Source organism: Dromiciops gliroides, chromosome 3 (assembly GCF_019393635.1).
Source record: "Dromiciops gliroides isolate mDroGli1 chromosome 3, mDroGli1.pri, whole genome shotgun sequence".
NCBI lineage: Eukaryota > Metazoa > Chordata > Mammalia > Microbiotheria > Microbiotheriidae > Dromiciops > Dromiciops gliroides.
In genome coordinates this window covers 119,348,495-119,492,673 of record NC_057863.1, presented here as the reverse complement: position 1 = coordinate 119,492,673, position 144,179 = coordinate 119,348,495, and the positions used below count along the sequence as shown (strand labels likewise).

Here is a 144,179-nt window from a genome sequence, read left to right as displayed (position 1 = left end):
CGGAAATGCTGATGATTTATATGGGTTTATTTTATACCCTGCAACTTTACCGAAGTTGTTAACTATTTCCATGAATTTTTAGTTGATTCTCTACTATTCTCCAAATATACCATCATATCATCTACAAAGAATGATAGTTTCATTTTCTCATTGCCTATTCACATTTCTTAAATTGCCTTTCCTTGTATAATTGCTATAACTAGTATTTTTAAAAAATATATTGAACTATAGTGGTGATAATGAACATCCTTGCTTTACCACTGATCTTATTAAGAAAACCTCTACCTTATCCTAATTATAGAAAATGATTACTGAGGGCTTTAGATAGATACTACTTATCATTTTAAGGAAAGTTCCATTTATTCCTATGCTTTCTGGTGGGTTTTTTTTTTAATTGGAATCAGTGTTGTATTTTTTTTCAAAAGCTTTTTCTGTATCTATTGAGATAATCATGGTTTCTGTTCATTTTGTTATTTCTGTGGTTTTCCTAATATTGAAACAATCCTATATTTTTGGTATAAATCCCACCTGGTCATAATATATGATCTTTGTGATATACTGCTATAATCTCCTTGATGGTATTTTATTTATCTTTTTTATCAATGTTCATTAAAGAAATTGATCTATAGTTTTCTTTCTCTGTTTTTGCTCTTCCTGATTTAGGTAACATCACCATATTTGTGTCATAAAAGAAATTTGCTAAGATTTCTTTGGCCTATTTTTTCCAAATATTTTATATACATTTCTTATCTAATTATCTATCTAATTCATTTACTCATTCATTCATTAATTCACTCATTCATTCATTTTTCTGGGCAATGAGGGTTAAGCAATTTGCCCAGGGTCGCACAGCTAATAAGCGTTGAGTGTCTGAGGAGGGACCTGAATTCAGGTCCTCCTGAATCCAGGGCTGGCACTCTATCCACTGTGCAACCTAGGTGCCTTATTTTATATACTTTTGAATTATTTAGTAGAATTCACTTGTGAATCTATGTGGTCCTGGTGATTTTCTTCTTAGGGAACTCATTGACAATTTGGTCAAATTTTTTTTTTCTAAGATAACTTTATATCCTCTTCCAATAATCTGATGAGGGGGCAGCTAGGTGGTACAGTGGATAAAGCACTGGCCCTGGATTCAGGAGGACCTGAGTTCAAATACAGTTTCAGACTCTTGACAATTACTAGCTGTGTGACCCTGGGCAAGTCACTTAACCATCATTGCCCTGCAAAAAAAATAATAATAATCTGAGCAATTTATATTTTTGGACAATATTCATCCATTTACCTCATATTGTTAGGTTTTTTTGACATGTAATTGGACAAAAGAGCTCTTAAGAATTACTTCAAGGGCAGCTAGGTGGCGCAGTGGTTAGAGCACTGGCTGTGGAGTCAGGAGTACCTGAGTTCAAATCCAGCCTCAGACACTTAACACTTACTAGCTGTGTGACCCTGGGCAAGTCACTTAACCCCAATTGCCTAACTAAAAAAACAAAACAAAACAAAACAAAAAAAGAATTACTTCAATTTCATCTTCATTTGTTGTAAATTCACACTTTTTTCATTTTTGTTACTGGTAACTTAGATTTACTACTTTATGTTTTTAATTTTTAAACTTAAACAACAATTTATTTATTTTTAATAAAGCAATTGCCTAGTTTTATTTATTAATTTTTGTACTTTCAATTTTATTTATCTCTCCTTCAATTTTTCAGGACTTCCAATTTGGTGTTTAATTGGGGATTTTAAATTTCTTATTTTTTTTCTAATTTTAGTTGCATACCCAATTCACTGATTTGCTCTTTCTCTATTTTATTGATGTAAGCATTTAGGGTTATAGATTTTCCCCTAAATACTGCTTTGTTTGTATCCCACACATTTTGGTACATTATCTTGTCATTTGCTTTCATGAAATTGTTTATTATTTCTATTGTTTGTTCTTTGACCCACACATACTATAGACTTAGATTATTTAGTTCCCAATTAATTTTTTTTTTTTTTTTGCAGAGCAATGAGGGTTAAGTGACTTGCCCAGGGTCACACAGCTAGTAAGTGTCAAGTGTCTGAGGCCAGATTTGAACTCAGGTCGTCCTGAATCCATGGTCAGTGCTTTATCCACTGAGCCACCTAATTGCCCCCCCCCCAATTAACTTTTAAACTATGTTTTTGTGGTCCTCTATTGAATGCAATTCTTAATGCATTGTGGTCTGAAAAGGATGAATTTAATATTTCTGCCTTTATGAATTTGGTTGAGAGGTTTTATGTCCTAACACATGGTCAATTTTTGTGAAGGTACAACTAAGAAAAAGGTAAATTCCTTTTTCTTCCTATTCAATTTTCCCTATCATATCTAAAATTCTATTCAACTCCTTAACTTTTTTCTTGTTTATGTTATGGCAATATTTATCTATTTCTTTGAAGAAAAGTTGAGATGACCCACTAATATAGTTTTACTATTTCTTCCAGTTATTTAACTTTTCCTTTAAGACTTTGCATGTTATACCATTCAGTGAATTAGTTTAGTATTGCTATTACTTCATTGTCTTTGGTATCTTTCAGCATAATATAATTTCCTTTTATATCTCTTTTAATTGCCTATTTTTGGTTTTGTTTTATCTGAGATCATGATTGCCATCCTTATGTTTTGTTTGATTTTTTTTTTTTAACATTAGCAGAAACATAATAGATTCTGCTCCAGCCCCTTAATTTTACTCTTTATGTGTCTCTCTGTTTCAGGTGTGTTTCTTGTAAACAACATCTTGTTGGATTCTGGTTTTTATTCCATTCTGCTATCTGCTTCTATTCTATGGGTGAGCTCATCCCATTCATATTCACAATTATGATTGCTGACTTTGTATTTCCTTCAGTTCTATTTTTTCCCATTTTTTCTTCTTGTTCTTATCCTCTTCCTCCTACTCTTCCTTCTGTCTCTGTCTCTCTCCTCCCTATCCCTTCTTTATTTTGCTTCTTTTAATCGTTCCTTCCTTTCTATTAGCCCCAATTTCCTGTTTTTCCCTTCCCCTCATATTTCCTTGTAGAGTAAGATAGATTTCCATACCCAACTGAGTGGGTTTTTTTGTTTGCTTGTTTGATTTTTTTCTTTTTTTCTTTTCTTTTCTTTTTATTTTTGTGGAGCAATGAAGGTTAAGTGACTTGCCCAGGGTCACACAGCTAGTAAGTGTCAAGTGTCTGAGGCCAGATTTGAACTCGGGGCCTCCTGAATCCAAAACCAGTGCTTTATCCACTCTGCCACCTAGCTGCCCCCCTCCCCCATGAGTGTTTCTCTTATTCTCTCTTTGAGGGAATTCTGAAAAGAGTAATGTTGAGTCATTGACAGCCACCTTCCCATCTTCCCTTCCATTGTAAAAAACTCTTCCTTTTGCACATCTTTTATATGAGATAATTGTCCTTATTTTTCTTCTCCCTTCTGCCTTCTGCCAGTGCATCCTTGTTTCTTACCATACCATTTAATTTTTTCCCCCAAATCATTCCCTTATAATCATCTCACACCCATGCCTTCTATGTATATCCCTAACTATGCTAATAATGAAAAAAACTCTTAGGAGTTACAATTATCTTCTTGCTATATAGAAATATGAACATTTTAGGCTTATTTATTTCCTTATGATTTCTCTGCCATATTTACCTTTTTATGCTCCTCTTGAGTCTCTTTATGCTTCTCTTGAAAGTCAAATTTTCTATTCACCTCCAGTCTTTTTTTTATCAAGAATACTTGAAAATTTTCTATCTCATTTAATATCCATTATCCCTTGAAGTATTATACTCAGTTTTTTGAATAGGTTATTCTTGGCTATAATCCTAGCTCCTTTGCCTTTTACAGCATCGTATTTTAAGCCCTCCAATACCTGAATGTGGAAACTGGTAAACATTGTATGATCGTGAATGTGAATCCATAATATTTATACTGTTTCTTTATGGTTACTTGTAATATTTACTCCTTGACCTGGGAGCTCTGGAATTCAAATATAATATCCCTGGGAGTTTTCATTTTGAGATCTCTATCAGCAGGTGATAAATTAATTCTTTCAATGTTTATTTTCCCATTTGGTTGTAGGATATCAAGCCAGTTTTCCTTGATAATTTCTTGAAATATGATGCCTATTTTTTTTGTTAATCATTTCTATTAGGTAGTGATTCTTAAATGATCTCTCCTTAATCTATTTCCAGATCAGTTGTTTTTCCAATGAGATATTTCACAATTTCTCCCATTTTTCATTCTTTTAATTTTATTTTTATTATTTCTTGGTGTCTCACTGATTCTTTAGCTTCCACTTGTGCAATCCAAATGTTTAAATAACTATTTTCATCAGTGAGGTTTTGTATCTTTCTTTTTTTTAAATTTTGACAATTCTGTTTTTTAAGGCATTCTTTTCTTCAGTAGATTTTTGTTCTCTCAAAAAGTTGTTGACTTTCTTTTCATTATTTTCTTATATCACTCTCATTTCTTATCTCAATTTTCCTTCACATTTCTTATTTGATTTATTAAATCCTCTTTGATCTCTTTCAGAAATTCTTGTTGGTCTTGGATCGAATTCACATTTTTCTTTGAGAATTTGCTTGTGGTTACTTTGGCATCATTGTCTTCCTCTGGGTTTATGTAATAGTCTTCTCTGTCATCATAGTAACTTGTTACGATCAGGTTCTTTTTTGTTGTTATTGTCATATGCTCATTTCCCCAGTACACTTATTTATTTTTTTGTAAACCTAAAGGTTAAAATTGTTAAAATTGGGCTCTACTCCTTGGGTAGAGGGGGCACTATCACCAGATTCAGTCCTTTCTTGCTACTGTTTTAAGAGCTGGGTCTGGGGATTTGTAGGTTTTTGGTGCTTCCAAGGTGGTATGATATAAGAATAGGTATGGTCACTATTCTCCTGGTCTGTGCTCTGGACTTTACCCAGAAAATGATTTTCTTTTCCTGTAGCTATGAGTAATAATGGTTCTGGCCCTGGGACTGGGCCTGTAACCAGGTCACTACTCTCCTGTAGCTGTAATTGTTAGTTCTTACCCCTCTCTTAGTACTCGGAGTCTATGATTACCCACAGTCACTCCTCTCCACCCTGGAATATTTTTCAGTCTTAAGTAAACCCAAGAGATTAGTAGGAGAAGTCAGTAGCACTGGGATGTAGGCCTGTTCAGAGTCTATACATAGTGCAGTAGCTACAGTATCAGCAGCTCTGGGAGCTCTCAGCACGGAGACAGTAAGGTGGTCTGACAGTTGGTTGGAAAGATTGCAGAGGACCCTTTGATGGCACAGGGTACAGCTGGTGTTGAGTAGCAACACTTTTGCCCATACACAGGTTCACAGTTCCAGAGCAGAGAGAACAGCAGGTTGTCAGTCACAAGGGAATAGGGCACCTTGTCACACTACCAAATCAAAAAGAAACAATAGCATTTGCAACTGCAGGGAATCAGGGATGCTTCCTCAGTGAAAACCAAAGTATAGACCAGAAGAGCAATAACTACAACTCTCCTAGTATCACAACATGTTTCAAACACCTGAAACATGCAGACCTCCAGAATTAGCTCTGAAAACAGCTACACAAAAAAGTCCATACATGGAGACAGTTCCTCCATATGCCTAGTTGAGAAAAGATCACCTTTTTCATAAAGTTCCAAGTAATAATAAATAGACTGGCAAAATGAGCAAATAATAACAAAAAAGAATTTCACCATAAAACATTACTACAAACTCAGGAAAGAACAAGATGTAAATTCAGAAGAATACAACAATAATAAAAAAAACAGCTACATAAAAGATTTTAAATTAAAATTTTAGTTAACCCAAACCCAACAAGAATTCCTGGAAGAGTTAAAGAGTTTACAGTAGTAGAGAAAAAATTGGGGAAAAAATGAAAATAATGCAAGAAATTATGAAAAGAGAATAAATGGCTTGGTAAAAGAGGCACAAAAATACTGAAGAAAGTAATACCTTAAAAACCAGAATTGACCAAGTTATAAAAGAGGCACAAAAATCCACTAAAGAGAGGAAGTCCTTAAAAAGCAAAAATGACCAAAAAAGAAAAGAAGTTATAAAAAGTGATTATAGGGGAAAAATCTTTAAAAGGAGTATTGGTCATATGGGAAAATGGTACAAAAGCCCATTGAAGAAAATATTTTTTAAAAATTAGAATTGCATGTTTTTAGAAGAAGAAATCAAAGCTATTGATTGTCATATGAAAAAAAATTATCTAAATTACTATCGATTAGATAAATAAAAATTAAAACAATTCTTATGCATCACCTCACACCTATCAGATTGGAAATAATAAATGTTGGAGAAGGTGTAGAAAAATTGGAACACTAATGCATTATTGGTGGACTTGTGAACCAGTCCAATCATTCTGGAGTGCACTTTGGAACTATGCCCAAAAGGCTATGGGAATGTGCATACCCTTTGATACTGTAATATCACTACTAGCTCTGTTTCCCAAAGAGATCATAAAAAAGGGAAAAGGTCCCACGTGTACAAAAATACTTATATCAGCTCTCTTTGTGGTGGCAAAGAATTGGAAATTGAAGGAAATCACATCAATTGGGGAATGGCTGAACAAGTTGTGGTATATGAATGCAATGGAATACTGTTGCATTTTAAGAAATGATGAGCAGGCAGATTTCAGGAAAACCTCGAAAGACTTAAATGAATTGATTCTGAGTGAAGTGGGCAAAACCATGAGAACATTGTACATAGTAAGAGCAACATTGTGTGATGATCAATTGTGACAGACTTGGCTGTTCTCAGCAGTGCAATGATCCAAGACAGTTCCAAAGAACTCATGATGGAAAATGTTCTCCACATTCAGAAAAAAGAACTGTGGATTTGGAATGCAGATTGAACCATATTCTTTCTACTTTTTTGTTGTTTTTTTTCTTTTTTGAGGTTTTTCACTTTTGTTCTGATTCTTCTTTCACCACATGACTAATGCAGAAATATGTTTAATGTGATTGTACATTTATAAGCTATATCAGGTTACATTCTGTTTTGGGGAGGTGGGAGGAAAGGGAGGGAGGAAGAAAAATTCGGGACTAAAAATCTTATGAAAACAAATGTTGAAAACTATTTTTACATATAACTGGAAAATAATAAAATATATTTATTATAAAAAATTAGAATTGCACAAGTGAAAGCTAATGACTCAATGAGATATAAAGAAACAATAAAAGTCAAAAGAATGAAAAAAATAGAAGAAAGTGTGAATATCTCATTGGAAAAAACAACTGACCTAGAAAATTTATTTAAGGGGAGCTAGTTTTAAAAAATTTTGGACTACTTGAAATCCATGATTAACAAAAGAGCCTAGACACCATATTTCAAGTAATTATTAAGTTAAAAAAAAACCTTTCCTGCTATGCTAGTACCCAAAGGTAAAATAAAAAATGAAAAAATGAATCTATGACCTCTTGAAAGACATCCCAAAATGAAAGCTCCTGGTAATATAACCAACTTCTAGAGCCTCTTTGAATTACTAGGATAAAGAGAAAATACTTCGAGCAGCCAGAAAGAAATAAGTCAAATATTGTGGAGGCACAAGGGCTGAATAGAAAATTGAACATTCAAACATGAATCAGCAGAAACCAAAAAGGTGAAAGAGTAATTAATTCTAAAGGACTTAATAGAGTTAAACTGTTCATATTCCTATATGCTAAGATACTACATGTAAATCCTAATAAGTTTCTTGTTATTAGGGCATTTAAAAGGAGTGTATATAGACAGAGAACATGAGTGTGACTTGATTATGATGGCATCATCTCAAAACAAAATAAAGGGTGAGAAAGGAGGGAAAAGGGGACTTTTTATCATTTAAAAAAGGCCCCCAGCCTCAGACACTTAACATTTATTAGCTGTGTGACCCTGGGCAAGTCACTAAACCCCAATTGCCTCACTTAAAAAAAAGGGGGGGGGGCAGCTAGGTGGCACAGTGGATAGAGAACCGGCCCTGGAGTCAGGAGTACCTGAGTTCAAATCTGGCCTCAGACACTTAACACTTACTAGCTATGTGACCTTGGGCAAGTCACTTAACCCCAATTGCCTCACCAAAAAAAAAACAAACAAAAAAAAAACAAACAAAAAAAATAAAAAAATTAAAAAGGCCTAAGGAAGAGCTTTTACAATGGAGGGGAAAATGGGGGTGTGGTGGTCAGTGCTTGAACCTCAGTGTCAGCAGAATTAGTTCAAAGAGGGAAGAACATCTATACACACTCAGTCATGTCTAGAAATGTAACGTATCTAATATGGAAGGAAAAGGGGAAGAGTATGTTGTTTATAAGAGACACTTGAAACAAAAAGGCACACAAAGAGTTAAAATAAAGGGTTGGAGTAGAAAGTAATATGCTTCAGCTGAAGTAAAAAAGGTAGGAGTATGAATCATTATCTCTGAAAATGTGAAAGGGAAAAATAGAACTAATTAAAAGAGATAATCATGGAAATACTAAAAAGTAACAGATGACAAAGTGATATAAAAAATTATATCAAGTTTCTCCAATTAAGGCCCCATTTCTCAAATATATATCTAGTATAGAACTGAGTCAATAATTTAAAAATAGGAGCCATTCCCCAATTGATAAATGGTCAAAGAATATAAACAGGCAGTTTTCAGAAGAAGAAATCAAAGCTATCTATAGTTGTATGAAAAATGTGCTAAATCACCATTGATAAGAAAAACACAAATTAAAACAATTATGAGATACCACCTCATACCTATCAGATTATCTAATATGACAAAAAATGAAAAAGAGAAATGGAAGGTATTTGAAAAAAATAGTAGCCCTAATGCATTGTTGTTGTAGTTGTGAACTGATCCAACAATTCTGGAGAACAATTTGGAACCATGCCCAAAAGGCTATAAAACTGTGCATATTCTTGATCCGGCAATACTGCTACTAGGTCTGCACTCCAAAGAGATCAAAGAAAAATGAAAATGACCTATATATACAAAACATTCTTAGCAACCCTTTTTTTGGTGGCAAAGAATTGGAAATCAAGGGTATGCTCATCAATTGGGGAAGAGATAAAAAAAAAGTTATGATGTGATTGAGATGGAGAAGTATTGTACTGCAGAAAATGGCAATGGAGGTCGTTTAAAAAAAACATGGCAATACCTATATGAATTGATGCAAAATGAAATGAGAAAAACAAAAAGATCATTATACACAGTAACAGCAGTATTACAATAAGGATCAACTGTGAAAAACTTGTCTATTCTGATTAACACAATGATTCAAGCCAATTCCAAAAGACTCATGATGAAAATGCTATCTACCTACAGAGAGAGAACTGAAGAACTCGGTGCAAATTGAAGTATATTTTTTCACTTTATTTTTCTTGATTTTTTGAAATATTGCTAATATGAAAATGTTTTACATCATTTCACTTATATAATTCATTTCATATTGCTTGCCTCCTCATTGGGTAGAGAAGGGGGTGGATAGGAGGGAGGGAATTTGGAACCCACATGTTAAAAAGAAAATAAAGTTTAAAATTAATAAATTTTTTTAAAAAATAAAAGAATGAAACTTTCATTCTAAAGAGATACTTAAATTCTAATGAATTCATAACTCCTAGTATTGACAGTAAGCCTTGAATTTCTACATACTGAACATCATTTGTTCTTATATAACATTAACTCAATGCAATTTTGAAAATAATATACATACATGAATACATACATACATACACATTTTCAAATTATTTGTCCATATTTAGATTAGACATAATTAACAAGATGCTAAGCCTTCCCACTCAAAAAATACCAAGTTCCAAAATTCTCATCAGAAGAGTTAGAGTATATCTGACTCTCTGTCTCTATGTACCAGAATGATTTCTTTACTTCTCTTTGTTTAATTTCTTATTGTTAACTTTATTTTCTTTATAAATATGTCAAAGTATTGCTCATCAAAGGAAAAAGAAAAGGTTTACTTATTCATAAACTAACTTGAAAAAAATGACTGAATTAAGGTTTTCTTTTTGAAGAAAAATGGAAACTTTACTTTGAAAGTTTTAGTGTAACCTTGATCCCCAGGCTTATCTGGAAGCTAAGAAAATAAAGGTTCACTGCTAAATGACTCTTATTAATCAGCTTTAAATCTGATGAATAATATGTACAACCTCTCTGACATATGGTGGGGTTTGCAGCAAGTTTGGCATAATGGTTTCACTTAATAAACACCTGATTAGCATTGTTTAACAGGTTTGGAGTGCTTGAAAACAGTGAAATAGCCACATTCTGTCTATTTAATTCCTCATTAGCAGCCTTATATTCACTATATTTGACAGACCGTATACCAGCCTTGACACAAGGTGACCTCTTGCGTGGACCCGTTCATCACCTTCAGTCTGTCATAAATGGAGTCAGTAAAAATGTCAGTGTGAATGTGACATCACCTGAGACTTCATCTGGTACCTTGAAGGTTATTGTGTGTATGTGTGTGTGTGTGAATACACATATATTTATTATATTATTACTAGACATTATGATATTATATGTAGTAACAGATGAAATGAGGGTGATAAAACCCAGGGAATTATAAGAGAGGGTCTTGAGTTTTAATATATCAATTTTTGATAAAGCATTAAACTAATTCAGAAAATATAAGACTAATATTTCTATTCCTATATATTATGATTGACAACATTAAAAGATTATTGAAAGATGCCATAAAAAGAAAGATATTTGGAAGTAATTAATAAGTAACCAAGTATACTATCCTTTACCTATTTTTACTCCCATGTACTGCCTGAGTTCTCCTTCTTTCCATAAGAGGAAAATATGACAGATTTTAGAGGTGGGTCAGTGCTGAGTCCAAGTCCTGTGAGTGTGCATTCACCCAATCATTGTGAAAAATATTTCTTTATTTTTTTCAACTGCATATTCTCTTGATTTCAGTATGAGAATTCAAGGAAGTTTCAAGGAAACCCTCATTTAACAATTGTGTCATCCCAATAAATTATCACTAACAAAGAAGAATATCCTGTTTGAATCTCCAAATCAATTATACAATTGCAAAACATTTATATTCTTTCCCTTGGCATGTAAAAATTGAAATATTAGTTATCTGAAAGGTAGCTCAATCACCGTAAATCTTATTTTATGAAACAAAATAGATATGTATTTTTGCAGTTATTCTACTCCATCTTCCTAGAAAATGGTAAATGAATGAATTTTATTTTCTATTATTTCTAAAAAAAGAGAGCTGACATTTGTATTGACTTTTACATTTATTATTTCTTTGAATGCTCACAACCAGCATGTGAAATAGATATGTCTTCTTATCCCCATTTTATAGGCAAACAAATTGAGAAGCAGAGTGGTTAAAATGACTAGTCCATGGTCACAAAGCTAATGAATGTAACGTGATTCATATACCAAGATTTCTTATAACTGTCAGTCCCCTAATTTGTCTAAGTCAAAAAGCTTGTCAAGTAGCAAGAAAGGTAAAGTAAAAAAAAATCCTTTTGGCCTCTTGAACCCTAAAAATTAAATAAAGTAGAAATCATTTAAAATCAAGAATGTTGCTTTAAAAATGCTAATTGCTATATTTCAAAGGACATTAGCCAAATATTTATTACTATATTTGGGATTATTCATAAAATATATCATAAATGTTTCAGTACTACAAGAACAGTTCAACTAAACTAATTAGGATGACATGAAGACTATTCTTTAATCTTATACTTCTGAAAATGTGTTTTTATTATAGTTTCTCTAAAGGTATCAATTATTTTTCTTCCACCTCTTTTATATCTTGCATATTTTAGCTTTTTCATAATTTCAAATAGTATAGTTAAACATCTTTTCCCGTTTGCTCCCAGGCTAATAAAAAAGAGATTGAAAGTCACCACATCCCCAAAGGACCTTCAGAGAGCAAGAAATGAAAGCTGTCAATAAATTCTGCTACCCCAGCACTAGTGCATGGGCTAAGCAACTGAGTAGTTGATAACAACGTAAGAAGACTATTCTGAGCCTAAGAGACAGTCTATTACTATGTGTTGTCCAATATGGCTTTGAGACACAATAAAGCTATATGTCAATTTCCCTCCAATTCTTAGCACATTCTTAGCCTTCCATTTCTTCAGTTAATTTATGTTGACACATTTGAATGTTAGACCAAGTAAGACAAAGTATTCATTATGGAAGGTAAGAAGGAAGAAGGAATGAAGGACAGAAAGAAGGGAGGGACGAAGGAAGGAATGAAGGAAGGAGGGAGGGAGGGAGGAAAGGAAGGAATAAAGGAGGGAGGGAAGGAGAGAAATTGTCATGCATTTATATATGCTTCCTTACACTCTGCTCCCATGGATTAATTTATTATTTCTATGCTGAAAGCTTCCAAATTTGTATATCTGTAGTGTGCTGGTGAACATTTAACAACCAGATCTCTTGGGGAAGAGGGGCATACCCACCACAATCTTTTAAGTTTAATCTGCATTATTAACATTTTCTCCTTCACTTTCTTAGATCTAGACAATCAAGAAATAAATAAATCAAGCTTTACTCATAACCTTTGCAAATTTTTGAACTATAAGTTCTCATACTAAACATTTAACAATCTGCTCTTGTAAAGTAGTTTGAACAGACTCTACCATATTCTATTTCTGCCAAGCCCCAAATTTTCATATCCAACTGCCTACTGTTTATTTTCACCTGTATATTAGACATGTTGGCACTTCTGATTCATTTTGTAGAAATATATAACCCTCGACTTCCCACCTAAACTTGTCCATCCTCCAAATATGCCTATTTCTAGAACCACCATCCTTTCCAGCACCTAACTTCCAAAATGAGTTATCTTTGACTCTTTCACATCCCCCCACCACAATCCTCTACCAAATACAGTCAGTTGTCAAAGCTAAAAGGCAATACCTCTTTAATATTGGTACCTCTTTTCAAGTACCTTCATTACCACCATGTTGGTTAAGTCTCTAAACCAGAATATTGTATTACCTCCTAACTGGTCTCTCTGGTTCTGGTATCTTCCAGTTACAGTAAATCATTTTTATAGCTCCTAAATATAACCACTCCATCAATCAAAATTGTCAATGATTCTTTTCCTAAAGACAATTATAGTTATTTGTACACATTTTCAAACATTCTATCAGATTTCATTAGGGACAGGAGCTGTAATATGTCATCATTGTATCTATAGTGCCTAGAACAGTGCCTTGCACTTAATTGACATTTAGTCAATATTTATTGACTTAAATTTTAGGCTAAATGCAAATCCCTTAGTCTGACACTTAAGGCTTGCTACAATCTGTCTTTCCTCTCTAGCCTTATTTCATATTAACCACTTTCATTTGTTCTACCTTTCATCGAAATTGAATTACTGCTTCCTTAGTGAGGCTAGCATGAATTCCTTCCTTCCTTCAGCTCTGAATTCAGTCTGTTCCTTAAACCTGGAGTTTAGTTACTCTTAATATTTTCCCTCAAGGTTTATCTCAGTTTCCACTTCTTTCATTGCATCTTTTCTAATTATCTCAGGCAAAAGTGTTCTTTTCATCCTCTAGCTTTCCTAGAATACTTTGGATCCTTCCTTTGCCCCATTGTGTTCTACCTAATATTGTGATTATTTGTGTAGATATTATAGTCTGCCTAGTAGAATGTTAAGCTCCTAGGAGCTGGTGACTATGTTCTTTGCCATAATTTTAGATCTATCTAGGTGTTTAGCACAATGCCTTGTATATAGGGGATACATATTAAATATTGATTCAATTAAAATCATACTTATGGGGGCGGCTAGATGGTGAGGTGGATAAAGCACTGGCCCTAGAGTCAGGAAGACCTGAGTTCAAATCTGGCCTCAGACACCTGACACCTACTAGCTGTGTAACCCTGGGCAAGTCACTTAACCCCCATTGCCCTGCAAAAAAACAAAAACAACAACCAAAAAATCATACTTATTATCTACTAGTTTGGATTATCAAAATATCTTCTCCTTTCATAGAATCATAGATTTAGAGATAGAATGGCCTTTAGAGGTCCTCAAGTTCAATCCCCCAGTCTATAAGGGTTATACAACTAGAAGATTTCAGAAAGGGGAATTGAATATGGACCCCCAAGTCCAGTGCCCTACCTATAGGAGTATAATGTATAAAAACAACTTTCCCCCTAATTATTAAAGATTGCCACATAACTCAATATAATGGACTCTGTAATTTTCCTCCATATCAGATCTAGATTACCAGTACAAGTAAAACAATTAAGTTAATTAATTAATTAAAGCAAATTTTAGTCTTAGGAACTATCTGTCAAGGTAATTCTAGAGGTCATTTCTATTTGTTATTAGCCTTTACTTGGCTGATTCTAACTTTATGTTCCCTTCATTAATTATTGTTTATGTTTCAGAAAATATTCTTGCTCTCCCTGAACTATTTTTGCATGTGGAAAAAATTATAAAAATATTTGCACTGTTCTTTTTCTTTTACGAGCTTTCTCCCAAGACTAAATTCTTTCACTATTCTTCTATTTACAGATTAGTGATATATATACTTTTTATTGGTCTTTCACATTGCTACCATTTATAATTTATAGGGAAACATTTTTTCAATGTCTTTTTTTCCCTGATCATTAATTAGGTATAGCACTTTCTCCTTTTGCCCCCTAACTAATTGTAAGTGATTCAATAAACTGCTACCTAATTTCCTTAATAATCTATGATATATCACATCTAGAGACTCTATAGATGTTCAGATTTTTCAAGTAGAATTTTCCTTTATTTACCTTCATCAAACATCATTGGGGAATATTTTTCATTATATTTTAATTGTCCAAATGTATTTTATTCATTTTTATTGTTGAAGACAGGTTTACCTTAGGCAGGGAGTTCAGTTTCTTAGACATTTGAGAATTATTGATACTTCCATTCTGCTCATCCATTATTAGTGAATTTATTTTCTTGGTGATATCTCTTCTCAAAAAATATAGAATTTTTTATGATGCTTTTTACTAACCGAGACTTTTTTTTAAGGTTGTGAAGTGCAATTTAATCACAGTTTGTCATGCCCTCTATGGCCAAGATGTCTTTTTTTCTAGAAATATATTTTTAGAAAATTCCCTTTGCTACCCACTCTGCTAGGTCATGACAGTGTAATAACACTGTGTGTTCTCAAATGCTTAAACAAATGTGCAAAGGATTGGTCCTCATGAAGCAGAAAGATCACTACATAGTGTCAGAAGGCCTAGGTCAAGTCACTTACTTGCTTTGGGTCTCTAATCAAGTCAGGTTTTCTGATCCTCAGTTTTCCTCATGTATAAAGTCAAATAACACTTGTGCCATCAAGTATTTCAAGCTTATTATAAGGCATGCATGAAATAATATAGAGACAATTTTTGTAAAGCTGGAAATTTTATGTGATCTATTATAATCATCACGCTCACACCCAAGCGCATAATTGAAAATACTATAACTGGAAAACATGATCTTAATATATAAATTAGTATTATTGAGGAAAGGTAGTTTTGGAAACTTCTTCCCTTCCTTCTTACCTACAGTTCAGCTAGGTGGCATGGGAGGTCAAGTATTGAATTTAGAGTAAAAAAACAAAAAAACAAAACAAAACAAAAAAACCTTGAGTTCAATTCCTGACTTAGAAATTTTCCAACTGTGAGATCCTCACTTTCTTCATCTATAAAATGATTATAATAATAATATGTACCTCATGGGGTTGTTGGGAAGATTAAATGAGATAACATATATCAAGGGCTTTGAACTACATAAATGCTAGCTATTAATTAGGTCATTCCCATTTGTTTCTAGCTTGATATGACTCCACTGTCATACTGCACTCCTGAAATATTATTTAAATTTCACAAAGTATCCTTGGTGCCTTTCTTTTTCTCTTCTTTATTCTTTTCTTGAAGTTCATAAGAAGCACTCGCATCATTTACTGTTACACTGAGAGGCAGAATGTCATAGCAGATAAAAGGATGACTAGGCTAGCAAGACTACTAGCATTCAAGTCTCACTTTTGACATCTATTGGCTATGTGGCACTAGGTAGGTCATGGCATCTCGGTGTCCCAGTTAGCTCCAAGACTGTAAACTGCAAAGTAATATTTATTTGCATTGGCAGAGAGCTCCCTATCCAGAGAAAATTGTTGCAAACCCTGTCTGCCTCCCCACCCCACCAACTTTGTGACACAAACCCATACTTGCTCTCTTTTATTTTTTAGTTTTGATTATCCTTTTGCAGATAATTTTGTTTATTTAAATGAATAATCTTCAGTCAAATTAATGTACCTGCCTTTATGGTTGGATATATATATGTGTGTATATATATATATATATATATATATATATATATATATGTGTGTGTGTGTGTGTGTGTGTGTGTATACATATACACACATATATGTATGTATGTATATATATATATATATATGCATCTATATGCCTAGGCCTCTAAGCCTTAAAGATCTTATTCTCCATCATTATAATGTTAATTCTTTCCCTCACTTTCACTACCTCTCTTTTTCAAAAACCTTGCAAAAATTCCTGCTTTGATTACATGGGAGACAGAGCTGAGGGGTGTTATGTATGCCTGCAGAATTTATTAACAGCATTACAATGAGAATACTTTTGTGCATCTGTAGGCTTTTAAAGGTCCTTTTCACTTTTGACAGGAGTTCCTCATTAGAATATAAGCTCTTTCAGGGCAAAGACTCAATACTTTGGAGGAGGGCAAGAGAGGGGAGCTCAAATAAATGTTGCAGACATATTCTTAAATAGGATAACTGGTAATCTCTGCCATACGTTACAGGTACAAAATATTCTACCTACAATATCTTATTTGAACATTCCATAAACACTGTTGGGTAAGAATTGTAGCTTTTGTTATCTCCATTTTATGGATGAGAAAACTAAGACTTTGCAAACAGTCATGACTGAATACCTAACAAGTGTCAGAGATGTGACTTAGACTTATTTCTCCCATCCTACCAGTCCAGCATTCTATCCAATCAGTACTGTTACTTTACTCAAAATGGCAACATTCTCCAAAGTGTAGCATCTCAGAAAAGAAACCTTTCAATTTCATAATTGAGTAACAATTATGAAGATGACTGCCTCAAAATCTAGACTTTTAATATTAAAATAGTTTGAATGAACAGCACCAATTGTTTGAGGGCAAGTGAATTCAGTTAACACTTGTGCAAACATTTTCTATGAGACTCACATCTCTCTAGTTCCTACCATTGAAAGGTGCATTAGGCTAAGAAACTTTTCAGAGCCTCAGCAGTTATCTAAGGAAAGTTCTGTAAAACAACTAGGAAATTTGAATGACTCAAGGGTTTTGAAAAGTGCTAAATTGACCAAAATTTTCCTGGCAGTGAATAGTCATGCAGAGGTTTCATAAAATAGTTGAAGCTTCTCTCAATACTATGATTGCCAGTAGACACTGCCATGTGGGGCAGGGGGAACAGAGTCGATCATGAATATTATGAAATATTACTCATTTCTAATTCATTACAAAAATACTTTCCTAAACTTGCATATGTGATGGATGGCAGGAAACCAGGTATTCACATCTAATTATAAGGTTTTTCTTTGTGCTAAAACTGACTCTATTTATCTATCAATGCTATCTAGCCATACATTTTTCTTCTGTCTGTCACTATGCTACCTAGGCACTTAGCAAAGACATTAAATTAGCACAAAAAAAACCCTGAGGAGTGGGATGTTTCCCTTGTCTTTACTACATTTATCTAAGCCAACCTAAAGACAAGCAGACTATGACTAATATTGGATGCCTTATTCTTATCTCAGACAGAGTTGCTTTCATTCCTGTTATTATTAATTGGTTGAGTGCCAACAATATATTCAGCCCAGTACATAAGAGCACAATACCTTCTTTCTCCTACTACCTAGTATGGGACCAACTATTTTCCTTCACTAATGTTAATGGCAGAGTGATGTATGTTCCATCACATCCCACCATTTCCTGTGCCCACCTGAATTCATTTTGGCTCTTCCACTGTCAACCACATGCTTTAACCACACTTATAATTGCCTCTCCCCACAGCTCTGTAAACATATTGAAGAACCTAAGATAACCTCAAAGATGATCTGTGTGAAAATCTGTATCATTCTGAAAGAAAAAAGCTACTTCAGTTTTAGATATTTCTTCGGGATGTTGAGACCTAAGAAGAAGGAATACACATATGCATACAAACATATATATATATATATATATATATATATACACAAACACACATATTTATGCATACAAACATATATATACAAATATTTACATATATACATATATGTGGATGCATATATATATACACATACATTTCTCTCTTTAGTGGATAAAATATAACGAATTAGATGTTTCATAGAATCATAACATTTCAGATTTGGAAGAGACTTGAGAGGTTATATAATATCAACAACTCACATTTAGCACTTTAGATTTGCAATGACTTTTCAAATATTATTTCATGAAAACTGAGAACATGACAGTTGTTTTGAGAAAGGTCTTAGGAAGCAAAAAAATAACAAGTTCTGTTTTAGCCATGTTGAGTTTCAGATGGTTAAAAACATCCATATAATTGTATTCAATAGGTAGTTGGTGATAAAGGATTAGAATGTAGGAGAGAGGATGAGGCTTGTTATAAATGGGGAAACTATATGCTTAGAGACGATAATTAAATTCATATGAAGTGATGAAGTTACTAAGGGAGAAAGAACTTAGAGAGAAGAAAAAATTACCTAGGACAGAGCCTTAGGGTTCATAGTCAATTGAGGCTAGAATGGGATATGAATTCTGATGCAGCAAAGGATATCTAACAGTCAGGTATGAGGAGAAGAAAGAGACACTAATATGTTCTTGTAAAAATTATCATTTTAAATAATCTTTTAAAAAATTGAGTTTCAATTTCTCTCCCTCTCTCCACCCCCTCCCCCACACATTGAGAAGGCAAGCAATATTTTATCAATTATACCTGTGAAATCATAATTCCATAATTCCATACTAGCCATGTCACAAAAAAGCAAGAAAAAATAAACTGAAAAAAACCTCAAGTTTTCACTCCATATTTATCAATTCTCTCTCTGGACACTGATAGCATTTTTCATCATGACTCTTTCAAAATTTGTTTAGATCATTGAATTTGATTAGAGTAGCTAAGTCTTTCATGATTGGTCATTGTTATAATATTGTTATTGTGTACAGTGATCTGATTCTGCTCAATTCAATCTGTATTTGTGACTGGCATGACTATATTTGTCATAAAGTATGAGTTGATCAAACATGTAACCTTGGGAATTGAAAAATATGTGAAGGACAAATAATAAGTATTGTTTTCCTCTCCTTATGGACATTTTTTTTTTGGACACATAGTAGTTCTAGCTCAACTTCTCTGCTCTGTGTGACCATATGTGGGTATGCTGATTTGTAGATAATTAAAATTCTAGGAAACTATTGGGAGTATATTTAAAAAATATTAACCCACTGGAATAAATCAATGAGAAAAATGGAGTGGAGATTTATGTAATCCACATGGTTAAAAGACAAAGGTAAATTGGTTTTCAAAAGAATTATATCAATGATCTTATGAAAATGTATTTCGAAATGGTAACTACAAAAAGAGATATAAATTTAGAAGAAATCTGAAATTTTACCTCATACTCTGCAAATCAGAAAACATGGAAAAAATGTCAGTTTTCTCTACTGGGGGAGGGGGCGCTTGTGGACGACAAGTACATTATTGGCAAACCCATGAATTGATATAACTTTTCTAAGATAATTTGGAATTGTACAAAAGTAATGACTAAACTGCTCATATACTTTGACCCAGCAGTCTCATTACTAGAAATATACACTTAAAAAAAGATGAAGATAAAAGACCCATATGCTCCAAAAATATTCATGGCTATACATTTTGTGCTGGTTTAAAAAAAAAAAAACTTGATAGAAGAAAGGCCAATCAAAATGTGGTACATGAATATAAAGGAATATTATATAGAAAAATGGTATATAATAGAATTTCAGTCAGAAGACATGAAATAATTCAGAGTAAACTAGCCAGATGTTGATTGTGTATATACATACATATACATACATATATACATGCATATAATACACATATAGAATAACTACAAATATGTAAATTTTTAAAAAACACTAAAAAGAAATCGAACCTGAGTAATTAGAATGGTTAGTCTTAAATCAAGATGATAAAGATGAGGGCAGCTAGGTGGCACAGTGGATGAAGCACCGGCCCTGAATTTAGGAGGACTTGAGTTTAAATCTGATCTCAGACACTTGATACTTACTAGTTGTATGACTCTGGGCAAATCGCTTTAACTCTCCTTGACCTGCCAAAATAACAAATGATATATACCTCCCTCCCCTTAGGGGACAGGTAGGATCTATGGATCCTAAATGTCATATAGTGTCAGTATTTCCATTTTATTTTTAAATTTTAGTGAGGCAGTTGGGGTTAAGTGACTTGCCCAGGGTCACACAGCTAGTAAGTGTTAAGTGTCTGATGCTGGATTTGAACTCAGGTACTTCTGACTCCAGGGCCGATGCTCTATCCACTGCGCCATCTAGCTGCCCCCACTATATCCATTTTTAATATTTTTTCTCTGTTATGAGGGAAGGTTATATGCTAGAGAAACAGAGTTAATGGGCAGGAGTTTGAAGTGATTCCAAAAAAGACTGAAATAGCAAAATTTATCAACATTGTTTTGTTTTGTTTTGTTTTGTTTTGCTTTTTAGAGATAAGTGGAGACCTAGGCCTATGATTTAATTGGTGTAGATAATTTCCTGTCTTAAAGATATATCTGGAACCCATTCAATGTTTCTTTCTTTCTTCCTTCCTTCCTTCCTTTCTTTCTTTCTTCCTTCCTTCCTTCCTTTCTTTCTTTCTTTCTTTCTTTCTTTCTTTCTTTCTTTCTTTCTTTCTTTCTTTCTTTCTTTCTTTCTTTCTTTCTTTCTTTCTTTCTTTCTTTCTTCTTTTTCTGTTTTTAGGTGAGGCAATTGGGGTTAAGTGACTTGCCCAGGGTCACATAGCTAGTAAGTGTCAAGTGTCTGAGGTCAGATTTGAACTCAGGTCCTCTTGACTCCAGGGCCAGTGTGCTATCCACTGCACCACCTAGCTGCCCCCCATTCAGTGTTTCAATATGCAACATGTGCCAGATATAGGACCTGAATTAAAATCTTCCTAATTCTGAAGCCAGCTACCCATTATACCATTTCCAAGCTGTTCTAATAAAATAATCCAATTGTCAAAATCAATCATCTCAATGACTTGCGTGTTCCCTTGAATGATTCGAATCCCAACTCCTCTATGTCTGTCCTTTTTATGTCATTGTAGTCTGTATCATACTAGAATTTTGTTTAAAAGGGTGAACTCAATGAACTGGAAGTCTGACATGATTGCTCTCAAAACTGTGAGGTGCTAGTAGAAAATTCTGGAAGGAAGGAAGGAAGGAGGGAGGAAGGGAGCAAAAGAAGGAAGGAGGGAAGGAAAGAAGCAAGGAAGAAAGGAAATGGGTATACTTTTGGAACATACTTCTAGAAACTTGCTTCTCTAGATTTTGCACAACACTGCTCTATCCTGGTTTTCCTTCTACCTTTCTGATCACTTTTCAGTCTTCTTTTATGGATATTCATTTAAATCACACCCATTATTTTTTTTTCTTTTTTCTTTTTCTTTTTTTGTGGGGCAATGAGGATTAAGTGACTTGCCCAGGGTCACACAGCTAGTAAGTGTCAATTGTCTGAGGCTGGATTTGAACTCAGGTTCTCCTGAATCCAGGGCTGATGCTCTATCCACTGTGCCTCCTAGCTGCCCTCCCATTTTTTATTGTAGGTGTCCCCAAGTCACTGTTCTGAGTCATCTTCTCTTTGCCCTCTATATTATCTTTTTGTGCTTAGTGCTGGGATACGAAAAGCAACAAAAGAGAGTTCCTGCCTTCAAGGTGCTTACAATATATTTCTATCACTAACCTATTCCTCACTTCAAATCTCATCACTAATATAGCTTCTCTAAATAGATGTCCCTTAGATATCTCAAATTCAACATGTGCAAAGCAGAACTCTTTATATTTTCCCCAAACCCTACTCTTTTGTGCACTTCTTCATTACTGCTAAGGGCACCATCATCTTCCTAGGCCCTCAAACTCGAAACCTGGGTGTTATTCCTGATTCCTCATTTACAGTCATGCATATGTACAACCCATTGCCAGGTACACAGCTATTTACATTTTATTTCCTCCATTAGCAAATTAGCATATGATATCTTTGAGGTGAGGGAGCATCATTTTTGTTTCTTTGTACGTACAACATTTAGCATAGCATTTGGCACTTAGTAAGTACTTTAAAAATGCTTTTTAACTCATATAGTGAACTAAAGGTTTTCTCAAGGTAATAGAGCTCCTGCTAGCCAATGTAGGCTTTTTTTTTCTTTAAACCTACCCTTAAAACATTTTTGGAGCTGGGAGGGGGATGACTCTTTACTGAATTAGAAAGAAATCTGTAAGAGTCCTTCTATAGAAAACAGAACATTATATAAGCTTTTGTCCTAGCAAAGTAGTTTGAAATTTCTTGTGAAATATTAAAGGAAAATCTTCATTATTGAAATGATTTTGTTTCTTTATTGTTATAAAGGATGTTTCTAATAAATTAGGTGTTCGTGTTTCATTAAACGTGCTCTTGAAAACTTTCAAGCTGGTGGAAAAGCTCCATTCAGTTGCAGTTGATCAGAAATAGGTTTTCTAAAGTGCCACTTTTCTTCTTATATAAATCAATAGTCTTTATTATATACAATAATCATAGCCTTCTGTCATTTCCCAGATCAATAGAATCTTCTTTTCCTTCTGATGATGAAGTACCTTAAAAACAATATGGCCATTTGGATATTAATTCAAAGTTCTCTGGTGGTGAGTCAGAGACTTAATAACTCATATATTATAGTGAATGCTATGAATATGTTCAAAATATCCTTTTCTAACCAAAATTACTTCTTCCCTTCCCTTTCTTAGCCTTGTACGTGCTCCTGCAGTTTCCTTCCCTTTGACGCCAAAACTCTTGAAAAAAAGTATTTTATTTTCTATCTATATGCTTCTATTTGTTCTCTATCTACTTATTTCTTAGTCCCTTATAATCTAGCTCTTTTTCCTCCTATTCTAAATAGGCACCATTCACCTCTACACTTTTTTCATTTTTTCTGTTGATGAAACAGACCCTTTTGTTTAAAGAAAGTCCTCTGTAGGTCTTTCTACATGGATAACTACAAATCCCTTTCTCTAACCATATCCTACTGAAAGCCTCATGCCTGTTGTTGTAGTAGTTTTTTGTTTTTGGTGAGGCAATTGGAGTTAAATGACTTGCCCAGGGTCATACAGCTAATAAGTGTTAAGTGTCTGAGGCCGAATTTGAACTCAGGTCCTCCTGAATCCAGGGCCGGTGCTCTATCTACTGAGTCACCTAGCTGCCCCTCTCAGACCTCTTTTTTCAACTAATCTTTGGACAACTCTACTTTGTTCCCATATGAACTTCAAACTCAAACTGTCTGAAACCATACTCATAAACTTCACCTCAATGCTTCCTTCTTTTTCTGATATTCCTATTTTGGTTAATGATAACACTACCCACCAGTGACTCAAAATCAAAACCTGAGTGTGATTACTTATTCCACTTATTTTATTCTTGCCTACATTCAGCTAAATATTTTTATCTCCCTCTACCCCCATTTTAATTTCTACTGCTGTAGCCCTAGTTCCGGACTTACTACCTTTGGCTTAACTTATGACAATTGTTTATTAATTAGTCTCTCCTTTCTCCAAGTGATTTTACACAGATCTGATGCCAGTTTAATCTCCTTAAACCAGAATACCAATAATGCTCTTCCCAAGCTCTGAAAGTTATAGCTACTCTCCATTAATTAACAGGTCAATTTTGAACTCCTTATCTGGGTATTCAAGGTTATTCTTACTTAAGCTCTGACTTTCGTTTCTACCCTTACTTGCTAATGTTCCCTCTCATGTCTGCTCCCCATATACCCTGTGCATCATCTAAGATGACCACTCTTGTGAAAACATTCTGTCTTCTTGTCTCTGTCCAAGAGCTTGATTATCAATTCCCTGTTTCAAGAAGGTTTCACACCTCCCTTTCTTGACCTGACACTCCATTTCCTTGGTGAATTCTTTCCTGGTCTATCCAACTGGATGTGATGTCTTTATCCACAAGATCTTCATACTTCATTTATTTCACCTCTTGTGGAATTTTTACACTGTCTCTTATTGTATGTACTTCTATTTAGGGCAGAAGGAAATGAACACTGAACCTAAAGTAAGAAGACCTAGATTTTGAACCTTTCTCTTCTACATATAACCTATAGGACCATGGATAAATCATGTAATGCCTCTGAGCTTCCATTTCTTCCTATCCAAAAAGAAAGGATTAAACTAGATGATTTCAAAAAACTCTAATGAAGAGCTAATAAATTCTTTGATTCAGATGTAAGGAACTTGATGATAGGGGATATAACTTCTTCATATCCCCTCCAATAACCTTAGCAAATTACCTTGGATGTTTTATGCAATGAATGCATATTTCTTGAATAAACAAAAGAATGGGAGTCAATATGGAAAGATTATCACTGTCTTTGGGATAATGACTGAGTTCTTATCTTTGGCAAGTCTCTTAATCTCTCTGGGCCTCAGTTTCCTCATCTGTAAAATGACAGTCATGGATCAGCCTTTAAGGTCCCTTTCAGTTTTAAATCTATGATTATGTGAATGAACATATGTATGTGTATGTTCATGTGCTCATGTGTATATGTTATATGTATGTGTATATATTTATGTACATATATATATACACACACACACACACACACAAACACATTGGGGGTGAGTGTATGTAAAATGAGCATCATGAATTAGTAGGCTTTGAGGTCCTTTCCAACTCTAAATATATGATTGTATGAATGAACAAATACACACACACACACACACATATATACACACACAAATATGCATATACACATATGTATGTATGTGTATCTAAAAAAATGAATGCCATGGATTAGACGGGCTTTGAGGTCCCTTCATGTCTAAATTTATGATTATGTGAATGGACAAATATACTTACTACTTAATGGTCAATGATCTCAATTTTTCAGCTACCATCTGGACTTTACATAATAGTCCACCTGAAAATGAATCCACCTTTCAGGAATTAAAAACAAGATGATGAAGGACATTCTTTGTTACATTTTTTTTTTCCTATTCAAAGTAACTCAACACTTGTTCTGATATCATTACCATATTTAACACTTATGGATAGTCAGAAATGGCCTGACTACTCACCTTTCTTTGACATGATAATCAACTGGCCCTTCAGTCAGACTGACAGAACAAAACATTTCCTGGCTACATTAGCCTTTCTCTTTTCAGGTTATTTATTAATTATAGCTTGTATGTCACTGTCACATAGTCTGTTACAGCATGGGCAAAGAGCTACATGAATTTCCGAGAATTTGATAACCCACCTGAGTTTAGAGAGGTAATCCCATCTGCTCCTTTCAGTTTTACAGAAATAGCCGCACCAGAAGAGGGGTCATCAGCCTATTACATCTTCAGAAAACATCATGTATTCTGAAGGAAACAAGTGAGAAACGTTTTTCTTAAAGTAACACTCAGGGTACAACTTTAGTGTCAGGTCCGTATCACATAAAATATCTCATCTCTGGGGTTATTTAAGATATAATGTTCTTGCTTGTTCTTATCCTAGATCATACCTTCATTTGCCCCAGTGACATTATTGTGCAGAAAGATATAAATGTAACTTCTCTACTGATATTGAGCAGTTGAGCAGGTGTGGAAAGGTAAATAAGGTAAGATGAGCACATCGGTGGGGCAGTTAGGAGGCTTAGTGGGTAGAATGCAAAGTTTACAGTTGTTAAGGGCTAAAATTCTAGCTAGTCTGTCTAAAATATCCAATGAGTGGTCGCCAATAAATTATAAGCTTTAGCAAGAGTTAGACTTTTAAGCATTTATTAAGGAGAATAAGAATTTGGCAAAGAGAGAGAGAAAGGCCTAGATTCCTATCTGTTAAAGGGAGAGCACATTTCTAGCTCTGCTCTCCACCAGAGTCCAGAGGAAAAAGAGTGAGACAGAGCGCCAATCTCTTCCTTCCTCCTCCCACTAGCCCGCGTCACTTCCTGACGCCAAAGAAAAGACTCCTGGTCTTGCCCTCAAAGACCTTCGCTTCATGGGTGGAACTCTTCTACAGTAAGTCTCCAGCAGGTGACGTCATTCCAATCGTTACACAGTGTAATGATTAAGAATGTGTAGCAATACACAAACCGGAGAATCTTCTGGGAATGAAGTTGTTTTGTTTTGTTTTTTTAAAATCATGATCCTACATAAAAAAGTAAGAAACAAAACAAAAGAGAAAACAGAAAGTTTTACTTGTAGAGGCTGGGCCACTTAAGAGATGTTTTGGGAAGGACACTGATAGAAATCAGTCAGAAGACCTGGGTTCAAATCTTGACTGTGATGCTTCCTGGCTATGTAACGGTTTCATTTGACTTAGAACTATATAAGTCTGTGTACATTTATACATATATAAATATACATATATAGATGTATATATACACATATATGTGTGTATATATACACAAACAGAAAGAGAGTGAGGAAAGCACTTTTTAAGTGCTAAGTGCCAAATAAATTAATTATTAGGAGTAGAAATTGGATCTGTGACTTCAATGGTTTAGGAAACTTCTATAAGTGACTTGTAGTCTTTAAAAGGTTGCTTAGAGTAGTGAGAGCTTAAGTGACTTACCAACAACCACAAAGCAAGTATGTGTCCTCAGTGGGACCTGGAATCTTTGACTAGGACAGCTCTTTATCCAATACTGAATGCTCATGTTACATCATCATCATCATCATCATCACCATCACCACCATCATTGTTGTTATGAGTGAAGGGGCCTGATGAGTTTTTAAGAAAATGAATTTCATCATTCCTATCCAGTGATCACTTGGTGGTAGTAGTGACTGAAAAGGACAAGATGGTAGTGCTGTCCTGGGACCCAGGGAAGTGTTCATTGACCTCCTCATTGTCCAAGATGAAGGGAGGATTGTACCCTCAAAATTATGATTGTGTGTGATGTAACATTCCTAAGAAGAAAATTGTCTCAAAAAGAGTTGAAAAGGCTAAGAAGGTCAAGTCTGCCCCTTTCACTCATTTGAAAGAGTGAAGTAATGAATGGCTTTTCTCTTCTACTTCTTTATATCTCTTCTTCTCTCCTTCCTCCTCCTCTATATAGTCTCATTTTCATTCTTTTCCTCCACCCTCTCTCTTCTTTTATCATTATTTTCCCTCCTCCATCTCCTCAATAACTTCACAAGATTTGTTTTTATTATGTACAACATAAAGTTTAACAAAACTTGCTGAAAATGTGAAGCATAAGTCCTCTCATTCATTGCAAATGAATTGAGTTTTTAATAATACAATGATCAGGAGAATATATGACTTTAGTTGAACAAACTCTGAAACTAAAAGTCCAGCAGGAATCTTCTTCAAGCTAGCTAGCTACTTTGTCATGGTAGGATTGTAGCCTCAATTACTTAAACAATTGTAATAACAAATTCAAGGATAATTGAAAATCACCAAGGAAGGAGAAAACCTATTGCATGTGTTCAAAAACTGTTAAATGAAATCCTGTCATGTGCAAAACAAAACAGGGCATTTTGAGTTTTATATTACTTTTAGCTGGACCACAGAGAGTTAGAAAAATTTAAAAAAAGTAACTTATATAACAGTTTTTGGATCAAATGAAAGCCAATGGATGGCACTGCAGTAAAAAAAAAAAAAAATCAGAATAGAAGAATTTAGTGGATTGTGACCTTTCACTTGGGATATAATGCTAGGCTTACTCTGAGGGATTGTCCCCTTGAACTGTTGGTATTAACAACTATATATTATTATTGTATGATTATTCAGTATTATATCCACACTGACATGCCTTGCTATTCTTTACACACAATGATTATGTTCTATCTTCAGGTCTTTACACTGATCACAGGTCTGGCGTGTTCTCCTGCTACATCTCCTCTTTATAGAATTCCTGGTTTCTTTCAAGACACTAGGAATACAGGATCTCCATCAAACAGCCCTGCACCATTCATATGTGAACTGTTGGTTGCAGTAAATGGAGAAATTTTAAATGCTGTGGATAAGTTTGCTTACATAGACAATATACTTGCTGGGGATGTCCACGTGAATGAAGAGGTTGACATACACCTTACCAGAACCAGCTCAGAGTTTGGGAAACTCCAAAAGAAAGTATGGGTGAGAAGAGGTATTAGGCTGCATACCAAACTGAAGGCCTACAGCATTGCTAGGCTAACCTCATTGTATGACTGAAAGCTATCTACACTATACTAGAAAACTGAATTGCTTCCATTTGAATTGCCTTCAGAAAATGTGGAAAATTACCTGGCAAGATAAGGTGCTGTATCCTGAGGTCCTGTCCTGAGCTGAAATGTCAGTCATTTGAACTGTATTGCAGAAAGCACAACTCTGATGGGATGGCCACATGGCCCAAAGGTTAAATGTATGTTTACCTAAAAGACTATTTTATGAAGAACTCACACAAGGCAAGTGCTCACACAGTGGTCAAAAGAAGCAGTACAAGGACACTCACAAGTTCTCTCTGAAGAACTTTAACTTTTATTTATTTATTTATTTATTTTGGTGATGCACTTGGGGTTAATTGGCTTGCCCAGGGCCCCACAGCTAGTAAGTGTCAAGTGTCTGAGGCCGGATTTGAACTCAGGTCCTCCTGACTCCAGGGCCAATGCTCTATCCACTGTGCCACCTAGCTGCCCCTAACTTTCATTTTAAGACATGGGAGGGAGATGCTGGCACAGGACCACCCAGAATGTCATGCCTTCATCAAAGATGGAGTTGTCCTCCGTGAGAAAAGTAAAATTTCAGTATCACAAAGGAAATATGATCTGTGCAAATCTAGAGACATCCCCATTCCAAAAGTTCTAATAGACTACTTGTGCCTGACCTATGGTTAGAGCCTTTCAAACTAATATTGAACTGATCAGCCACAGGCAAACACACTCTACCCTGACTCCAATGTTCTGATACCATTGGTCATCTTCAAAAACAAAGGACAAGCAACAATAATGTGCTGTCTTTTCAGGAGACCTTTCCTTGTCCCCTCAACTGTAAATACCCTCTGAGGTTACTTTGAATTGGTTTGCATATGTACTATAAATCCTTTATATGTCAACTACTGCTGATTGGTAACTTGCAGAGCTGGTCCTCCACTGACATAGAATTTAAGAAACTAATATCACCACTATGTTATAATGAAGTATCAGAGTAGGTTTTTACCAATATACAGGACTTCAATATCTCCACCTATGGTTAAATGATATTTTCTCATTGTGAGTGGAAATTGTTCCAATCTTTGTTCTTATATCCCCAGTGACTGATATATTGTTTTGTCCAGTCATTTTTTTAGTCATGTCTAACTCATTGTGACCCTATTTGGTGTTTTCTTAGGAAAGAGATGGGAGTGGTTTGGCATTTCCTTCTCCAGCTCATTTTATAGATGAGGAAATTGGGGGTAGCTAGGTGACACAGTGGATAAAGCACTGGCCTTGGATTCAGGAGGACCTGAGTTCAAATCTAGCCTCAGACACTTGACACTTACTAGCTGTGTGACCCTGGGCAAGTCATTTAACCCCCATTGCCTTACACACACAAAAAAACCCCCAAAACAGATGAGGAAATTGAAGCACAGGTTTAAGTGACTTGACCAGGGTCTCACTGCTAGTAACCGAGACTATAACTCAGAAAGATGAGCTTCTTTGAGTCCAGGATTGGCACTCTATACACTGTGGAACCTAGCTATCCTCTACACACACACACACACACACACACACACACACACACACACACACCACATGCATGCACACACACTCATGCATATATACATACATGCACATGCAATATATAAACCCATACTACGTATACTCATATATTTATATACACTCACATATATTTAAAAGTATTTTATTATTTTCAAGTTACATATAAGGATATTTTTTAACATTTCTTTTCATAGGATTTTTAGTTCCAAATTTTTTTCCCACCCTCCCTTCCCTCTCCCCTCCCCACGAAGGAAAGCAATCTGATATAGGTTATATATGTACAATCACATTAAACATGTTTCTGCATTAGTTATATTGTGACAGAAGAATCAGAGCACAACGGAAAAACCTCAAAAAAGAAGGGGGGAGGGAGAAACAGCCCCAAAGTAGAAACAGTATGGTTCAATCTGCATTCAGAATCCACCGTTCTTTTTTTCTGGATGTGGAGAACATTTTCTATCACAAATATATACTTTACATAAACTTTACAAAAAACATATTTTGTAACCACAGAATGCAATATAAATTCAAGGAATCATTAGAAGAAAGTTTGTTCCAGAGGGCCTGTTGCCATCTGATAATGATAATTCATTATCATTCTTCTTAACTTTCCTCTAAAAACATTAAAAAGACAATGTTATAAAATGTTACAGGAAAAAAATAAAACAACCCAGAAGATTTAACTAACTCCAGGCCTAAAGAGAATCCAACATTTAATACTTTTCCATTGTTAGCCATTTTCCATTTCATCTTTTGTTTTTCACCATTCTTGGTGTTTATATGATGTGACTTTTTACTATATATTTACTGAAGGTTATTAATGAAAGAAAAATGAAATACATTGAAATATGTGGATAATTTAATTCATTTTGACATATATTTATTGAGTGGCTACTATGTACAAGGCACTGTGTTGAGATGATACAGAGAAAATACAAATAAAAAATGCTTTCTCCTTTTCAGGATCTTTCAAATTAATAGAGCTGATAAGGCATTACACAAATAGAACAAGGTTTAATACGTGCCCCCCAAAGCACTAAAAAGCCATCAACAATGGGATCACCCACATGAGACACTAAAGACTAGTCTGGTAGACAGAAGGAATGGAATCTTCTATGGCACTGATACCATTTTAGGTGGTCTGGCCCTCACAATAAAAATAATTAAAACACAAAGTTGAATATTTTGAGTCCATAAGAGAAGCAAAATTTCTATGAAAATTCAAAAGAGGGAAAGACAACGTCCTTTCAGGGGACTAATGCCTTAATTGTGTGGTCAACATTATCAAATAATATATGGTTCAAGTATGGACACAAAAGAAAGGTCATTGGAATTAATAATCAAGAGGGTTTGGGTAACTTTTGGAAAAGCAGCTTCAGCTTTCTCATTGGCACCAGACACCAAATTGTAAGCTACTGGGTAATTAATGAAGGAGAGGGAACAAGCATTTGTATAGTACCTTCTATAAACCAGGTATCATGAGAAGTGCTTCACAAATACCTCATTCTATCCTCAAAACAACTGCTTAGTTGGTACTGTTATTATCCCCAATTTATAGCTGGGGAAATTGGGGCAAAAAGGAGTTAAAGTACTTGCCCAAGCTCACTGAGCTAATAAGTGTCTGAGGCTAAATTTGAACTCAGGTCTTCCTGACTCCAGGTCCAATGCTCTATGTACTGTGCCAGTTAACTGAACAGTAAATGGTGCGGAAGTAGAAGTGAATATAGTTTTGTTGTTTTTTGTTTTTTGTTTTTTTCCCTAGAAGTTAAGCATTGAAGAGAAAAAAGAATGATGCCATTAAGAGTTGATTAGGATCAAGGAATTTTTTTTTGTCACTTTATATATAATTGTTTTCTCTATGTTGCTTTAGTCTATAAATTAAATCTAAGTTATATTGGAAAAAATATGAATTAATATGCAAAAGAAGAGGAAAAAATCTTACCAAAACCCCTAGACAAAGTAGATCCAAATGAATTAACAATTAACATACAATAAAAACAAATGTTTCTATTTTTTTTTCACTTGCAGGGCTACCAAACATTCCATGACCTTTAGTTATATTTTCCTTCCTCCTTTCTTTTTTTGAAATTTTTCTCCAACTGACGGATGAATTAAAGTTTTATAACTTTTTTTCCCTTTTACAGATTGAGAATCTAAGTATAAATTTTTACACGTTGATCCTTCAGACTTTTTAATGATGTTCTTTTAGATAGAGGCTAATAATAAAGTGATTGGCTATGATCCATTTTGTGACTCATTGCATATTTTCATATTGAACATACAAAATATTTATAGCAATCTAGGGGCCCACCAGCAGTGTTACATTGTTTGTTTTTCCAAAACTCTTCCAACACTGGATTTCATAATTTAAATGGACACACAAAATCATGCATAGTCATGCACATGTGCACACACCCAGACATGGTTATTCTATTTGTAATAAGGTGGTGTCATAAAATTGTATTGATTTGCACTTTTCATATGATTATTAATTTTTTGCATTTAATTTTTCAAATATTGTCTCAGTCTTTGACCATTATTCTATTGGAAAGTATTATCCTGAAGACATGATTAAGTATCTTATGGATTCTAGATGTTAGATCTATTTATTAAATATTTTCCTAAGCTGTTTATTTTCATTTTAGAAATATTATTTTGCCTTATGCAAAATTCTTTTAACCTTCTATAGTCAAGACCACTAATTTTGTCTTCAATGATTTATTCTATATTAGTGACAATGTGCTCCTTCTCCATACTTGATACAAATACACCATTCCTTTTTTCTAATTTTTTAATGATTTATTTTCAATTTACACTCCTGATCAAGTGATATGCTCTGTAATCAGATCTTGCAGAATAGCTTTGTCTTTTACACAACAAATTTTCATATATCCATATTTTTGGATCAGCATTGTAACTTTTTACAGGCATGATATGTAGATCTAAATACTTTTCTCCCCCTTTGGTCATACAACCATATGGTTATATTGCCATTTTAATTGAATTCCTAAGAGTTTTATTTATTACTTTTGAAGGAGAAGTAGATTTTCCAAATATGAATATTTTCTCATTGACTCCTATTTCTCAGTTCTCTATTCTCTTCCACTGAGCTTTAAAAAACAAAACAAAATAAAACAAAAAATGAAAACTAACACCAGACAACTATTTATTGCTTTATAGAAAAATCTCTGCTAGTTGTAGTCCATCTTTGTTGTCTTTCTTTTTTATAAATCCTTTTGATATTAATTTTAATTTATAATTAGTGCCATTTCCCCTTGAATTCTGAGTTTGCTAAAGCACTGTTAAGTAGGCTTGTACTGAAGTCAACTCATACTGTTCCCCAGAGGCAATTGTTAGATTTTCAGTATGAGCATTGAAGCCTCAGAAAATGGTAAAGGCTAAGAATCAGACCTTGATTTATTGTCCTTGTCGAGACTTAAGAAAATGATGGAGAAAATGTCAATAATGCAGATTTAAGTTAAAAGTGTGCCATGTGTACACTTTTTTTTTTCCAGAGAGACAATTGTTAAACATTTACCAGCACACTCCGGGTTGTTAAGCATGGCCAAGAAATGTAAACTGAAAAGAGGCCAAGGAAACTAAATATGCTGCAATGTAAATGAAATAATTCTGCAATCTATCAGCCTTGGTGCTTAGAGGCTTGACTCATGGGAAATTCTATAATTATATTAAGGTGAATAGAGGCTTTCCTCTGATATTACTTAAAAGCACCAGATATTGTAACTGCCTGAGTAAACTCTGATTTCTATTAGAACTCAGTTAAGTGAAATAAGTCCTATTCCCAAATATACATATAAAAGAGGTGTGGATACTTTTATTATAGACAAAAATTATTTTATGACTGTTAAATATATAAAAGTATATTCAGGAAATGTTAACTCTATAAGTTGTGTTCACTCATTTCAGTTGTGTCTGACTCTTCATTACTTCATTTGGAATCTTCTTGACAAAGTTACTAAGTGGTTTGCCATTTCCTCCTCCAAGCTCATTTCACAGATGAGGAAACTGAGGCAGACAGGGTTTAGTGACTTGCCCAGGCTCTTATAGCTAGTAAGTTTCTGAGGCTGGATTTGAACTCATGAAGATGAATCTTCCTGACTTAAGGCTCAGCACTCTATTGTACCATCCATTGATACCTACATGATTAGCTGATAGAGGTACAATGAAAGCATGGGAAAAAATATTAAAACGAGAATAGTAGCAATACCCAAAATATGTTATATAAGGCAAAGCATGCCTGGTAAGGACATAGAGTTTGACTTAAAGAATGTGTCTGTAAACAGTAAAGTTAAAAGAACATTTTAGCATCTGTTTAGTGAGAGCTTGTTGAGAAGCCACTTGTGGAAGTTGTTTCAAATAAAGAGGACTCAAGTAAATACCGACTTTGACAGGTTTGGATTCAATTCAGCTAGCACTGATTAAGCACATACCATGTGCAGGCATTATTTTTGCATTGTGGATACATGACAAAAAAACAAAAAACAAAACTTGGCCTACCCTCAAGAACCATATATTCTGTGGCATGAATATCATATGTACAAAACTAGGAATGTAAGAATTGAATCCTCAATAACTTGAAGGGTCACTAAAAATTGGGAGATTATGGAGAGCCTAACACAGGAAATAAACTAAGGTTTGAAAGAAGCTAAAGTTACAAGATGCAAAGGTGAAGAGTGAAAGCATACCTGGTGTAGGGGACAGCCTGTGAAAAGACTGTGAGAAAATAATTATTTATAATGGATTTCTTTGGGAGACCCAGGGACCCAGTTTTTGGCTTTCCCCTTACTCCCCACTTCAGAAAACTCAATCCTTGGAGAAAATTCTAATCTCTTTCAGGGCTTAATCCTGTTAAGGGAAATACAATAGAAATGGAGAATAGGCCCTTTTGACTGGCTCAGTGGGTTGATGGGTTTAAGCCACACCTATCTGAATGAGCCTTTGCCCCTCAGGGCTTCTGTCTCCCATTAGACTCTGATATCATCACAGTAGAGTTCATTTTAATATGTACCACCCTTAAGTCAAGTCAACCAATGGAATTGAATGATGCTAGACAATTAGCTTTGGTCAGTGTGTAAAGAGCCACCTATATTGAAAAGAGGAAAATGACTGGCCCACGATGGGCTTGCTTTCTTCTTCCTGGGACTCTGTGAAGGCTCTCCTCTTGGATCAATATGCTGGATATGTAATTGTTTAGGCTTGTAAGCCTGTGACTAGTGAGCAAGTTAAGGAGAAACATGGTCAATACTTTAATAATATGTGATGTTAATTAATAACAAATGCTTACTGCCAAAACTGGTGCAATAGCCATTAATGTATAAGTAGCAATATTTTAGACAATAAAGTCTAACCCCCCCAATAATTTAACTAACACAAGGCCAAAAAGAAAGAGATAAAATATCATGAACAAGGAACAAGTCATTCAGTTTATCTACAAGGTAGAGTACATGATAGGGAGCAGTGTGAAATAAATTGGAAAAGGGAGGCAGGAGGAAGATTGTAAAAGACCTTAAATGTCAATAAAACATAATTTGGAATTTTATTTTAAAAGCAATAGGGACCCATTGAAACTTCTTGAGCAGGTCACATCTGTGCTTTAAGAAGATTATTTTGGAATCTGTGAAGAGGGTTTAACCAAATGGAAAAAGAAAAGTTTGAAAGTCAGATATATGAAATGAAGTAAACAACCAATCTCAGGCTATCAGGTTGCCAGTAGAATACCTGCTACAATCTGAAATTTAGCCTTGTTAAAAATTAGACATTAGAGAAATTAAGGCGATTTCTTTCTCCTCAAATTACTCAAAAACTTTGCCTAGATTTATCCTTTACAAATACCTTTCTCTCTATTGTATTATACTCAGAATCTGGGCTCCCGCCCCCCATGGTCAGGCCTATTCCCCTAAAAGGTGGATATTATTGGGGCAGTTAGGTGGCTTAGTGGATAGAGCACCGGCCCTGGAGGCAGGAGTACCTGAATTCAAATCTGGCCTCAGACACTTAACACTTACTAGCTGTGTGACCCTGGGCAGGTCACTTAACCCCAATTGCCTCACTAAAAAAAAGGGGGGGGGGATATTATGTTAGGGTTCTAAAGATAACAGTTTGGAATTGCTTTCTATTTGCTAGTGCTCATAAGCCCCTACCAGTGTTCTCCCAACTAATTATCAGTTGTATAAATTAACAAATCAGAATTAATTGGCTTTTAGAAATGGGTGAAATAAGGTAGTATAGAAAGAAAAAGTAGTATAAGATAATCTCTACCCCCTCCCCCAAATAATCATGAGACATCCTTTCTTGTAAGTACACACAAAGGAAGACATAGACATGTGCTTGAGCTTAGTCAGCTCATGTGGAAAAGGGTTGACACAGATCCTAGATTCTGTATGTCTTTTTGTCTCTTTGTGGGGTCCAAATGAAGTTTCTGCTAGGTACAGCTTTCTTCTGGGATCCTTATAGAGTCCTAAAGCTGCTTTTGCTCCATGAGTCTAATTTGTCCTCAGGTCACTGCTGTTTCTTGTACCCTGTTACCTGCTCTGATGGGATGTTCAAATATTTCAAACTTTCAAAGTTCTGCAGGTCATTCTTTGGGTAATAGGGAGGAAGAAACAAAGATTTACTTCTCTCCTTCATGTGATTTTTTATTAGGGGATTAGCAGGAACTTTTCCATCATTAGGCTAACTTGCTATTGGAATGCCAGATTCTGAATTGCCTTGATAGTTTGGTGGAGCCCCACAAGGCATGACCAACTCTCCCCAACCAAGTGAAAAAACATTTCCCATGTGGCATTATTTGCTTTCATTCAATATCTGAAAAGTACTTCATACTTCTTTGATGTATTTTTTACATCTAGTTTACGACTTGGATATGATTATATATACACACATGTGCACATACACAGATACATGTGTCTAAACTTTGTTCACACTTACTCTTTTTTTTTTCTTTGCGAGGCAATGAGGGTTAAGTGACTTGCCCAGTGTTACACAGATAGTGTTGTGTCTGAGGCCAGATTTGAACTCATGTCCTCCCAAATCCAGGGATGGTGCTTGCCACCTAGATGCCCCCATAAATATATGCTTTTTGGGTTTTTTTTGTTGTTGTTGTTTTTGTTTTTTTTGGTGGGACAATGGGGGTTAAGTGACTTGCCCAGGGTCACACAGCTGGTGTCATGTGTCTGAGGTTGGATTTGAACTCAGGTCCTTTTAAGTCCAGGGCTTGTGCTTTATCTACTGTGCCACCTAGGTACCCCCTGTTCACACTTACTCAAGACCTTTAATTGGGTTGGTATCTTTTTCCCATATAAGAGTGTAAACTCATTGAAAGGGAGCAGCTAGGTAGCAAAGAGGAAAAATCATAGGCCCTGGATTCAGGAGTTCCTCAGCTCAAATACAGCCTCAGATGTTTGACACTTACCAGCTGTGTAACCCTGGACAAGTCACTTAACACTCATAACCCCGCAAAACAAAACAAAATAAAAACAACAACAACAACAACAACAAAAACTCATTGATAGTAGGATCTATCATGTTTATATTTTTATCCTAATGATCCAGGACCATGCCCTATACTTAGTAGGTTTTTATATGAACATTTATTGAATTTAATTAACTCTTAATCACTCTAGGAAGAAAGTGGGATGTAGTTGAGATCAGAAAAACTAATTAACTCAATATTTTGAACCCTTAATTGAATTCCCTTTTTAAAACCATCAAAATGTTTGATAAGTCATACTTTCAACAATTATGAACATAATGTAGATAATTTTTATTTTTTAAAAACAAATAATTAAGGGTAGCTAGATGGCACAGTGGATAAAGCACCGGCCTGGAGTCAGGAGGACCTGAGTTCAAATCTGGCCTCAGACACTTAACACTTACTAGCTGTATGAGCCTAGGCAAGTCACTTAACCCCAATTGCCTCACCAAAAAATAATAAAAAATAATAATTTACTCAAATTTTAAAAATAAAATGTATGGTAATTTCTGTTAAAATATTATGGTAAATAATTTTTTAAAAAAATTATGTTAAATGATATCCTAATTTAAGCAAAGAAGTTGTTTGTTTTGTTTTGTGTTTTTGTCTTCCTGGGAATTTGAGTGTGAATCAGACTACTTTCTTCTTTTTCTTCTAATTATTGAATTCCTTTATTTTTTTCTTTAATCTGATGTTTCTAGGCTATTTATCCTTTTTGGAATTTTGTAAAGGCTCCTTTCAGTCTTACCCTTGATAGCTGCTGGCCTTTATTGCTAAAAAAAAAATACTTCTATGGCACCTTCTTCTCCCCGCTTTAGCACATGCATACACTTGGACCTCCACAAAGTTGCATCAGGTTCAAGGAATGCTTTGGGTCAACATCCATTCAAAAACCACAGCTAATGATTCTCTACCAATGTTTATTTTCCCATTCCAACCAGATGACAGCCAGCTTAAATGAAAAGATAATTAAATCACATAGTTTGAGAGACAACACATGTGGTAGAGGATTCAGACATAGGGAAAATACATCCCCAGGGTAATTCATACTTTTAGTATAACATGCCAGGTAGAACCTTTCTCCACTATGAACCATATTCTTTGATGCTCCCTAGAGCACTACTATGGCTATCCACTGTTGTTCCATGGTTAGTTATTCTCTGTACATCATCTACTGCTCACTAGTGCCATCTTCTGGTCTTCTGCTACATAGTTGCTACCCCATAGTGAGGGGAATCTTTCAGCTCTTTTCCCTTAGTAGTCCCAAGGGATAGCTCCGTTCTTTGTGATTCAGGTTATAGCCATCCAGAGAAGCACATAGCCATTAAATCCTAATTTTGTATTTCTGACTTGCTTTCTCTTCCTGACTCCAGTCTTTTTTTTTTTTTTTTTTGCACCTTGGGGTTTAAAAAAATTCCTTTAGCTCCTTTTCTAATCCTCCAGTACCTATTGTAAATTGTGCATACCGTGCTATAGGAACAAGATTGAAAGGAGATTGGTGGAGCTACTGACTTTGGCCAAATACCTGCCAGCAATATAATTGTTTCCCTGCCTTAATTCCTAACAAAGGAGTGTATTCTATCAGAAAGAAGAATAAAGCATCCCTACCTCCTACTGTACATAATTTCTCCCAAAATGGCACCCACATTTAGGAGGTGACCCCAACTTGACAACTGACAAACCTCAAATTTGGGATTGGGACATATCCTAGAGGTTTCTTTGTAGCCACTTCTTTTCTTTTCTTTTCTTTTCTTTTTTTCTTTCTTTTTTTTTTGTTGAGCAAATTGGGGTTAAGTGACTTGCCCAGGGTCACACAGCTAGTAAGTGTAAAGTGTCTGAGACCGGATTTGAACTCAGGTCCTCCTGAATCCAGGGCCAGTGCTCTATACACAGTGCCACCTAACTGCCCCATTTCAATTCAGGACTCATTTCCCCAAAAAATATACTGTTAGAAGTGGCTTGAGACAAAAAACAAAGAAAAACTTTTTGAACACTAAATGCATATTATGAGGTTGGGGTTTTTAAGGCAGGGGGCACATGGTAAAGAAGGAACTCCATTTCATGTAGTTGACCTGAATAACAAAAAAATTCTCACCTACTTTTTATAGATATTATTGTGCAGATGGAGTTCTAGGAGCCATTGACAGCTGGAGGGGGTGAAGGTGAACATCAAGGGCTAGAGAGGGAGGACACTTGATAGGAATAATGAAGAGAAGCTGGTAATGAATGGAGATCATTTATAGGCATGGGTTAATCACAAATGTGACATTTTTAGGCTAGATTTAAGCTCTTGCCTTTTCAAATTAGATAACAATTACAACTAGATTTGACTTAACATAACACAAACTATAAACAAAAGCAATACTCCAAATAATGAAACACAAAGAAGAATTATAGTCTAGGTTGCCTGGGGCCAAGACAGGAAACAGTGATTTCTGTTGTAACACTAACTTTTGCTGCCTAAAAATCTACTAGCTCCTGCAAGATAAGTTCCTAGCCTGGCAAGTTCCATTCTCCAAAAAATGAATCTATAAATTAAAATGTTCCCTGAAGAATCAAAGAATTTAGTATATTTCTATAGTCACCTGACTCAAAACTGGGTGATTCAGGGAGAAAAGAAGCTATGATACTAAGGAAATATTTCATTTCTCACCTAGGCAGACTTGAAATGACATTGAAATATCAAGTAAATGTAATTAGATAAGCAAAAAAAAAAAAGAAATCATTAAAAGCTTTCAAAGTATTATTAATGTATTTAATATGCTAATGTATTTATTATTTTAAAAGATAAGAAATGTTTTTGCTAATTGCACTTCAATTATTATCTAAAGAAATTAGTGTCTTATTATTGTCTTTTATGGGTGAGGATGCTTTCAGATTTCTTATGCTCAATGGCATAATATTTTTAAGAATAACAAATGCTAAAAAAAAAAAAGAATGACAAATGCTGCTGATGAGTAAACCAAATCAATTTTGTTTTCTAATTTTATATTATGCATTCCATAAATCATGATTCATTGAGAAATGATATAAATCCAATATGAGGAAATATTGTAGTCATATGTATTATTCAACTAGAAGATATTAAGAATAGTAGTCTTTTATATTTCTGGTTTACCTTCTTGCTGCTATTTTTAAATGGCCTATATTTTATAAAATGTGACATTCAAATATCTATTAAAAGATATGACTCATTGTTCTTCCTTTCTTTAGCTTCAAATACATGGCTCTCTAAAATGAGGACTCCTATAAAAACATAGTAAATAATAAATGAATTTAAAGAGACAAAAATAAGTTTAGTATTTAAATCATATTATTAATGCATTTTGACTCTAGAGAGTAAGCTGAATAGGTCAGTGTTTTAAAATTGTTGAAGTATTAACCCTAAACATAATATGAATATTTTTATTAGTTCCAAATAAATCTTAAAATATAGCAGCAGAAATGGCATCCAGCAATGAGTGCACTGATGAATTGGGATATAGTTGTGATAGAAGAGGACTCCTGGGTTCCATTCCTTCTCATTCAGATTGACCTTGAACAATCTATTATCCTCTTCATTTGTAAAATGAGTTCATCATCCTAATCTACCTCACAAGGATGTTATTGAAATTAATCAATAAACTAAACTAAACTAAAATGTTGAAATGTGAAAAATAAAATAATACAATAAAAATAATGATACTTTGGATTTATGGGGCTTGACAAACCAAAATACAACAACCCAAAACCCCCAACTTTTTGAACACTACATGCATATTTATCCTTAAGATATCCCTTCGAAGAAATCAAAGACAGACTTTATTCCCACTTCATTCCTATAAAACTGCTTAAGACATTGTGATGTAACATGCTGAAAATTAATTTTAAATTTTATTGTTGATTAATAATTAAGTGTCTCTGCACTCTGCAGTCCATCAAGTACTCTAAAGATGATGTGGTTCCATCCTAGTAGTAGAACAGTAGAGCAAAACATTTATCCTTGCTGCTGTATCCCCAAATACAAAGAAACATTGTCACAGTGTTCATTCATTAGGTGCCTTTTTAGTCTCACGATAGAGCAACCTCCAAACTAGCTTTGCTGAGATGGTCCAATGCAAAAATCCCAATCATCCTTTCAGATGAGCCAGTGCCAGGATATCATGAGTGCATGTCGAGAGGAAACTAACCCTCAACAGAAAGTCCTAAGTCTTATAGCTTCTCACTCCACATATATATTCTCATAAATGGTAGTAACTTTCTTTAGTAGCTGATCTCCTGGCCCCTGTTTTAGAGGTGGCTATGTAATAGAGCCAACTATATCCAAAGTGCTGTGGAAACCCCCATATTGGTGGCTACTGGGAAAGCCTCTCAGAGGACATAGCAGCCTCAGGGCTTATGGTACTAGCTATAACAGATGGCTCTTTCCATATGTTACAGAACTCTGGACTAACACCTGGGTCCTAAAGGTGCCCAGGGCAATGGTAATTGCATAATTTCTGGATGCTATAACTTATAATCAAATAATATACATGTATATATTCACATAAGGAAATTGTAGGTTGGATATTGTTGGATTAAAGTATTACATGAATGATTTGGGGAAAATGTTTTATACCTTAGTGATGTTTCTCTCCACACCATATCCCTTGTTTATCTAGGAATTATAGGTATGTGTACCTGCCCTTAGGAAAAATGTAGATTTTTCTCAAGTAGAAATAAATCAATGTTATTTTAGTAAATGCTACTCTAATTTTTAACAGCAATATAAATGATTTTGGCATTACATTACAATGAAATTTAAGTTTCACAAAGGAAACTTTTTTCACAAAGTCTGTGGTCATCCATCTTGAACCCAAAGCATGTAGGAAGACATAGGTAGAAGTATATTAAATCTGACAAATGACCTCCCATGTGCAAAGGAGGAAATAAAGATTCATTCTCCGTGTTTGTGAGATCATTTTGATGAAGGGAAGGCTAATTGGGGATGACATACATTCTAAATCTAATTCAAATCAGCATTTTTACATGAAGACTCATCACATTTCCAATGGTATACTCTACCATAAAACAGCTTAGTAAAGACATTTTGAATTTGATTCTGGGAATTTTTTTAAATGCTTCATCAAAACTGACATTTTTTGTGGTAATGAGTTTCCAATCGTGGTATTAGTACAAACGGAATTCTTATGATATTGTACATCTTTTACAAAAGGAAGCATTCCTTCTTAGCATAATTAAGTCTTGAGCTGCAGCAAAAATTGTAATAATATGCGATTATGTTTAGGAAACATGTGGGGAAAGTGCAAACACAGGATTTCTTTCTATAAAAGCAAATCACCTTGAAATGGTTATAATATTAGATTATGAACAACTCATCCAGTGGCATTCCCAAAATAATTATCTTCCAAGAACAAATAGCATTAATGTTGTTTTAAAAAGTGAAAAGGCAATTGTTAGCTTTCTCTTTGATCTATAATCATCCCAAACTCAGCTATAAGATTATTTTATTAACACATATTTAATAGCTCAACTTTATGAAAAAGACCCTCATTTGATACTATTAGTTTTATTAATACTACAAACTCCAACTCATGTAATTTACAAAAAGCCAGCATCTTGGAATCAGATAAAAGAGTATTTCATTTTTTTTTTTTACAATGTCAACCAAAACCAGAGGGTACCCTTTTACAATGTAATTAAAAGAAAAATAGAACTCCCCAAATTTGTTACTATTAGGCATGCTTTCTTTTTCATCATAATTAACCATGGAAGTTAGCATAAAGAATGCAATAGAAAAAATGCTGAGATTTATTCAGAAAACCTGGGTTAAAATCATGACTATCACTAGAGTTGGACAAGTCACTTTGGGACTCTGTTTTCTGCATTGTCAAATGAAGCGGTTGGATTAGATGACACTTAAGGTTCCTTCCAATCCTAAAGTATATTTTGTGTGCAAATAGGATGGTGATAATACTTTATTTAGATTTCCAATTGTGGCCACTGGAGATATCCCTCCTCACTCTTCCTCTAGTACCATACCTTCCTCCCATATAGAATGGCAATAGCAGCAATGAGAAACAACAACAAAAAATGACAACCATGGGAGTATGGTGCATTTGGAAAGGATGCTGGATTTGGAGACAGGGATTGAATTCAAATAAAGTCTCTACCATGTATTGCTTCTGAAGTTGGACAAGTCACTTAAACTGTTTGAGCCTCAGTTTCCTAAGTAATAGAATGAAGGAACTGGACTGAACAAACCGGTATGTCTTTTGCAATTCTAAATTCATGATCTTATAAACAACTACCACTGAAACAACAAAACAAAACTCAACTATTTTATTTCAGATTCAATTATGTAAATGTGGTCCTTTTCATAGTGAAATCAGTTTGGAAGGAAATCATATTGTATGTCAATGCACATGTTCAAGAGTCAGACATATAAAATTACTGTTTCATTCATATTTATTGCTTAACACCACCCTTCTATGTTCTACATGCATAAGAGGGATTTAGAGAACTTCAATGGTTTAAGCTAGCATGCTCCACCTGCAGAGTCTTCAATGAATTAATGCACATTTTAATTTATGGTTGATGTGTCCAAACATGTGCCTTATCCCTCTTGGTTTTCAGAACTACTGATACATCATGACATATTTCCACAAAGTATTTCTGTAAACTGGTAGGGAAAACTGAACTGAAATTATTCACTCCAGTTCAAGTGTTGTCATTGTCTGAGACTTTGAAGACTCATTACAAACTAGACTTTTTTTCAAGAACTCTTATTCTGTAAGTAAACAATAATAAACATTTGTATTTAATGAGTCAGAGATTTCAGGAGCTTTTGTTTTCCTAAAATTATTTAAGTTTTAGTTGTATGCATATCTTGAGTGATGTCACTGAAGTAAATGCCAAGAGTGGTGAAGGAAGTAAAGGGAGATATCAAAAATATATAAAAGTAGGGCAGAGGGGCAGCTAGGTGGCAGAGTGGATAGAGCACCAGTCTTGGAGTCAGGAGGACCTGAGTTCAAATCTGACCTCAGATACTTGATACTTACTAGCTGTGTGACCCTAGGCAAGTCACTTAACCCCAATTGCCTCACCCCCCCCAAAATACAGAGACACACACACACACACACTCACACACACACACACACACACATACATAAAAGTGAGGAAATAGTCTTGGTTTTTGTTATGTTTTGTTTTTTAGTTGGGCAGTGAGAGTTAAGTGACTTGCCCAAGGTCACACAGCTAGTAAGTGTTAAGAGTCTGAGGCTGGATTTGAACTCAGGTCCTCCTGACTCCAGGGCCAGTGCTCTATCCACTGTGCCACCTAGCTGCCCCTGAAGGGATAATTTTGTATAGGCAAAGGGTGAATCTTCTTTACTCAATTTCCTTATTATGCTATTTCCTTTCTGAACAGAAAATTTTCCTACTTGGTTAATCCTAAACTTGGTTTTGATACCTGCAAATAATGTGGCACTTTACTACGTGATTGGCTGTGAACAATGACCCTTACATGAAGTCAAACAGAGCAAGGGGAAATATTCCCCTGTTGTGGCTTATGTCAGGTCAGTCTTTGTCCTGAAAGGGACAATATTGACATTGTCAAAATCATGTACCTCCTTTTTTCCTTTCTTGGCAATTTAAAAAAATCAGAGCAGGCAGACTGTAGAAGTTTTTGTTATTGCTATATTAAATCTTTTAGTCCATAGAGTAATAATAAAATATCTGAGTTACTATAATAGTATGCAAGTATGAAAGATCTTACTGTTTTTAATCAGATATTTTGCTTTAGTTCCTATTTCAAGCAACTATGTAAAATGAGTTCTTAATCTTGCCATTCCTTTGCTAATAATTGTATATTCATGTATAAGATTAGATCCTTGTTCTTTCAAGATGATTTGAGGATGACACATCTTCTCAAAACTGTAATATGATAAAGATGTAAAAGTTTTCAAAATTAATTTAGTAGTAAACTTTAAGTAAGCAACAAGATTAGACTGTTAGAAATCTAAGAACTAGGACACATATATATGCATGAATGTATGCATGCACGATGCACACGTGTATGCATACATGTGTATATTGTTATGTAACACGTGTTGGACAATGCATATATGCATATACATACACATAATATAAACAATATATGCAAACATATGCATATGTCCACATGTATATACATACACATGTATATACATAAACATGTATATACATACACATGCACGTACTCATACACATGCATGTGCAAATGCATATACGTATACATATACATACACACATATACATACACACATATACATACACACATACACATACACATACATATACATATACATATACATTATTGGCTTCCAAATATTTCTAGTGGGAAATATGGACTTTGGGTATGTTTTAGTAATGTCATCAAAATTAGATTAAGGATTTTACACAAAAATTACATTAATAAATATAAAGAAAATTTAAAATCATATTTTTGCCTGTTTTTAAGTCTCTCTCTGATATTAAGAGACAGAAAGGTCCATTTTTTTTTTTTTTTAGTGAGGCAATTGGCGTTAAGTGACTTGCCCAGAGTCACACAGCTAGTAAGTGTTAAGTGTCTGAGGCCGGATTTGAACTCAGGTACTCCTGACTCCAGGGCCGGTGCTCTATCCACTGTGCCACCTAGCTGCCCCAAGGTCCATTTTCTAATCCAAATCCTCATGGATCCTTTTTAAGTTTCTTCCTTCAGTCTGTTGATGGCATTGTTCATATAACATATAGGATTTATGTAAAGCTTAAAAGAGTGAGGGTATGTAAAAACTCAAATGTCTGAAGCTTCAGGTAAATTATGAGTTGTTAATTTGGTAGTCTTATAGTTCTGTCATTAAGTGGATTAACTTCATTAGTTTTGAGTGGGTTTTCACCAATTACTAGTTACTGGAAAAACTGCTTTGGGAGATCATACTAAATTGTATTTAATTTTGTTAGTGGCAGATTTCTGTAGAATTACCTAGGAAATCTCTGCAAGTGACTTGGAACCAGAGAAACAGATCTAGTAGAAGGAACTTCCTTCAGAAGTACCCTGAGAATAAGGCCTATTTCAGAATGTCCAAGGCAAGATATTTCTGAAGACCAGATAAAAACATGAGACATTTGGATGTCAAAATGTGCTAATTAAATGGATATTGGGAGTGAATTACAAGGATCTATGGTGTTATTTAATATTGATGATCATTATTGTATTACTTTGGCTTTTTTGTTTCATGGTGTTATGTTTGTCTGGTAAAAAAAAAAAATTCCAAAATCTTTTTCTTTATTGTTCAGACATCAGGGACATTCTTTCTGCAACTTTTTGGTCAAGTGAAAATCTTCTGTTTGTATTAACCTCACCTTACCAATATTTGACTTATGGAATAATATTAATTTATTGACATTCCTCAGATTGAAGTCAGAGGGAAGTTAGAAGCCCCCCAAAATGATTTTATTACTCTAGTTCAACTCTATAAGAGAAGATTTTCCTGACACTAAGTTTTCTTGGTTACCTTGGTAGATATCCCCTCTCAATTAGTCCATTGTGAGCTCTCTAAGTAGTTTACTATATTGTTTGTTAAACAAGGGTTGTCTCTTTAAGGGATGTATAAGATTATAACTCCACTTAACTAAGTTTCTTTAACTTTTATGACATTGAAGGAAACATGGGATTATGATTTTTGTGTGATATTTATAGCTGTACTACACTTGTTTCCTATTGTAAGTTGAAGTCCCCTGATTTATAACCCCTGATATTTATTCAAATTGGTCCTTCTGACTACGAGACATTGGGGAAAGTTTGTCACCAATCCAGCCTGTACCCCTCCTTAAATGAATTATATCAAGCTTTAAGATGGATAATAAGGAGGATTTCATTGATTCAGGTCATTTAATTCCCTTGGATATTTTAAACCATCTATTTGGCTTTTGTAATTATGTAATTTGAGAAGGTTAGGCTGGAAAAAGCCTAAAAGAAGAAAATTGTAGGGAAAATGATTTATTTATTATTTATTATAGTGTTTTGGGGGAAATATATACAGTTTAAATCCAAACTTATGTGATTAAAAGTTGTCCATTCCCAGAATACCACTTAACCCCAACAACTCTCTAGGAATACCAGATATGGCTATGAGGAATTTCTGGTTCCTTCAGGCCTGGCATCCACACAAAGCATTCTTGTTGTGGGTTACCACCCCCAGGAGCTACTGAGGGATCCATCCTAAGCTTCTGTTTTGAGTTACTCATATTAATCTCAATCGACCGGACCTTCCTATCAAGGTGCCTTCTCAGCAAAATTGCTTAACCACATATCTGGGGTACCTGTGTGGGATTCCTGTGTGGGAAACCTTTGTCAAAATCCTATATAATGCAAATCTTCCACAATCTAGGTAATGGGCCACTCCCTTTCTGGCTCCCTCTCCTCTATGAAACAACCTAATAAATTTCTAAAACTGTTTCACATTTTGGGGTCTGTTTTTGCTGACAACATAAGAGTAGTAATAGCAGAAATACCCACAGTAGTAAAAGAAGCAGAATAGGTTATAAAAATGTAGTAGCAATAGTAACCACATCTGCAGTAGTATTAGAAGCAGTCTTTGCAGCAGAAAGTGCTGAAGAGCTTAATGATTCTTCTCCATGTCCAACAAGCATTCTGCGGTTAAAGAAAACAAACCAGCCTGAGTCTAGACAGCTAGTCCAGGTTCCATCCCAGCCACCTCAAAAAACTTTCATTCAGGCTGAACAAATTAATTGCAAACAAATACTGCTTTTAGCAACTTTTCCTTGAGCTGGGAGAGTGCATTTAGAATCACACATGGCTAGTTTGGGTGTTCCAGGAGCAGTTTGAGGGTCCTGCTTTAAGAATCCTTAGTCATTCACGATCTGCTCAGGAAACTCAAAGGGTGAGAGGGCCAATGTTATATCTCTCTTAAGATGCTCCACTTGTAATGGTTCTATTGTTCTTTTAAGGCTTCATTTATTCTTGACAGAAACAATTATGTGAAGTAATTATATCTAAAGTCAGGCAGTGTGCAGTGTTCAATTTGGAAGGTAAAGAGCATTGTTTGACTGTTGTTACCAGGCACATTCCTGATAGAGAACAAATGCTTACATCAATAGGAATCATGCACTCCGTAATTTATTCTTTTATTCACATATGCTGTTATCATAATAAGTGCCAGGTTAACCGTCTTAAACATGGGGACAAAATTACCAGGATAACAGCAATGTAGGGAGAAAAAGCAATAGGGTTGCAACTCATCAGTATTTCATTCACATGGCCTGTTCTTTTATAGGCCTTTTTTTCCTTGCATGATCAAGTGTTGCATAATTGGTTAGAGCAAATTTATCCATGATATATCTAAACAAGATTGAAAGGGCAAAGGTATTTGTATATGAATTGGTTAATACTCAACTGGGAAACAATTAATACTCACTGGACTAGATCCTATGAAATGATGAGATACTCCCTGGGTATAAGTTAAGAGAGAGAGGTAGTCACTCTTTTAACCATATGAGTACAATTTAGAAAATCACTATTGTAGTCTATTAATGTTTTCATTGTGGTTTAAAAGACTTAACACATTTTCCCAAATGCCTAACATATAATCAGGCAAACTGACTTAGTGGATACCCATCTAAAGATAACAAATCCTCAGTTTAGTGCAATTTATTCAAAGATGCATTTGCTTTGCTTTCATATTCCTTAATTTTCTGGCTGTGAGCAGGGGAATGATAGTTATTTGATGACCCTGACCCATAAATCTAAAAGATAAGCATGGTTCAATTTCTAGCATTTCCTCACTCTATGAATTTGACTTAGCCCTTAACATATCAGTTAACCTATCCATATAACAGGAGGATGCATTTAATTACCTCATTGAACCTCTGGAGGAAGAAGTATTATGTATGTTAAGCTTTTTAAGAAATTTCAGACTTTATAATAGAGACAAGGTATTATTCAGTTATAAGAAGTCAATAATTCTCTATTATAATAAAAATGATAATCCTTGCTGATCCTTGGTATAGCAGAAGAAGATAAGGACTTTAGTATCATGAATTTAGAGCTACAAGGGTCATCTAGTATGATCTCATTTTGTAGATGAGGAAACTGAAAGGAGAGAGGTTAAGTGACATCTATGGGTATATAGGTAAAAAACGGCAGAGAGAGAATTTGAACTCAGGTCTTCTGCCTTTAACTATAATAGTCTCCATTTTAATACTCTTTGGTCATACGAGTCTCTGGGGAAAAAAATAAACAATCAAACAAAAAACTTAGAGGGCTCAAATTGAAATGTCAACCACAGGAGTAATTTTCCTGAGGCCTATAAGAAATGTTAAAATATAGAATTTTTGTTCCATAAAGAAATTGTTTATACAGATTATGGTCACTAAAGAACATAATCTACTATGACAATACATTCAACACTGAATCAATGCTGATATTCTCTGGAATGGTACAAATCCCAAGCTACTGAAGACTGCCAGTGATCATAACTGACAAGCATCACAAAATGTGGCCTAATGAAGAACAGAAGAGCATGAACCAATGCTTTATGAAATCTATGAGTGCAAGAGAGCAAACTATGTAGGATCTGAACAAAAAATGCATTATATATTCCAAGGATACCTTTATTTTTTTATTTTTCCTCCATATGTGTGGCAATTATATGTGGTTGGTTTTTTTAAGTCATACATTTTTGATTTGCATCTTTTATTCTATTTCTCCTGCATAATTATTCATTTTTAACATGTTGAATACTGCTCATGGCCACCATATGCCCATTGGCTTTTGGGTGATACTCAATTTCATCTCTTTGGACATGGATACATTAATACTATTCAATGATACTGAGACATAAAATGTCACCAGAAGAATAGCAATCTTAAAAAACAAAAAAACATGGTCAACATAAGTCACTGGATTTGAGGGGGAAATTACTTCTCTGAGGGAAGCATCATCATAGATGACTAGTTATTTTAAAAGAATCAATGATATATGAAGATTTATTTTAGTAATGCTTTCATACTAATTGTGGTTTCACTTGAATGACCAAGATAATTCAGCAATGATCTCAAAGGAAAAACAGAAAAAGAAAATAAAATTGAACATTTGTTCATTCATCATCACAAGCAAGCATCAGAAAATATGACCTAATTTGGAAGGAGGATAAAGGAAACAAACATTTATTAATCACCTCCTGTTTACCAGGCACTTTACATATACTATTTCAGTTATTATTTTTCCCATTTAATGGTCAAGGAAACTAAGGCAGTCAGAGGATAAGTGACTTATGTAGGGTCACATAAATACCAAATTTCTGAACTAGAGTTGAACTTGGGTTTTTCTGACTCTATGTCTAGTGTTCTAACTACTGTATCCATTAAAAACCCATAGAGTTATGATAACTGAAAGATATTTATGAAGGAAATATAATATAATATGCATGCAGGATTTGGCAAAAAGTAAGTCTGTGTTAACAGGATACATTTCTTCAACTGTATCTTTTACATTTGTTCCAGTTCCCTCTCTAGAATAATAATCATGCTAGAAATCTACCAACCATCCTTTATATTTTGTAAAACCATTGAAAAACCCGTCTCTTTTGTTCAATTCAACAAAATAAGCATTTATTGAGCACCTGCTTTGTACAAGACATTGCACTAGGAGCTGGATTATACAAAGAGAAACCGAAAAGAGTTCTCCATGTCAAGGAGGTGAGAAAAACACAATATATTTAGGTTATACCAAAGATAAGCATGATAGAAGGTCAGAATGGGTAGAAATATTAGATGCCATATAAAAGAACCTCCTCACTTTATAAATAAGATAACTAAGTCTGAGATGAATAAAATGACTTACCTTGGCTAGTGAGAAATCAGGCCTGTCTTTTAAGAAAGAACTCTTTCCATTGCACCATGACATTCATTAATCATTATCCCAATTAATCCAATATCAATTTTCCCAATACCTCCTCCCCTCCCCCAACCCCTGCCACAAAGACACATACTCCCTCATCATGGTGCTGTTGGTGGGCTGGTCCTATGTCTTTATATACTAGTAATCAAAACTACTTTAACTTCTAGAAATCAGCAGATATACCTTACCCTTTCCTCCCCCCAAAAAGATTAGAAATTGGATCTCAAATGGTATTTATTAATAAAGACCTTGAGGAGAGGGAGTTTTCATTTTCATCTTTGTATCACCACTGCCAAATTAAATGAAATACCATCCAAAATATTTAATATGTTTAAGAAATCAATGGACTGCTTATCTAAACTTGGTGTATAAAGGTCAGGCCTAAAAAGAACAAAAATACTGCTAGCAATGACTTGAAATAGCTGATTGGTTTAGCAGTTATTAAATTGGTTGCATTGATCAAAAATGTGCTAGTTGAGGGAGATGAAAGACAAAAACAAAATATCCAATGATAATATGTTGGAGAGGGGAAAAAAATGAATTTGAAGTCATAGGCTCTGAATTTGAATCATGGTTCTGCCATGTGTATGACCCCTTAATTTATGTAGGACTCACTATACATCTGTAAAATAAAGAAATTGAACCAATGACCTCTTCCAACTCTCTATGATACTGTAAGACATTCACCTAATCTGATGAAGTGATACCCCCTTGGAAAGGCAGTATGGTACCCTGGAAAGGACACTGAATGAGAAGACTGAGTCCCTGGGTTCAAATTCTAGCTCTGCTACTTTTTACCTGTATGATTCTGGGCATGTCACTTAACATCTCTGGAGTTGTTTCCCATTTGTAAAATAAAGGTAAGCAGTTTTGTACGGATGACTCTTGAGCTTCCTTTCGGTTTAAAATCTGTGATCTTATGATCCTTTGGAAGCTTGCATTTCTAATATTAACAAAACCACAACAAAAGATTAAAATTAACTCTTCCAGCTTTGGGGAAAGATCTGGTCAGAAGCCCATGTGCTTATAGTATTGATAAGGGAGATTCTTAGGATCAGTGTTAGCTATGAGCTAAGATTCTTGATATCTCCCACTACTACTCCTTCCAGTGATTCAGGCCATTAGGACTCATCCCTAAATACTGTTAGGAAAGGTGGCAGGAAATAAAGTCTATAAAGTCTGTGGTTTAGCAATGAAATCCATTTTCACCTCATTCATTTTCATGGAAAGTGCATTTTCTCTTCATTGATTTTTGAAGCTCTCTGTATTCACCTGTTTATTAGAGATCCTTCCATTTCCTTTTGAGTCATTTATTGTCCTCAATAAATACTAATTGTTGATAATGATAATTTAATGAATACCATATTCCATATTCAGAAAAATGTTTTATTTAATATAACTGTAATTTACCAAATATTAAATACTCCCATGAAGTAAGCATTAGTGCTCATTTTATAGATGGGGGACACAGATACTAAGTGAATTGTCCAAGGTTTGATGCTGCAAATTAGTAATGAAGCCTGGCTTTCAACAGTTTGTTCTTCCTATAATGTCCCATTGCTTTGTCATATTGCTTTCTGCCTTCAGAACTGTAATTCTCAATTTATCATTAGAGATGAATATCTCTAAACATAATTGTCCAAAAGCAACTTATTTGAATAAAAAGGAAGGAAGGAGGGAAGGAGGGAGGGAGGAAGGAAGGAGGGAAAGGAGGGAGGGAATAAGTGTCTACCTGGCCTAAACAATTAAAAATAACCTTGACTCACAGTTCAGCTTCTTCTCATCTTCCTAGTTAGCTAACTTTAAGAAGATGAAAAGACCTTTTTTTATCTCATTTCCCACAACAAGCAAAAAGGCTCGAAAGTCCCAACCCATGGATCAGGAAGCAGAGGTGACAGATGACACCTAACTTCATACCAATTACAACCTTTGAAAGTCTGCTAATTTAACTAATATCCTCGACGCATGGAAGAAATACAGCTTTAAGTGTAGAAAGGGGAATGTTGAGAAACCATCTTGGAGCTGTCCCACCACCACCACAAACAGGGTTCAGATTCAAGAACTGCAGCATCAACTTCCTGTCTCCAGCCTGCCTGAGGCCTTAGTCAGTTACATAGAATGTGTTTTAATAAATGACATTTGGACACATAAAGCATCTTTTTAGCCAAATATAGGAATTGAAAAGGGCAAGAGAAACTAATCAAATTTCTAACTGATTTTCAATTCTTGAAATTAGAAAATCATTTAAATTGCTTTAGTGAAAGCCCCTAATTCAATAAATTGAAGCCATGGAAAAGATGAGTTAATCAAAAGTGTTGAGAAAGAAGATAAGATCAATGAATGTAAGGTAATAACAACAACAATAGTGATAGAATTTATATAGCACTTTAAAGATCTCAAAGCACTTTACAAATATCATTTTATTTTATACTCACAAAAATTCTGGGAGATAGGCAACATTATTATTTCCATTTTGCAGATAAGGAAACTGAGGCAGACAGGTTAAGTGACTTATTTAGGGTCATGAAGTTATTAAAGTATCTGAGACTGGGCTTGGGCTCAGGTCTTTCTGACTTCAGGCCCAAAGCTTTATCTACTGTAACATATCATTCAAGGTTATTAAGAACATAGTTCTATTTGGTATGTCTCAAATAGCCCACATGTCCAGCCAGACTCTAGCTTTGCTCCATTTAATCCCCATTCATTTTAGTAACAGCTTCTTTGAAGGGGAGAAGAAAGATCATACCCAGAAGTGTTGAAACTTTTCAGCTCTGGAAATCTCACCCTTTCTAAACTAAAATTCCCTCCACTGGCAAGTTATCTCTCTGCCCCTTCCATTCGGATATAATTTCCTCGATCCCATGGGATGGCTTCAGTTTTGTATTTATATCCCCAGGGTTTAGCATATAGCAATAGGTAACATCTCCAAAGAACTTTAGGATTTGCAAAGTATGTCACTTATACATTTTTGTCTGATTCTTACAACATCCCAGTGAAATAGGTACTTTTATCATCTTCATTTTACACTGGAAGAAACTGAAGCCAAAAGAGGTTAAAGTTTTGCCAAATGAGTTTCTGAGACATGCTTCCATCTCTGTTCTTCGTGACTACAATTTTATTTGTTTGTTTATTTATTTATTGCAGGGCAATGAGGGTTAAGTGACTTGCCCAGGGTCACACAGCTAGTGTCAAGTGTCTGAGGCTGAATTTGAACTCATGTCCTCCTGAATCTAGGGCCAGTGCTTTATCCACTGCACCATCTAGCTGCCTCCGTAACTACAATTTTAAAAAGATATCTGCTCTGGCACATAGCCACCTCAGGATAAGGTTAGACACTGTACCTGTGATTTCTTTTTTAAAAATATATTATTCTTTTATTATTATTTCAGTGATATAAAGAAATCCTGATGAGGAAGCTCCTACTGTAAGGGCTAGTCAGAAGATCCTTTGCAACACAGCATTTTAAGGCTGTTGCCTAGAGCCCAGCTAGCCTAAAAGTATCAGTCTTTATTTCTCTTTTTCCTTCTTATTCTGTTTGATAATATTATCAGATCCCACAAATAAAGAAGAGATTTTTTTAAAAATTAGGAGATAAAGGATAGAGAAAGGGCAAAGAAACCTGCTTAAGTGATAAATAATTTAATATTGCAGAGATGCTCCATTTCCCCCTTTTCTTCTGTCCTCTTATCTATGATATCTAATGTTTGCTTCTCCACTCCAGGGCCGTACTAGGTCTAAGAGATGTGGTCACATAAGTGGTCTAAGAGATAGAAGTGGGCACATAAGTGATAATAAGACTCAGGCTCCCTATGGTGCCTAAGCAGTCAGATGATAGAGATATGCAAACATTGAAACGAATTAGACAAAAATTGACAGACAAGAAGGGAAATGTCATAAGGTTCCTCAGGATGCAACATCAAGAACACATCAGGGAGAGTGATAAGTGCAGCAGTGGACACACAGGGACCAAAATCACTAAATGAGGCAACATCTGAAAGAGATGTGCTTATGTTCACTTTATGAGGTCAGCTTGACAGCACAGTGGATAGAATACTTTACTTGGGAAGTGGAGGATCTGAAATGGAGCCTTGCCTCAACACTTACTAGCTGTGTTACCTTGGGAAAGTCACTTTTCTTTCAGCCTTGGTGTGAGACTTAGGTAAGATAAGGATAAGAATAGTACCCACATCATGAGCTTGTTTTGTAAGGATCAAATGAGAAATTAATGCATGTTAACATATTAATTTCTCATTTGATCCTTAATATATATACTATATATGTATATATTTATATATAGTATATATGTGCATAATATAGGACCAAATTTATACACACACACACACACACACACACACACATATATATGCTAGATCTTATCATTATTATTATCATTAGTTTGGCTTCACTACAGTATATATTAATCGGTATTTGTAGAGAGCCACAATGAAAAAAATATCAAACAAAACAACAATAAACAACTGAAATATGCCATTTCAATGCTTTTTTTTCTTTCAAGAGGTTTCTAGTTGCCTGCTAAAACATCACAGTCCTTTTCATTGCCCATGCCCACACTCCATAAATATAGCTTTATTGAAGAAGAGTTTAACTTCCTGGTCCTGAGAATAACTGATGACACAAAGATTATGTAAAACCCAATATGTCTAACCTTTCAGTTACACTAAGATATCTTCTGCCTAACACATCTCATTTATCTTTTTAAAGTGAAATCAGGGACTGAAGAAAGTATATATATATATATCCACATCTATTGTGTTTTCTTCATCAATTTGTTAGATTTGTAATTCTATTGAGAAAAATATTGATCACCTGTCATAATTTTCACCTTAAAAAATCTTTCTTATTGCTCTTGATTTCATTGCCTTTAAACTTAACATTCTCTTTCTGAATATTTGTTCCATTATTTTACTAAGTATTGATGTCAGACTTACAAGTTATTTCAGGATCACTCTTCTTAACTTTTTTAAAAATCAATACTGCATTTGCTTTCTCCCCAATCTCACTTGTCTCCCCAGATCTCCGTGATTTTTCAAAAATATTTGTAAGTGGTTCGGTAAGTAGGTTAGCTAATTCCCTTAAAACCTGGTACACAATCCATCCATCACTTATATTTGCTATGCATGACACCCTTCATGCAAACATCTTGGAATGCTTTCCTGTTATTACTATATAACAGAATATACAATTAAATGGTAAGGGGCAATCAATAAGTCTAGACTTGATTTAAGCATAGCCAAATGTTTGTATCAATAAATATAATAAGAGAGAGATATCAAAAAAAATAAATGCAAAGCTAAGCAGATAATTATTGTCTAGGAACAACGCAGTCTGAGTTGAAAACCAACAGGAAAGTTTTCTTTTTCTACAAAGTTGTTTTCTTGATAGCTACAAAAGGAAATTGGAATAACATTTTTAGATGATCTGTTAAGAAAGACTGCCCATTTAGGAATAGTAATTCAGGGTCTTTGGGGAACCCGAATACTGAACCACTTCTGTGTTCTCCCATTTCAAAGGAAGAATGGAATGAGTGTATTATCTCTGAGTAGAGGCCCTGACAGTCCTTGTTTCCTCTGGGATTGTGGAGGGACCATTTGTGCCCCCTGAGCATTCTCACAATAATGGAGTGACAGCTCTTCCACGTTCCTTCTGTGCAAATCCATAGAATCATAGACGCAAAGATTTTTTTTTTTAAAGAAGCTGAAAGGGACATTACAGATCAAAGCTCTAAAAGAAGCATACAAAATGTCAAAGGCAGTCACTGAATGGGAAGTACAGGGTAGTCGGAGAAAATCTGTCAGGGGTATGCAAAGAGAATTTTCTCCCCACTAAACTGATGAACTATCTTTTCTTGGTTGTCAATAATGAAAAAAATCCAGATTCAATCACTTTGGCTAAGTGTATTCTCCTGTATGAAACGCTTAACTTTTCATATTTTTTTTTTCTTGAAAGTCAGTAACTCTAGCTTCCTTTAATCCCTTACCAAAAAAAAAAAAAAAAGACATAAGATTTAACATTCATGATAGTTAAAGGTTTGGCTCAGTGGTTATCACAATTACCTGCAATAATCATTTATTCTTCACTCTTACCAGAGAGGGATCAGAAGCATCTGAAAGAGATGTGTAAGGGAAGAGGCATGAAGAATTGGAAATAGGTATGATGCCCAGAGGAGTGTTGGGTATACACTAAGTGTTTAACAAATGAGTGACTGATTTATTTTTTTCTAATCTCATTCACTTATTTATTTATTCACTTATTCATTTATTTGTTTATTTATTGCAGGGCAATGAGAATTAAGTGAAATTGATTTATTTTGGAGGGTTTTTTTTTTTTTTTTTTGTGAGGCGATTGGAATTAAGTGAGTTGCCCAGGGTCACACAGCTACTAAGTGTCAAGTGTCTGAGGCCAGGTTTGAACTCGGGTCCTTCTGGCTCCAGGGCCGGTGCTCTATCCACTGTGTGACCTAGCTGCCCCCAAAATGATTTATTTTGATGGGAGAAATAAGGACTACATAATAAAATTTAGGGTCTTCTTTATCCTGTCCTCATTTATCTATTTTATCCTTCTTTATCCATATCTCTACTATCATTTTTCATATGACTTTTTGAATTTTCTTTTATGCTTAGCAATGCTCTTCCACCCTCATGAACTACCGATTCAGCTAAAGAGCCATAAGGTCAAAAATATAGACCATGGGATTGTCAAAATTGGATTAACATTTACATAGCACTTACTAAGTGCCAGGCACTGTGCTAAATAGTTTACATATATTTTCTCATTTTGTCCTCACAACAACCCTGAGAAGTAGGTGCTATTATTATTCTCATTTTATAGATCAGAGAATTGAGGCAAACAGATTTTAAGTGACTTGTCCAGGTCTTCCTAACTCTGGGTGCAGAGCTCCATCCACTGAGCCACCTAGTTGCCTAGGTAGCACATTCTCACGGGAGTGAGAATGGCATTAATTCAAATCGGGGTTCATTCACTTACTAGCTGTATCATCATGAGAAAGTAAGAATTTCAGCTTGCCTCAGTTTCCTCAACTAAAAAAATGGGAGTCATAACAGCACTTATCTCCCAAATTTGTTCTGAGGATCAAATGAAACAATGTGTAAAAAATACTTAGCCTTGTGTCTGGAGGTATAGTAGGTACTATATAAGTGCTAGCTATTATTATTATTAAAAATTTCAGGCAGGCATTTACTTTCTTTTTTGTTCAAATGTAGTTCATCACTGTTCTGCTAATTGTTTTGTTTTGTTTTTGCTTTAAATTTTCATTTAATTTAGAATTTTCCCCAAGTTACATGTAAAAAAATTTTAAAAACAATTTTTTCACATTGATTTTTTAAAACTTTGTGTTCTAAATTTTCTTCCTCCCACCCTCCTCAACACTCCCTATGAAATCAAGCAATTCAATGCATGTCATATATGTGCAGTTATGCAAACCCATTAGTCAGGTTGTGAAAGAAAATAGAAAAAATAACTTTAGAAAGAGTAACTAACAAATAAAATTATTTCAATCATTTATTCAGATACTATTAGTTTTTCCTCTGATGATGGTTTGCATTTTTCATACATCCTTCTGGTATCATCCTGCTCACCATTTCTTTCAGAGTTACAATTGATAACTTTATTACCCTCTATTTCATTCCCTCCCCTTGATATTTACTCTATTTTCTATCTTCCTTCACCCTATCCCTCCTCGAAAGTGTTTTGTTTAAGCTGCCCCTCCACCAATTTGCCCTCCCTTCCTTTGCCTCTACCCCCCCACCCCCACCCCTTATCTCCTTCCCCTCCTACTTTCCATCAGGGGAAAATATATTACTATACCACTTGAGTATGTATAACATTCTCCTTTTTGAGCCAATTCAGATGAGAGTAAGATTCACTCACTCCCTCACTCATTCCCCATCTTCCCCTCCATTCCATAAGCTTTTTCTTATTTCTTTTATGTGAGCTACATTTCCCCAGTCCACCTCTCCCTTTCCCTTTCTTCCAGTTCATTTGGGTTTTTTTTTTTTGGGGGGGGGAGGCAATTGGGGTTAAGTGACTTGCCCAGGGTCACACAGCTAGTAAGTGTTAAGTGTCTGATGCCGGATTTGAACTCAGGTCCTCCTGAATCCAGGGCCAGTACTCTATCCACTGCACCACCTAGCTGCCCCACCCAGTGCATTCTTATTATCCCTTAACTTTTTTTTAAAGATGTCATCATGGATCAGCTAGGAGACATGGTGGACAAAGCACCAGCCCTGGACCCAGGAGGCCCCGAGCCCAAAACCAGCCCCAGACATAAGACACCCCACCCTGCCTGCCCCCCCCAAAAAAACAAGGATAAACAAAAAAATAAATGCTTTACAGATATCATCCCTTCATATTCAATTCATACCTGTGCCCTCTAATTATATTCCTTTCAGCTGCTCTAATACTGAGAAAGTTCTTATGAGTTAGAAGTATCATTTTCCCATGTAGGAATGTAAACAGTTTAATCTTTTAATATCCCTCATGATTTTTTTTTCTGTTTACCTTTTTATGCTTCTCTAGGGTCTTGTATTTGAAAGTCAAATTTTCTATTCAGTTCAGGTCTTTTCATCACAAATGCCTGAAACTCCTCATTTTCATTGAAGTCACATTTTTTCCCTGAAAGATTATAATTAGTTTTGCTGGGTAGATGATTTTTGGTTGTAGTACCAGTTTCTTTGCCCTCTGGAATATCATATTCCATGCCCTCCAGTCCTTTAATGTCGATGCTGCTAGATTTTGTTTTATACTTATTATAGCTCCATGGTATTTTTGTTTGTTTGTTTGTTTGTTTTTTAGTGAGACAATTGGGGTTAAGTGACTTGCCCAGGGTCACACAGATAGTAAGTGTTAAGTGTCTGAGGCCAGATTTGAACTCAGGTACTCCTGACTCCAGGGCCGGTGCTCTATCCACTGCGCCACCTAGCTGCCCCATAGCTCCATAGTATTTTAATTCCTTTTTTAAAGTTGCTTGCAATATTTTCTCCTTGACATGGGAGCTCTGGAATTTGGCTATAATATTCCTGGAAATTTTCCTTTTGGGGATCTCTTTTAGGAGGGTATCAGTGGATTCTTTCAATTTCTATTTTACCTTCTGATTCTAGATTATCACGGCAATTTTCCCTGACAGTCTCTTGGAAGATGCTGTCTAAACTCTGATTTTGGTCATGGTTTTCAGGTATTCCAATGATTTTCAAATTATCTCTCCTGGATCTATTTTCCAGGTCAGCTGTTTTTCCAAGGAGATAGTTCATATTTCCCTCTTTTTTTTTTTTTAATTCATTTGGATTTTCTTGGTTTCTCATAAAGTCACTAGCTTCCATCTGTTCAATCCTAATTCTTAGGCAATTATTATCTTCAGTGAGCTTTTGTATCTCCTTTTCCATTTGGCTTTTCAAGCTGTTGACTTTTTTTCTCATGACTCTCCTTCATCATTCTCATTTAATCTTTCCATTTTTCCTCTACCTCTCTAAATCTTCCTTCTATCTCTCCTACTTTTTCTTCAAAGTCCCTTTTGAGCACTTCCATGGTCTGAGACCAATTCATATTTTTCTTGGAAACTTTGTATGATGGCACTTTGACTTAGCTATTATCTTCTTCTGAGGGTGTATTCTCTTCTACCCTGTCCCCAAAAAAGCTTTCTATGTATGGTCTGCTGCTTTCTTTGACTACTCATCTCAACCCAGAAGCAGATATCTGATTGAAATCTGATTCCCTATGGTTGGAAGCTTGGTGTGCCTGTGCCCCTCCCCCACTGGGCTACCAGTACTCTAGTTAGCCCACTGGTTCAGAACCTGGGCACTTCACCCCAACTCCAGCAGAGCCCACAGCCCCTTCACCCTGGCCAACCACTAACCCTCCTCACCAGTCCACAAGCTGAGCCTCAGAAAAAGCTGCTGGCACCAAAGCCTCCAAGGCCCTGGAGGTGTTGTCTGTCCCAGACAGTGTCTGTACCACAAGGCAAGCTCCTCTCTCACCCTGAACAGCAGGTGATCCCAGTCACCTTATTTAGCCATCTTTGGCTGGAAAATAGTCTCACTCTGTTCTTATGTGGGTTAGGCTGCTCTGGATGTTCTCTTATGGCATTATTTTTGGAGTGTGTGAATGAGTTTGTTGGGAGCTCAGGGGACTCCCAGTCTTTCCTCCACCATCTTGGCTCCACTCCCTGCATTTATTTTCCTTTGACCTTGTTACCAAAATGCCCCTTTGGTAAACCTCCCCAACAAATTTTACTTTTAGCCAGAAGGAGGCACATACCAGTAGCCTGTTCAAAGCAATAGATCTAAGAATGGTGCATTAGTATACAATTTGGATTGCAATTTTTGTTTCAGTTTCTTATTTTGGGTAGGATCATGTATTTAGCCACTATAAAACATAAAATAATATTAATCCTTCTCATCTGTTCTATTATTTAAGGTATTTTAAAATTTTAAATACCTTTTGATTAAACATCATTAAAATACTGACTTTTTTAGGAAATATGACAATAATGAGAAAAGTTTAATACTTGTATAACACTTCACAAAATGGTTTACAGTTATTTGATTTTTAAAATAATATGAGGGTGGTAGCACAATTATGTTTGCAATATAAAAGACAAAAGCTTAGACTCAAAAAGATTCAGTGACTTTCCAAAAGCCATAAATCTAGAAAGTTATGGATCCAGGATGTAAAATAAGGCCTTTTTCATTGTGCCCTCCTGATTCATTAAGGAGAAATGAAAAAAAAAAACCACAAAACCCTTTATTTGCTATGTCATTATATCTACTTGTCTACTCCCTACTCGTATCCTTTATTCTCATCTTCCTCCTCCTTTTCTGTCAATATCATCACCTTCTTTCTCACTATCATTATTGACATCTTGCACACAATTGATCAATTATTTGTTTCAGCCTGCCAAGGTAACAATCGTCCACTTTATCCACAAAATGCCAATTTTACTCCTAGAAAGCACCAATCTCAATTAATAAGTGCAATTTGATCATGCTGTTAAGATACTATCAGATGCAAACTTGCATACTATTCTTATTTCCAAATGCATTTTCTTGGTCTCATGTAGATATCACTCATTTCGTCTATTCATGAGGTCCTTAATCTCACTTTTTATATGTTTAACCCTGCCTCCCCCCTTTAGAAAGCAGAAAACCACCATCAGATCATTATTAAGAGCAAATGATCAAGGAAGAATATTTCGAGGGTGCCAATTTACATCCTATGGTTGCCAATTTTCTATTCCTATGATGTTTATGGAAGTGGTATTGAGGAAAGAAACTATAAATGAGGATGATGACCATCATTTTAGCCCAGGTTACTAAAATTTAGTGGAAATGAAGATTTTAAATCATGTTTGTAAAATATTGTAGATCTTTTAAATGTTTTATATTTACATTTTGATGGGACTTTCATTACTTTAGCCGCATAGACACAAGTTAACAAGAACTAGTTAGTTCAAATAGGAAACTACCAGATGACATACTTCTTTCACCTCAATGCCAGATCTTCCTTTGTTGGTTCCCCTCTGGCCCTCCTGAGGCAGCCATATTCTAAGCAGTAGCCTCTCAGCTTTCTGAGCTCTTAGTCTATACCCACTCCTATGATTTCAGCCAATCAATCAAAAATTATCAATCAATAAATCGATCAATGTAGATTTGTTAATCATCTTTTATATACCAGGCACTGTGCTAGGATCAAGAGATACAAATTATAAATGCATTGATTTTTACTCTCAGGGAACTTACATTATGACCAGGAAGACAAGGCATAAAGAAGTAAATATATAGTGGCAGCTAGGTGGCACAGTGGATAAAGCACCGACCCTGGATTCAGGAGTACCTGAGTTCAAATCCAACCTCAGACACTTGACACTTACTAGTTGTGTGACCCTGGGCAAGTCACTTAACCCCCATTGCCCTACAAAAAGAAAGGTAAATATATAGTGTGTGCGTATATATGTATATGTATATATGTGTGTGTATGTGTATATATATGTGTAAGTCAAGTAAATACAATGTAGTACAAAAAAGTACAAGGTAGTTGAGGGCAGGAGGGCACTAGATGTAGGGTGGGGACAGGAAAGATTTCATGCAAAAAAATTGTGTTTGAGCTAAATATTAAATGAAAGGGGCTATATGAGTATGTGAAAAATGGAATAAAGTCCAGTGAGGCTGGAATGAGAGATTGAGGATACTACTGGGGAAGAAGGGCCTAAAAAGCTAAATAGAGGAGTTTGTATTATATCCTAAAGACAATAGAGAACCAATGAAATTTATTAAGTATATGAAATTTATGAAATATGTGGAGAGACTGACACAGTCAGATTTACACTTAAGGAAAATCACTTACAGCAGTATGGAAGATGGCCTGGAGTGAGGTAAGACTTGATTCAGGAAAGAAAATGAGCAAACTATTACAATAGTCTGGGCAGAGGGTGATAGAGGGACTGAACTAAGTTAGTGGCTGTGAGAGCAAAGAGAAGGAATTGAATGAAAGACATGTTGAGGAAATAGAAATGGCAAGATCTGGTAGTTGATTGAATAGGTGAGGTACATGAGAAGGAGAAATTGATGATAATACCAAGGTTACAAAATTGTAAAACTGGAAGACTGAAAAAAATCAGTAAGGTCGAAAGAGGAAGCTGTTTTGGGGAGACAAATGAGTTTTGTGCCAGTTACAATGCTAGGTGCTAGGTACACAAACAGAAAAAGAAAAGTCCCTGCCCTCAGTGGAGTTTCCATTCAATTAAAGAAAATAACATGTATACATGTAGGCATATTTTGTCTATCTTTCTCTATGATCTGCCTATCCATGTAAAATATACACACATATTTAGTGCTTCTGTATATACATTTGTGTATATGTAATTCATACATATATTTTCATATTTATATGATATTATTTTATATTACATGTTTACCTTTCCCTGAACAAGTTAGGCCACATCCTGAATCTGGACATTTCATTGGCTATGTCTCATGAGTGTAATGTTTTGCCTTCTTATTTTTGCCTGCTAACTTCCGACTCCCTTAGTGTCTCAGCCAAAATCTTTACCTTCTATAAGAAGCTTTTCCCAAATACCTTTTATGGCAGTGCTTCCTCTATTTTATCCTGTGTGTGTTTCATTTTTACATGTTTGTTTTCACATTTTCTTCACCAGTAGGAGAATGTAGGCTTCTTGAGAATGGGTACACTTTTATATTTCTTTATATCCCCCAGTATTTAGAATAATGTCTGCACATAGTGGGCTCTTAATAAATGATTGATGACTGTCTGACCTTCAAGGCCAAACAAAGGAGTTTGCATTTTATCCTAAAGAAAATAGTGGACTGCTGGAGTTTTTGAGCAGGATAGCGAAAGGGTCAGATTTATGCTATTTGGAAAATAATTTTGACAGCTGAGGGGAGAATGAGTTGGAGAGGGGAATGAGAAACAGACTTAAGATAGGGAAAGCAATTTGGAGGCTATACTAGTAGCCCAATTGATAAGTAATTATAAACTTTCAAAGGGTAGTGGCTATGTGAATAGAGAGAAGGGTTCAGACATGACAGTTTTTGTAGAGATAATCAAAGAGATTTGGAAACTGATTAGATGAGTAAGAGGTGGGAAAAGTCAATGTATACTGTGGTCTATAATACTGGACTAGTGTTGAGGTATTCCTTCTTCACCTCAGTTGTTTTAAAGTGCTTTTGCTAGTTCTCTGCATCAAAGATCATAGTTACAGCACTAGCAAGGCATCCTAAAAATCTGAGTAAATGGTAATAGTTTTTGTCATTTATCCTTCATTCTTGAAGAGGATGAATGATCAGGGTGATGTCTTGACTTGCACATGAATTGGCTATTAGGCAAAACTGTGCAAAGTCATAAGCTTCACTCTTTCTTCAAAAGTCATTAAAATCCAGTGGCAAGACAAAGGTCAAGAAAACTGGCCACGGCCCAGGATGCAGTGGGTGACCATGGCCTTTCTAAATTGTTGCTGTTATTTTTTTTTTTCAGTCATGTTACACTCTTTGTGACCCCATTTGGAGTTTCCTTGGAGAAGTTACTGTAGTGGTTTGCCATTTTCTTGTAAAGCTCATTTTGCAGATGAAGAAACGGAGGCAACCAGGGTTAAATGCATTGCCCAGTGTCACATAGCTAGTAAGTGTGTGAGGCTGGATTTGAACTCAGGTTTTCCTGACTACAGGCCCAGTATTCTATCTACTGCACCACCTGGATATACCAGTTTATGTAATAGTAGATTTTTGAGGGATTTAAAATAATAGGGAGTTTTTTCTTTATATTGAAAGCTTTAAAAAAAAAAAGTGTAGGCTATGACTTCCTTAAGCACTTATTTTCAAGTCTCATAGATATTTCATCAGAGACTTTAAACCTGGAATGCAAAGGGCAAAACAGGACCTATTAGGCAATTCAGACTATTCTATACTGTCAAAGAGAGAGGCTGTGGGGATGTAATTACTCATATTACAGAAGCTGAAATGTAAGAATCAATCTGAGGATGACTAGAATGCTACTAGCAGGAAGAAATATTCAATGGCAGTCTTAGGTTGACAGCAATTGTCTGACTTCTGTTATGAACTGTGGTTATTAAACAAAGTTCTGCTTACTCGGACAAATCACCACCAACATCCCTGAAACAGAAAACTATGATGCAATTTATTCTTTGCATTAAGGTCCTATAACACAAAGAGCTCCATGATGCATTATTTTTCTGTCATTAACTGCTGTCTACATGACTTGATGTGGACTGATAATGAATACCATTATATCATCATTCTTCTAACGATAAAGAGAGGGGCAAGACAAAGAGAAAATAAAACCTTTTTATGATAATGGAAGTTCAAAGATAGGAAGCATGATTTTGAATTTTGCCCCTGAAGTCACACAGCTCTGCAAATATGTCTCCTCTGCAAATTGTGTGTGAGCTACATATTGAACAAGGAAAGAAGGGAAAAAATGTAATGAGACTGTACTATCTGAAAGCAGAAGTGTCTTATGTATCTTTAGAGGACTTTGCTTACCATAGTAGACTTTTGAATAGGAAGTAAAGTGATATGCATTTTGTATGACCAAGAACTAGAATAATTCTAGAATGAGAGATTATTAGGATCTTGCTAGAGATGCATAGATGATTCTTTTTAATTATTAGCTAACTATGAGCCAATAATTCAATAATCTTCATTTAAGGGCCCTAGGACCACATCTTCCAAATCACTGCTTTTCAAATGTATTAGTAGAATCTTTTATTCATATTCCAATATGAGTTTCCAGAAATTTTTTTTTCCAAAAAAAAAAAAAAAACAAACTTCCCAACTATACACAGGAAGGAGGTTCAAAAGGAAAGGAGGGGGGGGGGGCGCTCGTCTATCCAACCTGGACCCGCCCCCCCCCCCCAACTGTAGTTTTGGCAGCAGCCATTGGTGAGGGAAATGGTGCAGAAGCCTTGGGGAAGAAGCGGGGGAGCAGGGAAGGTCAGTATTGAGAGCGTCTAAGGTGGAAAGCCATTTCATAACACTTCTTGTTGACCATTCCTTCCCCCACGGATACCTTCCTTCCCCATTAGCAGGACTAGCGTCTTGGCAGTCATGGTAACACTAAGGTTGAAAGTGGGAGCACCTCCAGTGCTCTTAGTACAAAGGTCCATGGTGTACTCTTCATGGAGCAGCAGCGAATCCCTGATCACTGAACATTTCTGGCCCCCAAGTGTCAGCCTATTTACGAAGAAACTTGAACGATTTTTGCTGACCAACACAGCTACTTCAGCTGGAGTGATATTGCCGAAGTTCCCAGGTACGGAGGGGAGGAACAGACCGAGGGCGAGTCCTTATATCCCACTACGGTCGTGTCCTGACAGGTCCTGTCCGCCATAAGGTTGTCGATGTAGGAGTTCCTCTGCTACTGCGGGCAGAAGAGCTTGGGAACACGTGTCCAGGCTCTCAGCTCCGTTCTCTCGCCAAATGTATTAGTATGTACGAGTGTCTACCATTAGTCTCTTTCATTTATTGACCCAAAGCATATTTTCTAAAACATTTTACCAAATTTCCCATTATGTACCTCTACATTGCACTCATAATGTATAAAATATATTTCTATTTCGTGTAGAGCATCTAAAGATTTTTCTTTTTTAAAATTCCTCTCCTTCAACTTTAACAGCAGTTGTTGGCTCAGAAGGTAAAATTATCTCCATGGTGAACTGCTTTCTTATACTCATAACGAGCACTTCAAGGTGAGGTTACTGAAGTGTTAAGTGAAATTATAATTCTTATTGCCTTTAGGTCCAAGATAACCCCGACTCTCTAACCTTCTTAATTTTTCTTTTCAAAAGGAACCTGTGATCCTCTCACTTGATTTAGACTAAGGATATCAGTTTTTATTTCTGTGAACTATAATGTTTTTATTCATAGAAACTGTAACTGTAAAGTGTAATTCATTTCTTCTAATAGGGTGGCAAGACAGATCAATGGGACTCGATTGTAAACTTACAGTATCAATAGTCAATATTTAAGAATTCCGCAATTTTTAGCATATATTATTCCTTTTTTCTGTTACTTTGCCACTGTTTGAGGAAGCAAAAATGCACTGCACAGAACCAAGGGTTTTTACACGTGTCCATTTGATATGGTATGGTCAAAAGAATTCATAACCTGGTGGGCAGCTAGGTGGGACAATAGATAAAGCACTGGCTCTGGAGTCCAGAGGACCTGAGTTCAAATGCAGCCTCAAACATTTGACACTTAGTAGCTGTGGGACCCTGGGCAAATCACTTAACCCTCATTGCCCCTCATTGCCTCATTGCCCTGGACGAGCTTCTCCATTATTTAGCTGTGTTGCTCTTAATATAACTGAGACAAAAGAGAAGAGTGGAAAATTGTAAGCAACATCACCTTTTCAGTGAAACTCATTTGAGGGAAAAACCAGTCTTCTAAGAACTTGATGTGAGTTCCATATGAGCCAGATTATCTTGAGAGCATTTGTGGGTGGAATTGAAAAGAAGACAAGAAATAGATGATAAATGGAACAGACAAGTTAGCATTTCTATAGTCACTATTTCTCCTCAGAAAAGAAATAAGAACCACCATATGCAGTCTATATGGTCTTAACAATCAATACATTATGTAAAGAGGTGTTATTGGCTATTCATAAGATAACATCAGGAAGAGTAACAGGATTTAATCAAATACAAACAGAAGAAAGGTAGAAAAATATGAGAGTTTGGACTAATCATCCTCTCTAGAAAATAATATTGCATGGAAAAAGCCAAACTCTCACTTATCACATATTAAACCAAATCATTACTTTTCTTTTTCCTTTTAAAAAAATGTATTTATTTTATTTTTAATTTATGGAATAAAACAAGCATTTCCATAACATAGTATAATAAAAAGATGATTGCACATGAAAGAGAAAATCTATTATGTGCAACCTGCTATTCCTTTTAAATATATAAAAAGTAATTATGTAAATTTCTTTTTTTCTCTTTTAAAATATTTCATTGTTGGTGAAATTGTGAAACAAACCATTTTTCATACTTGCAGGCTGAGTACAGAGAGGTCAATGATTTTTTTCCTCCAAAGAGTGGTGGTAACATTGAAGGGTTGAGAATGGTTTTCCTGTGCTGTTCCTCATGAAAACAAAACAAAACAAAAATCATAGAAAAGTTCTCCCCAGGATTATCGATCCATATCTATTATCCAGTCACAGTTAATGAATCTTTAGAAATCCATTTTTACTAAGGTGATATACTAAGTGATTTATTAAGGTGATATAAGAGCAGTTGGTACAAAATGTTCTACTTCTAAACCAGTAACATACTCTCCTGAGTACATTCAGTATCCAGGAAAAAAGTAAGCTAAGTTTAAAAAGTAATCGTGGCAAAGGTATAACATGCCATTCATAGTTGAATAGAAGTCTTTTTTTTTTTCCTCTGGTAGAATCTTCATGATATTCCATTAAGTATAGTTTAGCTTTTTCCTTGGCTCTCTGTAGAGTTCCAAAGGCATCTTTCTTCTCAGGAGATAAGCTGAAGGTACTCTCTCCCTAGACTGGTCTGTCATTTGATTTCTGGTGTCCAAACTATTTTGCTATTTTATCCAAGCACAGATATCTGGGTGACTCAGTGGATAGAGCACTGGGCCTGGAGTCAGGAAAACTTGAGTTAAAATCCATCCTCAGGCACTAATTAATAGTGTAGCCCTGGGCAAGTCACTTAACCTCTGTTTATCTTATTCTACTGCAGAAAGAAATGGCAAACCACTACAGTATTTTTTCCAAGAAAACCCCATGGACAGCATTGTCTGTGGTCCATGGGGTCATGAAGAGTCAGAAAGGACTGAACAGTAACATTCAGCAATTTTATCCAAGATTGACAGACTTTGATTGAGTCTCTTCAATTAATGCCAATAAACTTCCAGCATAGTGGCTATTGCAATAAAAATTAATACCTGAGAAAAAAATGGTAGAAAATCTTAGCCAATAATTGAATGACCTGAAAATTAAAGTAGGCCAAACAGAAAAAGAATTACTTGGTGAGACAGTAAGAAATTTCTAAAATAAAATCAAAAGTTGTAAAAATCATAAAACAATATAAGCAATATCATATTTAAAACAACTGACTGGAAAACTGGTCAATGAGAAATAATATGAGAATAATCAGACTACCTAAAATCATGACAAAAATACATGCTTGGATATTGTATTTCAAGAAAAGGTAAAGGGAAATTGCTCAGAACCTTTGGTCAAGTAAAAATAGAATATGTTAATCACCACTTGAAAGAAACCCACAAATGAAAACTCCTAAAAATATCATAACCAAAATCCAGAGTTTCTGGGTCAAAAAAACATGCTTAAATGAGAGAGAGACAGAGACAGAGAGAGAGAAAGGAGCTACAGTTGGGATCACAAAAGCCTTGACAGCTGCCACTCTAAAGAAGAGAATTTGGGAGATAATATCCCAAAAAACAAATTAAAGTAAAGCACTGAAATTTTCATGAGAATGAATCTGTTTCCATAAGGTCATTGGAAGTAGGAAATCCATGAGATACTTCTTTTGTCATATAACTTTCCATATCTTCTTTCTCTCACTCCTCTAAAATATTATACCATAGGACTATGTACTTAGGTACCTCACTTAATGCATCTTACATCAGCCCTTAGATTCAATTGATACATGTTTTTATCAAGGATTATAGGATTTAGAACTGGAAGGGACTGTAGGGATCATCTACTCCAATTTTCTCATTTTACCGATGAGGAAACAGACCCAGAGTTATTCAGTGACTTGGTTTTATAATTAGCGAGCCAACATTGTAAACCAGTGACTTCAGTCCCAAATCTTTTATTCTGTCCATGGTTAGTGAAGATAAAAAAACATCATAAACAGAATTACAACTAGGAAGATATGACCTTCTATGGATATGTGACAAAATGTGGTCTTCTGTTATAACTCATGCTTACACACACATAAGTAATACATATCATAACATCAAAAGACTTTCTCAATTTTTTTCTCAATGAAAATGAAATGGCAAAATGACTCTGATTATGTGTTTAACTTGAATTCTGCCTCTGGGTAGAGCTCCATTTGGTGTAACGATTAGAATGATGCCACCTGCTGGAGACTTACTGTAGAAGAGTTCCGCCCATGAAGCCAAGGTCTTTGAGGGCAAGACCAGGAGTCTTTTCTTTGGCATCAGGAAGTGATGTTGGGTAGTGGGAGGAAGAAGGAAGAGACGAGCGCTCTGTCTTGGGCTTTTCCTGAGGATGCTGGTAGAGAGGGGAGCTAGAAATGTGCTCTCCCTTTAATAGATAGGAATCTAGGCCTTTCTCTCTCTCTTTACCAAATTCTTATTCTCCTTAATAAATGCTTAAAAGTCTAACTCTTGCTAAAGCTTATAATTTATTGGCGACCACTCATTGGATATTTTAGACAGACTAGCTAGAATTTTAGCCCTTAACATTGGTTTCTATCATGTATTTTAGCTGAACAGTTTCCATGATGAAAACTGATTCTCTAAAGCATGAGTTCTTGATATTTCTGTGAAACATGGACCCCTTTGATACTCTTGTCAAAACCATGAACACCTTATAATAATAGCTTTTAAATATATAAAAGACATACAATTAAAAGGAAAACAATTATTTTGAAATACAGTTATTAAAAAAATAAGAACCTAGACTAATCTTGATGTACATGTTGGATAACACAGTGTACAGGGTCAAGATTGTGCAGGTTGGAAGTACTTAATGAAGGGAGAAGACATTACTGTCCTGGGGCCAAGCCACGACCAGTAACTAGGAAGATCAGTCATGTAACAGAAGAATTTGAGACAGTAAGCAGTCTTAAGGGAAAGGTAGAACAAAATAAATACAGTATTGAAACAAAGTTTGTGGGAGGTAAGAGACCTAGGATTTGGTATAGTACCAACAATATGAGGATAAGTAATAAGATGTAAAGCTTGATAAAAAAAGTTCTCTCAAGTTTTCTTTCCTAACTTAGTTGGGTGGATGGCATTTGTGCCCAACCCCATACTCTGATTTTCTCTCAATTCTCTTCATTTGGTGGCCTTCAACTCTTATTCTATTTATAATAAAGGCCAATATTAAGACATGGTAAACAATTTCAGTAACAAAAAAACAACTATGGGTTATTTTTTATTATTAACAAATATTCCATTATGTTCAATGGGCTCAACTGCCTACAACCTTTTCAATGGGTGGGGGGAGCATTGAGAAAAGGGTGCTCAAAATAGAAAGTTGTTTTGAAATCCCCATGTTCAAGCATTTTAAGGTTGTCACCCTATATTTTCTCAATCAAAAGATCCTAGAAGTATCATTTTAGCATGTTAGGCTATAAATTAAAAAACAAAATTAAAGGGAGTCTTATTCACTAAAAAAGATTGGATATCATTGATTTACATTTTGTTAAAAAACTTTAAATATTTTTCAAAGGAGAATCTTTGAAATAGACAAGATGTCTTTAAAAATACATTAAAACCATTAAAAGTGGTATAATAGGACTGAGAATTTGAATGTACCAGGTTAAAAAAAAAGACAACTCTATGCAATAAAGACCTAATTATTTTTAGATTCCACTAATTTAAAATTTGTGTAATTTGACCTAACTGAGGCTGAAGTTTACCTTTGCATTATCAATGAAGAAAGATTTTGCTCCCCAAATTAATAGTGTAAACAAGATTGCAGGGAGCATGTTTAATTTACCTAAGAGAGCAAACTACTTTTAAGGGCATTAGCACATTAATTGTTTGTGTGCAAATGATGCTACTGAGTGAATGTTATTTGTTTATTGAAGCAATCCTGGCATTCTCTACTAGAAAACATTTTATTAGTAGTTAGTTTGAGACCTTGTCTGTACTTCAGAGTCATAAGAATAAATATATTTTTTTTCTTAAAATGTGTCCTTGTTCTCTAAGCATAATTTGAGAACAAATGTGGAAATCAACCTAACTCAGCAAACATTTATAAATCTCCTACTATGTATAAAACACTGAATCTGGTGATTGTGATGCAAAGACCAAAAAATGGCATAGTTACTCATATATGTATGTATGTATGTATGTATGTATGTATGTATGTATGTATGTATGTATATACACACATATAAACACATACATATATATGTATATATTTTTTTTCTTCTTCAGAAATCTAGAATGTTAGTCATCTGTAGAGTTTAACTGGAATGACAATGACTTGAGTTACTTAGAAGAGATGATGTAAAAGATGTCAGTGAAATGTTTAATAGGAAAACAAGTAGGTCAATCATGTTATCAGAATGAAGAGCAAACTATGGAAAGCACACATGCTCCTTTGGTATCCATACAACTGAGGAGGGTATGTGGGAGACCCCCTGTATGTTGGTTGACCTTTAATCACTAATTAATGAAAAGACAGGGATAGGAGTTGTTAATGAATATATGGATGTACCTTATTATCCAAAACTATTTTTTTCTTTCTTTTTTTTTTTTTTTTAGTGAGGCAATTGGGGTTAAGTGACTTGCCCAGGGTCACACAGCTAGTAAGTGTTAAGTGTCTGAGGCCGGATTTGAACCCAGGTACTCCTGACTCCAGGGCCGGTGCTCTATCCACTGCGCCACCTAGCTGCCCCCAAAACTATTTTTTATGAAACCCTGGGTTAATAGGAGCAAAATGTCCTTCAACTGAACTCCAAACCTAAACCCAGATAGCTAGCAGATAAAAGACCCTACCTAGTGACTTCTTTCCCTTAGGATAGTAAGTCCCTATCTTATGGTAACATCTGGGTGTCTTCATCCTTGCCAAACCCTTTTTTGGAATCTTGTAGTCTTATCATGATGCTTCTGTATTCTCTCTATACTTGTTATAACTGAAATTGTTAAAGAGCTCTTTGCTTATGGGTTGATTTCTGTATCATACTATTGAAACTGACAACGCCCTGTAATCAGTGGTCTAAAACCATATATACCCTCAGAAATGGGAAGTCCCCAGCTTCTCTCTTAGGAGGGAAGTCTCCACGTGATCATGTTGTATTATCTTTCTTCTTGGGACAAAACATTAAATTGATATTATGTTTTTCTGTCTGTCTCTGATCTGTTTCATAGGAGGACAGGTATGTTCTCTGATCTGGTTCATTTGTAGGAGATATTATAAGATATGATTTCTCTGATCTGTTTTTATTAATTTTATAGGAGAAATTAAACATTATTTCTCTGATCTGTTTGTAGGAGACAGGAAGATACAAAAACTATATTTGAATATTCGACAGAGTCAAACAAAATAGAAAGTCATGGATGAGTTGCTATCTATATTGTTGGAGAGAACATCACATCAACTATGAATGGGTATACTATAACAAGGGCTTTTAAGCCCTTGTTATAGCGTACCCATTCATTGTTGTAGACATAACTTTGGAGGCTGATGAAATCTAAAGATGACTTTGTAATTTATAAAATAAAATGCATAGGATTACAAAGGAAAGCCATTAAATTGAAATACAATGTTCACTTCAATTTAATAAACATTTATTAAGCATTAGTACAATGTTCTAGGAACTTTGCATAGTGCAGGGAACACAAATAAGAAAAAGAAAGACAGCCCCTGTCCACTAGGAATTTGTAATCCAACTGGGGATGAAAACAAAGAAAAGAAAGCTGGAAAGCAGGTGCAGGGAGGGGTAAGGGAGACACCAGGGAGTACCCACTGTGAGGGCATCTTATGCTGTGGAAACCAGGCCGGAGTACAGATTAAAACTCGGGTGAATTGGAAGTCCTATTACTACCCTGTATTAAGGGAATCTCAGTATTCTCCTCCAGCCCTCCAACCAGAGGAGAGAGGAGTAAAATATCTAGGACTTGAATTATCAACATGGTGATGAGATTAGCAGTGATGAGCATATCCTGGGAAGTGCATCTTGTTCTGTGGAGTTGAAACCAGGCAAAGATTCAGATGCAAAGTGGGTAAAAAAAAAAGTCCATGCACCCTAGATTTGTTGTATTGGGGTTGTTGGAATATCAATGAGAATGGAAAAGAATTTTAAAAATTGACATATCATCATATGTACCAGTTAGGAACTATTACAAAGTGAAATTCAGGGTCCTTCGGAGTATTGAAACAAACTCCATTAGTTTTTTTTTCTTAAAAAATCCTCTCTTTGCTCCCCACAAAATTTTTAAAGTGATGCTGGTGATATTGTTTGATTGATCTCTGCCTTCTCCCCTTAGTTAATGAATAGGACCAATGACCCCAGGAGGATGATGTCTTGACTTACAAATGAATTGGATTTAAGTGTGGCAGAGCTGGGCAAACAATAAATTCAGAAATGTATCAAATAAGGTTTTACATTAGCCTATTCTCTTATTTTAAAGAGCATATTCAAGTCAATGAGATTTTTGTGGTTGGGTTGAGGTGCTGAAAATGCTCCCAAGGGTCCACAAACTTCAGGGCTTTGTTTCTTAAAAACACTGAATTCACATATCCTTACAAATAGGGGATCATTGATCTAAAAGGAAGGATCTTTCAGAGAGGGTTTTAGGTATATCTCCAGCTAAGACATTAGAGGTTACTTACTTTGTTAATTTACTTATCTTTTCCACCTATTAGAGTAGATCATTGATTAAATGGCCTAATCATGGAATGTGGGTGACTGTATGTGGCTTAAAAAAAAGAAACATGGATAATTAGAAATTACTTGTCTTTTCAGATTACATTTTCCAACAAAGAATTTGCAAAGACAATGTTGGAAGCTTCAGACTATTCCAAGAGTAATATTGCATCTTAAAATTCAAATGATTTTAAGCCTTAGGTGGAATTATAAACTTACTTGTGATGTTGAATGGATATATAAAGAAAAAAAAAAACTTCATTTCTAACCCCTTTCCTTGCCAAAGTCTAAACCTAGTCCTTTAATGCCTTCTTAATGTTTTAAATCTACTGGCTAGATTAACCATGCTTATAAGATGAATGACTCAAGCAGAATGTTTTACCTAAAGGCAGTTGTATGGACTATGCACCTTTAACATTTGATTTAGCCTATAATAAATGTTTTGTAAATCAATCTTTCTGCTGTGGAATTATGAACAGTGAAGTTTTCATCCTTAATGTACTCCCTTGCCAATTTGGCAAGGTTCCAGCATGAAAATTAGTTCTGAGTTACCAATCTAAAAACAACAAAAGAACATCTAGCTCTAAATAATTCCTTATGATAGTAATTTATATGAGACTAGAATTTTCACTGCAATGACACTGTTATATGTAATAAGAAGTATTTCACTAAAAAGAGATCTTTTTAGGCTATAAATGACCTGTGTGTTTCATTTGCAAAGTCTTTCTCTTTCATTATATTTTCATCTCTTGTGAATCAATGGATAAGTGAAAATTAACACTTAGAAACTGAGTACTACTTTTATGTATTATGTAGTGAATCATTTGCCATGGCCTTAAGTATCTCTGTTTCATCTGTTTCATTTTAAAGCATGAGTGTTTTATGTAAAATAATCTATACTTTCAAATAAAAGTTATGTCAAAATATTTTACTGTTTCTTTTCTAGTGAATGAGTGTGGGGTGGGGGAGGGAAGGAGACAGTGATTGCAGTCTTCAAATATTTTAGAATCCTTATAAGGTACTCAATTCAAAAATATTTATTAACATCCTACTACATGAAATATAGATTAAGGGGATACAAAGACAAAAATAATACAGTCCTAGCTCTCAAAGAATTGATATGCATTTGTGGTCTTGTCTCTGGACCTTTGTACAGGTCGTCCCTCATGGCTGAAATGTTATTCTCTCTCTCTCTCTCTCTCTCTCTCTCAGAATTCCTAGCTTCCTTGAAGCTCAGCTCAAGCACTTTTTTATCTTTATTCGTCAGCTCTAGTGCCTCTCCCTTCTGTACAAATAACTTGCATTTACTTCATGTATAGGTTTCATTTATTTGTATTTATGCATATTGAATCCCACCCCACTCCCAGTCACCCCCTCCCCCATACAATGTAAGTTTCTTGAGGACAGGGACTATTATTTGTTATTTTTTTATCCCTAGCTCCTAGAACTGAGCCTTTATTTTGTAGATAGATGTTTAATAAATATTTGTTGAATTTAAATTTGTTGAAAGAGAACTAGGGAATATTACAAAAAGAAGAGTTATAATGACAATGTTTCCCTCACAAGCCACAAAGCATTGAAAATGGCTTTCCAGTTCACTGCTAATTAAAGATGTGCAGTGGTGACTAAACACTGAGTGGCCTTGTACACTCCTATTTCTATAGAGTCTATTTAAATAACAAAATCAGTACAATTCTAATGGCCAGTCATTTGTGGCAAAGAAACATCCAGGGCAATGAATAACATACAATGAATGCATAATTTAACTTCTTTCAAACAAAAAGTAAGTTCTGACTCAATCTTTCTCTTTCTCTCTCTGTATGTCTGTCTCTTTCTTTGCCTGACTCCCTCCCTCCCTTCCTCTCTCCCTCCATTTGCCTCTCCCTGTCTCTGTCTTCATCTCTGTCTCTGTCTCCTTCTGTCTCTCTATGTCTTTTTCTTTCTGTCTCTGTCTCTGTCTTTCTCCTCCTCCTCTCTCTGTCTCAGTCTCTGTCTCTACTTTTCTCTCTTTAATCAGCTGCCTGTGTTAACAATATACAGGTAGAGTATCAGTAAGTCAGTTGTATACACTGCACCTGGAACAGTTTATAAGCATCAAGAAAAAAAAAGCTTTCATTGTTTTGTTATGTTCTAAATCATATGTGACAAAACTATTTTATTGTTCTCTAAAATCTAAAATTGGTCTCTACTTAACTAGGAAACTATTCCCTGGAAATTGACTTCTCATTCACATTCTTCCCCTATAGCAGCCATGACATCTGTCATTGATAATTCTTCCTCAGCTACAGTCAGACGAGCCCCTTAAGGGAATAATAATATCATCCACCTCTTCACTCTCTTTTCCTCTGTAATTTCTTTTTCAACTCTGCTAGCTAATTAATTTTGTCTCCTTATTGCTTTGAACTTTTCTTTAACATACATATATCATATCCTGTAAACTTTAGCAGTTCACGCAGCTCAAGATTTGCAGATGATACCTACACCGATCAAACAATTACAACCTTGAAAAACAGGTGGATGGGAAACTTCCTCAATATTCCTGATCATGTTCAGAAGCTTAGCCAGAGCATTCCCTTAATGACTGATCAGTATTTTCCCCTTTAAATTGTGTAGTATTTTATCTTTTCCATGGCAGGATGTGTTCAAAAAGTTTAGCTTTTGCAACTGCTTACAAATAGAAAATTTCTAATTTATCCAGCGATTTGTATAATACAAGTCAATTAAATTTGTGTGAAGTGCAACACTGCTACTGGGATTCTCTTCTGTGATTCTTCCAATTTCCCTACAGGGCTTTAGTACCTGACAATGATTGTTTTTTGTAATTAAGATTTAAGTACCTAATCCCAGGAGACTTGACTTACAGGGAGATGCCACTCAACTGATCACCATCCCTTTGTGAGCCTGCCAACTGATTCCTATGTTCCAGGACTTAGAGGAAGAGCTCCTGAGTTCCTAGCCCCATAGTCAGTCATGTAATAAACAAAGCCATTGAAGACCTACTGGAAAATGTTGCTGACTAAATTGGAACTTGAAACATTTTTGTTTCTCCACACAAATAGTCTTCAATATTCTAAAACCATTGTCTTACCCTAACTAGTCAGTCACCAAGGTGATCTCAAATTTTTCTACAAAAATTCTCATATCTATTCCTCCATTTCCCAATAGACTCCATCCACATTTACCCACTCTCCCAGAACCTTAAGTGCTACAATCACCTTCTAACTGGTTTCTCTCTCCTAACTCTGTCAGCATCCAACTTGTGTTACACATTATCAATAAAGCATCTTAATCATGTGACCTGCCTTCCCCCCTGCCCCGTTCAAACTTTAATGGCCCACAGTGGTCTATACAATGGAGTTCATCTCTTTATCTTGACATCCAATATATTTCAAAATCTGAAAATAAGTAGGCTTCTGTATAACCTTATGTATCACTACTCTACTCAATAAAGATTTCAATTCAATCAGGTTGATCTATTCATTGTCCTCTGAATATGTCATGTTTCCCTAACTCTGGGACTTGGCTCATACTGTTCAAAGATACTAGAGTGGTTTGCCATTTCCTTCTCTAGCTTATTTCACAGAAGAGGAAATTGAGGCTAACAAAGTGAAGTGATTTGCCCAGGGTCACACAGCTAGTGTATGAGGCCAGAGTTGAACTCAGGAAAATGAGACTTCCTGACCCTAGATAAGGCACTCTTTCCATTACACCACTCAGTTATAGCTTATCAATTATGTACTGACTTGCAAGAGTTTCCTTATCTCTATTTAACTTTTTCTCATTTTTGTGATTTCTCCCCAACTAAAGTATGATTTTCTTTAGTCCAGGGACTACATTTTATTCCTCTTTGAATACTCCCCAATGCCAAAATACTATGCACACAATAGGCATTGAATAAATATGTGTTGGTTGATTACATTTAATCTTTTTTTTTTTCCTCTTAGAGATTTAATTCAATGGCATGTAAAGGTCCTAATGAGAATAGAGATAAACAGATGTGAAAAATCTGCTGAAATCTCCAACCCAACTGCAATTTCTCTTAATTTCCAGTTATTTTATGAGCTCTATCACATTATAACTTAGGAATTCTGGTGAAATTCCTTCCAATCATAGATCCTAAAATACTCTTTTCAAAAATAATCTTAGTAACAGTTTGGACAGTTGTTTGTTGAGTCATTTCAATTGTGTCCCATTCTCTGTGACTCTATTTGACAAAGATACTAGGATGGTTTGCCATTTCATTTTGCAGGTCATTTTATAGATGAGGAAACTGAAGCAAACAAAGTTAAATGGCTTGCTCAGGGTTATACAGCTAGTAAGTGTTTGAAGTCATATTTCAACTCAGGTCCTCCTGACTCCAGGAGTAGCACTCAATCCACTTTGCCACCTAGATGTACAGTGGTAGTAATAGTAGGAAAAGGAGGAAGAGCAGCAGCAGCAGCAGCAGCAAAAATAGTCATAGTACTAGCTGCAGTAGTAGTAAATAGTAATTATTGTTATGGTATTAATAACAACAATAAGAATGATAATAAGAAAGGGAATTAGACTTGTTATTTCATTGGTATAGAGTACTCCCAAGATATACCAAAACATGATTGTACCTCCTTTGTAACTTAAAATTTTTAAGAGTTGCTTAAAGCCCCAAGAGGTTAAAAGACTTGTTGTTCAGGGCTAAATAGACAATATCAAAGAAATGATAATACTTAAAAAACTTGAATTTAAGATGTATTCCCAGGAACTGGATTTTTATTGTTTCTGGATATAAGGAAATATCCTTTAAAATGAGATTTTAGTGTGCTTTAATGTGGTCTTTAAACAATTGCAAATTTTGAAATATTGTTGCAATCCTTTTTAATAGCATGTCTTCAAATTTAAATGTTTAGTCTGTTTCATTTTATGTGTTCATGGTTGTGTGTGCATGTGTGTTACAAATATATACAGCTTTTTGATGTTATTAACCTGACCATAGCCCTGTACAACTTAATAGGTAAGAAAGAACACTGAAGGTCTGGAATCCTCACCTCTATCTCTTGATCGTTTACTGACTAGCTATGGTTAGTTGACGATGAACAAATCACTTCAAATCCAGTTTGAACTATCATTTATTAAGTGTCTACTATATATATGCAATGCAGAGACAGTGAGATAGTTTCAGGATTATAACTAGGAATCCTGGTCCTTGGAGCAAGTTCAGTTAAGGGTTCTTGATATTGTCACAGAATCCATTCTGTGACTTCATGGAGATGGAACACAGACAACAAAACAATAGGAGATAGTTGAAACACAAGGTGCAGTGGTAGGGGAAAAGGGAGAGCCAGTATTCTCCCCTTCCTCCACTGCTCACTATTCTGGCTCATTCACACATTCATTCATTCATTCATTTGTGTGTTTATATATGCATCATTTATTTATACACTCATTTATTTATATATTTATTCATCCATTTATTCATTTGTTTATTTAGTTAGTTAGTTAGCTATCCCTCTGTCTGTCTGTTTATTTTTTTGTGGCGCAATGAGGTTTAAGTGACTTGCCCAGGGTCACATAGCTAGTAAGTGTCAAGTGTCTGAGGCCATATTTGAACTCAGGGCCTCCTGAATCCAGGGTCAGTGCTTTATCCACTGAGCATCTAGCTGCCCCCTCATTCAGTTTCTTCATCTATAGAATGAGCTGGAGAAGGAAATGGCAAACTACTCTAGTATCTTTGCCAAGAAAACCCCAAATGGCATCACAGATTTGGACACAACTGACAAAAAACAAAATATGTGTGTATATGTATACATATGCATATATGTATATGTGTGTATACAAACTAATACTCATTCACATAAATATATGCATATATATATATATACACATACATATCTAACTATATAGTTATGCATAGTTAGATTTAGGGTAGGCAATTCCTATGGTCAAAAAAATATCAATTTGTGAATATTAAAATAAACATTGTTTGTCCTGGGATAGGTCTGACTTGTGCTAGTCCTCTAATTGGTCGGATCTTATGCCAGAAGGTACTGGAAGGGGACACAGGGGTTGCCAATTTTTTTTTATATTTTTTTAATGAATAAAGTAAAGATAGTTCTCAACTTTTGTTTATACAAGCTTTCCAATTTCAGATTTTTCTCCCTCCCTCCTCTCTCCCTCCCCCCTCCCCTAGACAGCAGGTAATCTGATATAGATTTTATATATATATAGATTTTATATATATATATATATATAAAATCTATATCAGATTACCTGCTGTCTATATATAAATATATATATTTACATATATATATATACATAATAACATTAATCCTATTTCTGCATTAGTCATGTTATAAGAGAAAAATCAGAGCAATGATGAAAAACCTCAAAATAGAAAAAAACTACAGCACCAAAAACAAAAGAAGTAGTATGGTTCATTAAGCATCTATACTCCACAGTTCTTTTTTTTTGTCCTTGGATTTGGAGATCCTCTTCTATCATGAGTTCCCTGGATCTCTTCTGTACCATTGCATTGGTGAGAAGAATATAGTCCATCACAGTAGATCAACACTCAATGTTGATGATACTGTGTACAATGTTCTTCTGGTTCTACTCATCTCACTCATCATCAGCCCACGCAAGACTCTCCAGGTTTCTCTGAACTCTACCTGATCATCCTTTCTTACAGCACAATAGTATTCCATTGTATTCATATACCACAACTTGTCCAGCCATTCCCCAATTGATGGGCACCCCCTCAACTTCCAATTCCTTGCCACCACATAAAGAGCAGCTATAAATATATTTATACATGTGGGTCCCTTTCCCCTTTCCATGATCTCTTTGGGAAAAAGACCCAAAAGTGGTAGTGCTGGGGGCAGCTAGATGGCGCAGTGGTTAAAGCACCGGCCCTGAATTCAGGAGTACCTGAGTTCAAATCCGGCCTCAGACACTTGACACTTACTAGCTGTGTGACCCTGGGCAAGTCACTTAACCCCCATTGCCTGCAAAAAAACAAACAAACAAAAAAAAGTGGTAGTGCTGGGTCAAAGGGTATGGACAGCTTTATTGCCCTTTGGGCATAATTCCAAATTACTCTCCAGAATGGTTGGATCAGTTCACAGCTCTGCCAACAATGCATTAGTTTTCCAATTTTCCCACAGCTTCTCCAACATTTATTATTTTCCTTTTTTGCCATTTTAGCCAATCTGATAGGTGTCAGGTGATACCTCAGAGTTGTTTTAATTTGCATCTCTCTAATCATTAGAGATTTAGAGCATTTTTTCATATGGGAAGAGATGGCTTTGGTTTCTTCATCAGAAAACTGACTGTTCATATCCTTTGACCATTTCTCAATTGGGGAATGACTTGGATTCTTATAAATTTGATTTAGTTCCCTATATATTTTAGAGATGAGGCCTTTATCAGAAGTACTGGCCACAAAAATTGTTTCCCAGATTTCTGCCTCCCTTCTAATTTTGGATGCATTGCTTCTGTTTGTACAATTTTTTTTTAATTTAATGTAATCAAAATCATCCATTTTGCATTTTATAATAAACTCTATCTCTTGTTTGGTCATAAACTGTTTTCCTTTCCAAAGATCTGATAGGTAGACTATTCCTTTCTCTCCTAATTTACCTATGGTATCACCTCTTATGTCTTAATCATATATCCATTTTGACCTTATTTTAGTATAAGGTGTAAGATGTTGGTCTATGCCTAATTTCTGCCAAACTATCTTTCAGTTTTCCCAGCAGTTTTTGTCAAATACTGAGTTCATGTACCAGAAGCTGGAGTCTTTGGGTTTATCAAACACTACATTACTAGTGTCATTTACTACTGCATTTCCTGTGCCTAGCCTATTCCATTGATTTTTAGCCAGTACCAGATAGTTTTGATGACTGCCGCTTTATAGTAAAGCTCCAGGTTTGGTACCGCTAACCCACCTTCCTGTGAATTTTTTTTTCATTATTTCCCTGGATATTTTTGATTTTTTTGCTTTTCCAGATGAATTTTGTTATTATTTTTTCTAGTTCTATAAAATAATTTTTAGGTAGTCTGATTGGTATGGCACTGAATAAGTGAATTAATTTAGGCAGTATTGTCATTTTTACTATATTAGCTCTGCCTATCCATGAGCAATTGATATCTTTCCAATTATTTAGATCTGATTTGATTTGTGTGAAGAGTGTTTGGTAGTTGTGTTCATAGAGTTCCTGAGTTGGTCTTGGCAAGTAGACTCCCAAGTATTTTATATTATCTACCATTACTTTAAATGGAATTTTTCTTTCTATCTCTTGCTGCTGGACTTTGTTGGTCATGTATAGAAATGCTGATGATTTATGTGGGTTTATTTTATATCCTGCTACTTTGCTAAAGTTGTTAATTGTTTCAAGTAATTTTTGAGTGGATTCTCTACGATTCTTTAAGTATACCATCATATCATCTGCAAAGAGTCATAGTTTTGTTTCCTCCTTGCCTATTCTAATTCCTTTAATTCCTTTCTCTTCTCTGATTTCTAACACTAACATTTCTAGGACAATATTAAATAATAGGTGTGATAATGGACATCCCTATTTCATCCCTGATCTTATTGGGAAGGCCTCTAATTTATCTCCATTGCATATAATATTTGCTGATGGCTTTAGGTAGATACTGTTTATTATTTTAAGGAAAGCTCCACCTATTCCTCTCTCTAGTGTTTTTATTAGGAATGAGTGCTGTATTTTGTCAAAAGCTTTCTCTGCGTCTATTGAGATAATCATATGATTTTGGTTGGTTTTCTTATTGATGTGGTTAATTATGTTAATATTTTTCCTAATGTTGAACCAGCCCTGCATTCCTGGTATAAATCCCACCTGGTCATAGTGTCTTATCCTGGTGATCACTTGCTGTAATCTCCTTGCTAATATATTACTTAAGATTTTAGCATCAATATTCATTAGGGAAATTGGTTTATAATTTTCTCTCTCTGTTTTTGCTTTGCCTGGTTTTGGTATCACCACCATATTTGTGTCATAAAACAAATTTGGTAGAACTCCTTCTTCATCTATTTTTCCAAATAATTTGTATAATATTGGAATTAATTGTTCTTTAAATGTTTGGTAAAATTCACCTATAAACCCATCTGGCCCTGGGAATTTTTTCTTAGGGAGTTCATTAATGGCTTGTTCAATTTCTTTTTCTAATATGGGTTTATTTAAGGATTTTATTTCCTCTTCAGTTGACCTGGGCAGTTTGTATTTTTGTAAATATCCATCCATTTCATTTAGATTGTCAAATTTATTGGCATACAGTTGGGCAAAATAATTCCTAATTATTGATTTAATTTCCACTTCATTGGTGGTAACATCACCCTTTTCATTTTTGATGCTGGTAATTTGGTTTTCTTCTTTCTTTTTTTTTAATCAAATTAACCAATATTTTATCTATTTTTTTTTCATAAAACCAGCTCTTAGTTTTATTGATTAATTCTATAGTGTTTTTGCTTTCAATCTTAATTTCTCCTTTAATTTTCAGGATCTCTAGTTTAGTATCTAATTGGGGATTTCTAATTTGTCCTTTTTCTAGCTTTTTAAGTTGCATGCCCAACTCATTAATCTCCTCTTTCTCTTTTTTATTCATGTAAACATTTAGAGCTATAAATTTTCCCCTAAGTACTGCTTTGGCTGCATCCCATAGATTTTGGTATGTTGTCTCATTATTGTCATTCTCTTGGATATAGTTATTGATTGTTTCTATGATTTGTTGTTTGACTCATTCATTCTTTAGAATGAAATTATTTAGTTTCCAATTGATTTTCATTCTATTTTTCCCTGGCTCTTTCTTACATGTGATTTTTATTGCATCGTGATCTGAGAAGGATGCATTTACTATTTCTGCCTTTCTACATTTGACTATGATGTTTTTGTGCCCTAATACATGGTCAATTTTTGAAAATGTGCCATGTACTGCTGAGAAAAAGGTATATTCCTTTCTGTCCCCATTCAATTTTCTCTAGACATCTATCATGTCTAACTTTTCTAGTAATCTATTCACCTCTTTCACTTCTTTCTTATTTATTTTTCAGCTAGATTTATCTAATTCTGAGAGGGGGAGATTCAGATCCCCCACTAGTATAGTATTACTGTCTAATTCCTCTTGTAACTCATTTAACTTCTCCTCTAAGAATTTGGATGCTATACCACTTAGCACATGCATATTTAATATTGATATTACTTCATTATCTATAGTACCTTTTACCAAGATGTAATTTCCTTCCTTATCTCTTTTAATGAGATCTATTTTTGCCTGTGCTTTGTCTGAGATAAGGATTGCTACCTCTGCTTTTTTTACTTTAGCTGAAGCATAATATATTCTGCTCCAGCCTTTTACCTTTACTCGGTGTGTATCTCTCTGCTTCAAATGTGTTTCTTGTAAAAAGCATATTGTAGGATTCTGGTTTTTAATCCACTCTGCAATTTGCTTCCGTTTTATAGCAGAGTTTATCCCATTCATATTCACTGTTATTATTACTGACCGTCTATTCCCCTCCATTCTATTTACCCCTTTTGTACTTTCCCCCCCTTCTTTCACCCTATTCCTCCTCACCGACGTTTTACTTCTTACCCCTGCCTCCCCCAATCTGCCCTCCCCTTTTATCACCCCCCTCTCTTTTCTTTACCCTTTTCTCCCTTGCTTTTGTCCTCCCTTCTATCAGTCCCCCCTCTTTCCCTTCCCCTTTTGCTTCCCTAAAGAATGAGCTAAGTTTCTTTATCCCAATGAACGAATGTGTTATTCCCTCTTTGAATCAAATCTAATAAGAATAGGGTTGAAACAATGTTCACCTCTCCTTTCTTTCCCTCTATTGTAATAGGGTTTTTTTTCACCTCTTCATATGATATAATTCACACCATTCCACCTCCCCTTTCCTCTCCTCCCCATAGACTCCCTTTTTAAACCCTTAGTTTTCTTTGTATCATCACATCAAAGACAATTTATATTTATACTCTCTGTGTAAAGTCCTTCTCTCTGCCCAAATACATTTACAGTTCTTAAGAGTTATGAGTATTATCTTCCCGTGTAGAGATATAAACAGTTTAACCTAATTGAGTAACCTTTTTCCCCCCTCTGTTTATGTTTTTAAACTTCTCTTGAGTCTTGTATGTTAAGATCAAATTTTCTATTCAGTTCTGGTCTTTTCATCAGGAATGATTGAAAGTCCCCAATGTCATTGAATATCCATCTTTTCCCCTGAAAGAGAATGCACACTTTTGCTGGGTAATAGATTCTTGGCTGCAATCCAAGCTCCTTTGCCTTCTGGAATATCATATTCCAAGCCTTGTGGTCCTTTAATGTTGAAGCTGCCAGGTCCTGAGCAATCCTAACTATGGTTCCATGATATTTAAATTGCTTCTTTCTGGCTGCTTGGAGTATTTTCTCCTTTGTGGGTCTCTTTCAGGAGGTGATCAGTGGATTCTTTCCATGATGATTTTATCCTCTGATTCTATGATATCAGGGCAGTTCTCCTTAATAATTTCCTGGAATATGGTGTCTAGATTCTTTTTCTGGTCATGGCTTTCAGGCAGTCCAATGATTCTCAAATTGTCTCTCTTGGATCTGTTTTCCAGATCAGTTGTCTTTTCAATGAGGTATTTCACATTTGCTTCTATTTTTTCATTCTTTTGATTCTGCTTGACTGATTCCCGGTGTCTCATGGATTCCTTATCTTCCAACTGTCCAATTTTAATTTTTAAGGCATTGTTTTCTTCAGTGAGATTATGCACCTTTTTTTCTATTTGGCCAAATGAATTTTTTAAGGCATTGTTTTCTTCAGTGAAATTATGCACTTTTTTTTCCATTTGGCCAGATGAATTTTTTAAGGAATTGTTTTCTGCAGTCAATCTTTGTTCTTCCTTTTCCAAGCTGCTGATTCTTTTTTCATAGTTTTCTTGTTTAGCTTTCATTTCTCTCCCCATTTTTTCTTCTATCTCTCTCAATTCATTTTTGAAATCCTTTTTGAGCTCTTCCAGGAAGGCTTTTTGTTCTTGAGACTAATTCACCTTCCCTCGGGAGGCTTCACATGTAGGCAATTTGAGGGTATTGTCCTCATTTGAGTTTGCATGGGCTTCTTCCCTATTGATACAGAAGCTCTCAATGGAGAGGGCTCTTTTTTGCTTCTTATTCATTATTGCAGCTTATTTATTTATTTTTTAAGTTGAGGTCTGCTCTGGGGGCACCAGGGTCCCTGTTTTGGGCTTCTTGTGCAGGGGTATAGATGCTGTGTGACCAGCTTTTTACTCTGAGGCCTTTATAGTGTGTGTAGTTCGCCCCCCTGCACTTCCTGTCTAAGCACGCTGCGTCTGTGTGCCTGGTCGCGCCTATCCTGTTCATGGCCCTACCGCTGGCAACTTGCTCTCTCGGCTGGTGCAGGTAGGTTTGTCCACAGTCCTTCTTGGCCACCAGATTTTTTGAGACAGGTTCCAGGGGCCTTAGTTGTTTGGCTGTGGCCTGAAGCTCCTGCTGACTTGCCCTGACCTACTCGGTGCTAGGCTGCTGCCCTGCGCTGGGCCTGCCTTTTGCCCGAGTCAGACCGACCTTTTCCTGAAGTCTTCTAAATTATCTCTGGTTGGAAGACTGTGTCTCTCTGTCTCTTTGCATGTTCTGTAGTTTCAGAATCTGTCCAGAGGCTTGATTTAATGTACTTTTTGAGGGAAAAGAAGGAGAGCTCAGGCAGCTTGCTGCTTCCTCCCCACCATCTTGGGGGGGGGGGGGTTGCCAATTTTGAAGGTGAAATAAATGGATCTGGATTAAGGCACTTTCAATAACAGTTATGTAAAGGCTCTTCCCAAAGAATACAATGACTTTCTCTAACTCATGAGAGTTAATTAGATAGTAACTATAATAATAATAACTAGCATTTATATAGTTCTTTAAGCTTTCTAAAGCAAAACATCATGTATAAATATCTCATTTTATCTTTATAATAACCTTGTGAAATAGATGTTATTATCATTCCCACTTTACAGCTGAGTAAACTGAGGCATATGAAGGTTGGTGTTTGTGGTTGTTGAGTCATTTCCAGCTCTCCATTTATTCATTCGGAGTTTTCTTGGCAAAGATATTGGAGTGATTTCCATTTCCATTTCTAGCTCATTTTACAAATGAAGAAACTGAAGCAAACAGAATTAAGTGACTTGTTTAGGGACACAGCTAAGTGTGAGGTCAGATTTGAACTTCCTTCCTCTTGATTCCAGGGCTGGTGCTCTATCCTCTGTGCCACCTAGCTGCCCATCTGGGGGTTGTGACAGCAATTAAGTGTTTGAAACTGTACTGGAACTCAGGTTTTCCTGACTCTAGTTCCAGTGCCCTAGCCACTACACCAGCTAGCTGACCCCTAAAGGCTACCTAAATAGAAAAATATATCAGTTGACTTCACAAAGTTATACCTGCCACCTGGAATTCCACTGGATAAATACATAGGATAAGATTTTAGTTCTATGTAATTTACCATTTCTATTCTCTGTAACTCAAGCTATTTTACACTTTTCTAATTTTTAACTAGTTGTGCCCCCCCCTCCCCCGGGAAAACACACACATGTATGAACTTATGTTAGCTAAATGGAAGAAGAGGTTTGCATATACCTATGGCTGAGAATCTTGGAGAATCAGAGTATTCCCCAAGAAATGGCAGGAGCTGGTGGTAGCAGAGAAAGAGTGTCTGTTATCCAAAGGAAATCATAGAGGGTCACCTTCCTCCCTCAAGTTATGTCTTGATGACTTTGCCCATTATATATCTAATCTGAAGAGGGTGGTCCATGGGAAATACTGGAGTTGGGAAAATGTGTATGTAAATGAATCTACTTCCTTTGCTAATTATTTAAGTGTCCATTAAGTTTGAATCAGACAGAGATAGCATCTTGCTATGTCAAATAATGCTACCACCAGCTGCCTCATAGACTTAAACCATTCTATTTTATCATGAGATTAAACCTTTCTTTCCTTTTCTATTCAAGGATTCTCCTTGGTGCATGGACAGATCATGTGGGTTTCCCAATTGTCAACTTATTGATCATCTCCAAGGGGAGAATACATTTCAGCTCCTCCCAGTACTTTTCCATTTGGAATTGATTTTGAACTTTTTATTTTATCTCTTCCTTTCCTAAAAGAGGAGACATTGTTTCATTCTTAAACTGCCTTTTTATCATGCTTGTACACATTTTCAATAATGAACAGGTTTTTGCCTTTGATAGAGTTTCTCCTCACTACATTTTAATAGTTTTTAACAATTGGGAAGAAAAATAAAATTAGAGATTAACTGAAAAAAGAAGAAAACTAACTCAGGCATGTCTTCAACAGATGGTAAACACAAGCTCCTCATTGTCATCATTGTATTATTTCTCATCAAAGTCATTATGGTACATTTGCCCCCATGTTTTCCCAAGGTATGTTTGTGGAGAAGCTCTATAGGATTACTCATGGGGAATAAGAAATATCTTTGATAATCTTTATGCATAAAACATAGAATTTTAGAAACAGAGGTTTCTTTTTTATCTTAGTAGTTCTAGAGAAAAGCAGAATAAAGAGTCTGATAAAAATGAGAAGAAAACACTGAATGCATTTACAATAGCTCCTATTCAAAGAAGCTATTGATGCTGAAGAATTAGAAATGTCATAGGGAAAAGCAGGTCATACAATTGAAGCAAAAGAAAGCTTAAATATGTAGAACTGAAAACATGACCAGTGTTGAAAGGACAAAGAGAAAAGGCTCGTTTGGCCAAAATCCACACATATAAAAACATGTTCAGCATAACCTCCCATGGGGTTGCTGTAAAATCTATGCTATTCCACCTATCCCTATGAAGTTACTCATTCAGATAGATATGGAGTTAAATCTTGGTGTATAGCACTAAAGTGGAATGTTCACGATTTTAAAGCAAGAGCTATTGAAACATTCTAATACTAGGTGGGTATGAAATACACAATCAATCACAAAAACTGTTCAGTACATAAACTTTAATAGTCAACGTGAATTCAAAAATTATATAAAGACATTTGTGATAGTTAAAATAAACTAAAACCCTGTAAAAGAACTTGGCAATGTAGATAATTCAATTTATGCTTATATATTGTTGAAGTTCATTTTTGGACATATGTCAGTAATTCACAATATAAAGTGAATAAGTCATTTGAAGTGAATATTGCAGCTGCAGAATGTGAATTTTAGTATATTGGATAATAGTAATCCAGATCCTTATGAGTTATGTGAATTACTTGCTGGCATATATATTGCTAAAGAATGTTATCAGAAATAGGTTGGATTATTTAACATATTCTATTTGGTTTGATATTTTAGAAAACCTGTTGAATTTGGAATTGGGATGATTTTATGTGTCTCCTAGATCTGCTATAAATCAGGTGTGTGGTACTGAAAAAGACAGAAGCTTTCAATCAATCAATTAATATTTACTATGAGCCTATTATGGCAATGTGCCAAGTTTTGTAGATACAAAAAAGGCAAAAGACAATCTCTGTTCTTAGGAACTTACAATATAATGAGAGAGACAGCTAGCAAAAACTATATATGTGATCAAGCTATATACCAGATAAATGGCAGGGGGGATAAAAGAAGGAAGGGTCTAGAATTAAGAGAGATTGGGGAAGGCTTCCTGTTCAAGGTAGAATTTTAATTGGCAATTATAGGACAGGGAAGCCAATAGACAGAGACGAGGAGGGAGAGCATTCCAAGGCATGGAGGACTTCCAGAGGAAATGTCCTGAGGCCTGAGAGATAAGGTATCTTGAGTATGGAATAACCAGCACAGTGCCACTAGATTGAAGAGTACATGACAGAAGCTCTTTTGGGGGTGGCTAAAAATTGGAAATTGAATGGATGTTCATCAATTGGGGAATGACTGAACAAATTGCAGGATACGATTGTGATGGAATACTATTGTGCCATTATCAGAAATGATGAGCAGGATGCTCTCAGAAAAACCTGAAATGACTTACATGTACTGATGCAACCCGAAGTGGGCAGAACTAGGAGAACTGTAAATGGTAACAGTAATTTTGTACAATGAAAAACTCTGAATGATTTAGCTATTCTCAGCAGTGCAATGATGGAGGACAATCCCAAAGGACTCATGATTAAAAATGCTATCAGCCTCCAGAGAAAGAACTTATGTTGTCTGAATATAGACTGAAACATATTTCCTCCCTTCCCTCCTTCCTTCCTTCCCTCCTTTATTCCTTCTCTCCTTCCTTCGTTCCTTCGTTCCTTCGTTCCTTCGTTCCTTCGTTCCTTCGTTCCTTCGTTCCTTCGTTCCTTCGTTCCTTCCTTCCTTCCTTCCTTCCTTCCTTCCTTCCTTCCTTCCTTCCTTCTTTTCTCTTTCTATCTTTCTTTCCTTCTTTCTTTCATTTTCTTCCACAAAATGACTAATGTGGAAATGTTTCACATTATTGAACATGTGAAACCTATTTCAACTTGCTTATCTCAGGTAGGGGGGAGGGAAGTGAGGAAGGGATAGAATTTCGAACTCAAAACTTAAAAAAAAAATTAATAGTTGTTTTTACATGTAATTGGGATAAAATATTTTTTAAAGGTATACATGGCAAGAAATAAGATTTAAGAAGGTAGGAGAGGCCTAGGTTATAAAGAGCTTAGAATGTTTAAGAGATTTTATATTTGATCCTAGAGGTGAAAGTAAAACAATAGAGTATATTGAGTAGGGAGTCAGACCTACACATTAAGAAAATCACTATTGTAATGAAAGCTCTTTGTAAAAAATAAAGCATAATTTAAATATAAAGTATTATAACTCTAAAACTCCATTTATTTAAGCTCTTCTCAGATGGCTCATCATGAGGTAGAAGTGACCATAATTTTTGGAAATCATTCTGAAGTGAAAATTCTGACAGATTGTACTCAATAAAAAAGGACTAATGTTGAATCTTGGTATTAAAATGTATATACCATCTGAAGACTGGCAAACCAAAGTATGAAGATACTCAATACCAGGTGGTTGGTCATTATATAATAATCTCTTTCACTTTCGCAGCCTATGAAACAAAAGAAAATACAAAATGATCTTTACATCTTCTATAGTACCCATCTGCTTTTTCAGAAGCTGAAGAGTGACAAGTACATATATACACATGCATATACATACATACACACACACACACACACACATATATATACATAAAGTTGTTATTGTAAATTTGAGATAATCATTCATTGGCCAATGAGTTGGCCTATTACTAGAGAAACTAATGCATTTCATTTTATAAATACATGTTGCAAATGAAACTAGAAGGTACTATGAGACATGATTAACAGCAGCTAGATGGATACATAGAGCAATATATTCTCATGTGCTATCACCATTTCTTTTTTTTTTTTTTTGGTGAGGCAATTGGGGTTAAGTGACTTGCCCAGGGTCACACAGCTAGTAAGTGTTAAGTGTCTGAGTCCGGGTTTGAACTCAGGTCCTCCTGGATCCAGGGCCGGTGCTTTATCCACTGTACCACCTAGCTGCCCTGCTATCACCATTTCTAATAGAAATTTTTTTTTTGGTGAAGCAATTGGGGTTAAGTGACTTGCCCAGGGTCGCATAGCTAGTAAGTGTCAAGTGTCTGAGGCTGGATTTGAACTCAGGTCCTCCTCACTTCAGGGCCAGTACTCTATCCATTGTGCCACCTAGCTGCCCTTCTAATAGAAATTTAACAGAAATTATTACAATAAATCGATCTTCAAATATCTTGAAACAGACTCATTTGACCTTCTTGCCAAGCAGAAAGACATGATAGCTCAGGAAAAGATTCGTTTAGAATCAAACATAATTTTAAAACAATTTCAATGGAAAATGGTTAACTTTTGTTAAAAATGAAGTGGAAAGAAAAAGAAGACATCTGAAAATTTGGTGTGAGATAAAATGAAACCATATCAGTCCTAGAGCATTCACAAACTGATGGAAAACGGAACAGATCTATTAAACTTTCTCTAATCGATCAATCAATAAACATTAAAAATTGCTGACTGTGCTAGGCTCTGTGCTGAACTATTTTCATCAACATTTTGAGTAAAATCTTCACATTTTTCTTTTAATGCTTTGTACTCTATTTCAGACTATTCACTGGAAGGTCAAATACTGAAGGTGAAGTTTAAATATGTTACTGAAATAATGAGACGACAGGACTCATTAGAAAAGACCCCAGTGTTGGGAAAGATTGAAAGCAAAAGAAAAGGGGGATAGCAGAGGATGGGTTGGATAGATAGTGTCATGGAAACAATGAACATAAACTTGGACAGACTTTAAGAGATAGTGGAGGACAGAAGAGCTTGGCATGCGATGACCTAAGGGGTCACAAAGAATCAGACATCACTGAATAACTGAACAACAGCACTTTAATTTCCTACATGAAGTGGAAAAGTTACTAAGAGGACAAATAAGGTGTATATGGACCAGATCAAATTCACACATAAGAAATTGGTAGTGTCCTCTTCTCTTTTCTGTCTATATGATTTTACTGGGTAATCTCATTAGTTTCCAAAGATTCAATTATCATATCTATGCTGACAATTCTTTTTTTGGGGGGGGTGGGTCGGGCAGGGCAATAAAAGTTAAGTGACTTGCCCAGGGTCACACAGCTAGTAAGTGTCAAGTGTCTGAGGCCAGATTTGAACTCAGGTCCTCCTGACTCCAGGGCCAGTGGCTGACAATTCTTAGATCTACTTTTTCGGGCCTAACTTCTCTCTTGGTTTCTAGTCTCCCATCTCAGTCTGTCTATTGGATATCTTGAATTGGATGTCCCATATATTAAATTCAACAAATCCAAAAGTAGAATCATTATCTTTCCCTTTGATTCCTCTTCACTTCTATTGAATGTACCAAACTCCTTCCACTCACCCAGACTTTCAACCTACATGTTATTTTCTTCATCTTCATGCCCTACATCCAATCTTTCTCCAAGGCCTATTTATTCTACCTTCATACCATTTCTCATCTATGCCTCCTTCTCTCCTTTGGAACTGCCGCCACTCGGGTAAAGGCCCTCGTCACTGTATAAATGGATTATTGTAATAACCTACTGGTTGGTCTCTATGCCTCAAGTCTCTCTCAACTCCAGTCTATTTTCTACTCAGCTCTCAAAGTGATCTTCCTGAAACACAGATATAACTATATCATCCTTGCCCCCTCTCTACTACATAAATTCCTGTGGTCCCCTAACATTTCCAGGATCAGATATAAAATCTTCTGATAGCCATTCAAAGCCCTTCATAACATGGCCACCTTCCTACTTTTCCACTCTTTTTATGCCTTGTTCATGTTCTCTGCCATTTGGAGACACTGGTCCCCTTGCTATCTGTCCCTTGCACACACATGCTTCATCTCCTAATTCTGTGCGTGTGAATGGACTTGCTACTGAACTGATCCTTGAGCTGGACCAAGTATTAAGTAGGAGGGAGAAAGTGGAATAAATTTCATCTATAAATTTGTGCATGTCTTTCAATAATCCGAATTATCACTTGATACAGAACCCCGTTTTTTCAGCATTATTATTATTATTTTGCAGGGCAACGGGGGGTTAAGTGACTTGCCCAGGGTCACACAGCTAGTATGAGTCAAGTGTCTGAAGCCAGATTTGAACTCAGGTCTTCCTGAATCCAGGGTAGGTGCTTTATCCACTGAGCCACCCAGCTGCCCCCTCATTATTATTTTTTCTAAGGATGTCTGGGAATCAAAGTTTCTATAATCTCCAAAGTATCAAAATTATGAATGATCCAAAGAAAAATGGAAAGGTATCTGCAGGAAGTGAACAGACTACAGCATATGAGTACTCGTGACTTTTATCCCATATGAGCCATTTATATGTTATAAAGGAAATATTTGATTTAAAAAAGTAGAGGTTGGCATTGACATAATGAGATTAAAACATAGAAAAACTGCAGGTGAATTAATGCACTATTGGTGGGCCTATGAATAGGCACAGAAATTCTCAAAAGCAGCTCAGAATTATAGACAAAAAAAAAAAACAACCCACCACCACAGCTTACTAAACAGAGGATAGCCTTCTAATAGTGAAAGAATTGGCAGACTCCCTGTAGCACACTGGGTGGATCTTCCATACTAGATTTGTGCACAACATTCAGCAAAATCAGAGATATGTATATTTAAAAGGATTGCCTAAAACAATGAGATTGTGGATTATTAAAGTATAAAAATTATCAACAGTAGGGCAATGAGGTTGTACAGAGGACAAAGCACTGCACCTGGAGTCAGGAAGACTTGAATTAAAATCCTGCCCCAGATATTTACTAACTGTGACTCTGAACAAGTTCTTCATTTTACAGAATAGGTGAGACAGACGGAGAATGATATTAGCACATATCTCCAAGGGTTGTTATGATGATAGAATGAGATAATGTTTGAAAAACTCTTTGTGAACTTTAAAGCATGCTATAAATGTTATTATTATTATTCCGCTAATATTCATGCTGTTACTACCATTTTCACCCAGCTTTTGGTATTAATTACATCCATTCCTAATTCCTGAGAATTTTAAATATACTTGTCAAATAAAAGAGTCAAAGGAAAAGGGGAACAGAATATGGTTCAAGACATCTGTTTTCCTTTAAAGGATTCACTTTTAGGTTAGGTGGGGAGATTACTATAAGAAAAGGAAATCAAAAGCAAGATAGAAAAAAATCAATGGTTTCATGCCTCAGGGAAGTGCTTTTCTTGGTAGCATATAAATCTGCCAAATATCTTTTAGATTTGGATTTTCATAATTTGCTCACGTGAAATACTACTTACCTAATCAAGGTAAAATGAACATATAAATTTCATTTACTAAGTTATAAGTTTAGTCTTAAAATATTTTAAATGTCCAAAAGTGAACCAAAAATCTGGCTCCATTTGAAGTCTCTTAAGAAGTAACTGGGGGGGAGGGGGGCGCAGCTAGGTGGCACAGTGGATAGAGCACCATCCCTGGATCCAGGAAGACCTGAGTTCAAATCTGGCCTCAGACATTTGACACTAGATGTGTGACCCTGGGCAAGTCACTTAACCCTCATTGCTCCACCCAAAACAAAACAAAAACAAAAACAAAAACAACCAACTAAAAAGTAACCTGTTATTTGAAGAGATAGTGCCCTTCTTGTGTGGAACATAACCTGTGATAACCTACAAAGGATAGAGTAGCATAATTGGATAAGAGTTAGTGAGATGAAAGATTTCCTTGCATGGTGTGGATAAGACATCAATCCATTAATCAAGTACAGATTTCAAAATAGATTGTCTATTAGTCCAAGAGTACCAGCATGGCAGACATTCAAGAAAGTTGCAAAAGATAAGAGATTCCAGAGGAGGAGATGTGCTGGTTTCTATGTTATTCTGAGCATTTGAACTATGAAGTTCTTTGTGGATATATGTCTTTTCTAGGTTTATCACCTGAGAAGGTTGTTCTAATCTCTCAAGAGTGCAAGCATCTTTTCAAGTGAAGCAGAGCTTAATATCTTGAAACAAAAACCAGAAAAAATGCCAGAAAATTTGCAAGTATTTGAACAAGTTTTATTTGTTTCTTATATTGTTTTCTTGCGAACATAGAATTTAATTACATTATAAAAAATTGCCCACTGTTTTTTGATATATTCTGTGTAAATTTGCATATTCTAACAGGCTGACAGAAGAAAACTGGCCTATAAGACAGCTTGGTCAACTGAAAAGAGCACTCATCTTGGAGCTAAGGAGCTAGAATTTGAGAACTGGCTTTGCCATTTGCTAGTTGTATAGATTAATCATCAATTAAATGCCCCAAGTTTCAGTTTCCTCACATGTAAAATGAGGCCAATAATAATTCCACTAATTCATTTTATTGTAAAGAAAATGCTTGGTAAATCATATGTTAGCATTGTATATATGAGGATACTCGGGATGAAGAGCACATAATTGCATGGGGAAAGAAATGAAGCCATGTGGCTTGCCATGGCTATTAGTTATGCACCTACTTTCCTGGATAAATTTAAGGAGCATTGAAAGGTATCTTTAACAATGATGATTGAATGAGACAAGCTCCTGTGTGTTTTATTTAGAGGGAAACAGAAAACTGCTACAAGCAGAGAGACTGAGTCAATAATTTTATAGTAAAGGTGGAGAGAGAATACGGTAACTGTGAAAATGTGGAGCCCCAATGCTTTGTGAGCCTTTATTTAAGAGAATATGACTAGAGTCAGTGTTAGTGAGGTGTAAGTTGGTGTGTCTTGCCTAGGCATCATTCTTTCAGTGTGTGTGATCTTTGGTTACTACTATTACTTGCATGTAGCAGTGTCAATTTTGGAGAAGGAATGACAAAACAGTTTGATCTGATTCTATAGAACTGTATATAGCTGTGATTGATGTTTTCAATAGCATGAATGACAATGAAACTGAATGGGTCCATTATACCTTATAGTACAATATAAAAGAGAATTGTGATTGTTATTGAATATCAGCTTATGTCCATTACTTCTGTGTCAGAAGGTGGGTAACATGGCTTATCTTAGGTCTTCTGGAATCTTGGCTTGGTTTTTCTGTGCTTTGTTTAGAGCTCTTAAGACTTTTAACATTTTTTTCTTTTAAAAAATATATTTTAAAAATTAGAAATGTAGTTTCTCTCTCTTTCAATCCTTATACTATATGAAAAAAGAGCACCACTTTAACGAATATGCAGTCCATAAAAAATTTTTTTTTTTTCTGATTGGCTATGCTCAAAAATATGTCTCATTCTTCACTCTGAAGCTCTCATCTCTCTATTAGGTAGTGGATAGTTTGCCTCATCATTTTTCTTCTGGATTTATGCATAGATGGTCATTGTTGATTATAATTCTCATAGCTTTTAAATTTTTTTGTCTTTATACTATCATTGTTACACCATAAATTGTTCTTCTGGTTATGCTAATTTCATTCTTCATCACTACATAATAATTTTCAAAATTGTTCCTTTTTCATAATGTTTGTGTAGTATAAATGTTTTTATTCTACTTGTTTCACTCTGTATCAGTTCATACAAGTCTTTCCAGTTCTTTTTAAAAGCATCTATTTCCTCATTTCTTTCTTTCTTTCTTTCTTCCTTCCTTTTTTTTTTTTTTTTTTTTTTGGCCAGGCAATGAGGACTTGCCTAGGGTCACACAGTGTCAAGTATCTGAGGCCTGATTTGAACTCAGGTACTTCTGAATCCAGAGCCAGTGCTTTATAGACTGTGCCACCCAGCTTCCCTTATTTCCTCATTTCTTTTTTTTTTTAATCTATTTCTTTCTTTATTTAAAGCTTTAAATCCCAAATTCTATCCCCCTCTCATTCTCTCCCTGAGTCAGTCCCCCACCTGGGCAACTGCCACTAAAGCCTACTTTCTGGTTCCCAGCAGGGGTGAAACACCCAAGTTCTGTCTCAGCACCAGAAAAGACACTAGTAATCTCCCCCTGGCCAACTACTCAGCCATCTCACCAGACTGTGAGTTTAATTCCATACGACACTGGCACTGAAGCTGATTCAGAGGCTCTGAGGGTCTCTTTCTCTGGCTCAGCATGCCTATTACTGGATCTGTGTCAGCATGACTGAGGGGTTGGGTTCCACTCTTACCCTGGCACAGCAGCCCCCTCCTGCTGATGTTCTAAGCCATCTTTGGCTGGAAAATGATCTAAGCCTGTTCTTTTGTGGTTTCTGCCGCTTCAGGAATTGTCCTGTGGCATTATTTAGAGGTTTTTTGGAGCGAGCATGTTGTAAATTCTGAGAGCTTACTGCCTTTCCCTATTTCCTCATTTGTTACAGCATAATAGTATACCATCAAATTAAAATGTCACAGATTATTTGGACTTTCACTAATTGATTATCATATCTTTAGTTTCCAGGTTTTGCCACTAATTAAAAAAAAACACTTGCTTTAAATGTTTACATGTGTAATATTTTTCTTCTATCTTTGATCTATTTCACATATAGATCTTTCAAAGATATAACTGGCTCAAAAGGCACTCAATGTTTAGTGATATTTCTGTGTTAAGTGTGCTTGTATTCATTCACAAGACCACAAATAGTATATTAAGGTTTCTGTTATTAAATAATCCATCCAAAATTTGTCATTTTTCTTTTTTGTCATCTTTGCCAACTTAATGAGTGGGAAGTAGACTTTGGAATTACTTTAATTTTATTTTCTCTAATATTATTGATTGGGGTCATTTTTACATGGCCATAGTTAGTCCTGGTTTCTTCTCTTGATAATTGTCTGGGGGCACCTAGGTGGCGTAGTGGATAGAGCACCGACCCTGGAGTCAGGAGGACCTGAGTTCAAATCCGACTTCAGACATTTGACACTTACTAGCTGTGTGACCTTAGGCAAGTCACTTAACCCCAATTACCTCACCAAAAAAAAAAATAGATAATTGTCTGTTCAGATACTTAGACTTTTATTTGGCTTCTTTTTCTTACAAATTTAAATCAGTTTCTTATGTCTTAGAAATGAAACATTTATTAGAGAAATGTAATGCAAAGAATCATTCCTTATTGTTTCCCTTTAATCTTAATTTTATTGTAATTGTTCATACAAAAAAATTAAATTTTATAAAATCAAAATTATCCATTTTCTCTTTTCTAATCCTCTCTAATTTCTGATTGATTATAATAAACTTTTCTTCTATTCATAGATCTGGTATAACTTATGCTCGTTTCTCTAATTTGTTTACGATGCAATCTATTATATCTGGGTCTCATGTTTCTTTGGAATTTATCTTAGTATACAGTGTGAGGTGCTACTCTAAATCTAATTTCTTCGAAACTGCTGTTCAGCTTTTTCAGCAGTTATTTTAAATAGTCTTTGTCGGGGACAGCTAGGTGGTGCAGTGAATAAAGCACTGGCCTTGGATTCAGGAGGACCTGAGTTCAAATCCAGCCTCAGACACTTGACACTTAACTAGCTGTGTGACCCTGGGCAAGTCACTTAACCCTCATTGCCCTGCAAAAACAAAAACAAAAACAATAGTCTTTGTCCCAGTTGCTTTGGTCTTTGTGTTTATTACACTCTATGATATTAGATACATTTGCTTCTGTATGTTATAGCTAATTCATTCCACTAATCAATCTCTACTTTTTTAAACAGTAACAAATTGTTTGAGAATTACTACTTTATAGTAATATTTGAGTTCTGACACTGTTAAGCACCCTTCATTCCCATTTCCACCAATTATTTTCTTTTAGATCCTTGACCTTTTGTCCCTAAAATCAATCCTTTGGTAATTTAATCAATATGACATTGAACAAGTAAATATATTTAAATAATATTGCACTTTGATTATATTGATTTGTTCTACCTATGACCTATTAATATTTTTTCTGATTATTCTTAGTGTAGTTTTAAGGGACTAAAACAGTATTTCTGTAAAGAGGATTTTATAGTTCTATTTATATATCTATTTTGTATAACTTGGTAGATATTTACCTGAGTATTTTATATGTTCTGTGATTATTTTTAAAATGGAATTTTTCTATCTCTTTCTGCTTGGTTTTATTGGAATTATATAGTAATATTTACTATTTCTGTGGATTTGTTTTATATTCTGTAATTTTGCTGGTTATTGTTTCAATTATTTTAGTTGACTCTCTAGGGTATTTTTGGTATACCACGATAGCATTTGAAAAAAAGTGACAGTTTTTGTTCTTCCGTAGTTCTGTTTATTTCTTCAAGCAGTATAGTTAATATTTCTGGTACTGTAAAATAAAAGTAGAGGCAACAAATATCTTTGTTTAACCTCTGAATTTACTAGAAAGGTTTATCATATATATGTATGTATATGTTTATATGTGTGTATGTGTTTATGTTTATGTGTGTATGTATATGTATATATGTATGCATATGTGTGTATGTATGTGTGTATGTGTATAGATGATAAGCTAGAATCCTTTCTAGTAGTCACACACACCCTAGATTGATAGATAGATAGAGATGATAGTCTGTGTGTATATATCTAGAATCTACATATATACATATGCATATATATATGTATATAAGGATCTTCTAGATATATGCTATTTGTTATCTTCAGGTAAGGCCAATTTATTCCCATAATTTCTGGTGTTTTTTTGTTTTCTTTTAAAAAAACAGCAATGGATATTTCATTTTGTCAAAAGCTTTTTCTGCTTCTATTAATATATTTATATGTACAAATGTATATGTATGTTTTATGTATATAATTTTATATATACACACATATGCTTAGCACAGTGCATAGCAGACATTTAAATATTTACTGACAATTGTATTTCTTTGTAAATTGTTTTGTCTTATTGACTTTATAAATTGTCGTATACTACACTAAATTTTTGGCTACATTAATAGTTTGATAGCTCTTTAATCTCACTGATAGTGCATGTGTTTTTGATCTTTATTATTCTTATCCTTTAGCTTCTATAAATCCTCTATGAAAGAGCAACTCAATGTGCCAGAGGCATCCCTTTGGGTCTTTCAATATTTTGACCAAACCGATTTTAAATTTAGGCTATTCAGCATCTGGTTCTTGATATATAACTGACCTACCTCTTTTTTTGTGTGTACATGTATTTGATGATGCATTTTATGTCACTGATAATATTATGTAAATTTTGGGGTTCTGACACATCTAAGATCTCTTGTAATCCTAAATCTATGAGCCTATGAACCTATGACAAACTCACTGAGCTATTAAATCCTAAATTCTTACTCCCAGCCTACCTTTCCAGGCTTATTGCATGTCACTTTCATCTATGTACTCTCTAGATTCTAGACAAAATGGCCTACTTTCTCTTGCCTATATAGGATTCCATCTCTCATTTCTATGCCTATGCACAGGATGAGCCCTACCTAGAATTGACTTGCTTTTCACATACATCTCTTAGAATTGCTTATTTCCCAAACCTAAGGTCAAGAGCCACCAACTCTAAGTAGATTATAGAGATCTTCCTCCTTCCATATGGTTCTAGTTCCCTCTCCCCCTTCCCCAAATTAATAGATAGATAGATAGATAGATAGATAGATAGATAGATAGATAGATAGATAGATAGATAGATAGATAGATGGATGGAAATGTTGATATAGATATAAATATATATCAATATTAGATATCTGATATCTATAACTATAATATATCTATATGCTATATACTATATAGATATAAATTTTGTAGGTTCAAGTTCTTTGAAGGCAGAAACTGTTTTGGCTTTTGAATCCTCTGTGCCTATCACAGTGTCTGACTCATTATAAATACTTGTTAAATATTTGTTGAATGAATTAAATTAATACATATACACATATATGTGTGTGCATATATGTGTAAGTATATATGTATGTATATTTCAAAATCTCACAAATATATAAATTTATACACTTTTGTCTTTTTCAGTATGGATTGTAACCTTGATTATTTTTAAATGGTGGTGAAACTTATTGAAGAAGCCCTGAGGTTTGAGGGGCTCTATGAAGTCAGCACAATGCCATCTACAAACAGGAACATGCAAGGGACTCCCTCATCTATAGGGACTCCCTCTTCCATATGAACTTTATGTGTGGCATCTTCCATGCTGCTGCTGAATACTCCCATGAGTCATGGCAATTTGAAGTAATGATGGGTAGTCAAAGGCCATGATAATGGTGCACGATGCTGACCTGGTAGAAGACAATTCCCAACTGGGATATGATGAGCAAGGATAGAAGTACCCCAATGGAGTAGAACAACTTACCACACTATTGCTCAAAGAGGCTCTTATGTATTGGCAGCCAAAGATGTTGTGCTGAAGATATGGATATGTTTGCCTCCTGAGCCTCATAAAATATTTTTTATTACAAACTAGGTCTCCTGCAATACGTATACTACCAGATTTTTTCCATCAAATACCTGAACCAGAGGAAACATCAAAGACAGCAAGAGGTGTTGACTTCTGGATTTTTATTAGCTTGGCTAATTTTGGTATCCATTGAAGCCTGCTATGACAGTTAAATGTAATATATTGTGCACCATAGAAAATGATGGTTAAAATTAATATTATAAATTTATGGATTTGTTTTTCATGTGGATTTATCACTAATACAAAACAGTCAAAGATTGAGGGATATGCTGAGATTGTGATGGGGAGCTACACCTCTCTCATTAGTTAAATTGATCACTTGGCAGGTTAGATATTGTATAGGTGCCCCTGTGGCTAGTGCAGAGATATTTTCTCTCTCATCTGTCATAGGCACAATGCCAATAAGAATGAATTCAAAATACCTTTGAAATGGAAATTCTGTGCACAACATGAGGAAATGTAGAGGGAGGGGCTTTGCCTTTTTGGAAGTTAGTGGTTCTCACATTTGTTTGAATGATGAAATAGCTTAAAAATTTTCAAGGATCATCCCCAAATGAAATCCACATTCCAGAACATTAATTTTAGATTTATTAATATTATTAGGAAAAAGTAAATTATATGATTAAGGTGAGAATTACTGAATGAAAAACAAAATCCTCTTTTTTATGAAATACTTGACTAACCTCTTCAAGTCCTATATTTTAGCTGAGAATTTAAATGTGAAAGTATTCACATTTGCTATACTGTTATACCTTTTAAAGTAATAGCAAGAGAGGAATGAAAATTCTGTGCTTTTCTAAATCTTACATGCTGTCTTTCACTGTTACTGAAATATGAGAAGGGATCTCTTATCTCATGGATTGGAAGTACACTCCAGTGAAACAGATCACAACCTATGCATGCCTCCCATTTTGTGCAACTCTTGTCAATGTCCTCCCATAATTTCACCAGAGAAGGTCCATCCAATGCACTGTCAACATTCTTCCTGACATTGAGGGGATGCCAAAAGTGCATTCAGTCTATCTGTCATCTCTTGCCCTTGCCATGTGATGAGACTGTTTTCCTTCCCTCTCATATATCTCCTTAATGACATCTTTTATTCATGTTTTTCTTCAAAGTTCCTCATTGGTTTTGTGCTACAGCCTACTCATACCCACCATTAATCTTTCCACTGACCTCTTTGTCATATTCATTTTTAATTGTTTGGAGACATATTCCATGTCTCGTTGCCATAAAAGACCACTAGTAGAATGTCATTATTAAAAAGCTTCACCTTTTTTTCCATGGGAAGCTTAGCATCATTAAAAGAGCTTTTAATTTACCAAAGGTAATCAAACCACTTCTCTTTTTCTCTTGTTCAACTATGGGTTCAACTGCCATGCCAAATGAACATACTGATGAACCAACTCTATAAATCACTATTTCAAATGTATGTTTTAAACATTCATTCACTAAACATTTACCATGTAGATAGTCAAGACAAACTATTTTGAATTGGTACAATTCTCTTCTTTCAGTGTTATATGTTTTATAAAATGAAGGAGGAAGAGATCAAGTCAGCTTTCAGATATATTAGATTTCTCATAGTACCATTATTTTCCCAACATAATAGAGTTTGTATTAATACTTAAAAATTAAAATGTTCCCTAGTAAATAAACATAAAATTATTACCTGAACTGAATAGCTTCTTCCCATACAGATGTCAGAAAGGCAGTTGGGAGAGATGATGAGGAAAGAGAATACTCTATAAATGATTTCACTTTGTCAATTATGGACACAACAGATTAATGAATTAATGCATCAGGTAAATAGATATTATACTTGAGGCTTCCCCAAAGTGAAGAAAACCTGCTAAGGTAAAACAGTGTAATGTGTTCAGCAACTCCATGGATCTATATTTTTAACCAGAGTATTACCATGTAGATTCATTCTTCATTCTCCCTGAATAACAGAATGTATCAATTTCTGATGAGGATGCTTCACAGGTTTTGAATGAAGTCATAAATATTAGGGAAGATGAAGAAAATAAGTGTGAGCATTTTTGAGTGTGATATATCCTAATCTTACAGATGCCACCATGTATTGAGAGAATTGCTTTTGACATGAAAAACAGCCCCTCTGACTTTCTAACCATTTTCTACAAATAAGTCAGAGAAAGTAAAAAAGATATTTAGTTCTATCTGTATTTGATATGCTTTTCTTAAGTGAAAGACTGCTTCCATCTATGATCTTTTAAAATAAGGATGTCTTCTGAATTTATTTTGTGTGTGTGTGTGTGTGTGTGTGTGTGTGTGTGTGTGTGTGAGACAAAAAGCAAGAAAGACTAGAAAGGACAGAGTTAGAGAGACAGATACAGAGGCAGAAAATGATAGAAAAAAAGGAAAGAGAAAAGACCTAGAGAGAAAGAGTGACAGAGATATAAGGTACCAGATTTTTCTTCTTGTATTTCATATTGGTATGTGGGGCATATTTATATGCACACACATATGCACACATATATAGTGTTTATATATACATACTTATATACATATGCATATGCACACATATAAATACACACACACACACACACACACACATATATATATATATATATATATATGCTTTTTGGCTGGGTTCATGCAGGGTATATATGCTCACATTCATTTCTTTTGTCTAGATGTGGTTCATAGATGGATAGATATTTCTATCATTCCCTTTTCCCATCCTTCTCCAAGGAAGACTTTGATTCCTGCCTGTAGGGAAAGGAGGACGTTGGGGCTAGATGTTGGCTGGTTATTCTGCTTCTCAGAGGACAAAGGGTGCCAGACTAGGATGATAGTCATCTGCTCCTTTAAATATTGTTAAACTAGGGGAAAGTGATTTTTAGGGTCAAGCTATACACCTGATTGCTATTCCTTAATGGGAAAGGAGGGCACCACATTATATAACAAGGATTGACTCCTTTTCCACCAAATACGAATTCTACAAAGAATACACCTAACAAAGCACGAATAAATATATTCATCCAAGGTGATAGCAAAACAAGAATCAAAGAAAGTCTACATAGGAGACTAGGTATCATACAATAAAGAACAAACGAGCTCTCCCACTGGGAGTGAGCTAACTCAGCTCAACTGAGAGGGTCTCACATCTCACCAAAGAAGAAATTCCCTATACTCTCTAGCATAGCATGTTGGGTATAGGAATATGATAGATGTGCTTATAGACATGTTGGTTTCTTCTGAGACTCTTTATCCCTTTATGGGTGTGAAGAGAGATTAGAATAATTTGTCTTCTCTTTTTCTTTCACCTCATGTAAGTAAGGAGCAATCTCCACTAATGAGGAGAGAGTCCAAATACAATTGGGTCCCTGAGCCAAACTTCACAGTATATTCACTAGTTATTTCTTTTCTTCCCAAATTCAGTTGCCACTAGCTGAATTAGTTCATTCAGGGTACTAAAAATTAATAACATTATTAACATAAATAAGTTATTTAAAAGAATTTTACCTTGCTTGTAGAGAGAACAGGTAATTTAAATTAATGTGTTAATACAGTGGAGGAAATTATCCTTTATCTTTATGGAAACATACACAATTTAACTCAAGGCAAATCAACAAGCATTTATTATGGGCCTACTATGTGCCAAGTACTGTGCTAAGGTCCTAGGAGTATTTTTTAAGTGATTACAAAAAAAAAAAAATTACCTGCCCCAAGAAGTTCATAGTCTAATTGGGGAGATAACATACCAGTAACCATGTGGAAGTAAGATATAGATAGATAGTGAGAGAGAGAGAGAGAGAGAGAGAGAGAGAGAGAGAGAGAGAGAGAGAGAGAGAGAGAGATGATAAATTAAAATAATTCAGAGGGAAGGTCCTAGCATTAAGGGAGAATTATAAAAACCTTATTTTGTTGGAATTTTAGTTGATGATTGAAGAAAACAAGAGAAGCAAAGGAAGTCAGGAGGCAGACATGAAAAAAGAGAATATTGGGGCAGCTAGGTGGCATAGTAGATAAAGCACCAGCCCTGGAGTCAGGAGTACTTGAGCTCAAATCCGGCCTCAGACACTTAACACTTGCTAGCTGTGTGACCCTGAGCAAGTCACTTAACCCCAATTGCCTCACTAAAAAACAGAAAAAACAAAAAAGAGAATATTTCAGGCATGGGGAACAGCCAATGAAAATGCAGAGTTGGGATATAGAGAGTTTATAGGTATAAAGAACAGCAAGGAGACCAGAGTTATTGGATCATAGGATAAGTAGTGGCAAATAATGTGGATCAAGACTGGAAAGGTAGAAAGTGGTCAGGGTATACATGGTTTTAAACACCAAAGAGTTTACTGAATAAGAAGTGATATGTTTGGGCCAATACTTTAGGAAGATTCCCTTGATAGATGAGTGGAGGACAAACAAGAGAGGGCAAACTTGAGACCAGGATACCAAACCAAAGGCTGTTGCAATAGTTCAGGTATGAGATGATGATGGCTTACACCATCACTGTGGCAGGGTCAGAGAAGAAAAAGAAATATAAACAAGAGATATTATGAAGGTAAAGTCAACAGGACTTGGTAACAGAGTGGATATATTGGGAGTGTCTGTGGGAGAGTGTGATAAAATAATGGGACTTTGCAGACACCCAGAAGCCCCACCTGAAGATTGATTTGGAATTGATTGAATTGGGTGAGACTGAGAGACTGAGAACCTACTTAATGATGATTAAAGCAGGACCATACCTGGCCGGCCCTGAGTAACGTGTTGTTCTCAGAAGTTGAACTTAGTTAAGGTTGATTAAATTGAGACCACATGTGGTCAACCCTGAGTAGAGTGTGTTCTCAGACAACATCAACAAGAGACCCCTCTCAACCAATCAACTTGAAGAACCTCCCATTTCAGGGAGGAGGACAGGAAGTAGGAAGCTGAGGCTGGCGGACTAGAGCTTCCTCTTTTGATTGGAGACATCTGCTTGGCGGCAGAACTTCACATGGGCTGCTAGGAAAGCTAGGATATCCATGCTATAAGGAATCTGTTCTCAATCTCTCTCTCTCTTCACTAACTTATAATATATATTTTAATAAATCTTTAAATCCTAAACTCTTGCTGAATTTATCAGTGATTTTAGCCAGCTTCCCCCCAAGACTAGGGGGGGGGGCAGATTAGAACCCACAATTTAGATTTTAAACAACACAAGGGGCTGGCATGACAGTTTTAGGAATCAAGAAGGGAACCAAGGTTGGGAGTCTGAATAACTAGGGGAATAGTGCTACTTTCAATACTAAAAGGAAAATTAGAAATAAAGGAGGATAGGAAGAGAAATTCAGATTTAGATGTGTTGAATTTAAGATGCCTGTTGGACATCCAATTCAAGATGTCCAATAGGCAGCTGGAGATGAGAGACTGGAATTTAGGAGATATTTTGGGGCTGGATTAATAGATCTGAGAATCATCTGCATAAAGAAGATAATTGAATCCATGTGAGCTGACAAGAACAACAAATACAATAATATGGAAGCAGAGAAGAGGTAGCAGATCATGGAGATACCCACATTTATTTACTTATTTATTTATTTATTTATTTTTGTGGGACCATGAGGGTTAAGTGACTTGCCCAGGGTCACACAGCTAGTAAGTGTCAAGTATTTGAAGGTGGATTTGAACTCAGGTCCACCTGAATCCAGGGCCAGTGCTTTATCCACTACACCGCCTAGCTGCCCCTGAGATACCCACATTTAGATAAAGATGCTGCAAAGGAGAAAAAGTATAATTAGACAGCTTGGCAGAGAACTAGGACAGAGCCATTCCCTAGAAAGAAACAAAAGAAAGAAGGGAGTGTCAAAGGGAAGACGGCAATCATACCTTAGGAAGACATTACAGAGTAGTCAAGAAAGATGAAGTTTGAGAAAAGCCATTACATTTGGCAACTGACTGTGGATCAATGGTCCAGTGGCGAAAAATATGCTTCATCATATAATGGACTTGTGTTTATGAAGAATTCAGGACTGTAGTTGAGATGGACATTGAATAATGATACTTGCTTACTCATAAAGGTATTCAATCCACCAGTCACATGGTAGTTGACCCTCTATTTCCACTGTGGGATGTTTTCTGAGACACTTTTACAGTCCTTGGGGACTGTGTTGTTAATAGACTCCTAAGTTACCCACACCAAGAAAAAAAAATATAGTAAGAAAAGTATTACATAAGGAATGTTTGTTGTTTTGTTCTTCTTTCTCTCTACAAATGGGAGGAAATATTACACTTTCTCTAGTTTATTGAAGATACATTTCATTTAAATTAGAACAAGAAATTAAGTAAAGAACATTTAGGTCAACATATTTTCAGAAATATTTTCTTTCAATTCAAATCCTGTGTGGTAAATTCTATTATTCTGTTTAGATAGATAGATAGATAGATAGATAGATAGATATAGATAGATAGATAGATAGATAGATAGATAAACCAAAGAGAGGCACAATAGCATCTGAGGATGTATTCAAAACTAAGTATTCCTGACTACAGAGTGGGCCAAAATCACAATATTTTAACAACTTTTTGAGAACTATTTTTTTCTTTATTCTTTACCCTTTACAAGATTTATAATGTAAATTCATTTCATATATATATACTGTATGCGAAGCTCTGGTATTATAAATTAAAAACAAAAAAAAGTTTGTATTGTATTGTAAGTTCAAAACAACAACAAAACAAAATACAGACCCACCTGGTATAAGTCAAGAAACACTGAACCATTTAAGAATGACATGCATAGTGGGTATATACCTAGTGTAGGGAAAACTGGTTTAAATCCTGCCTCTGACACATGCTATCCTTATGATCCTGAGGGAGAAACACTCTGTGGTCCAGGCAAATCTAGCTTTCGAAGAAGATGACAACCTGGAATTGTAGAGGCACTGGGAGTTCCTCATCTGCTAGTTCCCAGTAAAAATGAAATCATATATCTCATCCCCATTCTCAAGGCCTACCTTCTACAGCATCTATAAGAACTCTTCTACAGTTTAGTTAATGAATTTTGAGTTTCTATAAGTGAAAAAATTACTCTCCTTGTGGTCAATGTGGTTATCAGTCACTCCAAAGTTAGCTAAACCAGTTTTTGGAAGAAGAACACAACCTTTTGCTAGGCCCAAACTAGAAGACTTTCTGGCTTGTTAGGGCCTCCCAGAGTTTACACACCCTTGGCACAATCTTCAGGGATGCAAGGTGACTTTCACTGCAAAATAAAATAGTTCTACCCAAAGGTATATACATTTTTTTTTTTGCAGGGCAATGAGGGTTAAGTGACTTGCCCAGGGTCACTCAGCCAGTAAGTATCAAGTGTCTGAGGCTGGATTTGAACTCAGGTCCTCCTGAATCCAGGGCCAGTGCTTTATCCACTGCTTCACTTAGCTGCCCCACAGGTATATAAATCTGTCTGCAGAAATCTCATAAGATTTCTTGGTGTTTGCCTGTAAAATGTCATCTGAGGACTACTCCTTAAAACTAAATAAATCTGGCCCTCATTGGGGTCCTATCCCAGGTCTTCTTTTGCCATCATTTGGTCACTTAATGGCTCAGAATGGGCCTAAATAGCAATTTTATCTCTTTTGGCCAGAAACCCTGAGGGTTTCTCCCATCACCACCATCAACTTTTTATCTATTTATTTTCTTTTGACTAGATAAAAGAAGCCTTTCTTTGCCTCCTTTCTTACTTAGTCTTAATCCTTGAAGGGGTATTGCCTCAGGCAAACTGAGAGCTGTGAGATTTCTTAGTTTAAAAGGCCATGGTCTCCAGCTACATCTGGGGCTATCTCCAGTTGTCCTGATCTATCTATCTATCTATCTATCTATCTATCTATCTATCTATCTATCTATCTATCTATCTATCTATCTATCTATCTATCTATCTATCTATCTCTATCTATCTATCAATTCCTCCTCAAAAGTGTTTTACTTCTGAGTATCCTCTCCCCAGCTCTGCATTCCCTTTTTTCACCCTTCCTTCCTTATCCTCTTCCCCTCCTACTTTCCTGTAGGGTTACAAAGATTACTCCTCCCAATTGGGTATGAATGTTATTCCCTCCATGAGCCCACTCTGATTAGATTAAGGTCTTTGAGCTAATTCTGTGTTCTAAATTTTTCTTCCTCCCTCCCTCCTCAACCCTCCCTATGAGATCAAGCAATTCAATGTCATACTTGTGCAGTAATGCAGAACATCTTCACCTTCCTCTAAAGTGTTTTGCTTTTTACTGCTCTCTCCCCCAAATCTGCCCTTCCCTCCTTCCCTTCTTCCACCCCAGCGCTTATCTCCCTCCCCTCCCTCAGGGCAAAAATATATTACTATACCTACTTGAGTATGTATGTTAATCCTTTTTTTTTTTTTTAAGTGAGGCAGTTGGGGTTAAGTGACTTGCCCAGGGTCACACAGCTAGTAAGTGTTAAGTGTCTGAGGCCAGATCTGAACTCAGGTACTCTTGACTCCAGGGCCAGTGCTTTATCTACTATGCCACCTAGCTGCCCCTGTTAATCCTTTTTTGAGCCAATTCTGATGATATTAAAGTTCACTCACTCTCCAACTCCTCCCCTCCATAAGCTTTTTTCTTGTTTCCTTCATGTGAACTACCTCTCCCCAGACCATCTCTCCCCTCTCCCCTCCCCCAGTCTATTCCTCCTATACCTCAACCCTATTTTAAAGATGTCATCGTAGGTTACTTAAGTGGCACAGTGGACAAAGCACCAGCCCTGGTCCCAGGAGGCCCCAAGCCCAAATCCGGCCCCAGACATAAGACACCTCACCCTGTCTGCCCCACAAAGAACAAATATATCTCTTGTCCACTGGACCAAGATGACTCTGGAGGAGAGGGTGAGGCTGCTGATTTTCCACAGCGTTTCTTCACTTAAATCGAATTCATTGCAAGTCAACACATCACCTTCCTGATGTCATGATCCTCTTTGAAGGAAAAACAAGGTAGTTATGGAAGATAGTGGTAAAATATAAGGATATTAAATTGTTTTTGGAAGTTGAAAAGTGCTACAATCATATGCTTTCGTATTTGTAAAGCATAAAGATATATATTAAGCTGTATTACAGCAAAAATCAAAGGAATTTTTAACCATTTCAACATAATATACTCATCTCATGAGTTAGCTTTTAGGACTTTCAAAACAGAAGATATTGAGATTACCTTTATGCTTTTCAGTCTTGGCTTTAACCAGATGCGTCAATGATATTTGTAAACAATTATTTACTTTGTTTTTGGCTTTAGTTACAGATGGGGGTAGAGAGAGAGAGTGTGAGATGATAGATGATATATGAATGATAGATGATAGATAGATGATAGATATTGTGGAGAAATATATAGATGGAAATATATATCTTATATAAAATAATATGATATATCCTATATAATTATGTACATACATACAAACAAACATACATACATCCAAGAAATAATTTGGAGAAATTTATTTGGAAGTAGTCTCAAAATCAGAAAATAAATTATGACACTGAATGTTACAAAAGTAATTCCCACATTGAGGACAGATTGTCCTTTTACATTTAGGCAGAAATCTTGGGTAAGATTTCAGAGGCACAGGCAAGATAATTTTGGGTAAAAATATCTCCTACCCAATTACTGAAATCCTTCACCTTGCCTCATTTCATTGAATTCTGTCAATAGGAAATCCAATGAAGTAACAAGCATCTTCTTCTAAAATTATCAAAAGTACCAGTTCTTGTTGCAATACATTAGAATCAATCTTTATGAACTGTGTTGAATTGAAACCATCATAGTTTTGTTTATTTCTTTGTCTGTTTCCCTCAGTTTGGCCTGATTCTGCCATATGTGATCAAAGTGGTTGGTCAGAGAAGTGAAACAAGTTTTTTGTTTGTTTGTTTGAATGATTGTTTTATCTAGGAGAGAGAGCTTTGATTACTTTTACCCCCACCACTCACATATTTACCATTAGCAAAGGGATTTCCTCGAGGAAAAGTGCCCATTGATCCGAAATTTCTGTCCCTATACAACCGTTCTAATTCTTATTGGTATCATTGCAGTCAATCCCCTAGGAGAATTGGCAGCTTTTTAATTACTTATTTGAATACAGACCAACTTGGAAAGAGAAAAGACTTATTTTTAACAGGTTAGACTAAATCCCAAGGGAGAAATTGAAGATTAAGTATGTACATTTTCAGATAAGGCATAGGAAATAAATATTTAACCATAAGCATATCTTCAATTCTTTTTAAACCGTGCTATTCATTGAACTTGTTTCTTTAAAAACAAAGAAAAACAAATGATCTTTAAAGACTTTTTTTGCTCATGTTTTTTTTCTGTATATAAGCAGATTTGAATTGCTTTTTTGTATCAAACTGTTTCTAATCATAATTAAGGAATCTGTTAAAGCAGCCATCAATTAGACTAATTGAATTTTAAAACTAATGGAAGTGACAGCTGAGCCATATAAAACATATATTTAGTTTAAAAATAAACAGAAGTAAAATTAGCAGGAAATCTATAAAAAATAAGCTTTGGAAGAGGGAGTGGCTAAGAGCTAATAATGAAATTAATAGTAATTAGATTATATAATGATTAAGGAAGAAAATACAAATTTGGTTTTGAAGTACAATTTTGATTTTCCTTCCTCATTCCCTCTTATTATTGTGTGTGTGCACACACATATGTGATCTTGAGATCTATGAGAGCAATGTGTTTTTTCTTTATATATATATATGAATTTAGTCAATATCACAAAGATGAAGAATAAGCAAACGTGGAGAACTGTGAGGCTATGCAATTCAATCTAATGAGCAATTATTAAGTCCCTGGTATGTGTCAAATATTATACTAGTCTATAAGGATACATAGGAAATAATTAAAACATCCTGTTCTCAAGGAACTTATACTGAGAGGAAAAAAATATATATATATACAAACATAAATATTTGTATGAATATCATCCAATGTGTATACTATATAATATATACAATACAAATAAATACATGTATATTTATGTACATATATGTGTATTTACTTGTATATATCTTCATACATATACAAGGCATTTATATTTTTGTATTTTATACATATTATGTAATGCATATATTAGATATCATTTATGCAAATATTTATGCTTGTATATCTGTATATGTATATGTATATACACGTATTCATGTATGCTTGCATGTATATAGGGCAGCTAAGTGGTACAGTGGATACAGTGCATGGATTAAAGTTAAGAAGATTTAATTACATGAGTTCAAATCTGGCCTCAAACACCTACTAGCTGTATGAGCCTGAGAAAGTCACTTAACCCCAATTGCCTTAAAATATTCAGGGCAATCTCCATTCATCCTGATAAATATCTTGCCAATAGACCCAGATGGCTCTGGAGGAGAGAGTGAGGTGGATGATCTTTTATAGCCCTCCCTCCCTCCCTCACTTAAATCCAATTCATTACAAATCTTGACAGCTGTCATGGTCCTCTGCAAGAACAAAGGACAAACAACAGCCAAGAACACCACTCCCCACCCCCTCCAAAAAAGAAAAAAATAATCCCAAGTAGGTTCCTGAAGTGTAGGACACTACTAAACAAGTGAACAACAACATGCACATATGTATATACATGTATTTATTCATTTATTCATTTGTTTGTTAGTTTTTGCAGGGCAATGAGGGTTAATGATTTGCCCAGGGTCATGCAGCTAGTAAGTGTCAAGTGTCTGAGGCTGGATTTGAACTCAGGTCCTCCTGAATCCAAGGCCAATGCTTTATTCACTGTGCCACCTAGCTGCCTCCTATGCATGTATATATAATACATACATATAACAATTTATACATAATCATATTATATAAAAATGTGTGATATATCATAAGTATTACATATGTAATAACAGTTATATCTATAATACATAGCAGATATAACTTTCATTTGACCTGGTAAATTGAGTGCCCAGAGTTTATCTACTTCTCCCTACGGCTCTAGGGTTAACCGTAATGCAGATTTTCCTGGTGGTCTGGTGAAGCCAATGCGCTCTTTCTCAAAACAATGTTTTTAAATGCAGTAAATAAAAGATGTGGGATCAAAAAGGAAAGCCATTATATTGAAGCAGTTATCTTTTTTTAAATGTTCAAGATTAAGAACCTCTGGATGGTTGGGGGTGCTTTTACTACTATTACTCTCTAGCCTCCATCCTTTGTAGTTCCCCCACCAGTGGCATCACTAGTTAATATTTCCTCAATATAAATCTACAGTTTGTGTTTCTTCACTATCCTTTAACCACATGATTATAGCCCAACATCAGTTTAACTAACATCAATTAGCTTTTACAAGGAAATATTGAAGGCCCTCTTCCTTCTACACCTTGGCCCCTGGAGAGAATAACTTTATATTTAAGGGGAAAGCTACAAAGCATTCCTCTAACCCAGTTTATTTCTGGATGTGGTAAAACCATTTAATAAGTCTGTACCTTGCTTAAAGGACACAGTACCTCAGCTATTGGGTCAGACAGGTTGATCTCCAGAACTGCTCTAGCTCCCTGGGCTCAGTTGCTTAGGTTTTTCCAGACTCTGTTATCTAACTATGGAATATTGTATGACTTCTGGTGGCTCTTTTGAGCTTTAAGTGTTAGCAAGGTCATTCTTTCTACAGTACCGAAGAAGAAATATCAAATATAGAAGAAAGAGCAGCAACATGTGTTCATATGATGGTGTGGATGGATAGAAAAGAGGCTAAGGACCTTCCTTCACAACCCCTTATACAACCCAAACAATTCTTTCTTCTCAATGGAAAGTCAACAAAGAGAATAGATGAATTCCTCTGTTTGAGCTACTTGGACCTATACTAACTACTGCCTCAATAGCTAATTAAATGACTTTTCCTCATCACCCAGTAATTAGACAGGAAACAATTGTAGAACACCTAAATATACTTTGAAGTCAAGGGCATGGCTTTCACATAGAGATTATACATGCCTAGAAACAGATTTACCCAGCACCCATGTTGACTAGCAGCAGGCCAAGTTCACTGCACGTTTTCAAATTACTGGGTTCAGATTGATAGGATCACAGAACCATTTGAGTTTTAATTATTTAAAAATGTAATTAATATTTATTTCACTACTTTTTGGTTTTCAAAAGATATAGTAAAAGTGTGAAGTCCTTTAAATATGACAGTGATGCTCTTGGTTCAAGAATAGTAGGATATGTTATTTCACTTATTTCCCATTAATATTAATTATTATTCAACAATCTATTAAATAATAGATTCATATGATGCCATTTCAGTCATGACCAGAGTCCAGTGTAAACCAAGTAGTGTGAATTAGTTGATTTTACAAGACAGCTGTCCTCAGTTGTGGTTTGATCTATGAATGAGATCAATTGATCCATCAAAAAGCATTTATTAAATGACTACTTACATCTTAGAAATTGTCTACATGCTGGGGATACTAAGGGAAATATGAAAGGCATTGTCCTCCAATAAATTACATTCTAATACCCAACATACATATTTAAAATGTTATCTTTTCAATAGTGTCTAACTCCTTGAGACCCCATCTGGGAGTTTCTTGGCAAAGATAGTTGAATGGTTAGTCATTTCCTTCTAGATCATTTTACAGATGAGGAAACTTATGCAAACAGGCTTAAGTAACTTGATCAGGGTCATTCAGTTAATAAATGTCAGGCCATATCTGAAATCAGGAAGATGAGTTTTCCTAATGCCAGGCCTGGAACTTTAACTACTGTGCCACCTAGCTGCCCAACATGCATACATATTACATACAAACAAAATATTAACTACATTGCATATAATTATAAGTGATCAAATAATGGAATAATTATAATAACTATGAAGCACTTGCCACTCTGCTTGGCATATAGTAATATATGGTATATAGTCATAATTAATATATAGAATAATACTTATTAATAAGTGATAGTTCCCTTTCCTCACTACATAAGTATATATAAAACACATTCTTTGTAACATAGAATGGTGTGGTAATGAACAGTTGGGTAGACCAGGAAACTCAGTTTTGAAGGAAAATGCTTTTAAAAATCCATGAATCCTATGATGATAGGAAGTTAACAGAAATACATCTAATTATCACCATGTTATAACAAAATGCATTAATATAGTAAAACACTGAAGGAGTATATCAGTTAAAGGTGGGAAAGTAAGTTATCTGACCTGGGACTCATACATCGAAGTAACTTGTCAATGTAACATCAACTGTACCATTGAGCCCATTGTGACAGAATGCATTTTGCCAGATTATTTCTAGTATTATAATGACATTTTGAAGCAAGGGAGCATTATTAGGGCAAACGAATCAGCTTGAAAATTTTAAACTCACACCACAAGTTCACATAATCAGCCTCAGGCAGTGAAAAACTTAAAAGCTAGTCTGATAGTGTTTCTTACAAATATTCTTTGAATTTTATGACTTGTCTCCCACATGAGGCGTAATAGTTTCAATGTTCTAATTAGTACTTGTGTATATTGCTATTACTTTGTCTCTTTAATCACATTATTAAGATGGTTATGGAGATTCCTTATAGAATCACACTTTATAATAGTGTTTCTAATTTGAATATGTCCTTTTTTATGTTGTCTGAATCTGAAACATCATAAACTCTTTTTATGGGTCCTTTGATAGTAGTCACTTCCCTGCTTTATGCTTGATTAGAACATACAGTACTAAGTAATAAAGAAATTTCCTGAAGCTTTAGAGTTTTAGTGTGTGTGGGGGGGTAAGCAACTTCCTTTTCCTTTATTTTCTAATGTTATAACAAGAAAATATGGTGTCTTTAACCCAATAACTGTCTTTAAACTATTAACAAGAAGAATTCTGGAAAACGTATTATTATATTTAATTTCTTTATTCATTTTTTTTTTTTGCAGAAACAAAGTCACTCCTTGCTAAACATTTAGGCAATTGATACAGTCTTTATCATGTAAATACCTTGTATTTGTGAGACAATATTGATTGATAATATTTGGACTCCAAAGAAAGAAAGAAAGAAAGAGAAAAAGGAAGGAAGGAAGGAAGGAAGGAAGGAAGGAAGGAAGGAAGGAAGGAAGGAAGGAAGGAAGGAAGGAAGGAAGGAAGGAAGGAAGGAAGGAAGGAAGGAAGGAAGGAAGGAAGGAAGGAAAGAAAAAGAAAGTAAAAGAAAGCTGTTAGTCCTTGAATTAAAGGTTCTAACCATGGATGGTCCTTGTAAAATTTTTCAAAAGTTACAGTCTTCTCAAATAGGAATTTAAGAGCCCCTTGCCTATCTGGCTTTTATATATTCTTTATGAGAACTCTCAATTCAAAAAATGAGTTGGTAGGTCTTCATGCTTCTGATACCTTCACCAACCTTTCTTGCTATGCTTTATTAATTCAAAAATCTTGACTTCATCTGTGGGTTTATTCACATTATTGATAAATATGAGAATTATATTATAGTTGACAATCTTTAGGAGTTTCAGTGGGCAAAAATAATAAAAATTTAGATTTAAAAATAATAATTTTTAGAAAGTCACCTGGAACTTGGCTCTCTAGGATGAGTCTATCCAAATTTAGTTAGGTTTTTCTTTGGACAGCAGATACACAACAATTTGCTGGTCTTATATTAAAAACCCTAATGTCTGGGGGAAGCTAGGTGGCTCAGTGGATAAAGCATGGGCCCTGGAATCAGAGGCTCTGAGTTCAAATCCAACCTCAGACACTTGACACTTACTAACTGTGTGACTCTGGACGCATTACTCTCATTGCTCAGGAAACAAAACAAAACAAACAAAAAACCCTAATGGCCTCAACCAATGTCACCTGTGGTGTGAAACTAACTTGAGGTTGGCTTCCAGAGAATGCCAGAGAAGCACACTAACAGGCAGATTTTACCAAGGTAAAAAAAAGAAAAAAGAAAGAAAAAATAACAAAAAAACCTTTTGAGTATGAGCTTGTTGACCTTTGCTTCCAGTAGAAGAATTTTAAAATTCATGAAGGAAAACATTTGACTTCCTTTTTTGTACCTATTATGTGGCTAATTGATTCAGTTGTTGAAAATGAAAGAGTTGTCATATCTATTTTTTATGAGGAGTGCTTAAAATAACAAGTAATTTTGAACCCCCCAAAACCAACCATATATTTATATGAGACCTTCTGAATTTCAACAAAAATCTAAAAATTATAGCCAAGTTACCATTTTTCTTAAAAAAGAGATTTTATTTGAAACATTTAAGCATTAAATAGTGTTAATTATCACTAGCAAATGGTATTGCTAAAATTAAAAACAAATGATCATGCAAAATAGGATCAATACTGACACAATAGACTAGAATGAGTTTCACAATCTATTTGTGGGAGGGGAAAACACCTCGGAATTTGTATCTAGTGTTGACTGAGACAACAGGACAATAGAAAACTGTTTTGGAGGAGATCATTAAGAGAATGTTAATTTAAATCAAAAGCAAGAGCCATATTTATCTTCACAAAACATGGGGCTTATGCTAATGTTGTTGGAACCTTAGGCTTTGCAATGTGCCAAAAAGGACAGTAAACATAAAAGTACTGGTGGAGAATTTATTGTCTCTAGTGCTTGAGGAAGTTTGGCTTATACAATAATTGTAGTCAAATGGCAATAGCCTACTATTTTCTAATGATAAATCAAACTCATTACCATTTTAAGTGGTATATTAGAAAAATATACTAGAATTGTTTTCTATTTTTTTGGCTACTTTTCCAAAAATTAGAGCAATGAATAAAATTGCACAATTCTTTTCCTCTTGTTTATTTGATCACCTCTTGATTATCCATATTCAGCCCATGTATAATGCAACTTTTCTAACCTGAAGACATATGTCCACATATCCATGCTCCCATCATCATCAACAACATTATCATTGTGCTTGGCTAGATTACCCATTGCATACTTAAGTATCTTATTCTAGAGGAGGTACTACATAGATGCTTCCTTTTGTATTTTCTCATAGAACTGAAAATAATTAGGATCCATTTTGGGGGTAATTGTTGACTTGATAATCTAGTTCCATCTACCCAGCCACAAAAAACAGTCACTAACAACCCATCTGTGGCCTGTTCTTTGCCCAGGAAAGATGAATATGAGTGACTGAATGTCTTACTTATTGCTCTTGATATTTAAAATGTTTTGACAAATGTATTTTAATACAATTGGTCATCCTTATGCATTTAAAAGAACTATTCTGAGAAAGCACCAAAGGATTTCATGACTCACAAATGTTAATAAGAACCCTTGTTCAAAATAATTTGGGAATATCTGCTAGTTTGTATACTTTATGTCATAATATATGCTACAGTGCCCGTTTGGATGCAAATGAGTAGAATATGGGTCTTACATACTTTTACACTTTCAAGTGGCATAAATTAATTTGGCTTGGTTGATAGAGTTTTAAAAATCTTAACATATATAAATATACACATATATGTATGTATTTATATTTATATAGCAAATTGATGGGTTTTAATTGATGGGTCTCTTCTAGTTGTGGTGGGCCAAAAGCTCAACATCTTGTGGCTGGGAATATCTAGGTGGTACTGTGGATAAAGCACTGGCCCTGGCACAAGGGGGACCTGAGTTAAAATATCACTTTAGACACTTACTGACTGTGTGACACTGGACAAGTCACTTAACCCCAATTGCCTTAAAAAACAAAAACAAAACAAAACACACACACACACACACACACACACACACAAAACATCTGGGGCCATCTCCAGTAGTCCTGATATGTATTTTGCCACTGGACCCAGAGTAAAGAGAGGAGGAGAGAGTGAGGTTGGTGACCTTGCACAGTCCTCCCTCACTTAAATCCAATTCAGTGCAAGTCATGACATCACTCAGATGTCATAGAACCTATTTCCCATGGTTGTTGTGAGAATCAAACTAGATAATATTTATAAAGGGCTTAGTGGAGAACAAAAGGGGTGCTGAATCCTCACTTAGGAAAGGCTTTTGGTAAAGGCCCAGCAAATAGACAACCATGGGAAATAGTTGCTATTATAATTCACATTTTATAGATGAGGAAACTGAACTAGACAGGGGTTAAGTAACTTGCCCGGGATTATACAATTAAGTAATCTGGTCTGAGACCAGATATGAAGTTATCTTCCTGACTCATGCCCACGGCTCTATCCACGGTGCTACTGATTTGCCTCTGGTAGCTGAACCTAGGCCTACCAGAACATGCACTTCTCCGACAAAGTCTTCAAAATTCCAGAGACATCTTACATGTATATATATATACTCCTTCATTACTATATACATACATATATACATAGTGTATATATTATAGAGAGAGAGTTATATATAGTGTTTGCATATATACTAATAAATGTAGATTATAACAATACTTAATTCTAAAACATGAAAACAAAATTAATAATATTAATAGTTGCAATTTACATAGGAATTTACAAAAACACTTTATATTATTTCAGGATTTGATCCACATGTCACTATTGTAAAGTAGGTGCTATTACAATTTCTATTTTGCACATAAAGAAAATGAGACTGAGAGAACTGAAATAATTTGCTAAGGGTCACCTAGCTAGTAAACATCCCAAGTGGAATTTGAACCCTGATCACATCCCTGACATAACTTTATGTTCAGCATTGTAGGCTTGATTAAAAGAGAGACCTCAGGAAGTCCAGCTCCCTATCAAAACCTCTAAGAAAAGTGTCATTCTCCTTGGAGACAGATTTAATTATAGTACATCCATTTAAATGTAAGATCAGAGAGAAGAATCAGCCCTGGGCAACTTACAAATTCTTGACAGGCATGAGTCAGGTAGTTTCCTAACTGGACAAGGGGATAAAGAAATCATGTAAGTATTGGAAATAAGAAAAAGTGTAAATTACATCAGGGTAGTCGGGGGAGGTAAATGGCCTGTAGGACTTTAGCTTAGGGGTTAGGGGCTTCCCTTTCAATCAGGCAAGGCCGACCAACAAATTGATCAGTTGGTATTCACTGAGAGCAAAGGCAAAGATATTGTTGGCAGCAGGGTCCTGAAAAAAAATACTAATCAACTGGTTTGGCTACAAACCTCAGCACAGCTTGAAAACCCTTTTTATTGGAAGAATGTGGCTTGGTCATTAAGATATACCACTAGGACCTTTATACAATGCTTTATTTTTCTTTGAATAATTTGTTTCTTCCAGCTTAGCCTCATGGTGAGTTTAAAAGATTCTACTCATTGAAAATGGTCAACTGCAAGGGAGGAAAGGAACTTGAATAAATGAGACCAAACTAATAACTGCCCCCCCCAAAACAAAACCACACAAAACCACACACACACACACACACACACACACACACACACACGCATTTTATTGGTCATATTATAGGGAATTTTTGAAGTCATGAGAGTAGGAACAATGTTTTTTTATGCTGGGTATTTATTTACTTGGGTCCGTTTTTGTTTACACTTTATTGAACACTTAAAATACTGGATTAGTCCATAACAGGGCTAAATTATTAGAACAAGAGCTAGCCACAGAGGTTAATGAAAATATAATTAGTACTGCTTGTGCTACATGCAGCTGAAAAGAGAATCGTAAATCCTATTAATCCTTCTTAGTTCACAAATTATTGACCTGATAGGCAATAATGTCTCGGGTTTATTGTGTCAGTTTTGTTAAAGTGCTTGAAGAATGGGTCTTGATTTAGAATTCTTGGATATTTTTTCTAGAATTTTAAGAAAACAAATGCATAACTGGTTCAGTATATAGTAATGAGACAATGATTAACAAGTTAATCAGAAACAAAAAATAGTAGAAAACAAAACACTTAAGTTTCAAAGGTACAAATAGTTTGGGAAAGTCTTTCAAAATGACTTTGATTCAACACATTTTAGGCATCTTCCATGTGTAAAACACTTTTGTAGGTGCTGAGGAAAAGTAAAAATACATTAATAATATGTTACCCTAACATATTAGACCCCAGTGGATCTGTAATATTAATCATCATATTATATTCAACTGAATAGGCCCTTAGTAAGAACCTGCTATGTTATAGGCATTGAGATAGGACCTAGCAATGTAAAAATAAAAGATGAACTTGCTCATGCCCTCAAGGAGTTTCATTTAATGTATAGGTCAATACAACATGTAAATAGATGTATATTATATGTGTTTTTTTGTGTGTATATATGTATATATACATCTACACATCTACCTGTATGTATATATACATATATCATGTATATACATGTATATATGTGTGTATATGTATGTGTGTATGTGTGTGTGTATGTGTGTGTGTGTGTATATATGTGTGTATATATATATATATACACATACAGGATGTTGTGCAAAATAAATACCATGGGATTGTGTGGGTTGGCACAAAAAACTGTGGGAAAAAGCAAAGTCTTCTTTGCCCCAACCTTGAATGTACCTAGTGCTTCTGACAGGAAGCAGTGAGGCAAGAGAGAATTGCAGGCACAAGACAGATTGTGCAAAGACAAAGGGACAGCTTAGATTGACACATAAGGAAAACTGCAAAGCAGAAGGAATCCCATCTATTCCTCATCATCTTGTGTAGTCCTTAGCCACATATTTTTTTAAATCCTCCACACAATAATTTCTATCCTGGAGGTCTCCCTCTGGTACTTTTAATATTTCATGTACAATGTTTTCCATTTCCTATGCCTCAGTCTCACTACATAGAAGACCAATCTCACTTTCCATTAAAACAGTACAAGATCAACTACACCAAGTCACACACTCCAGAAATCTGACTCTGCCTGCACCACCCCCCAGGAGTATTTTAATGACTTGTTCCCCCCTCTTTGCTAATCCTGCAACTGCAACAGATAGAAGAAAAGTAAATACCAATGTTTAACTTCTCTTTTTAGCCCAGCAATGCCTAGGGCAACAATTGGTCTGTCCATCTGTTATTCCTCACTGTGGCTACATGAGTGAGCAACTTCCTTTCCTATTTATACATGTCCTTGACAATGTCTTTTATGCTACTCGTGGTATACAAGTCACCTTTGAAAATATCCTACAGCCTGTTTTATGCCCATTGTGGAAATTTTCTTTTTGTCTTTGGGTCACCTGAAGTTTTTGCTCTTATGAGATCACGATGTCCCCTTATACTCAAGGCTTGGTGACCTTTCCAGGGTTAAATAACTAATGTATATCAGAGCTGGGAGTTTTAATCATGTTTTCACACTTACAGGACATAGTCAACCGGTACAAAAAACTTGAAATTAAAATGATATGCTTTGCCATAAAAATATTTTGATTAATAAAATAATGTATGATATACAAAGACAAATGACTCATTTTCTTCCTTCGAGGAGTTTATATATTTTTTTTTCTCTTGACTTTATCATGCCCTAAATGTATGTCTCAGTGCTTTGTCCTCACATCTTCAGTGTGCTTCAAGGAGTCAGTGACTCACATGGTCAGGAATAGAACTACACTAAAGATGATTGTGGTTCATATTAGAAGTACTTCACACTTAATACACCTTTTGGGTTAATGACTTGCTTCATTTTATTTCAGCACTCAGACTTAAAATATTCCCCTTTTTTTCACTGCTTCATGTTATATAATAACCATGTTCCCTTTCTCTGCTCTTCACAAATCTAAATAAATGTGGACCACTAGCAACTGCAAGCTCATTGGGAGAAAATCCCAAATGAATTTCCATAGTTGGTTTAGTTTTCAATGAGGCAGATATAAAGGAAACCTAGTCCAACTTAAGAGTTCATTGGTTATGTTAGTAAGAAACTGAAGTAAAATGGATTCCAAAATAGGAATGCTATACATTAATCAAATTCTCATTTTTTCTGATCACTTTAAATTACACAAATAGTTCAATTAAGTTCTCCAAAAATTATCTCAGTGAAGTATGTGGTGGTCCAAGTTTTATTTTCTCTATGGAAAAACAGATTAATGAGGAAGTTCAGACACTTATCCATGACTTCTAATTTGAAACTTTTAAAAGCCTTTAATTACTTAAATGGCTTTCTAATTGTTTCAAATTTTCTTAGACTAATTAAAAAAAATAAAAAAAAACCTGTCAGTTCTTAATTCACTCATTTTATGCATAAATTTTACAATTGTGAAATAGGTCATTCTGGAAGTAAAAGGATCCAAAAAGATCTTGACAGACTGAAATAATGGTCTGGATTTAATAACCTCAAACCTAATGGGCATAAATGTAAAATCTTACACTTGATTTACAATGAACAGATACACAGAGTAGACAAGATATGGGGAGGCAACAGTTTATGTAAAAAGAATTAGTAGTTTAGTGCCATCTATCCAAGAAGAGATAACATGAACTTAAGCTATGCTAATGAAAGTTTAGTATCCAGAACAAGGGAGAATTCTGTTTACAGAATTATAGGAGTTCCTAGTGGGAAGTTTGGTGTCCATCTAGTCTATCTTGTAATTGAGAAAGATTATCTTGGGGGCAGCTAGGTGACACAGTGGATAAAGCACCAGCCCTGGATTCAGGAGGACCTGAGTTCAAATCCGACCTCAGACACTTGACATTTACTAGCTGTGTGACCCTGGGCAAGTCACTTAACCCTCACTGTCCCATAAAAAAAAAAAGATTATCTTTCTACGCCATGAGTAGCAAGATATTACCTGGCCTTTGGTTGAAGATTGAAAATGAAAAGGAGGAACCTACTATATCCAAATGCAGCCCATTCCACTTGGGAATAAATTTATAGTTAGCAAGTTTTTTTTTTCTGATATAGAACTTAAATTTGCCTTTCTGCAACTACCATTCATAGATTCTAATTATACTTTTAGGGCAAAACAAACAAACAAACAAACTACAAAGCCTCTTCTGAAATACAATCCCTCAAACACTTGAAGACAAGGTAGCCATACTCAACTTCTTTATGATTCTCATATGCCATGAACTTGAGGCCTTTTACCATCCTAGTTGCCATCTTCAAGACTATCTCCAGTTTATGAGTCTCCTTTCTAAAATATGGTGGTTAAAACAGAACACAGTATTCCAGATGCTTAGTGAAAAGAGAAGAGTACTTAAGAACTATCACTTTCTTATTCTTAGAAACTATTTCTTTATTAAGGTAACCAAAAATAATGCATCATCTGTTCTGGGCTATTTCTCAACTTCCAGTCACAGTGATTGGTTGGATTCCAATAGTGCAGATACTACTTGAGTTTCTAGAGATAACTATGCAGGTTGCTATTCTTACTATAGTTAATGAGCCTCCACTGGTGTGATCTTTATCAATAACCAGGCAGTAGTTTTATTTGTTTTTTAGCAAAAATATTTGCAAAAGTACAATGGTAAAAATTATTAGTATATACCTCTTTTTTGAAGATGGCAGGATGATATACATAGAAAATCCCAAAGACTGTACTAAAAAGTTAGTTACAATAATGAATAATTTTAGCAAAGAAGCAAGATATAAAGTAAAACCACATAGATCATCAGCATTCCTATACATTGCAAATAAAACCCTGTAAGGAGAGCCAATAAGAGATGACTCACGAACTTAACTCCAGAGGCCTGGGGCATACTTTTTTTTCTTTTTTTAAAAATTTTAATTTACTTTTCATTAATATACACAGTGTCTGGGGCAGCTAGGTGGCGCAGTGGATAAAGCAGCGGCCCTGGATTCAGGAGTACCTGAGTTCAAATCCGGCCTCAGACACTTGACACTTACTAGTTGTGTGACCCTGGGCAAGTCACTTAACCCCCATTGCCCTGGAAAAAAAAAAAAAAAAAAAAAAATATATATATATATATATATATATATATATATATATATATATACACTGTGTCTATGGGAAGAATGGGCTCAAATATTGCATTGAATGATAGTAAAGAACATATATAAAACATAAATGCTTCAAAGGAGAACTTAAAATTACAAATATTTCATGGCTTGAAAATCCTTTCTCATTTTTAGCATCCTCATGAACCTCCCCTTTGAGGCAACATCTTTGTTTTAAGGACTCTGTTCTTTACTGGAATCTGTAACTAGCATTTTCCACTTGGAAAGGTTACTTCCTTTGTAAGGAGACTTTAATCTCAGAATATGAGTCTGTTATCAAGTGTGTGTCTCTACTCTCCCTTAGATTCATTGTCCTTATATTCTTGCAGTTAATCTGAATACTTGGCCAAGAGGAAGAAGGGAAAACATCCTTTCCTCCTCCTCCCTGCAGGAATCTCCCCCTACAAAGATTTCTAAGTCTGGGGTTTTCAATTCCAAAATGAATGATGTATGAACATATGTAGGTATACATAGGAGTATATGCATATGTGTGTATATATGTATATATACATGTATGTAATGAATTTCAATCAAAGGTGAGACTACATATATATATATTTATATACATATATACACAAAGAGAAACACACATTGCTGTATACACATATCTCTATATATTTGTGTGTATGTATAAACCAACTGGTGTTACCAATTCTTTCTGTTAATAACAAAATATTTCTAGTGTGATGTTGATTGCTTTCATCCAATTGCCAAGACCTTATATTCTTCAGAAATTAATTAAGGATATATTTACACATCGATTTAGAAAAAGATTTGGAAAAATCCTAAAAGCTACCTTATATATTTTCTTTCCATTCTGAATTTGCATTGATCACATAAATTTAGGTGGAAAGGGGTGAGAGAACTCTCTCTCTCTAATAGTATTAGCATTCTTGGCTTCTATGTCACATGATTGATTCAAATTCATCTTGCAGTGCTTGAAAACCCAACTCTATGTTTATTCAACCATATCTGGAATATTTTCTTAATTCCTTAGCATATCTAAATGAAAGAAATAATGTTCAAAGGCCTCAAAGACATGTCATTTAAGGATTGATTCAGGGAACTAGAGTGCAGATATCTTCAGACATGATTAAAAAGAAATAATTAGAAAAAATATTGTCTTGTTTTCAAATGTTTGAAGGTTTGCTATTCGGATAGGGATTTATACTTAATATTTTTATGTCTATAGATAAAAATAAGAAGAGTGGAGAAAATTACAGGAAGGGACACTTTGTGTTGGATAAGTAAAATTTCCTAACAATTAGAGATATACAAACCTAAAGTGGAAAGTCTGGTTAGAGTATCAGTTTACTATTACTAGGGACTTTCAAGAAGTGTCTGGATTACCATTTGTTTAGGATGTTGGAGAGTTATTCATTATTGGAAGTATGAAAAGTATTAATTCCAGATGATCAATAAGGTCCCTTTCAACTCCAAGACTCTACGATTTAAGGATAAGAGAAGAGGATATTTTTTCTACTTTTTTTTGGTGGCAAAACCTATATTGGGACATAGGATTCCTCAGGAAGAAAGAGGAAGTCCTGCTTGAGTGATAGATGAAGATAACTTAAAATGAGAGAACAAAGGAAGACAGAGGGAGGGAGAGAAAAAGAGTGAAAGAGAGACAGAGAGAGAGAGAGAGACAGAAAGAGATACAGAGACAGAGAGTGATAGAGAGAGAAAGAGAGAGACAGAGACAGAGACATAGATAGAGAAACAGAGAGACAGAGAGAGCACAGAATTGCTCAGTTCTCACTGTGCTTCTCTGCCAAGAGAATGACCTTTGCATTGGATATGATAGAACAAAAGTACCCGACAAGGAGGTGATACCAAAAATAAGTAAGAAACTTGTAGGAGAATACCTAGCTACCCTCAATGTATTCACTTAGTACTATTTTTATTTTTTCAAATAGTTTTGTTTTTCAAATCTTTTATTCATCAACTACTCAACAAGCATTTAAGTGACCATTCAAATGACCAGATGAATGAACTCTTCAGGTACTGAATGAACTGGCAGATATGATTACTGAGAAACTGCTAGGGAAATATAAAAAGTTATCAAGGATGGGAGAAGTCCTGTAAGACTTTAAAAGGAAAAATGTCTGGATTTTTTAAAAAAAGTAAAGAAAAGAAAGGAAGAAAGAAAGAAAGAAAGAGAGAGAGAGAGGGAGAGAGAGAGAGAGAGAGAGAGAGAGAGAGAGAGAGAGAAAAGAAAGACTAAGCCAAAGAGCTTGACTTCAAATTAACTTAGAAAAGTCCAGAAAATATCACTAAAATATGGCCAATAAAAATCTAGAAAATAAAAAAGTATTTACAAAGAAGAAGCATGGATTCATCAAGAATAGGTGATACCAGATTACCATTACTTCCTTTTTATTTTAATAAGTTTAATGTTATTTGTATAGTTTACCCTGACTTTATTAAGGCATTTAAAAATATGTAGACTATCCTTGTGTAAAAAATGAATATATCAATTAAATGATAATATAATTACATGGATTTGTAAGTGCTTGAATGGCCTAGCTCAATGAATAATTGGTTGTTAATGGTTCACTCTCAGCTTCAGAAAAAAGAAAAAAAGTGTTCAGGGAAATAACCAGGGATCTGAGCTTGACTATGTGCCTTTTAGCATTTTTATCAATGACTTATATGAAAACCTTGATGTTATGACCATCCAATCTGAAGATAGCACAAAGATAGGGATGTTAATACCAGAATGGGGAATAGCTTTGAGTAGATGGGTTGAAGGAACTGGGGTTGATTTCACTGGAGTAGTAAAGACTCAGGTCGGGGTGGGGGGGGGGGTGGATATGTAGGTGTATTCAAATATAAGATGTCCCAAAAGTTTCAGTGTAATTTTATATTTTAATAGCTTAAAATTTAACTAAGATTTTTGGAATGATCTGGATTTGAACGTCTGCCATATAAAAGTGGGGTTAAACTTGTTCAGTTTGCCCCAAGGTGGAAAAACAAGGAAGAATATGCAGAAGTTGCTAAAAAGCCAGTTAAACTTAATGGCTGGGGGAAAATCTATAGCAAAAGAAAACAAAATAAAAACTTTCTAATTATTAGAGCTATACAAAAATGAAATGTACTACTTTGAGAATGTCTTGAATAGAGCTTGGATGATCACTTGGCGAGAATTCCTTCATGGGTACCGGAGCAGCTTTGACGTTCCTTCCAACTCTGAGACTCTGTGATTCTAAGACACACATAAATAGGCATGGTTTCATGTGTAGCTGGAATAAGCAATCCATCTAAGGGATATGATTGCAGGAATCCTGCGAATGTCTTGATGCCCCTCCATTTAGAATTTGAAAGGAATGTGAGATGATTTAGTCTTACAACCTCATTTTATGGTTGTGCCACCTGAAAGAAAAGAAAAAAATTTGATTCACTGAAGGCAACCTACTTCATGATCCTTGTTAAGGCTGGTCCTTGGGGTGTGTACATATGAGCACTATGTGTATATAATATAAAATAACATAATAGAATAGAATATAAGCATATGCATTTGGCACATCTCTTTCAGTTCATTGATAGGGAGCTCAGAGGTGAGGAAATCTCCATGCCCAACTGCAATTGGCAAGTGTTCTGCAATTTGAGTCCCTAGAATTCCTGGGGCACTGAGACTAAGCCAGGATCACACATATCATCTGTGCCAACAGTAGAACTGAATTCATGTTATCTGGATACTTAAGGTCAACCAAATCATGCTTCCATTGAGTGTGTATATTTATATTCCACATACAGAGTGATATGGGATAAGCATAAGACTATATTTATGTAAACATTCTATAACTGTCCTCCAATTCTTTACAATAAGAAGAAACATTTCCCTTTAAAAGACAGAGGTATGTGTTTTTGCCTTCTTATGGTGTGGTTAGCAGCGTGTCCACCTTCCACTGCTCTGCACATAAATTGGAAAGAAGGGAGAGGAAACCCAGGACAGTGTGACAGGCCAAGCAGAAAAAGTTTGAAAATCAGAGAGCTATTGAAAGGATGCTTTATTGATGATCATTATAGGTTGAGATTAGGATCACAATAGAACAGGTTTGTTTTTAAATGTGTAATAGATACTGCTGTTTATTTTATAGCCCTCAAATTAGAATGCACATGAAAAATAGCATTATACATATAATTTCCAGATTTTACTTGCCTGGGAAATCAGCTCAATTGAATATTTATTCTCAGTTTATAATATGGTTATTTTAAGGTGTTCTTTTCTAACCTCTAATAATTGGAGAAGTTATTTTAGTCCTGCTTTGAAGAAGAAATTCAACTATTCCAGGGAACTATCTGATTTTCAGACCAGTGATACTAATTGATGTTCTCTCTAACTGAATTTTATAGGTTGGATTGAACAGTTTCTGTAATGAATGCTTGAGATAATGAAAATTTTAAAGCATCGATAAAAAATAAACACATTTAGACAAATATTGAAGAATATGTAGCAGGGGCATAGGAAAGAGGCCAGGGGGATCTATTCTAAAATGAAATCTTGAAAAACAGAAAAAAAAGAGAAATTATAATGGATTAGCAATTAAAGCTGAAAAATTAGAACGTAAAAAAAGGAATGGGATTTTTTAATACATGCAAGTTTTAGAATATAAGAAAATAATGAATCCATAAGTCAAACAAAAAGAAAATATTGAATTAATGAAGGCTATTTGAGTATTTTGTGTATTTCTTATATTTTATTAGATATGAAAGAATATCTTTTTATCATTCTTTGAATACTATTGAATTCCTAATTTTCTTACTTTATTGTTAAATTTAAATATAGAAATCTTAGGTTCAACTCAAATTTTATCACATAATCTGGACTCAGTTTCCTCATTCATAAAATAAGATTATTGGACAAGATGATCTGTAATTTTGGATACATTGGATCCCAGACATTTCTATATCCTATGACACATATCAGTGATCCATGTAGAAGTATTTCTCCCTACATGCTCAGATTGAAAAGTATGACCTCAACTTATTTAATTTTTTGTCTGTGTTCTTCCATAAATTCATCAATTCATCTTAGGGTATCTACTCAATACTTTGAAGGGAGTGTTTGTGTGTATGTGTGTGTATATATATATATATATATATATATATATATATATACACACACACACACACACACACATACACCCATACACACACATATATATATATATATATATATATATATATATATATATATATATATATATATATGTATGTCTATGCATATATGTATTATCATTGTCTAATGCTCTGACACACTTTGTGTCTTTCTATTGTCCTTTGGGGTCACCTATGATTTTGACCTATGTATGGTGTTCCATTATTTATTGCCTCAATAAGAAAATGTCAGTGCTAAGAAAATTTGCCTTGTCAAAGGAGCTTGCTTAACATCAGAAATTCTGTAAAGTACAATTTTCTACTATGCACTTTCTCATTCATTGTTTAGCTCTATTGCTTGACATTAGTAAAACCAAAACTCTTTCAGGAAAAAGAAAGAAAGAGAAAATTGTCATCAAATATTAGATTTCTTACAAGAAAAAAGTGCCCCAAGGATTTGTGACTAAACCCTGTGCTCTGTAACATTTTTATCAATGATATGGATATTTATATCCATATATCCATCAATTACACATCTATAAGATTGGTAGATTACAGAAAGCTGGGGATGGAGCATAGTAGGTGTGTTATTATTCATTGATGTCAGGATCCAAAATGATTTTGATAGACTAAATTTATGAGGTGAAATATACAAAACATCTGGATTAATCTGAAAATGATTGGGTTGTTTCAGCAGCTTCCAAGATGGTTAACAGTCAACAATGTGAGAATTCTAGTCTTGCTTCTGCTGCTATATGACTTTAAAAAGTCACCAAATCTTTCTGAGCCTCACTTCTTATCTGTAAAATGAAAGAATTTGACTAGATTATCTCCAAAGTTCCTCCTGTTTTGAAAAGTCTTTATTTCTTTAAAATAACTAAAACCACTTCCTCTGAGTCAAGCAGATATATAGCTTTTGAATGTTGATAGAATCTATCAGTGACTCAGTTACACAAGGAAATTGACATCTGCAGGATATATATTTTAAAACACATGAACAAAAAGTCTGAACCCATTCCTTCACAGTAAAACCTCTAGATTTCCATTGAAAAATAAATAATTTTTGCAAAAGAAAGTTAGAATTTCTTAAAATGAAAATAAGAGCTGTCTACAAGTCTAAGTTAAAACAGAGAAAAGTACTATAAGTATTTTGAAATAAACTTCATCAAAGTACATATGAATTTCAAAGGTCTGTGATGACAGATATCTCATAGTCTTAAATGCACAGAAAAAGTAAACAGATTTTAAAACATTTTAACCAAGAGTAACATAGCTTCATATTGTACATTCTGGTGGGATTTTTTGAAGACTAATTTCTGCAGGCAAAAAAAAAACCATTAAATATTTGACCAGTTTAAAATCTACTATAGTAATTAATTCAACATTCCAATATCTCAAATGTCACTTGCATACTGCTAATTTTGTCTCATGCTAATGTAATAATAATATAGGAAATACTTGATAATAACAAAGGAAATGCAACATTATTAAAGAAAGTTATGGAATAAACATCACCTACTTCCTTCCAAATGAACAAACTTTGTAAAAATTTATCAAGGAGAAATGAAGGAATAGTGAAAGTCATTGGAAGATCTTTATTAGAACTGGCTGTGTAACATTGGAGAAGCAGTTGGGCCTCAGTTTATCATTGTTAAAGTGAGGGTGTAGTCTGAATTATCCATGATTGATTTTTTTAAATAAAGGCAATCAGAAGTATAGATATAAAAAAAATTAAATTAAAAAAAAAGAAGTATAGGTAGAAGCGGAAAGAACTAATTATATGGCTCTTTGGGGGAATATTTTTTTTTTACCTATGAAACAATTTGATAACTGTCAGATACTTCAACACCAGACTCTCTAGCTTCTTGAATTTTTCCTTCCTTTAGTTTGATGAGACAGTACAGGATTTCCTATTCTGAATCTCTTATATTTAAGGTATGACCTGAGAACTGAATCAATTAAGGAATCTTCTCCAGACTCTCCCAATGAAACCAGATTAAAAGGACAACTAGGGGCAGCTAGGTGGCACAGTGGATAGAGCACTGGCCCTGGAGTCAGGAGTACCTGGGTTCAAATCTGGCCTCAGACACTTAACACTTACTAGCTGTGTGACCCTGGGCAAGTCACTTAACCCCAATTGCCTCACTAAAAAAAAAAAAAAAGGACAACTAAAATATATGTCCCATTTATATTTTATTATTTTTATATGTGCATTTATAGCGTGTGTTGAAAATTAGTTTTAGAATTATACTGCCAGGACAGAGATCACAAAGTTCAGTGCCTTCATTAAAAAGATGAGAAAAGTGAAAATTATTGAGGAAAATGACTTTCCCAAAGTCACCCACCTAGAAAGTGACTAAGGTAAGACTTGAAGCCAGGTTTTCTGAATTCAAGTTCATCCTCCTACATACACAACCACTCTCCAAATTTTACTTTTTACCTTCAAATACTAAGTATATAATTTTAACCATTAAATAAAATTCCTAAAATGCAGGAAGATATTTTAGCAATTTTTTTCTTCAACTATACTTCTTTTGAAAAATTCTGGTACTTTAATTTCAAATTTCTAATAGACAATTTCAATACTATTTAAAATATAATAAATAATAAGTTTTGGAACTAATTTCAGTCTAGCTACATGCACTGCAGTGGTTGAGATCACATAGAGTAAGATTAAAAAAAAAAAAAGGTAAAAAGTAATGCCCAAGACAGAGGCCCTCCTTGTAACAGATTGCCAAACCATGCATTTTACATATGTTTGGCTCTTTCCCAGGAAGAGCATGAAGTGGCTAGATAGAGGTCTTTTTGATTGAAATCGGTTTTAGAAATTAACTGATGTGGGTTGTGCAATTCAACTCCCCAAACGTCCATTGGGATGAAATATCTTCACTCACTTACTGCACTACAGTAACCGTGGTAACCAGATTCAAGGTGAAATAAAAATGACTTGTACACACAAATACATGCAATACTCCAGTTACTAATGAGCTGATCATCAGGCTGTTTCTACCATTCATGCATGCACATGAGCAAAATTGTCACATTTGAAGTTTGAAAGATAAATGAACAAAGAAAAAAATGTTGCGTGTCTCACTTAACAGATATTGACATTAATAAAAAACATAATATTTTAATTATTGGACAAATGGAATAGCATTTGAAAACTTCTTATTCAGTTATTTCAACACATTTACTTAAACTAACTAAAAGAAAAAATGAATTAGGAACTAAGAAACTAAGAGTTTAGAAATAAATTCATATATAAGCTCTACTTCCTTGTTAGCAAATTGTGCAACTATGGATCAGAATTAATGAAAGAGTTGCTCCCCCCCAAAAAATAACACTAAAAACCTTGATGAATCCGTTACAATATGCATAGAAGCTAGGATACAGTGAGGTATGAAGATTTTATAGAATTTAGAGCTTGGAAGTGTTTCATAGAATATGTAATCAAATTCTTGCATTTTATAGGTGAGGAAACTGAGTCCTAGAATTTGAGACCTGGCCAAGATCACACAGCTTAAAAATATTAGTCAGGTATCAGACTGAAGGTCTTCTTATATAAAATTCAGAGTTTCTTTCACCTAATCTAATGGACAGACAACACAAATTAAAGTATATTAAATGATAGCAACATACATAACACAAATATAGTCACTAAGGCAATTAATTAGACCTACTCTAATTATTACTTTCCATTAATGGACAACTTTTATCCATGAACTATATTATAAAAATGTTCAGAGAACAATACTAATCTTGAGAAGAATTCTTGGGAGAAATACTGTTTAAAAGTTAAACTATGTCATGTGAAAATTAAGTTCAATGTCTACTAATGCATTGTTGGTGGAGCTGAGAAATGATCTAACCATTCTGGAAAGCAATTTGGAACTACGTCCAAAGGGCTATAAAACTGTGTATACTCTTTGACCCAGCAATACCACTATTAGGTATTTATCCCAAAGAGATCATAAAAAAGGGAAAAGGACCCACATTTACAAAAATGTTTATTGGTGCTCTTTTTGTGGTGGCAAAGAATTAGAAATTGAGTGGATGTCCATGAATTGGGGAATGGCTGAACAAGCTCTGTTTTATGAATGTAATGGAACACTACTGTGCTGTAAGAATGATGAGCAAGTGGATTTCAGAGAAACCTGTAATGACTTTCATGAGCTGATGTTGAGTGAGATGAGAAGAACCAAGAGAACATTTTACAAAGTATCAACAACATTGTGTGATGTTCAACTATGTTAGACTTAACTCTTCTCAGCAATACAATGGTCCAAAATAATTCTAAAGGACTTATGACAGAAAATGCTCTCCATATTCAGAACAAGGAACTGGGGAATCTAGATGCAGATTGAACCGGACTGTTTCTATTTTTCTTGTTTTTCTTTTTTCATTTTTGAGTTTTTCCCTTTTGTTCTGATTCTTCTTTCACAACATGACTAATGCAGAAATGTGTTTAATGTGATTGTACATATATATCCCATATAAGATTGCTTGCTGTCTTGGGGAGGGACGAGGGAGAAGAAGGAGGGAGAAAAAAACTGGAACTAGAAATCTTATAGAAACAAATGTTGAGAGCTATCTCTGCATGTAACTGGAAAATAATAAAATGCTTTTATGATTAAAAAAATAAAATTAAGTTGAATATTGTTTAGAAGGGGTTTGAATATCAAATTCTGCCAGTAAGAGGGTACAAGTTAGGCAAACAAACAAACAAGCAAAATAGCCTATTAGAGTTTTAGTTGCCTTGGCCTTTTAGAGTTAGAAATGATCTGCAAAGGAGGAAATAAGAGGGTAAGAAAAGTGTTGAGTACCAGAAACGGAATGGAAGGCAATTTACATTTTTATCAGACACTAAATATAGAAAAAGACCTTTTAGACTTGACAAAAAAGTTACAAGAATGAAGATAGAGAGACTTAGACTCTATGATGGAAGTTTCCTTCTAAATATGAATCAATTAGGTTGCAGATAAAAGGATGAGAATCCTTCTTTTTTAATATTAATTGTCATCACCCAGGAAGCTATAGTATGTAGAGATATGTTTAATCAATTTATAAACTTTGACACACAGTGCCATTGGATTAAAATAAAACTTGATAAACAGTGCCAAAGTCACTGGGAGCTATTATTTCAGTACCTAAGAGAAAAATAATTCTGATGTTGAGTCTATTCAAAATGTAGAAAAGATAGATGGAGTCACCCACATTTTTCAAGTATTTGGACATTTGACAGTTAACTAGACTAAACTCCATTAGGTCAGGATCATGAATTATCTTTGTACCTATATCACAGTGCATTGTATTTGTAGATACTTAGTGCTGAATGAATGAAAGATGAACAAATTAATGAACTTACTAGTTTTTATAATAACTGGCAAAACCTACTAATAAAACCTTTTTCCTGATTAGACATAGCAATTGGTATGGAGACAAACAAATATTTTCATAGAGACTGAAAAACACTTCTTTCTGGAGGGTCAATAGGATTAGTCCATACCATACTCATAAGAGATGAAACAAATGGTTCATCTGTCCTGTCTGGGCAGCATAGTCTGAAGCATATTCTTCAAAAATAACAGAATCTCATGTCTATGATGATAGATCAAGTAGAATACCAATAGAATTGTTGGAGGATGAATAGAATTTATAGCTCCAAATAAAAGCAGAATGTTTTATGGTATGATCTACATTTCTCACATATACAGCCAGTTACTGTAACTTATCTGTTTCCCTCCTTATCCCATACCAAACAACAAGCAGACAGTTTATGTATATATCATTAACTACTTATACAATAGCATTTCAAATAAAAAAACTAATATTAAAAGTCAATCAACAGCATTTTTGAGTAGTAAGTGCAAAACTCTATGCAAAATAGTATAATACAATCTATTTGATTAAAACATTGGAAAAACATGGGACTTTATTTTTGTTTGCTTTATTTTAGTGTTAAGAATAAGGAAAGTCTAATTGAGGTGTTTTTTTTCCTTACACTCAGTTTTGAGGGAAATCTACAATATTCAGATAATGACACATTTTCTAGAAAATAATAAAAATGGTCATTCAATTCTATTTTAAATAAATGGTTTGATTTTAGATTAGGCAGTTAATTTAAACTGAAAAAAGACAGTAAAAAGTCAGGCTATTAATACATTAAGCTGGGATTTATGATGAAGTATACTCCTCAGATTTCAAAGACCTGTTTTAAAAAGCTTACACCAGTTGTAAAAAATACTGGGGAAATTCTATAGTTATATAGATTCCAGGTGAGTTCATAATACTTAGCTTGAGTAGAGGTCAGTTTAAATTGGCTATCAAACATGATTAAACTAAATTCTAATTAAGGAACTAAAATGGGTTACAATGAAGAGTGTTGTAATGTTAAGATTTGAAAAAAACCCCCACATATTTCATTGTATTACTATTACACTTTACTTTGAAAACAACCTAAGATGCTTTATGGTTTCTTAGAAAAATCAGTTTTTCCCCTACATACTAAAAGTATAAACATAAATACAAAATAAAAAATCAGATGTAAAATTATGAAATTTTACTGCTGTTTTTAACACAATGAATTTAGATGCATAATTACTTTGAGATATCATTCCTTTTTTATTTAACATGGATATAATTTAAATGTTTTTATCATATGAAAAATTCTAGATTCATTATTATTATTATGGCAAAAAGCAACTGTCTAAGACTCTAAGTTATAGACAGGTTGTAATCTGTGTTAGTGAAGTGAATTCCCACATTGGGAGTCCCCACATTAAAGGAATCACAGGTTCTTGACATATAGCTAAGACAGAATAAGAAGTCATTCAGTTATACAGACTACTATTTTTTAAATAATTTATTTTTGTTACATTTTAAGATTTGAACTCTCTATCTCCCTCCCACCCCATTGTAGAGAAGGTCACCATTTCATACATACCCACAAACATACATATGTACATGTAAAACCATACCATGCATGCTTTTATTTATCAGTTCTTTCTCTGGAGGTGGATAGCATCTTTCTTTACAGGTCCTTTGTGGTTGATTTGAATATTTATAATACTCACAGTAACTTAGCCATTCACAGTTATTCTTCAAACAATATTGTTGTTACTATATACAACATCCTCTTGGTTCGACTCATTTTCCTCTTTATTATTTCACGCAATTCTTTTTTTTAAAATTAACCTGCCTATTCTTTCTTTCTTTTTATAAATAAAGTTTACTTATTTAGTTAATTAGTTAGTTTGGTGAAGCAGTTGGGGTTAAGTAACTTGCCCAGGGTCACATGGCTAGTAAGTGTCAAGTGTCTGAGGCCGGATTTGAACTCAGGTATTTCTGATTCCAGGGCCGGTGCTCTATCCGCTGCTCCACCCAGCTGCCCCCCCCTATTATTTCTTACAATACAATAGTATCCCATCACAGTTATATACCTCAATTTGTTTAGCCATTCCTCAGTTGATAGGAATCCCCTCAATTTCCAGGTCTTTTCCACCACAAAGTGTGTTGCTATAAATATTTTTGCCTGATTGCCTTGGGAAACAGACCTAGTAGGGGTATTACTGGGTCAAAGGGTATACATAGTTTTATAACTCTTTGGGCATAATTCCAGATTGGTTTCCAAAATGGTTGGATCAGTTTGCAATTCCATCAACAGTGTCCCAATTTTCCCACATATCCTCCAACTTTTGTCATTTTCCTCTTCTATCATTTTAGCCAATCTTCGAGGCATGAAATGATATCTTAAATTTGTTTTAATTTGCATTTCTCTCATCAATAATGAATTAGAGCCTTTTTTATATGATTATATGTAGCTTTGATTTTTTCATCAAAAACTACCTGTTCAAGGGCAGCTAGGTGGCAGAGTGCATAAAGTACCAGCCCTGGATTCAGGAGGACCTGAGTTCAAATCCAGCCTCAGGCACTTGACACTTACTAGCTGTGTGACCCTGGCAAGTCACTTAACCCTCATTGCCCCACAAAAAACAAACAAAAATAACCTACCTGTTCATATTATGTGACCATCCATCAGTTGGTGAATGACTCATATTTTTATATATTTGAAAAAATTTCTCTATATAGCTGAGATATGAGACCATTATCTGAAAAGCTATCTTTACTTTTCCCATATTCCCTGCTTCCTCCTAATCTTGGCTACATTGATTTTATTTGTACAAGAACTTTTAAATTTAATGTAATCAAAATTATGCATTTTACATCTCACAGTGTTCTTGATCTCTTGCTTATTCATAAATTCTTCTCCTATCCATGAGAGTGATAAATAATGTTCCATGTTCTAATTTTACAGTAGATTCCCAAAATAACTTATTGCTTGAATTTGAATAGATCTCAAATAAAGGTTTTTTTCTATTAAACATAACAACTCTTGACATCTTAGTGTATTCTAGTTGTTTATGAACATCTAGGTGGATAGAGATAGTCAGGTAGACTTGAAGTCAGGATGAACTGAATTCAAATACTCCTCTAGATACTTACTATGTCAACTATATCACTTAGCCCTTCTCAGCCTCGTTTTCTTCATCTGTAAAATGGGAATCATAATAGTATGTACATCTCAGATTGTTGTGAGGATCAAGTAAGATAGCAACTGAAAAATGTTTTGCAAAGCCTAAAGCAACATTTAAATGCTAAGTGTTAATCAAATCAACTGAAAACATCATGTACAACATGGAATAGATGAAAAAACCTAAAGCTTTCTATTCATATACATGTCCTCTTTTCTAATATCTCCAAAGCAAAGAAAAAGCTTCCTCAGTCACTTTGTCACTGAAAAAAAAATATAACTAATCAGTTAAAGCCAGCAAGGATCACTAGTAGGGTTGTTTGCTAATAGGGAAGTCTGGGCAAGACATCAGTTTGTGGGAAAAGATTTGGATGTTTTCCTGTACTGCAAACTCAATATGAGTCAATGATATTGCATGGCAGCCAAAAAGGTAATCGTGACCTTATGCTGAATTCATAGAGACCTACTGTCTAGAACAAGGATAGTAAAGTTTTACTCTTCCCTGTCCAAGACAAGTCTTAGTTGGAGGGTTATGTTTGGTTGTGAGAGATATACATGAGGAAGGATATTGACACACTGTAGCATAATCAGATAGAGAACTGGGATCTATGTGGACCAGTGGAAACAATTGAAAATGTTTAACTTGGAAAAGAGATGGACAAATATTTGTTGGGCTAAAATGATAATGCAACTAGGCTGTCTAGTGAGTACAAGTTGCAGAGAATCAGATCTTGGCTCAGATAAGGAAGTGCTTTCTAATAAATAGAACTACCAAAAGTGGACATGAAGAGTTTCCCATCACCAGAGATTTTCAAATAGAGACTGGTTGGTCATTTGTAAGACATATTATAAGAAGGATTGTGGCTCACATCCAGATTAGACTTAATGATTTAATGATCCTTGAATTACTTTCTAAGTCCAAGATTCTATAATTCCCAGACAGTACACAAGTTGATCTAGCCTAAAAATGACAAGTAAATTCTTTAGTATTTAAGAGATAAAATTTAGAAATTATACTTGTCCAATGACTGGTAATCTTCTAAGAACTTCTGAAACTTTTTTTTTGTTTTCTTCACCTGTATTTTTAACCTATAAAAAACAATTTTGACCTTATGGAAAAGATGGATACAGCCTCCTGTCTGCATTTATTCTACTGACTTAGAGATATAAAGGCAAGTTCAGATTTATAATTTTATCACTACCTTTTTAAACCTCAATATTTTAACAAGTGCTTTCCAATTTCCACATAAATTTTTAGAACCACCTACAGATTCTGACATTCTTTATTAAAATTCATTTTAGAAAAACCTATACTTTCTCTTATATTGCTAAAGTTTTCTGCTTTGTACCTTCATGAAGGATGGAGGAATGTTTTCTTTTTTTTCCTTCTGGTAAAGTTTTCTCTTTGGTAATGTCACCAGGGACAGCTTTATCTTTTTTATTTTTATGAGCTATATTTCAAAAAGTTTTGACATTGGAGCTGATGATCTGTTTTGTGTTTGGTAAACACAGAGCTATCGGCAGGTAGGTGGTATAATTGATAGAGTGTTGAGTATGAAGTCAGAAAGAATTCTCTTCCTGGGTTCAAATCTGGCTTCAGATATTTACCAGCTGTTTGACCCTGGGCAAGTCACTTAACCTTGTTTTCTTCAGTTCTCCATCTGTGAAATGAACTGGAGAATAAAATGCCAAGCCACTCTACTGTCTTTGACAGGAAAACCCCAAATGGGGTTATGAAGAGTTGGACATGACTGAACAACAGCAAATACATAGTTGTAAGATGTATGGGGTATTCAGGAGGACTAGTACATCTGATGTGAGGGCTGGTACAGCCCTTGTCAGGTTTGCTGCTTCATTTTTGGTGTTTACCTATCACCTAACTCTCATCTGTGGGTCCAACAAGCTATAGCATATGCAGCAGCACCCTACACCCAGCCCCAACCGACTCGCTGAACCACATTGTAGGTTGACAGGCCTCAAATCCGTCCGTGAGTTAGGGGAATGTCTAGCCCAAGCATGTGGAAACTCCCCCTCAATGGAATGGACCAATGAAAACATTTTCTTCCAATTGACACAAAGATGACTTGAAGCAGGTGCTGTGGAGTGCTTAGAGCTTGATCAGACATCACAGATGCCCAGGTCATCCACTGCATACCTGACCATCACCAGTTGTCTTGGTTTTTGTCTTGCAACTGGACTTTTATGACTTTGGAAGAGAGACTAAGGCTGACAACTTTGTGCAACTCTGCCTCACTTGAATCCTAACTACATGTTCCTCTTCAAAAACAAAGGAGAAATAACAAGCTTCAAGCACTCTCTCTCTCTCTCTCTCTCTCTCTCTCTCTCTCTCTCTCTCTCTCTCTCTCTCTCTATATATATATATATATACATATATATGGAGATACATATATTCTGGATGGATATATGCATATACACTATATATGTATAGATACATAGATGTGTCTGCACACACACACACACACACACACATATATATATATATATAATATATATATATACACACACACACACACACATAATTCAAGAGACATAGGTCCAAATCAATTCAATTCGTCCAAAAGATTGTAAGACGCATTGAGGATTCAGAAAAGAAAAAATACACCCTGCTTTCAAGAAACTTATCTTTTCCACAGTGTGTCCATAGGTTAATTAGTAAATACCAAGTAGTAGAACATTAGCAATTAAGGGGCAACTATGCTTGCTTATGAAAAGCTTTACTGAGGAGGTAGAATTGACTTGTACCATAAAGGAAAGTAAGGATTCTTAACAGGCAGAAGTGAAGAGGGAGCATATTCCAAGCTGACGGGATAGTCTGTAGAAATGCACAGAGATATGAGATGGAATACCAAGTTGAGTGAATATAGCTAGAAGTTGAAATTGCCTGGAAGGTATAATAACATGAATGGGAGTAATATGAAATGATTGCAAGGAAAGTGGGAGATAGATTGTGCAAAGCTTTAAAAGGTATAGTAAGCAATTTGTATTTTATAATGGGACAATAGACAGAAAATTGTACTCAAAGTCACAAGATCTGGATTCAATCCTGACTCTGCCACTTTCCGCCTTTTTGTGTCAGACAAGTCACAGAACCTACCTGGGACTCAAGAATTCATCTGTAAAATTAAGGGTTTAGAAAAGATAACCTCTAAGGTGTCCTGCACTTGTAAATTTATGATCCTATGAGCCGAAGAGCTGTTGAAGATTTTGTACAGAGGAGTAACATAGTGAGAATTATGCCTTAGGGACCCTTTAGCACAGTGATACCACTTTTAGACATGTACCCCAAAGAGGCCAAAGAATGAAGGGAAAAAACCTATATTTGCCAAAATATTTATAGCAGCTTTTTTTTGTAGTAGCAATAAACTGGAAACGAAGGGGATGTTCACTTATTGGGAATGGCTAAAAAGATTATGGTATATGGATGTAATAGAATATTATTGCACTATAAAAATCATGAAATGGACAATTTCATAGGAAACTGGGAAAACCCCTATGAACTTATT

At 35.0% G+C, this 144,179-nt stretch overlaps 1 pseudogene; it reads right to left on the bottom strand.

Moving 5' to 3' along the window:
- Window positions 1–66,830: 66,830 nt before the first annotated feature.
- On the bottom strand, window positions 66,831–113,222 carry LOC122747209 (annotated as a pseudogene).
- Window positions 113,223–144,179: the final 30,957 nt, after the last annotated feature.